General features: G+C 40.3%; 2 protein-coding genes across 2 annotated transcripts; one reads left to right on the forward strand and one right to left on the reverse strand.

Annotated features, from left to right (window-relative positions):
- Nucleotides 1–4,734: 4,734 nt before the first annotated feature.
- fgf22 (fibroblast growth factor 22) lies at nucleotides 4,735–40,292 on the reverse strand. Its single transcript, XM_067597301.1, has 5 exons — nucleotides 40,064–40,292; nucleotides 35,698–35,748; nucleotides 31,316–34,590; nucleotides 8,582–8,685; nucleotides 4,735–6,914 (listed from the first exon to the last, which is right to left on the reverse strand). The coding sequence occupies exons 3-5, from the start codon at nucleotides 31,686–31,688 to the stop codon at nucleotides 6,720–6,722; spliced, it is 672 nt and encodes a 223-aa protein (XP_067453402.1). The 5' UTR covers nucleotides 31,689–34,590; nucleotides 35,698–35,748; nucleotides 40,064–40,292; the 3' UTR covers nucleotides 4,735–6,719.
- Nucleotides 40,293–40,848: 556 nt separating this feature from the next.
- Nucleotides 40,849–91,399, forward strand: polrmt (polymerase (RNA) mitochondrial (DNA directed)). Its single transcript, XM_067597302.1, has 21 exons — nucleotides 40,849–41,038; nucleotides 42,841–42,939; nucleotides 43,303–44,171; nucleotides 44,729–44,862; nucleotides 51,716–51,902; nucleotides 55,051–55,200; nucleotides 57,099–57,266; nucleotides 57,779–57,949; nucleotides 59,790–60,029; nucleotides 62,040–62,825; nucleotides 63,134–63,256; nucleotides 66,113–66,235; nucleotides 66,985–67,164; nucleotides 68,226–68,312; nucleotides 69,870–69,983; nucleotides 79,669–79,721; nucleotides 83,608–83,706; nucleotides 84,056–84,128; nucleotides 85,734–85,825; nucleotides 87,251–87,324; nucleotides 90,472–91,399. The coding sequence occupies exons 1-21, from the start codon at nucleotides 40,897–40,899 to the stop codon at nucleotides 90,519–90,521; spliced, it is 4,014 nt and encodes a 1,337-aa protein (XP_067453403.1). The 5' UTR covers nucleotides 40,849–40,896; the 3' UTR covers nucleotides 90,522–91,399.
- Nucleotides 91,400–100,994: the final 9,595 nt, after the last annotated feature.

Consider the following 100,994-nt stretch of genomic DNA (forward strand, 5'->3'; position numbering starts at 1 on the left):
GTGGCTGGGCTGTCTCAGCCAGCCAAACTATATAGAAAGAGATGGTCTGTGCCCCTTTAGGCTGCCATCACCTTTTCAGTGATCTGCTTCTTATGGTCTTAGATATTTTATAGTCTTTATTCTTTGATTGCTTTTATACATTTTGATTATATTTCTATATTTTGACAGTCCATTCCCAGGAGTGGTGCAACCTTTGTACTCTCATGCAACCTACCAAGTCCGACACAACATTGGTAACAGTGGTGTAGTGTGGCTAGCTAGCCTGATTGATATTTGTTATAGTATGTCTCTACAGGGCATACCCAAGTCTGCTCTCCATCCTGTAATGTCTTACAATCCTTAGGGTTAGGGTTAGGGTTAACCACACTTGCAAGAGTTCGTGCCTTTGGCCCATCCAATATAGCATTTACCTTCACATATATGTATTTTCCACATTAGAACCACAGGAATCAACTTGAAAATCAGTGAAGTCGTTCTTTAAAGACCCTTTACACTGTGCGATTTTGGGCTGTCTGAGATGGAAGTTTAAAATCGGAAGAGAAAAATCTTGGGTCTTTGGATTGATTGTCTTAGACAAAATTTGGGCAGTATCAGAAATTTAAGACCAAATTCTGACAATGTAACTGCTGCTACATCCCATGTCTAAAAACAAACCAATCAGAATATGACAGGAAATGACAGAATACCAGTCGGTGTGACATTTTGTAAGTGCTGTTTTTTAAAATAAATTTTAGGGGGAATACAGACTCATTCTTCTTAATACGCCCATGGCCCACAAAAAAAACAAAACGATGGAGGTGAAACAAAAAATAAGTCCTGTGCCTTTGCTGCATTTCCAAAAACATACAGTATGTGTGGAGCAGATGGATGATTTTCTATTTACATTGTAGCAATTCACCATACATTCAGTGTACAATCTGACATGATGTCATGTAGTCTGACATAAATTGTAACCAAGATTTTATCATAAGCATCTCGTACAGTGTGACATGCTAACTTACATGCAATGCACTTTTACTCTTGGCATGAAAACAAACAAGCATATTTCTATTTCTGTTCCTTTAAATAACCTTCTTTTAGACTGAATTTCATTTTGGAACCAGAATCTGAAAAAAGATTTACTATATGTCAGCACACATCCACACATTATAAATATGACATCATCTGTTCTGTGTCCCTCCCTTTAAAATTTAAACCCAGTGGGTAATTCTTATTTTCTTCCTCAGTGCATCTTGCTGACGTAATAGTATTTCCTGTTTATCCACCCATATTAGATCACAGTTGTTTGCTTCCCTTCTTCTTCTTCTCTCATCCATTCACATTCACACAATCATCTTTCCATCCATCTCTTCACCTTGTCCCCCAGTGTCTGGCACGACTGCAGGCATCCAGAGAATGCCTGACATGGGGTTTGGCTGGTCGGCACCACATACCTGCGGCGTGGCATGGCAGGGCTTTAGGGGAAATGTGGCGCATGTGCCACTCAGCAGCTCTGTCTAATGTCCAGTAAGTGCCTTCAGACATGAACACTAATCCACTCAGTGATGAGAAGGCCTCAGTATGATGGCTCTGCAGCAGGCTGCCAAGACTGTCCAAGCACACTCTCGGGTTCAGACAGAGCACAACGAGGACAAACTCTGTGCTTCAAAGGGAATCATTGCAGCTTTAATGAAATTGTGTTTTTTTCTTTGCAGGTATTTGACTGTGATGAATCAATTTGTTCATGTTTTCCCTCTTCTTTATGAAAGGTTTATTTTCAAAAGGAAACACAAGACAGTTAACCCTGTCTCTTCTTTTTCTTTGTGTGCATGTGCTGTGTGGGTTCACACAGCACACACACACACACATATGAAATAGTGGACATGTGAAAAGACAGCATGCGAAAAAGAGAGCTTTGGAGCTGTTGGAAAGAAGAGCAAGGATAATAGTTTTTCCTTGCATCCTTGCATAAGCTAGACTAAATATGTTAGAGACCTATCTCCTCCTTGCACAGGCACAGATCAAAGTCATACCAGTATTCTCATTTTACAACCTTCTCATTCAGTCAGCAAACAAGAGCATGCTCGAAATCACAATGTTCCCTTAACCTTTTTACCCAAATGTCCCCCTTAAATTCCTCCTAAAATGGCTCTAAATTTATAAAAATAATTTTACACTTTTCAGTTGTTTTAGCAACTGTGCCATTATATCAGATGTAGAGATCTGGATATTTTGTGCATCACTATATGCACGTCTTCCTTTTATTATACAGCATAACATATTTGGTATCTCTGCAAACTTTGTAATCCTCACTCAAATTTAAAATTTAAAAGTTTTAAAAGTTTTCACAAAGCTACATTTTATAATGTACATTTTAATGATGGATCCACCTGTGTATCCGGGTAGAAGAAGATTTGAAACTCAAAATCCAAATTTGAAAGTATACACGCACATAAAGAGAAAATTGAAATACCTATATGGTAACATGATGCACAGTTTCTGTATTCTCATAAATTTGATAATAAACATAGTGTATACCTAATAAGCATACACACACATGCTCACATGCTCACAAACTCACATGCACACTCATCCGTTGTCCACTCTTTAGTCCATCTATTCAGCATTATAACTTGGGCTGTTTTTGTAACAAAACAAGGCCTAATCCTAAATTCAGGGAGTTGTGAATGTGCCTCAACAAATGGCAGACAAATGAGAAGGATTAGCGAGGGCCTGTGAAAGAGTGAAAGGTTTGCCATTGATCTACGGTGGTCCTGTTCTCTTTCAGGGCCACTCGGTTTGAAAACCCCACTGAGTAAGAGCATACAGGGCCACTCCAGAGCCCCCTAGGCCACCGAGAGACACACAACAGCCACAATTAGTCTCAGGAGCTGTAATGGCAATTCAATAAGCGCTTTAAAATTGTGCCTTAGTCCGTCTGCCACCCCACAACCCCTCCCATCCCTCCCATTTTCGTCTACATACATAAGATTGGTATTATGAGTGGTGAGGGGCTCTTTTTTTTCTTTCCCACCCACCACAGTTCTTTTCAATCACTGTGAGAGAAAATGACCACACAGGGTTTCAAAGGTTCCAGAGGCTATGGTTTGTTGTCGCTGAAACAGCATGACTTGTGCCCCTGTAGATTTTGGCTAAGGCCCTCAAAATGGGCTTCTATTATTACTTTTTTTGTCACTCAGCTGCAAATTAATTTTGAAGAATTCAAAGTAACCTTCTCTATAAACACCATTTTTATTGGGTTGTGCATGACGCATTCATTCTAGTTTTCATGGACGTGTGGATGTGGAGAAATGTACTGTACTTGAATTTTTTAAGTTTGCAGATGTTTCCATCAAATTCAGATTGCGCCTTTGCCAAAACATAAAGACATGACCCGCTGTACAACCTACCAGGTGCTACCTATCCGGACACTCATCACACCCAACATCACTGTCCTCCGCTCACAGCGATTTGATCAAACACAGTTCAAACACCTGTGTTTCTGACATCAACACATCATTGCAGAAGAGGAGTTGAGGATGTCTTCTGGATGGCTGTCATTTCCATTCTCCAGTGCTCTCTTTGGGACATTCCACGTTGATTTTGCACAGTGTTTAGGTTTTTCCTTTTGCTTCATGATCAAAGGCCAAAGCTTTTGATCAGGACTTCCAAAGGATCCCTCTTGTTTTGCTGGCGAGCGCACTGACAGGACAGTGGTGGAGCAATGATAATTACAGCTCCCATTTGGTGTCCCTGGAACTGGCACCAACAGCCAGTCGCACCCTCAGGCCAAGAAGAAGGGAGAGATTCTTGGACAGTTAAAAGAGGAGAGGAGAGGTAGAGGAGAAGAGATGGAGGACACTGACAAAGAGGCGAGTCAATCGAGAGAACAGGCAGAAAATGGGATTACTTTGGTGTGCATGTTTTAGTGTGTCTGTGCCAGCTGAGGATTGGATCATACGATCATATGTTCAGAGACACCTGTAAAACTGGAACTTACTTCATCTTGCACTATTATACAGTATTTCCTTTACAACAAGAGAGCAAAAATAGCTGAAATTTATATCATATTAATTCTGTTTGCTCTACAAAAATACTGATAAAACTTTAATGACTATATTTTACAGTTCAAATAAAACCAGAACAAAAGAGTACAAGAAGTCTTTGCTTTTCAAAATGTAACACCCCCTCAAGGGTGCACAGCTGAATACAAATACATTTGCATGGCAACAGTAAGGCCAGACCCCCCATACTGATATTTGTGTGCCGCACCCAGACCTTTGGAGTTGAACTACAGTGTGACTTCACGCCATTCTGACCAGACATGTACCCCGTCACAGTAATCTCACATTATGACAGGCTGAAAGGTTGGCCTTTATTCACCCCAAACAGCCACTATTCATCCTCGACTCTCCTTTCTGTTCCCTGAAAAGACTGAGTGGCCTCCTGTGCCACTGGAGGGCTTGTCTGTGTGTAAATGACCTTGATGCTCCCTTGCATAGTTCATAACCGCAGACCTTTCATCAGACACGGGGAGGTCCTCCACATCAACGCCTCTCCCGCTGTGAGTTTTGTCATGATTATGATGAGGAGGGGGATTGTGTCAGAGAGCTCAGATGGAGATGTTACCAACACTTAACAATCAGTGCCACGCACAAGACAAGAGCTGAATGCCATTATCATGTTTCACAATTTTACAGCAAAATGAAAAAAAAAAAAACATTGACTTGCCAACATGAGGGATTGAGCCATGACTCGATGATTTATCCACATTTTTATTGAAGTTTACCAAACTCAGCATGGACCAAGGCACTCAAATTATTTTACTTTGCTGAATGAATCTAAGGATGTTTTTTTTCTGAGACTTTGGCCTTATATACAGTACAACCTCCTATTACTGGCCTATAGCTGAAAGCCGTTTATGATAAATGGATCACAAATGTACCAATATCCAGTTAAAATACCATACAAAATGAGCTGAATATGGACTTGAATACAATTACTTTTTTCCCTTCTTTTTTTTTTTACAGTAGGACTACAATCCAACACAAAAAGTCAACAATAACAAACATCAACTTCAAACAGTTAAAGAGTACAAAATGTCTTAAATATATTAAATGTTCTATTAGCATCAGCCTTGTGATTGAGAAAATGTTAGCAAGACTTGAACCATTTACTAATGTGTGTACAAAATTAATGAAGTTGCTGCTATGTGACGTTGGGTGTACCTACAGCCTCTATAATGCATTATTTGACTCAAATGGATATTATTATTTCACAACTGAACTAATGACCAAGAATTAGAGAGTAAATGAGACTCCTAATCTAATAGCTGTGGGTTGTTGGATGGGAGAAGCAATCAGAAAGAAACATGCACAAACATACAGGTCATCTCAGGAAATCCAGCATGTTATCCCAGTTACTGTTATGTTCTTGTCATATATAGACATATACAGACAGAACAATAGATTTATCAATGCATTTGAGTCAATAAGAGATTTTCATCTCATCTGTACATCAGGTGCAGGTCAGTGTCTCTTATCCAGTAGTTTCAGTCCAGTATATCCCAAGCAACAAGGAAGATGTAGAGCTGTAGCTATGTCAATGTTGTTTCTGTTTTGTTTTGATAGTGATAAGTCATTTCAGATTGATAAATATCACTTCTGTTGAACCACATACTTCCCTTCTTCTTCTTTAGTTGAACATCTAAAATGAGCTAGATATCATTGTTGTTGCCAAGCTTTGCTGTCACTTATCAGTCTTCTTACAGTCACCCAAACACAGCTTTACAGACGATCCTGTAAAGTTTCCATGTACATACAGACTCACACAGACAGATACTGTAGCCAGACACAAGCCTGAAGATAGCATAACTCTACTGTATTGAACCATTTTACTGAACATCATTAGAAAATGGAGAAAATAACTTAAACATACATATAATTATACTAACTCTACAAATGTTACAAACCTCAACAAATGTACATTTACCATATTTTCTCTAATAGTGGGCAGTATTCAATCAAAAAGCGGGGTCTCCATTAATGGCTGGGGATGTGGTCAACCCCAAATACAGGCCAGGAAAAAAACAAGGGTGGATAAACTCCTGGTGCCTGTTTTATAATGTGCATGCCAGTTAAATAGTAGTTACCTGGATGTAACTCCAGTTCTATGAGCATGTGTGGAGCCCTCTAATGTAGGCTACATTCCCACCGCTTTAATTTAATAAATTCAACAATATACAGAAAGGGGAGGGGCATGGATGACACACGACATTGTTTAAATATGGAGATAATGGCGCATATTTTAATACGAACATACATCCATGAGCATGCTACCCGCATCCTGCAGCTAAGTGGTACACTGCAAAAACGTTCTGGGTGGAACTCAAGTGCTAGTTAATTAATTACCGGTAATGCAGTAACAAAAATTTAACCAAGAAAAATGGAAGCAGATCAGAAAACAAGAGGGCCTTTTACTAAAATACGAGCAAATATACTTATCAAACAGAGGAAATTAGAAATAAAGGCCTCTCTCTTATATAATCCTGTTTCCAATAAAGGCCTGGTACCATCTGCAGTTGAGGTAAATGAAGGCCCTGGCAACTATTAGAGAAAATACGGTATGTGAAAGGGAGGATGGAATAATAAAAATAAAGATCACCGTCATGGCTAGATCAACACTAGTGTGAGGTGGCGGGTGAGCCAGCTAGTTGCCGGTCAGAGTTCAGACATGGGCAGCTAGGAGGGAAGCATGGGCAGGAAATGAGTCGACGGGTGTCTTCGTCGAGCCTTGTGACCTCGCCGAGGTTTCCCCCGCCCGTTAAGAGAAACAAACATCTGCCTGCCGCCGTGCTTCCAGCGGAGGGAAGCATATGTGTTGTAGCCGTTCTCCTCAATGCGCTCTTTGAACTTGCAGCTCGGGTTGTACTTCACCTGTGAAGAGAGGGAGAAAGACACAGAGGTTATTATAGATGACTATAGCTTAATGGCTGACTGCTATTCCTGCTGTGCTACACTCAGCCAACCTCCAAGAAGTGCACAAAGGTTAATGTCTGTTATTGCAGTAAAAGATTTTCCAGGTGTTTGTAGTTGATAGGGCAAGTTTTTCCATTAGCCTACACAGTATTTAACTGGTTTGTCTTTAAAATACCAAACTGGAAGTGTTTAAACAAGAAGTAAAGGATTCGTTCACTCAAATCACAATAAACAAAGCATTTTCTCACTCGCCCTTCATCTGTTTGGGGTTTTGAGATATCCATCTCTAAAACTTAACCCGGTACAGTGGTGGTCAATAAGTTTTCATTTGTACCGCTCAAAACATTGATGAATGACAAGTGAAATCCCCCAACATCAATGCGTCTTTCCAGAAACAATGTTCTGGTTACTCGGGATAATCCACAGACCTCACAGTTAAGTTTTCGTTGGGACAGATCTTTGAAAACTGATAACTCACTGAAACCTATCACAATGAAGTCTGTGAAATATCCTGAGTAACTTGGCGGCTGTTATTGGAAAGACATGTTGCTGTAGAGTTTTTGAATGTCACTTCTTAATGAGTTGAGCAGCATCAACAAATTCCATCTTGAAATCTTTGGAACGTAAAATTAAAACTATCTGCATGACCGGGTGAGAAAATACATTTTTGTGATTTTGGTGAACTGACCCTTTAATGTTAAAACTATAACATAGATATAACTTTTTTTTAATCAACATTCACATTAAAAAAAAAAATCTTCTTTCTGGTCCAGCTTTTGATTCAAGTTACCATCTTTGTCTAAAGATGTACTGATCTGTGAAGGTGATCCAATAGTCAACACTCAGCAAAGCCACTTTTCCATGGGTGGATACCACTTCTTATCAGATAGTCAAAGAGTCTTGAAAGACACTGTAGTGACAAGAGATTCTGCTGCATTCCCTTTTCTAGATTATTATCTCATTGCCATAATGAGGCCCTTTCTGTGATAGCATCAGGACGATACAAGTCTAGCGTGATTCACCTGCCTTTTTGTTATTATGGGAGGATTCAGACTTTAGTAAAGGACTGCGTCTTTAGGTCTATATATGTCCTGTTTACCAGTTGAAGTCACTTGTCTAATCACTGCTCGCTGACTGATTGCCTGTCCCTGATTTCTCCTTTTCCAAGATGTAAATTCATGAGCTAGACACCACACACCTCAGGTCTGATGTATGGCTACTTTTAACAAAGAAGGGTGAATACTTCTGAAAGCTTGCTGTGCAAAACAGCAATTGGCAGATGGCACGCAAAGACTTTTAAAGGAGCCCAGCTGGCTCTTTGTCATTGCTGGTTGGGTTTCTTTTTTCTGCTATCTATTTTGACAGTGGAACAAGCCAACTCAAGCTGCAGGTATCATCAACCATGGCCCAGGTGTACAGCCATGATTGATAGCAACACTCTGACCTTTCTCTGGACTTTCCAACAGAAGATTCCTGAGATTTCTCTTCACTTAAGCAGAATCAAACATGTTTGTGTAGGCACTCAATTGAGACCCCTATACATATATACCTCACCCCCACCCCCCTCCCTTTCCCAGCCCTCCATCTTGACCCCCAGAAACAATGTTGCCAGGTTGTATACGCACCGATCCAAAGAGCGTGCCTTTCTTGGACATAGCTAAGTACAGCCCAGTGCTGACAGATTTGATGGCAACAACTCCCACACTGACAGATCGGATTTCCATCAGGCCTGGAAAATAAAAGAGAGAACAAGAGTCTGGGTTAGAAACATCTAGCTTTGGGAGTTTCCCCATCAAAAGCCACTCTATCATTAGCGATTAGGATACCAGACAGCCATATGCTCTGGGGAGAGAGCCCAAGACAAGAGAAAATACACTCAAACACACACGCACGCATACACAGGACTGGCCTGAGAGAGCTCCCTTTGTGAGAAGACCAGCCAAGCTCAGAGAATTTAGAACAACAGGATAAGTTAGATCATATCAGAAAAGACAGGAAATTATTATTATTTTCTCATAAAAGCTTAATTGAACAACTTTACAAGTTTACAAGTCTCAGACCTCATCCTGAACTACATAATATTTCTAACACACATGTCTATAGCACACACACACACAGTGTCTGAGTCTGCACAGCATCAGTCCACCTCGCTGCTTGAATCTATAAAAGCCTCTTGATTCCAGATGTGACACTCCATCCTGATGATGCCCAGTGTTGTTTACTGTGGGACACAAAACCTGTGTCTGCTGGCCACTTAAGCAGCCTCTCTAACTCTCTTCACCCCATGAATAAGCTGGCAAGCTTGTGGGCTAATTGTTTCCTCTGGGCACTGATTGCAAACAAGTCCCATGTGGCTCACTCTTGATCTGGTTTTTGTCTGCATGCAAAAATAAAGGCACACACCCATTGTCATGGCTACAACAGGGAGATGTTTTGGAGATGACCTAAAGGCTTACCACAGGGTGCTGAATAGGAGCTAATTACTGGATAAGAAGCTCTCATACGGATGACTTTTTGCTTGCACCTTTAAAAGCACCCTGATGTGGCCTGCTATCTGATCAGAGCACGAAATCTTCTTTCTATGCCCCTGAAAACCAGGTTTATTCAGAAGAAAACATGTCATTTAGGCGCTGCTGGATATTTGTGAAAAAAGATTGTTGGCTTTGGACAGACGCTGTAAACACAGCACCAGATCAAGGTGCTGAGGGACAGGGTGACTGAGAGCTGGTAGGAAATGGAGTCATAAAAGCAGCAGTGGGCCACTGGCCACCCAACTGACCAACCCCCAGCTGCTTCAGTACAACCGCAAGTCCTGAACAGGGCAGCGACTGAGCTCCTGAACAGTCGCGCTGGTTAAAACCGTTCTGCAATGAAAAATAAATGTACACACTGGGGGTTTCACAGGTGCTACTCCCCCTGCACTGCCATTTTTTCCATTTATTTATTTGTGCAACTCCAGATTTTGTTTGAAAGGAGGGTGATGCTGAATTTGACGTAAAAGCTCGACTTAATGTGTTTGTGTTTGAAATAATGGGTTGTATTGATATATGAGATATATTATACAGGATTCGAAATGCTGTGACAACTTTCAAATAATGATCTGTGTTAGAGTTGCTTCTTGTCTAATATCGTACAGCTGACGCTAACGATACATAATCTACTGGGTGGCTGCTAATGCGATCAGACTACTGCTGCTGGTCTCTGAGAGTACATCTCAAGGACTCCAAAACTGAAAAACACACATATGCTGCTCCCATCACGCTTAACACTCAACTATCTCAAACTTTTTTTTTCAGCTCAGAACATCACTAGTCGTGCTTACCAAGTGAGATCATCTACTTTAGGACACAAAGAAGTACAAAGACTAAAAAGAAGGGGAAGGTAAACAAACACAAACTCCTGTTGAGTGTCTTTCTTCTCTGACAGGAACGTGTAAATGAAGCCCTCTCTCTGCTCACTTCAGCTGCAGGGAAGGAGGGAATGCCTCAGTCGAGTTCATCCAGGTATCAACCCAGCTGCACCCCCATCATTCCTCTGCTGCCTCTGATCCTCCGAGGAAACATTAACACTTTGATGGCAGCCTCCTCTTTTACGAGCTGTGTTTACAAACACCGGGTGTGCTATGGTGGCACCTGGAGCGTGCAAGGGACTCATAAGCAATTAGCTGAGGCCCGGCTGGTGATTGGAGCACTGCAAGGATTTATGGGGGATTAGTCCAGGCCAATGAAAACCGCTGGTGCCTGAAAGTGGTGCCAGCAGTATTTGCCATTATTTACTGCTTTGAGTTCCAGGCACAGTAGGTGTGTTGGAAGCATGTTTGTCACTTCTAACACATTTCAAGGAGTTGGGTGTGAACAGTCACATTTCCTTTGCTTTAACATGTCAGGTTTAAAACCCAGACTTTAGTGCTAGAAAATAGACTAAAGGAGACCAAAATATGATGTTAGAGTCACAAAGGAACTTTATTTAAAAGCATGAGTACAAATTAAAAGGCTTTCTTCTGGGTCATAGCAGTTGCAACAGATTTTCAATTTTTATTTTCAACTAAACTCTTATTTCCTAGCACATTAAATTTTGTCCTTTATCTCTTAAGGCCTCATAGGTACCCTACATGTGATTTCATTCATACATGCTGGTGTAGCAGTCAGCAGATATAAAAGATCTGAGGACATGAAATGGGGATTTCACATTGTTTAGAGGAATCACTTGGGCTCTGGACGCTTGACCACACATCTATAAAGGCCAGTTAGATCCATATAACTCACAGTGCCCGCTTTGAAAAGTCACGCCATTGTGTTCAAAGCCTGAGAAATCAGAGTGAGGTATTTCAAGCTATTAGAAGGGTTTCCTAACTGCTCCAATCACTTTACTGGAAGGCTTTAGTTTAGCTTTCAGATGTACAAAAATGTACTGTAATATTGACACAGTTTTTTAAAAACATTTGAAACATTTATTATAAAGGTCTTTTAAAAGCTGTCCAGAATTTTTCAAAAAAAATCCTTAAACAATGGAAAATGTCAAAATTGGATACTCATGTCCCTTTAGCCCATGTAAGACCAAATAAAATGTAAGTCCTCTGAGTATGTGTCATCTAATCACAAACCTTGTTTTTTAACATATGCTTTGGTGTAAGTTGAGAAGAAATTTTATCTAAACAGACAGGCAAGAATATGAAGTTTGCTTCTTTCAAAATTCTTATATTAGTCTGTTAGCTAACTAGGTTTATAGAAAGTTAAAGTATTTGAAAATTGTGAATAATTTTCATTCAAGAAATGTTTCAGATCTTTTGAACAATATCAAAATAAGAAAGAAGAAAGAGAAATAATGGAGACAAATTAACTCTTTGTTCTTGAGTTGCATTGGAAACTGAGGGTCACTTCTTCGCCGTGTTCTGCTGAGCAAGTATCAACTGATGGCCCTATTGAGCTCATGAAAAAGGTACTTTTGGCTTCCCACTTGCAATTGGCAAGATCTCTTAACCTTTGACATGTTTTGGCTGGGACTGTCAATAAGCTCAAGCTGCCATTACAAGCAAATCCTGCACTATACATGTCTAGTCAACTGTGGACTTGCCATTTATTTCTCCTCTATGGGATTTTTAAAAGCACAGAAAAAGTCTTTTACCCAGTCTTTTTTTTTTTTTTTACTCTTTCTTTTCTTTCCGTGCCCCATTTTTTGGACGTTAGCCCATCGTCAGATCATTCAAGCCTTTTCTGACCTTGGAGAAAAAAAAGGCAGAAAGGAAAGAGAGAGACACTCTCACGGGGTTCCCTTTTGTCAGACTCATGGTATGGGGGAGGAGGAGGGAGCGGGTACAGGGTGAAGGTGCTGGTTTTAAGATGGGGGTTTCAGTGGTGGGGGCAGGTGCTTCCAATGGCTGCTCCCCCCCAATAAGTCTTTGTTACTCACCTGAGAGGTGAAGAGCTAGACAAGATCTTATTAATGACCGAGCCTTTTGAATAGGGCTCTGCAAAGTGTGGAAAAATGGTTCCTTCCATCACAAATTTAAAGCAGAAAAGAGTGAAAGACTGAGCAAAGAGAGAGTGAGAAAAAGAGATTTTTCTGCCCCTTTCCTCCTGTCTTCTTTTTGTTCCTTTCCCAGGTCTTTAATTTCTTGGGTTGCCCCCTTGAGCAGCCCTCCATGGCTCAGTGCTTGACCAGAGCAGAGCCTGGGAATCTTGGAGTTCCCGCTGTGCTCCTGCTCTTGATTGACATACCTTTTCAATTATTTCACAGTTTGCTTGCTTTTTAAACGAAGAGGGCCCTGTTGTTTTTTTCCTTCTGCCCTCCTTTTCAAAACACAAGCTTTTCATGTCGGGTCTGGGCTGCCGGGCCTAATGGCTGTGACCAGCACCTTTGATCTGCCATGACCCCCTCGAAGGGTCTGGTACTGGGCGAAGCAGCCGCCTGTGTGTATCAGCTCAGACAAAGGCTGCATCACTCACTATTGCTTTAAACACCTTGAGAGATTACCATGAGAACAGGCGCTGTACTGGAGGCCTTCACAGGTGGTGTGGTATGGAAACTTGCGCATTAACCCTTGAATGTACAGTAAAATACCAACCAATGATTAGCAAGGACTTGTTGAGAAGGACGTTTATTACAATTATATTCTAGTATATTTCAAACAACAAAAGACGTTACATTAAGCATTTCATAGGCTTTCAAATGCAACAAGTCAACATATCCCTTTGAATGTTGCTTGTGCTGATGGAGCATTTACAAAATCTTTGAGGTCTAACACCTCTCTGTCTCTCTGCTGAAAACCTCCATCACACGTCCTCCATCTTTCCTTCCAAGTTACACTTCAGTATACCTCATATGAAGTCTTCTAACAGTGTCTGAAAACCCCTTTACTATGGTGGAATCAGTGTCACAATTTTTGTAGTTTTCTGAAGCAGATTATTCGACAAATATGGCCATTTTACAAAGCAATTAACCAGGGGTACAAATGAGTGAAAGTATGCAGGGTTTAAAATTCTCTGTTTCACTACTTTTGTCACTTTTTGTATGTATAACTGAGTGTTACACCATGAATACTTTCGAGGAGAGACCATTCAAAGGTGTGCACTGTAATCACCATTGGTACAATTCATCGTGTTGAGAATACAATCACACGCTCATGAAGAAGAGTTCTTTGAGAAAGATTGTGAAGGCAATGGGATGCAATGAGGAGAAGGCTATGATGGAAGGGTTTTCTCCCAATTTTGAGTGTGGCCCTTCATAAGAGATTCTGTTCTGTTATGACCTAGTGCCTTTTAAAGCATACTGAGGCCTTTAAGTGTACGACAGCCAACACAATTAACATGAATAGGACCACCTATAAAACACAGCAGAAATATCTGTTTGCATGTGATTTTTCTTTATATGCTGCCATTAAAAAAAGATTTGTTTCACATACAAGAGGGAAAGAGTTATTTGGGTCAGTTTTACCTGTAGCTTGAAAGGCAGCCAAAGAAACATGAGCAATGATTGCACACCGCCCTTCTATTTAAGCTATAAAACATAATCATGACATTGATTTGGGGCAGAGGCCATTGTTTATGCCCTGACAACATAATGTTTAGCCACAAAAAAAAAAAAAAAATATATGATCATGACACTCAGCATGTGGTGTTGATCAAATCCAAGGCAAAGTGGTGTGTCAGCACACGAATCACTGCTTCTGTTGCAGTGGCTGAGGTCAGACCGAGCATTTAGATGATAAATGCTCTGTGCTCCTTCTTTTTCAAACATGCTCTGAAAGATATACTGCCACTGTGTGTTCCAGTGGCTTTAGACTGAGAATGAAACTCATGTGTTATATTTGAGCAAACTGCATGCCTATGTTACATTCCTAATTCTTTGTGTGAATGAAAGAAAAACACTCTATATTGATTGGTAGCTGACAGATGAAGGAATGTCTTGACAGGAGACTCATATACTGAGAGTCTGATATGTCTACTGTGTAGCACGTGATAGTGGGTCAGTGATGATCTCATTGCAGTAAGTGGGTGATATGAAAGCTGATCTGCAATTTTCTGTGAAATATGACAGTGCTGCTGAGACGGAAAGGGATCGTTTACAGGGAACGCTGTGCGCTGGTGTGCTTAAACAGTTTGCAGTTTAAATATTATTGTGTATTCTTTTTCCTTTTAAATGAAATTTTAAATCATTTCAAGAAGCCTTTTTGTGTTTGTTGTGAAGGTAAACTCAGGCACTAATAGTGACAGTTGAGTGGCTCTGAATGTTTAAAGTTCACAAGTGTGATTGGGGCTAAGTATGGCATCACTAGAATCCAAAAATAACAGCATTTTCTGTTTGCAGAGGGAATACAGACAGCCTTTTTGCATTATCCCTGTGCCCTCCTATCCATGTGGGTGAGCACATGACAGGGCAGATCAGGAAAGCACAGACAGGAACAGCACAAATCAGTCCTACACAGACTCTGGGTTGGCTGAATCCAGAGGATGGAGTGGTGTCACAACACACACACACACACAGTTACACACAAATTGAGTGAAGCACAAGAGTAAAAACAGTCCTTATAAACCACAGACTGTAGTGGTTGACTGAGAATTTCTTTTGGTGGGGTATACTTTATTGACCAAACTTTTCACCTCTGGGACAAATCCACCAAGTGCACAAAGCCCTTGATTGGCAGATGATGTGGAATTCCACTAAAAGAGTCAGTATAGTTGTTGGTAAAAACAGTGTATATTCTGATATGTGGTCTAATGCAAATCAATACACTATAATTGATCACTAACCGATGGGTATACTGGGAAAAACTAAGACTTTTTTTTTAAAACCCTGAATATTTCTTTAAAGAAGTTACGCATATTATATTTTCTTTTTTGCATACTAGCTGACTCCTGCACCTGTGTGTTACTTCTACCAGCATGCAGCGAGTGCACCAGGTTGTGTTTCGCCTCCTGCAGCCACACAAGTCATTGGTCTTTGAGATTTACTTGAGTTGGGTGCTCGCCAGGTTGTTGTAGTGTAATAGGAAATATTTTTCAACCTTTTCTGCAGCTTGATTGATAATAAAGATTTGAACAATACCGTGCAGTTTTTATAAATCAAATTAAGTAAGACAACATATATTATAGTCTCACTATCAATGAAAACTACAGTGTTTGCAGAGACTCAAGATTATCTTCATCAAGATAAGAGATAAGGTATATCTTTATGCATCCTGGAGGACAATTTGATGATCAACAGAATCAACAGAAACATATCCAAGAAAAAAAGAGGTCATAGCATTATTAACTCTGTTTGATCTTGAAGTACTGTAATTTACGGGCTTGTTGAACTTAAGTGAAAAACCACATACACACAACATAAATGATCAGCAAGAAACACAATAGAATACTAATCATCACTGAGTCAAATATAGCAGAAAATCATATGGCACTGCTCTTCAGGCTGAAACTTCCAAGTATGAAGCCCATTTGGCCACGCCCAAATGAGTGATGTCAGAGCAGGTGTTTTACATCTGCTTTTTAAAGGCAAAATACCTGCTATGAAATCACTGATTGGGGTGCCACAATGATTTTATGCCTGGTATAATTTGTTCTTAACACATACTAACATTATAAAATGAGGTCTTTAGATCATATTACTCTCTGTGCCCAGACTGGATAATACTAACATCACTGTACATCAAATGCAGTTGTACTGTACATTTTATTTCCTCACTATTTGAGGTTTACTGTACAACTCATTTTACAACATATTGCCATCGTTTGACATTTCTTTCACGTTAATGGCCCTATTTTCTAACACTACCAATATTTATATTTTTGTCGACAACATAATTGCCACTACAAATATGCAATGCAATTAACCTTTTGCCCAGTTTTTGTTTGGGGTTAGGGGTTAAGGTCCACCAAACATATTGGTTGTGGTCAGAGGAAACTATATTTATTAAAGTTAAGGTAAAGTGACTTGGTTAAAGTGGGAGGATGGAAGTTGAGGGTGAAAAGTGGAGGGTTTGCTACACTTTCATTAATAAAAACAACATGGTTGAGTCACCGTCCACAATGTTTCATACACATAGTAATGACATGATGACATTTATTTTTGTTTGAATAAGTGTGATCAGGCACAATATGATGCAATGCCCTCATTGATTTAATGGACCAACCAGTGCTGGACAGCAATATAAAATTTACAGTCTCATTAACAAGGGGCTGTGACTGCCACTCTGAGAGTTCTACTGTTCCAGCAGACGATTCGTGCTTTGGTCTATGTGTGCGTGTGTCATGTGTATGTGTTGTGTGCAATGGTATGTGTCTGTGTGTGAGTGGCTCTTTGTTGCAGAGCAGAGCAGCTGTCGGTCTACAGGCAGCACCTCCCTCCTGTCCTTCATACTGTACCTGTCTTTCTCTCTTTCCTCCTGTCTCCCATCTGCCAGCCTGCTTGCTTTTCATTGCCCGTCTGTCCCTCACTCCATTATAGCTCTTTCCTATACTTGGTCTCTCTCTCTCTTTCTCTCTTTCTCTCTTAGTCTGGTTCTTTCCCTGCCTGGGTCACCCCCTCCTTTCCTTCCCTACCGGCCTGTCTGCCCTGGGTCTCCGGACATGCATCATACCTATTAACTCTCACAGGACTAGGATGATTTATTCACTTCTTACCAACAGCTATGAGATATGTCCGCCCTGAAAATACACACACAAGAACAAGGCTGGAAGGCTGACTTAGGCTGACACTGCTTGCACTTAGGTTTTTGTTCTTTTTTTGAGATAGAAGCAAGAAACAAGGTAAGAAGGTTAAGAAAAAATAAAGAAAAATCTCCAAGATACTAAGTAATTGAATGAACTGGCCAACCCTCACTCTGATCAGCCACCACATGTTAGTCAGAGCGACAAGTCCAAGAGCCAACATGTCGAGTAACCTGGCTCTGAGATCTGATTCTGTCCCTCAAATGAGCTCAGACTGTCTGGAAGTCTGAACAGTGTTTCTTTTGCCTAGTTTAGTTCTGAATTCCTGGACAGTCGACTCAACTGTTGTTTGCTTTGATCAAATAAAATTTTAAATGCACATAATTAAAGTAACAGAAAAGGAAATAAGAAACAGGATTATTCCTTCTTACACACTTGAACCTTCACAGATCTAAACATGCTGTCACTCTCTACACCACTCTGTACACACTGTGTGCATGTGTGCGGCCATTTGAATATGACTTTTTTGTGGATGTAGGGCACAGGAAGATTGGTCTGCATGTGTGTGTTGTGTCTGTGTGCATGTTTGTGAGGACTCTGCATGTGACCCACCCTGTTAAAAAACAAGGACGATCGATAGAAAGGACAGAGAGAAAAAGAGAGAAAAGACTGGCATAGGGCTGGTCTTCCCTACATATTGCTCGCCGTTCCCACATTCCATTAAAATCTCTAGAGGGATGAGAGTGCAGATGAGACTGATAAGATTATTTTCACCTGTCTTTTTAATCAGTCAGTGTCCACATCCAGGACCTTTTGTTCAGCAAATGTTTCTTGCTATTATTAATGAAACCAATAATAACATTTCCTTGGAGGTACTGTAGTGTACAAGGCATATGGTACAGTATACAGTAGTCTCAGGGATATCAGTCTCAACGTCAATGATAAAGAACTATAGTACAAATTATGAAAGGAATCTGGAATCAGTTTCTCAAAGTTGTGTGCAGGCTGGTCTTCTGCCTGTCCCCCCTTCCTGCCAGACTGAGCCGCTGAGGGAGGTGTAAACCAGTAAATCTACTTCTCTACAAGCCCTGGTCTGGGTTTTTTGAGCCTGTGAACATGCCACATGGTGGTGATCTGCTGAAAGCTGACTCCCACACTCCGTCGGCCCCAACCCCGGCCGCAAGGGGTGACATTCTCTCACACACAATCCAGAGGCTGGTCCTCTTTCAGGACTCACACTTGGCCCTGTTACCCCCACCCTTTCATACAGTGCTGCTGGGAGAAGTACTCCAGGGATTAGCCCAGCCAGGTCTTTCAAAGGCCATTAGAGCAAATTACAGGTATCTTGTTACCAGAGCGCTGGGACAGGCCAGGTGAGGGGCGCAGAGGCCAGGCAGGAGAGCAGGGGTCAGCTTGGGACAAAAAGACAAGGCCACCCTGGGCCCCACTCTATCGCAGTGTCTCCCTGGCTCCACAAACTAGTAGGCCTGCATCTATGAATGGCTCACTTGATGGGACCTCAGAGACATTGTCTCACCACCGTAACTTTAGCCTTTTTTTCTTAGTACCCACCACCCCCCACCTCCATACCTCACTCTCCCCGCTCTGGTTTTCTTGTCTTTTGATTGTGGGCATGACTTTGCCCAGATAAACGATTGCACAAAAGTACTACAAAACACAAGAAAAATTCAATAAAATGTGATGCAAGGCTCTAACTGCAATGCATCAGTTGATGCCCACCTCTAGACCTTGGTGTTGTGAGTAAAACCTAAATGTTCAATCATGTCACCACACAACATGCACCGCACAAAAAGCCCTGCCTCGGGCAAAAGATTTCATTTGAATTACATTAACCATTCCTTCTTCAAACCTAAATTTAAACTGTAATGGCAACCACACAACCATAATGTGTGTTTTGTCAATGTATATCAGCGTGCTTAAGGCATCATAAGACTGATGCTGTTGATAAAGTTTTGGAGATGGCTACAGGGAGTTCCGCATCCTGCCATTTTCTCGAGACTACACACAAACACACAAACACACTCACTTGCGCACACATGCCTCTTGGCCACTTGTGGCGGCCACACTCATAGAAATACGCACACACATGCCTTACTCTATCCCAACTGGTGGATGACAATCTAGTGGAGGAGTTGCGGAAGTGTTTCATTAGCCAATTACCGCTGGTAGATAAAGCCTGCGTTCCCACAGTCCACAAGGCCGGGGGTCAAATGTGACCAATTACTCTCCATCCCCTCACAGGACAGATTAGTCTGTCTGATTTATCCCCAGACAGACTGGCCCAATACTCAAGAATCACCATCCACATCTGGAGATATCTGTGTGGGGAGGCAGTTGTGTGTGTGATTGAACAAAAACACTCCTTTTACACTCAATGAAATTTGTCGAAAGAAAAGGGTTTCGTGAAAGACAATGACAAAGCTCTTAAAAAGTCTCAGTTTGACTCACACTGCTAGGAGGTCAAAGGTGAGGCAAGCAATGAAATCTCTTCTACCACACACATACAGTCCCCATCAAACAGTAATTAGTGTCCCTGCATGTCCTGTCAGCATGCACTCCGTGGTATACAAGCACTGAGCACTAACTTCCTTGGGCACACTAAGCTGTGATTGTATGTAATGGAACATCAATCAGTTCATTAGGAACCTCCAGGAGGCTGAATCAGAGGGCAAAGACCCTCCGCTGATCAAACCCCAAATTTACGAGCATGGTGGGGGAAAGCCAGCCTGAAAAGGTAACACTAGAGGACAACCTGAGGGGGTGGGTGAGTGGTGGTTTGGAGGGCCGGTGTAGTGAGGCTGAGGGATAGCAGAGGTGAAAAAGGTTAACGAAGCCCACGGTGTGCGCCCTGCATGGTTGTCTGTGCCTGTGTGGTACTCAGGGGCCGCAATCTTACCAACAAGAGGCCTTTTCTTTAATCAAGGAGGGAAAACGGGGAGGGCAAACTGCCTCCAAATCATGCATCACATCTATAACAAGCGAACGGCAAGCTATCAAAGGCTTCACAGATAGTTACGAGCAGATCTGCCCGCCGAGAGCTTTGTGACTCACGGCTTCTGCAGTTTCCTGCACTTTGGTACCCAGGGAGGGTGGGCCGGGATGGTGGGATCCACATTAGACTGAGGTCATTCCCCTTTGCCACTAAATTGCAGTAAGCTGGTGTGTTGCATCTGTGGCTGGTTTGGTTGGCTGTCCTGACCAGACTCAGCCACTCGGAGTGGAAACATAATCAGGAGAAAACAAAGGCCTTGGTTAAATTTTCCTATGTTCATCTTCACTGGGATTTCAGTAGAAAACTCGTCACCCAGTTATGAGGAGCAGCCACATCTGAACCAAACCAGCATTCTCTGTCTGTTTTAACTACAGTGAATCTACACTGGCCAGTACTCCAAAAGACTAGTTAGCTGTAGGGGCTATTAATGCCACTTCATGCCTCCAAAATTAAGTTTAGGTAAGCTGGCGGTACAGTTAGCTAGCTGAATTTGTCTAAATATTTGCTCATGCAGCATTCGTGTCATATTGGAGCTATCAAAATTACAAGTTTCCGGCTTGTAAAGAGCGTTCATGTCAACATTCAAGTTGAAATTACCACTGGTAAATTTGGATTTTTCTGTAAACACCAATATATCCAACTTGGCATTAATACAGAGGAGCCTGAAAACCACGCAAACATGGACGCCTCACGTCAGTCAAATTCCCTTGTTAAAGTAAATTAAAGCCAAATAACATGGACATAGTGCCATATTGTCAATGCACGTTACTTTTTAACACTCACACGACCAACTATGTGATCATGAAACTGGCTTGAGTTGTTGGATGAAGTCAGCCGTCATAAAGGTACGAATCTTTCCCATCTCTATCATCCATCCCATCAGCTTTGCCTCCTCGTGTGATTGGCTGCGGTGTGTTAAGGTGTAATTATATGTTTTCTTGTTGTTCCCAGGACTTTGTCAATCGTGTTGGCTCCTTTATCTTTTGTGGATGTTAAGAGTTGTTTTTTACTTCTTGTTTCATATTCAACAGCAGATCCGATTCAGTTTGGAGAGTACTGCCAACTATAAGTGTCTGCATGTGTGGCTCAGGTGTGCAGCAAGGTTCCAGTGAATGAGCACCAGGACACAGAATATTCTCTGTGGCCTGAACTTGCCCCATATTTACATTATTAAAATGAGATGGGCATACAGGGAGGTGACAGAAGGCACAAGAGTGAAATCAGGGCTCTGTCAGAGCTGTCACTTGCTCCACTGGCCAAAGGGCCCTGACCTCAATCCTATCCACTGCAGGGGAGGAGAGGGGGAAATGGAGACAGCAGGAGAGGGAGAGAGATGGTGATAGGTAGAAAGTGGTGGACAGACAAAAAGAAGGAGACAAGGAGATGATAGTGAACGATGTGAGTATATAAACATATATGTAGAAGGTTAAACAGAGGGTTTACATCAAAGCAGCCTCTGCCTGTAAAGACAGAAAGAGGTGAAATGTTTTGCAGACTTTAAGCAGCAGAGGTGTCAGTCCACTTTTAATATGACAACCTAGATTTTTTCGTCCTGAGTCATCCAAAATTAGATGTGTAGAGACAATGTCATGCATGAACCTTATGATTTATGTCCACTTTCTCATTGTCTGAGAAACAAAATTAGCACAAGAGTAAAAAGTGGTGTATGGTGTGTAATGTACTGCCTCAACTATATCACTGCAATGTTTTGTGCCACCCTCTGTGTTCTAATGAGGAGCATGGCCTTCCAGACGAGGAAAACACCCGTGTGCACAAGTCAGCACGCATGCAAACACACACACACATGCATCTGAATTGAGTGCAAGGTAAGGTCTGGTTCATATTAGCCATTAGGGAAAGGAAACGCACATCTTTTTCAGTTTAGGGTCCACTTCATGCTCCTGCAATGGCACAAGTATAAACACAGGCACATGCATTCTAAATGTACACACACATTCAAAGAGCTCTGACACGATACTCACATCCTGCTCGCATTCGTTTAGTGAAATAGCCGTAGAGATAAAAAGCAGGTATGGGTGGATGTGTGTAATGCAGTTCAGAGAAGAAGCTGAATGGTCTCAACCTGTCGGTATGCACGGACCTGCACTGGAGTTGCTGTTTTTAGCCACCCACATTTGCATTAATTATCCTACTTCTACTTTCAGGAAACGCATTTGCTAAGCGGTTATTCAGTCCAGATAATGACTTCTCTGCTTCACTCTTCAAGGCACAAGAACTGCAGCGTGGGGGTTGTTAACCTAGCAGGACAAAAAGCTTTCAGATTGTTTGCTTTTATTCAAATTTCATCAAACTCCAATACAAATCTAAATATAACTCTTGTTTGAGTTCTGTTAACTATTTCATTTAAATAATCCAGTCTAAGGTTCAATCTGAGATAGATGTACCCTGTTTTCCCTTAATAGTTAGTCCATATGGTCTGCATTTTTAAGTTGCCACCCATGTACTAGATTGTGCACGGTCCATATTCAAATGTGAACTCTGAACTCTGCTAGTATATGGACTACACCTGGAATGCAGATCATGTGAGAACTCCAATCCCAGATTGGGAATTTAAGATTTGAATTTAAGAGCTTGTTATATCTACAAGTTATAAATTGTAACATTGTCAACTACTATATGATTATGATTGACATTTTAAACTGCAGTTTCTCAGCGCTGTATTCTACTTCCAGCTGTATGTGTATATATGTGTGTCACTCATTACTTAAACTCACTACCACTATCATGGGCTCATACTGTCTGGTAAACCTTTTAGCCACGCTAGCGGCACTGCTCAACGGGGCAGCAATGTTGGTCCATCGCACCACCACTGTGGTCAAGGCTGAAATACCTCGACAACTGTTGAATGGATTGCCATGAAATTTTGTGCAGACATTCATGGTCCCCAGAGGATGAATGCTAATGATTTGGGTGATTCCCCCAATAATTCTTCTAGCACCACCATGATGTTGACATTTGTGGTTCCGAGTGAACAACTGTTGTATGCATCAACATGCAATTTAGTGCAGACATTTATGGACTTTATGGTTAACTTTGGCGATTCTCTGACTTTTCATCTAGCGCCATCGTCAGGTTGAAATTTCAATTTGTCCAACATTTATTTAACAGTTTGCTTTTCTTTATAATGAGCATTACAGCCTCACATAGCTGCTAACGTGGCTCTAGAGACTTCTTTGAAATCACTCTGCATAATCTCAACTCACAGAAATAAGAGCACAGAAATACATGATGCAATATCTGCTTGATAAGAAATGCTTGATTATTTCAAGATTTCCGGTGCGTATTTACTGCACAGATCAGTGTGATCAGTTAATTATAGTAAATATCTAATTTCCAGAAATTAGTGGTGCAGCACCATTTCTCTACAGAGATGTCATGATTTAACAGATTTCCAGGCTATTGCACTTAGATTTTTATGACTTGATTGCCTGACAGCAAGTCAATAATTAGCAACACAGACTGACTGACGGGCATATTGTAGTTGTGTGTGTGTGTGTGTGTGTGTGTGTGTGTGTGTGTGTGTGTGTGTGTGTGTATGTGTGTGTGAGCTGTTTGTGGCAGAGAGAGAGAGAGAGATTAAAGTCTATTGAAAGTCTACAGAGCTTCCTGCGACTTACAGTTACACAGGAAAGAGGTCAGGGAGTCCCAGATATACCTGAGCGTCACCAGTGAGAAAGACTGACACGCCTGATTTTACTGCCTCTTATTAGTTCCTTTATGATCTGGAGCAAATCATACAGGGGGGGATATCTGTCTTTAGGGCAACAGGTGCATTACATTCCTGCTATTATTGCTTCCCAGTCCCAGGCTCCTTGTGATTTTAGGTTAAATTTGTAAACCTTTAAACTCCTGTAGCCAGTCAGCCGTAGCTGTATTTAGGGATGCCAAGTTGTTTCTTTTTTCCCCCGTCTACAGCAGGGGTTCTCTTTCAGCTTCTTTATTCCTGGGCCAGTGGTTAAATGCCTTCCAAGACATGATGTCTGGCTCAGTTTGAGCCGGGAGGTGAGAGGCTTTATTGGAAGGGTCAAAACAAAACCATTAATCTGTCTTGGTCTATCTAAGGTTGAGGCAAGACCTGTCACCCCTGACTCAATGGGCTGATTGCGTCAGTGTGTGTATGTGTGTGTATGTGTGTGTGTGTGTGTGTGTGTGTGTATGGTCCGAGATGTGAGCTGCTCCTTGGTGAGTATTTCCTTTGGCAAATGATTTCAAATGTGGTGCTGCATGAGTAAGACTAGCTGGCCGACTGTTCCCAGATGATCTAATTAATACTTATTTTACACCTTTCACAAAAAAAGCACACTTAGTAATAACAGCACTAATGTCCTCTTATTAAGGAAAAGGCCAAACTCTTCATTCCCGTTTTAAAAGTGTACTGCTTGGCTGAGGCCATGTGCAATATTGCATTGCCATACTGTAATTAATTGTAGCTCGTTACAATGGTGTATAAAGCACCTAAATCATTCGGGGAGTAGCTTTTGGACAGCGACAGATAGTCTGCTCATGGGAAAATGATGGAATATAGATGCAAGTATAATGGTTATTTTCTCTGGCTCAAAGAATATTTTAAGTGTCCGACCCCAGTCCTGCTGTATTACACTCTTAAATCGTTTTATGATGTTCACACTATTTCTTCCTGCAAGAATTTAGAAACTGATATATTTAAACATTGTATTCAGTGTCTGTCTCGCTTTTTTGGGTTTTTTTTACAAGCTTTTCAGATCATCTGTGCAAATCAATTGCTTTAAGGTCCAAGTAGCTGGTTCCTGGCACTGTGAAGTCCTCTCTTTTGTGTTCCCTTCACACCCACAGGATGTCCAGAGCTGTGGGATGTTATAAAGGAATTGGCTGCTGGAGCCAAAGTCAGACTCTATAAACCTGCTGATGAACCCAGTAAATCCCAGAGAGGAGCCGGAGCCAGACTGGTAAAGGTTGTTAGCTACTAATTGCTACATTTCTAGAGCCCATTCATGATATCAAACCTTGGTGGCAGAAACCAGGGATGCTCGGCTAATTAGAGTGACACTGACACTCTTGTCCTGCAATGTTCCCAGGACAGTGTCGGTGTGTGTGCGCGCTTCTGTGAAGGGTTTAAGATGCATGTTCAACATGCATACGTGCACCTGTGATGTTTTATTTAGCTTTTGACCTCTCCATACCAAGAACAGCTGGCAAAGGGTCGATTTTCATTTGTCTCCCACAGGCTAAGGCCACTGTCCTCTACTGGGGGGATAATAAATGCACGATTCGTGGGATTTTACCCTCCTGCTGGCATCCAAAATGTCCACGAATGCCCTCTCAGTTGAGACGACCCGGAGGAAACCTTACATAATGCCTAATGAGCAACGGGAAACGCTCCAGCACTCCTCCAGCCTTTAATTTCCACCTCAATACTGAGCAGAGCACGCCCCAGCCCTTCTCCTAGCCTCATTAACATGTGTATTCTCCCAATTCAAAACACCAAAGCACTTCCTTCGGCCAGGTGCTTCCCTCTTTAGCCCCTCCAGCCCTGGTGCTGTTGATCCAGTCACACATCCCTGTCTGAGCTCTACCAGAATTAATGGTGAGTCATGATGAGGATGTAGAAAGGCCAGGACAGAATAAACTTTCTTACACCTTTGAAATGGCAGACAGCGCAGAACAGACATTTTGTAATGTCTGCCGTTTTGGCATGTGAATGCCATTGTCCCCAAATTGGAGCCTATAGATTTAACATGAGCTGATGATGGAGAATAGTTATGTTTTTGCAGGGTCTGACCTTATGTTAATGTTTTTTTTAAAAAGTCCATGTGGAAAGCTCCACAAATATATTTACAAATAGAAATATACACTCATTTGCCAGTTTATTACAGTAGGTACATCTGGATAAAACGAATGCCGTATAATACAACAGCCCTGCAATAAATCCTACCTTCATGAAGGTTATAATGTTCAGTTTTATTTGATCTGTGTTGATTTATTTTATGGTCATTTTGGAGGCAGTAGTTTATGGTGCTGTTGAAGAAAATAATGTCCTCTACACATGTCTTCTTTTTTAGTACAGTATGATGGCCAGTATTTAAAGGAATAGTTTGACATTTTTGGAAATACACATATTCGCTTTATTTATCTGTTTGTTGAATATGAATAGCAGTTGGTTAGCTTAGCTTAGCATTGAGGCTGTCATTCAAAAAAAAAAATCTGCCTGCCTCCATCTCTAAAGCACATTTGTCTCCACTCGCTGTCTGCCAACAAAAGACTTCATGAAGTCACTGCACCCAGCCAAGAAACAGTCCCACGCAACCCTACGTAACACCCCAAATTGTCCATTTTATACTTCCGTTTTTATATGGATTAAACAAACAAGATATAATGTGTTATTTGGTGAACTTTAGAGGTGTTATTAGGTGGATTTTGTTACTTTGAGAGCCAGGCTTTCTGTTTCCAGGCTTTATGCTAAGCTAAGCTAACCCTGACATGAAAGTGAACATCGATCTTCTCATCTAACTATCAGCAAGAAAGTGGATGAGTGTATTCCACAAAATGTCAAACTATTCTTTTAACAAGAGCCTTTGAGAGTATGTTACTTTATGAGACTGACTCTTCATAAGTGGAAAATAATGATACTTTCCTTATTATTAAAAAAAAAAAGCCTAAACTAGAGTGAGTTATACCGGACTGATATATTGATAAATATTACATAGTACAAATAAGTACACCCTAACACATATGTTAGTCACAAAAAACTAATTGAAAGGATCCTCATCAAAAATCTTTTTATTAAAAAAATAACTATCGGCCAAAATGTAAGTAACTGATTTATATTCATATATATTTATATTTATATATATTACTATATTATTATATATTTTACTCTTACACTTAGAGACCAGGTTCTATATTTAGATGCAAGAATGGTGAGTTCTGGTGTTCACATAAAATAGTAAAACAACAACAAAATAACCATTCCCATATCTGTAAAGTTACAAGTCAACCAATTAACCCACAACGAAACAGGAACAGGATATTACACTAAAATTTAACAATTTTTTTTCTTCACAAAAAATTCACACAGTCCTCACTATCAACTTAATTTTTCTACTTATTTTCATCCCCGCCAGTTCTGTCAAACTGGTCAAACCTTTTAGGCGGATAGAGTCATCTGTCTGCAGAATTTGTCGTGTCTTTTCCAATTTTCAAATTCTCCCTGGTGAGTGACAGTTTCCCCTGTCTAAAACAAGTTTGAATAATTTCCACAACATATTTCAGTGGGGTGGAAGATTTTCTTCCCATGGGCCCCATCCAACTCAAATACTCATGAACTCGGAAAACTCTCACATCAAACAGCGAGATGTTGCACACCAAGGGAAATTTGGTAAACACAACACACCCTGGCTGTGAGAGTTTCACGGCTGTAGAGGCAGAATGGAGTCTGGCCGCAGTGACTTCTGCGATTATAGCGGTGTGGTGAGGTGACCTTATTTCCTAAGGGTGAATGGGCTGTCACTACCTGGAGGCTGCACAAGTGTTTGATGCCTTCAGCCACACACACCCAAAATTTAACAGTCCATCCTTTAAAATGAGCTGAAAAAAATAAAATATATGCAGTGCAGCGTGCCAACTAAAAGACCTAAGAATTTGTAAAACGAAATAGAAAGAGGGGAATAAGTAGGCTTGTAATTAAAGCCGTAAAATTGCAATTACCCTACATGTGTTAACTGAATTTGACTTAAGTGACTGTGTATGAAGTATTTTTTTCTGTACTCTTCTCTATTCCACTCTACTGTGCCACTCAGCCTTATGATTTGCCGTTGCAATTGATCATGAAACAGTTGCTGGGTGTGCCCACACAGCTGTTGTGCTGTAGCACTGTCTAATTAGCAGGCTATGACCGATGACCCAGGACAGGATATGATGCGTACCTGCCTCTGGAGCTTTTGTAAACACTTGAGTGTGTTTTTCCCCTCAATCATTTTCTGCTTTACCATAAGTCAAAAGAAAAACATATCGAGGCCCTCCTCTTCAGTCCCTCAAAGTTATGTACTTTGTCTCTTCTTATAGCTATTTCAGTGAGCTATTTTTAGTAACCTCTATAATCAAGTGGTTTGTAATTATCAGTGGATCTATATTTAGAGCCTGTTGTGTCACAGACTGTACTCAAATTATAATCTGGCCATTAATCTTGTCTGATTTTTATCTCTCTGGTTTGATTAACAAATGTTTTAAAGGGTCGATAAGCTTGATTCTGATAAACTTCAGGAACAGATACCTGAAACCTTAGTGTTTGTGTGTTTGAGTATATTTGTACATGTGTGCACAGACAAGGCGGGACAATTTTTCTCTGAACACTTTGGAGATGTTACTGTTACACGTTGAGCCTCTCCTGTCTCTTGCTGATGAAAGTTTAGCATCTCACAATCAAAAAAGAGACTCAATATCTTATCTGTCCTAAAGTAACATTTGGAAAGGACATTTTAATGACTTCTGTGAAATATTGTTGCAGGTCATACTAATAGCTAATTCCTAGTAATCTAACACTCAAGACCAATTAACAAAAATTCACTCACTCACTTACTCACTCACTGTTTTGCACTTTTCTCTACCGTCAAATCTGTCTACCATCCCTCTAAGTCAGTTTTTCTCCTTCTCGCCTCTCCCCTCAGCTGTTCCATGCCACTGTTCCACTGGGATTGATACAATATTTTCCAACGTCAATTAGCAGAGAGAGCCTGTTGACTAATTCCGACTGTTTTTGCACCTGAGAGGGAGTTGGGAGTTGGGGTTGGAAAAACTGAGTGGGGTGGAGGTGAGGGCTGGGGCTGGGTGTAGCAGGCAGAGCTGTCAGGGCAATATAGCTGCGTCGACAAGAGTGTAAGGGCAACACAGAGGACAGAGGAGGGGTCGGCCAGACTGCTGGGCATTCAGGCTTAAGGACAGTCCTGACCTGAGCTGCAGTAGGTTAAACTGTGCTGGGTAGCGCTTCATCTTGCACACGCAAGAAAGAAAAACAGTGCTGTGTCTCTGACATTGTGTCTGTATTTGTGTGAACAAGCATTCAAGCATGTGCACACAATACTTTAATATACTTCCGTTTTAGGTTTTACACAAAGGAGACCTCTTAAAAGTATCAATAGAATCCTTAAAAGAGATTTGTCCTCTTTTCTGTGTGGGAGTAATGTTGATTTTGCGGTCTAGTATCTGTGTCACTGCTCTTGTCATTAAATATGTACAACTTCCTGCTAGTCCACCCACTCTCATTTATTGCGTGGCCACCATATCAGTATCAAGAAATTCTCTGGGTCAGGAGGCTTTAAGTCTGATTGAAAAGTCTTTTTATGTGATGGTAGTAATGGTAGCATCACACAGAAACAGAGTGAGACCTCAAAATGGCCTTAAACTAGATCTGTCCCATTGTGAGGCGCTACCACAGACTGACCACAAGGTCCATTTTGTTCAATTTAAGGCAAAGCCTACATGACCACTGGCTTGGCACTGTGCTCAGCTCAGGGTGCAGGTACACATCCTCACTCTGTGTGAGCACAGAGAGAATCGTTCTTTCCACCAAAGGAAATGAGAGGATGATGGCTGAAGTGTATGAGGACATTACATGTAAGAGGACTGCGCTTTTTCATAGAGAGCCATTGCAAGCACCTAAGCATTAATGACATGACCATGGCAAGAAAAGGCATGAATTTCACAATCCTCAGGCATAACATTTGCTTTTCTCCAAAGACTCTGGACACTTATTTCAATTTAAATCCCCTCATGTTGCCAAATTGGTATTGCTACGACTCTCATAATATGACTTCTGAAGTGTCAAATTCAAGCAGAGCTTGGGAGTAATATTTTATTATGGTAGCTGACATATATTACCTCTAATATGAAAGAATAATGTCCCAACTTGGATAAGCTCACGGGTCCAAATTTAACACCGTAATAATTCATCACAACTTGAATTTCTACCAGTGTGTGTGGTTTTAAATGATTCTGCCAGGTGACTAATCCCGACAGGTTAACAAATGTCACCCAGTCTGCAACTTGGAACTTATTGAAACAGTGGCAAGAGACTGACTGGCCTGTTCGCTGGATGCAGCAGCTGCTCCCGCCCCCAGTAGCTGTGTGGAAAAACTCTGACTCACCCACTTGTATAAAAAGTCATTAACGACCAAATACATAAATATTACCGTCAAAGGCATAAACGTCTCTAAGGGCCATCCAGTCAGTCAGTCAGTCAGTGACTAATGGAGAGGGAGGTCAGCTCATGACCACAGTCGGCTCATCTGACCTGGTCAAACATCTGAAAGACACCCATTGATGGACATGCTGAAGAGGCACGGCTGCTCTATGAGACACCTCTTCTCAGGTGTCCCTAAACCACAGATTGGACTACAGGTTTACCAACAGAATAACCTATCTGGACCTGCACTGCTGCATACTGAACACAGTGATCACGTTGGGAAGTGTCTGAGCAGGTGCTGAAAGGCATGGTGTGGTGCCAGGAAGAGAAATACAGATAGGAGACTCTGTGCACAATTTCCGGAAAAATGTGATGGCAAATTGCTTGGCAGAGAAAGCCCAAATGCCTCTGCAGATTGAAGTTACTACCTATGCACACATGCCTGCACACACAGAGAGAACCAGCTCTTTTCTCTGGAGCTTAAATTTCAAATTTATGTCTCTTTAGTTATTACTGATCAAACTGTGATGAGTACACGTGAATCTGTGTTTGTATTTGTCAGAAGAATGCGTTTCTGTGTACATCTGCTACTTACAACTGATGCACTTTCATCACGGTTTTGACAAGTTAATCCCCAGTGACCCTGAAGAGTTTTTTTTTTTTTTCCAAGCCCAACTTGCATTGCCAACTGATGCTCAATGTCTTTCCACAAGTCAGCTTTCTTGTAAACTCAGTGCCGGCTGTCCCACGAGGAGCTTAAATCCACACTAGGGTATTCCCTTCTTACCTAGCAACGCATCTCTCATGCTCTAAACACAACACAAATAGCTCAGCAGTGACATAGCTGCAGGATATTCAGATGAGCTGCTATAACTATAAAAAAGAACAGATAAGAAAGTCCAACCATAAAAATAAAAGTGAGAACGTCACAGGGCATCTGGTCTGCTCCCTGTCTGCTCTCTGACACTTAACACACTTTTGAGATACAGAACATAGATGCACTCTGGCTGTGCCAGCTACTTACTGTCTGCGTAGTTTTTCCGCCGAGTGCCATCCACCTTGCCTGTTTTGTCAATGCAGAGGAAGAACTTGTTGGCAGAGTAAAGCCGCCGTAGTCGGACGTCACCCTCTAGGTGATTGTAACTGCGAGTGTGCCTTTCCAATGTCCATGAACAGTTGATGCCACTCGCCAGCACCTGAAGGGGTTCATGCCCTAACCCAGGAGGACAGGCCCCTGTGGCAGTGCCAGCGGTGACCAGGAGCAGGGTGAAGCATGCCAGGCAAAGGGAGGCTGCACTGGGCAGGGAGAGAACTCGCCCAGCGGAGGCTGCAGTGGTGGTGGTGCCAAGAGCAGGTTCAGGATAGAGATGAGCTACGGACGGCGTCCATCTGCACATGGTGGGTCAGACTCCCAAGGTGCACCTTCTGCAAGCTGTAGGCATGCTGGTGATCGGGGAGATGTCCCAGTGGAGGGATGACAAGAGGGTGGGAGTCCTGATGAGAGAACGAAGGGAAATGGCACTCACAGCAGACCCTCTGGATGTCACCGATGACCCAGTTGCTCTTTGGGAAACATGGGATGACAGAAGGCCTTCCTACAGCAACCAGTTTGTCAAAGTTTCCCCAGTTGTCATCTTCTGTCTTGTTGTTTGATTCTATTTGTCCGCTCCTTTCATATAGTGTTGTTATTTTATGAATCCACTTTTAAAAGTTCCTCTCTAGTGGCGCTCCTTGTTTCTGTTTGTTCTCCTCCTTGGACTGAAGTCTTCTTTCCCGTTCCACAGATAAAGTCCTGGGATGTATGGTGATGCGCATGTGTCTCTGTGTTTGTTTGTGTGTGTGTGAGTGAGTGTGTATTGATGTGTGTGTTTCTATGATTAAGTATGTGTGTGTGTTTGTGTGTGTGTGTGTGTGTGTGTGTGTGTGAGTGTGCACCTTGCGATGCTGTGCTCTTTCCAGCTGGAGAGGAACAAGGTGCCTGTCTGAGCTGCTGACCCGTGGCTGAGAGGGAGTTGAATGAGGGTTGGTGACTGACTGTGTGTGTGTGAGTGTGTGTATGCGTGAGTGTGTGATACTGAGAGAACGAGAGAGGCAGAGAGAAAGAGAGGGAGTGAGTGAGTGAGTGTGGGAGGGAGAGAGCCGGTGTGTGTTTGCGACAGAGAGAGAGACAGAGTCTGTATGTGTCAGAGAGAGCGGCAGTCAGCGAGTGTGTGTCAGCTAGCATGGGGCAGTGAAGCAGTAAGTGAACGGCCTCACGCTCTGCTGTGTGCAGTCAGTCAGTTCTCTCTTCTGTGGAAGCACCGGCTGAGTTGTCCTGCATTTTATCCTGGGCAGGGCCAGCATCTAGGGGGTTGAAAGGAGAGGGGTGGGGTGGGGGGAGGTGGGGTGGGGCCACCGCACTCATTCATAACCATTTCAAACACAAGAGAAAGCCTGCATCAAGAACCATCCCCTTTTCTATTCTCTCTCTCGGAAAAGTTTATTCTGTGAAAAACAAAAAATTTGCTTTTCACCTGAGGATTTTTATTATCCTCTTTTCATGGTCGCACCTGGAAAGAGTTACATCCCCTTCCTATTCCATGACCTCTGCTATCTCCCCCATGATGTGAACGGTGAAGCATTTTGTAGCACGGTCAAATCAGTTCCATTACTGTCCATGGAGCCAGCTAAGAGACCGTTTTTGACACCTTCGCTCTCTTTTCTTCTCTGTGGCCACATGGGGCAAATTAAGGGAGCCTTTCCTTTTTTTTTAACGGCTGCTGGTTTGAATCATCAAGCAGTCGGAAACACAGCGCTGGTTGCAGGAGTGTCAGCAGAGTTAGTCCAGATGAAGCCTGAGAGACTTTCTGATCACCTGTGTTAATATTTCAATGAAACACCCTCTCTGATCTTTGCAGTTTAATTTGGGAGAGCCGGACGGAAATGAAGAACACCTTTTTTGTGACTTCCCACACTCTTGTCTGTTTTTTACAAGCTATGTAATGAACCTGTTAGAGCAAGGCATTAAAGCTCAGCCAAAGCAGTCCGGTTAACAGTGAAGACTCTTCATTTTGAAATTTATATTATTCTTGACAATAATATGAACAAAAATATAATGTAAAGTTAAAGGAATAGTTTGGCATTTTCTCACTTTCTTGCCACAAGTTAGATGAGAAGATTGATACCATTTACGATAAACATGACAACAGCCAGCAGCACAGTTAGCTTAGCTTAGTAAAGGGAGTACAGTAGAAACACATGGAAACACCTAGCCTGTCTCTGTCCAAATGTAACAAAATCCAGTTGCCAGGAAAAAAGCAGAAACTCCACAAAGTTAATGGTCATAACTAGAATTGTCGTTTGTACAGTTTTTGTAAACAGCGAGATATAGTGTGTTAATTATTGAGCTTTAAAGGTGCGGGTAGGTGAGTTTTGTTACCTTTGGACAGAGCCGGGTTGGATTTTGTCCCCCTGTTGTTTTGAGCCTTTAAGTTAACTGGCTGCTGGCTCCAGCAATATTTACTGTACAGACATGAGAGTGGTTTTCTCATCCAATTCTCGGCAAGAAAACAATTAAGGGCACTTCTCAAAATAAGTTTTTTATTTTCAAAGTGAGATGAAAACTAGCAATTAATTCTGTTTGTTGATGCAGATGCTCATAAAACGATAGAAAGAGATTTTAAAAAGAGAAAGATTAAGTGAGAGAAAGAGGGAGAGAAGATGCAGAAGCTCTCATGTGAGGCTGTCCAGTTAATGGTGGCAATTACATCCTTTTAAAAGAGTCCCTGTTTCAATTATGTGTACCACCCTGAGGCCATGCTTGTCCGGTGTTGGAAGTGTGTTTGAGGACTTTGTGCTCAGAAGAGGGTGACAGTCACTTCACACTCTTTAGCTTGTTAACTTCCCCAACAGACTTGCTGCCCGCCTAGCCCCTATTTAAACCTCACCATCATAAAAAAAAAAAAAAAAACCTATGAGAAAAAGACCAGTCACCTCTTTCTCCAAACTCCCAGCTCCAACGTTCGACTCCCACAAGCCATTCCTGTCAACCTGCTGGTATGTTCTGGTCCTTGGTGCCCGCCAGGCTTCTCATCAAAGCTACTTTCAGCGTAGTTCTATGTGGGCCCTTCGTAAAAATCACAGTCTTTCACCCCCAGTTAAACCACGCTGCCATGTCTGTTAACTTCCTCTGGCTTTATCCACCTTCCGGTTCTTAGCTCGTCTTTTCTCTCCCTCTGTCTGTCTCGTTGAAAGTCAAATCTCTTCTGCATGGAACAGTTTTTAGTCACCACCATGCATGGGCTTTTTATTTTACTGGCACTGAGAGTAAGAAAGAGAAACAAAGAAGAGTATGAAAAAGAGTCAGAGAGAATCGAAAATGTGTTGTTTGTTAGCGTTGTATGAAATTGTTTTCCCCATCTTCAAAAAAAAAAAAAAAAAAGACCTAAATAGTTGTCAGGACATCTGAGTGTTTGCAGGCTTGGCTCCATGTTTGACTTATTGTGCTCTCTCTGTCAGCATTGTAATAGAAAATTATATGTCTTAACAAAGTTATATAAGGACATTGGATAACAGCTGCCTCACAATACAACATTGATGGAGCTGCATCATCGCGGCCAACGTAAGGTCTCTTTCCAAACTAATTAGTTACAGTATATGGGATATATTATGGGATATATTTCATGTCTGTAATAGGAGCCATGATTTTAGTTCTGAAGAAGTAATACATCAAACTTTTGCATTAAAAGGTGCTGCTCTCTTCCCCTCTCTTTGCTGATTGAGGCAAATTGCATATGCTTGGTAGTCAGATGACGCTTCCAGCTCCCAACAGACTCCATATGTCAATTATAAACTCTCCCAACCCCTTAACCATTTTTCTTTTCCAGTATGACATTGATCATGTTCAGAGCAGAACTGCTGACTCTTTTACAGTCTTAAAAGTTCAAATAGAACTTGTGCTATTCTTTGCTTATCTAAGAGTCAGCTGGAGAAACAGACAAGTCATTGTGCTAAAGCTAAATGAAAATGTATGAGATCTATTTTTTAGGATTCTGTTCTCATCTAGAAAGCACAGTAATAGTAAAAAGAATATTATGAAATATTCAAAATCATGTCTACCTAATGCTCAGTGTCGTAAGGTGCTGGAGTGTAAATTCAAAAGATATAGAAAAAAGGACTAGGGCCATATAGATTTGTGCACACTATTATTTTATGAACAGGACAGAAGATCTTTCATGACCTCAATGCCTTCCAATGTAGTTTACTTTTAACTTTAATTATTTTTTACAGACTTTCTAAACTTCCAGTATATCTATTATACATGTTGTATATTATTATATTTAAAATATCGTAGATATAATTAAAATACAACATTCTATGGTTCTGTTTCTCTTTTGTAAAATAAATAAATAAGGATATATTACTTACTCTTGGTTTTACTCGATGAAGAGCAAGTTCTTTTGTCATAATGGTGTCCCTCTGGCGAACATACATACAAACAAAAGAAAAATAGAAAGAAAGAGAAAGTGGGAGAAAAATAGTATGAGAACTCCCAGGAAGTTCCAGTTGTCCTTCCTTTACTAGAATTCCCCATAATTAAAATCATACAATCATTCGATGTACTGTATAACTTCTCAAAAATCAGAGTACCCCCTGAGGTCAACAACAAAGCTCAAGCCTCATGTGAATGTCAGATGTGGCAGCAGATTGCTTTGTGGTGTCTTGGAAATGTTTGGGCTCTGAGCTCAGTGCCAGAGCAGACACAAGCATTATGGATTTCTCTGCTAAATGTCTTAAAGTGGAATGTCCCGGTGTTTTACAGTGTGCATCTTTGATGTTAAAAACTACAGTAACTTGAATAATTTCAAGATTATAACGTTTACCGAGGGAATTAAAAATGTCGAACATTTTAACTCTGTTTTCCCTTGTCTAGATTATTTACAATTTGTTATTAAATCAGTGCATAATCCACAGCACAACCTCTAATGTCAAAGATCAGAAACAGATACAAGGAACCTTTTGGTAAACAAGAAATAAACTATTCTTGATCTGGCTAGTTGCACCTAAGTGTGATCCCTCACTACCCACATGCTCGATGCCTGTCTGCTACAGATGGATTACTTTTGGGCCTGTATTCTCCTCCCTGTATTAAATTAGGTATGGTTCAGCCGAGGTTGTCATATCCTGAGTGAAGCGTTGAGTTGAGCTGTGCTGCGTGGACGTGCCCTGAGCTGAGAACACCACTCTGTGAGCCAGGCACCCAAGTAGGATGTTCTCAAGTGGAGGAACCTAATCTTTCCCAGCAGGGATCCAAGCAGCTCTGTAAGTGTATGAATAGAGATAATATCTCTATAATGAGGCCTGTTTTGTACCATCAAAGTCTTCAAAAGGGTCTGAAACCCGACCTCCCTCCTAGTTCTGACAATCCCTCAGTAATAGCTCCCTATTATTAATTGTGCCTGCTAAGTCCTTGTCTCTGTCTTTCTCGCTCTTTGCTCTTGTAGTTGTGTTTTAGCTACTCACCCTTGACCTAGTGCTTTTAAGTGTACTGACATACTGTTCGTTTGTAACTCGGTGCTGGAACGGTATTTGTTTTCCTTTTTTTTTTTTTTTTTTTTTTACAATAAAACAGTTTCCAGATACACAACAATTTGCCTTTTCTAACTGTAGACGCTAAGGTGCAAAGAGTTACACCACTCACATAAGGAAATTATCTCATACATATTATCCACGGGCAGTAAATTCTTTTAATTTCAGCGATTATGCAATTTATCCTGTCAGCACATCCAACGCTGCATGTGTTGTTGGTACAGACCCAACGCAGGTGTGCTTGATATCTTTTAACAGTCTGCTGTGGTTGGCTGACAACATCCGGACGTGGTTGAGGAACTGACCAGACCACGACAACTCAGCCCCACTGAGGAAATGGCCCTTTGCATATCCTGCTTCGTGACCATTGTCTATTGTCAGTTTATGATAAGTGGGTCGTCTATCTGATGCTGTGAAGAGTTCTGAGAGATCCAGCCTCCCAGTTCTTCACAGGATACTATAACAAGTTGAGATCCAACTGATAATGGTGTTTGATGAAAAAAATGTGACTTGTCAGGGCAATTAAACATCTGTGTGCTGCTAATCTGATGTACCAGAAGCACACACAGGGTGTAGATAGAACAGGATGGTAGTAGTGAAGATAGGAAATATACTTTGTTGACTCAGCATTTCTCCTGATGAGAACGAAGAGTGATGAAGCTGAAGTAGATACAGTGGCTGAGCATTGAGGTTTACCTAACGTCATTAAAGTCTGAAGGATACATGATTCTCTCTAATTATTCTATTAAGATACACTTGTAAATAGTAGCATGACACATCCTAAGACATTTCAAGACTGACTCACTAATTGAATCCATCTTAAAATGTTTGTGGGGAAACCCAGTAAGAGCTGTGTGAGTCATAACAGTCCAGTAAAGCCCTGTGCATAAGCCTGAAGGGTCATTTAGATGTCTGTCTTACTGTAATGGACAGTAATGGACATAAAAAGTGTGATGTGATTTTATAATTAATGTTTGTATCAGTGCTCTGAATGTTTACAGCAGGCCGTAAAAAACCTTAACGTGCTGCTTGTCTCAGCTCAAGCCCTCAAGTATAATTTAAAAAATATGTTCAATAAAGTTTCCAAATTCAGCTCCAAATATGACTCTTGGTTGTCTTGGATGTCACATATGTGGAGGCTCATGAGGAAGTTACTTAAGGAGCGGTTTTTTCCACATGGGACAGGTCACTAATTCCATGTAAGAGGTGCAAACACACACACAAGAGACTCACTTGCACACACAGACGCATGCCAATGGCATTTACCAACACAAGCATCTCAAAGATAAGTATCTCCATCAAGTTTCCCTGGCCAGGTGAAGCAGTTTCAAAAACAGCCCTCTCTCCATCTGTTAAACAAATAGGGAGCCCCTACAAAGGTGTGCAAAAGAATCCACATGATCAAAGTGTATGAGAATGGCAGCCTTGTCCTGGCCTGGCCATTATCAGGCCCCATGAATGCCTGTCTTCTCCTCTTTTGTCGGCCGAGGCATTGACAGTCACTCACCCGGCAATGACTGTCACACCAGCGCAAAGAGCCAGCCGCCGACAGGGGCCAACCACATCAAACGAGGCTGTCAAGGGGCCCTGCTCGTGAACCGTGGCAACAAACACCTCCTGATCCTCACCTACAGCTCAGCAGCAGACACCCACCGCTGTGCTCTCAGCCACTGCCTCCACTGAGAAAAGATGTACTGCCTGGACCTCATTTCCCTCTCTGACCCCCCCCCCCCCCTTTCCCCGTCAAGTAGTGCTTGTGTTAACCTCCAGCCTGCCGAGACACAAAGGGCTGCTAAAGTGTTTAAGAATGCTTTATGGATGCATGACAAGGGGAGGCTGACACTGCTGGGGGTCAGAAAGCATACAGGATGTGAATAAGATAAATTCAGTTCTTACTTTCAATTTGGTGCTGAGTCACACTCGATTTAAACTGTATGATGTTTGAACTTCAAAAGTCGAATGGAAAAAGAAGACAGTAATTTTCAATAGTCTGTAGCGACGACTTTGGTCTTCCAAGTCAGCATGAGTGCACGTTACATGTGATAACATACTACTGACTAAAAGAATATAACTTCTTATGTAGTGATTTTTTTCCCTCATTGAATGAGATGTTTAGACAAGCAAATATATGTACATCTGTCTACATTTTTGTGGCAGTTTTCAGTGGCTGTTTATACATCTACAAAGTTTGAGACATTGTAAATTTATTTTTACATTTACACTGAAAGGCCTATGCAAAATAATTTACAACTTTGCTACTTTGATATCTATGTCTACAACAACACTATTAGATTGAATGACAATGTATCACTTGAACCATCTATAATGAGAGTAAATGCAGGAGAAAACCTACTACAGGTAGTAAATTTAGTACTGGACAAAGTAATTTTGCAGTATATATATACACACACTCAAGAGCTAGTCATATAATGTGCTGACGTCAAAGTTGCATGAGCAAAAAATTGACACCTAAAAGGATGATATATGTATGAGGGGTGGGAAATGATATTAATGCAGATATACTGTACATGCCAATGTGAGACAAAATGTGCTGCATATCATTGTAAGGCTTTGCTCTCTATTCCTATACTGTGGTGAGACTGCCACCTGTAGGCCAAACACTGCACCATCCATTTCAAACTACTTTATACTAAAGATCCCCTCCAGCTATGTTTTATGACATACAAATACTCTGCTTTGAATAATAATTTGTGTCTGATATAGTTTTTCCACAATAAAAGTTAATAAATTTTATCTTGTGAAAATTACATCTACTCATTTTCCCTCATTAAAAATCCAGAATCTATGAATATATGAATATTTTTCATTTCAGAAGTTTTCCTGCTGGACACAAGATGGCTCCTACTTTACTGTAAAATCCATTCTCAGTGTATGTGCACTGGAGGCTTCACGTTTCCACATCACACCAGTGTTGGCCAACCTACATTGGTTACCAATAGAATTGATTTTAAAATTATTTTAATTACCTATGAAGCGCTACACGGGCTGGCCCCACTCTATATCTCTGAATTATCGTGTCCCCTGGCCATGGGGAGGTCATTGAGGTCTAATGACCAATGCCTTCCGAAATCTAGGCTTAAAACCGTACTTTCGCGGTTGTGGCCCCCACCCTCTGGAACCGTTTTCCCCTAGTAATAAAAAACTACAGTCAGTCAATAGTTTTAAGAAGCTCTTAAAAACTCACCTGTTTCGTAAGCACTTTATCTCGTAATGTGTGATTGCTTTCTGTATTGCTTTCACTGGTTTTATTGTTGTATCTGACTTCCGTGTACTTTTTATGGTTTCATTGTTTTTATATTGACCTTACGTGTTGTTAAACTTTTTATTAATTTATCTATTTTTTCCCTTTTTATTCTATTTTATATTTCTCTCAATTGTTTGCATTGTGCAGCACCCTGTAACTCTGGTTTTGAAAGACGCTTTATAAATAAAGTTTACTTTACACACTTGCGTGAGTTGAATATTGCTCAGTTTCCAGATTAGTTGTAATGTCACAAATCATGCTGGTAGGCCCACAACTCTAACTTATATTTTCAATGAGCACAGAGAAACTTTCCACTTTCAGCAGATGAATGTGAAAACAACCTTTTAGTGTCAAACTGCACATACGTCATTCTGCACAGTGAAGCTCAAACATTCAACTGAAGGAACAAGAAGAAAAACATTTTTTTAACCACCGAAAAGCCAGACAGGTAAAGAGAAACATAAAAAGCCAACTCTGAGAAAAAAAAATACTAGAAGAGAGAGGATAAAATATAGATTTAACATAATCTCAGTAACAACTAAATTTGTCTAATATGTATGTATCACTAGTCCTTTAAATCTCTCTACTTTTGGCCTGAATCAAGACTAAATATCATCTTCTAAGCAAGGTAAGGGGAACAAAAGCTGCACTCGATTTATCTGCAATCTTCTCTCCAGGCCTTAATCTACGACGATAGCTCCTCGCGATTAGCTTGGTCTATTTTAAAAATGGCTGCTTAGTGCTTAGAAGTAACGCGGTTATTGCATGTCAACATGTCACTCCTCAGAGTATGTGCCTTTGCCAAATGTCTGAATCGTCGCAGTTTATTTGAAAAGTGTGCTTTTCGTGAGTCTGTTGTGGGCTGCTGTCGGCTGTGTCTGTCGATAAGAAACGGCGCAGTCAGACGGATATCAGGTGAGTTGAAGGATATTCAGTCACGGATAGACACACAGCAATAACTTAGCTGCAGTATGAATGACAAGTTTGACTTTAATGTCCATGTTCTTACATGTTCGTGTAACCCAGGTTTTACCTAATAGTTAATATAAGGTTAAACGAACTAATAGCTAGTTTAGCCTGCTTTAACAGTGACCGTTAAGAGAGGACATTTTGTTGTTGAACATGAACTTGACGGTTAGGTTAAGAGTTCCTCCGGGTGTTTCGGTTTAACGACTGACCGTCTGAACCGGTGACTTTCAGCCGGATGTGTCCGTGGTTGTCGTGGTGACGGCAGCTGTTGAAAACACGAACAGGACAAGTAGGTGTCCTAGTAAAAACCAAAATCAATTTTAGTTGAAGGTCCCCTCTAGACATGTTTTAAGATGTATATAAAATACTCTACTTTGAATAATAATGTGTGTCTGATATGTTTTTTCCACAAAAACAAAACAAAAAACAGTTCAATTATCCTGTTAAAATCCTTCAAAATTACATCTAGTCCTTCTCCCTCATTAATAATTCCAGATTCTATGAGTATGCAAATATATTTCATTCCAGAAGTTTAACTTCTCGACACAAGATGTCTCCTTCTTCACTGTAAAGTCCATTCTTAGTGTTTCTGCACTGGTTTCCACATCACACTTGTATAAGTTGAATATTGAACCAGAATTGGCTTCCAAACTATTCATGATGTCACAAATCATGCTTCTAGGCCCGCCTCTTAAAATTGGATTTTCAATGACCACAGAGAAGCTCTCCAGCAGATGAATGTGGAAACAGTCTTCTAGTGTCAAACTCTGCACATACATCATTCTGCACAGTGAAGCTCAAACATTCATTGTAGGAACAAGAAGAAAAACACATTTTTGAGTGGAGGGGGACTTCAGGGGGAATCAGTGCATACTCATCTGTGTTTATTATCTATACTAACAATCTAGGAAGTTACATTGTGCTAGGCAAGAAGCATTTACCTCTTGTTTCATATAATGAAGGAAGCAAAAAAATAGCATAGTAGTTGGGATTTTATACCATTATCCTTAATGGGAAGGTGGCTCACATTCAACCAATTAACCTGCTGTGTCATTGTGTCATTGACCATCAAGAAAGCTATTTAAAAGGATTGATTTCAGAAAAAGTAAGTTAAGAAATGTGAATGCTTCTCATCAGCAACACCATTTAATTTACATAATGTAAGACCAAAAGGACCAGATGAATATATACTGTGTTGAACATTCAATTTAAGATAATTTAAGGCTTTTACAAGGACACCTACAACAGCTGACATCTCTACGAGCAACCACGACACATTTAGCTGAAAGTTGCCACTGAAGAGGGTCAGTCATTGAACCGAAACACTGGTCAGAACTGGCTTTTAAGTTGCATTTGTTTATGTGATAACCTCAGATGATATATCTGTCACTCCTTTTGAAGGAGACTCTGTGAGAAAACTTCCTGTGCTGCCAGAGATCCTTCATAGCATCCTCATTTTTAGCCCCTTTTTGTAATCATTGAAAAGATTTTACATGTAGTTGCCCATGAACTGCAAGCAGTAAGTAGAGAGCCCTATTAGTAGTATTACTATTACATTTAGTAGCATCATAGTGTAGCAGCATATGCAGTAAAAGACAAAAGCCAAGCCTGAGATGTTGATTATTGTTGAATTGAAATTGGTCAGGAAGTGGAGATGTATTTTTGCAAGATGTTCTTCTGCAGAATTTAAGCACTACTTGTTTACTCACTGTTTTTGTTTGATTGTGTGTGTGTTGTTTTATTTTTAGAGACACCACTGCTGCTTCAAAGAAGAAATATTTCATTTGTAATCCCAAAGGCAGAAGATGCAAAGAAACGTGTGCTGAAACAGTCTCAGCTGTTAGATGGTATGTTGTTCAACCAGACAGGTGTGCTACATTTGTCCTTCTACCACATTTTTAACCTTGAAATACCTGGTACATTGCACTCACTATTTTGGTAATTGCACTGTCATAAAATCTAAATGTCTGAGCTGTCATATTCTCTGACAGTTCTCTGACAAGTTTTCTTCTCTATGTGCTCTCAGTCTCAGATTTCACTTTACTCTTTTGTCCATTACTCTTGTCCTGATAGTACTTGCTAGGTAGTGCTAATCAGTCATTGGTAGTGGCATTGCCAATGAAGCCTATAGTGCTTTCTGTATTTCATTGTATTGCTCTGAAAAGGGAAGTTAACTCACCGTAGATGTCTTTTCTATTTCTCCCTCCAAGTGCTAGATGCCAGGATCCAGCAACTCCAATCTGACATCATTCTAGATGTTCATCAAGCAAAGGTGGAATTTGTTAAAGCCCCTTCCTCTGGGAGGGTTTTATCTGGTAGGGGTGCCAAAAGCACACCTCAGGAGAAAGGTGACATTCCTAAATCAGGACAGATTATTGGTAAAGGAACTTCTAAAACTCAGCCCAGCCGCTGGATGGAAAAATTAACTCAGGAGAAGAAAAAGAAACAACAGCACCTGAAGAATGTCAAAGAGAAACCAGCAGCAAAATCTAAAGGTAGCAAAAGCAACTCAATGCTCCCTGGTACGACACATAAAACTATTTCTACCACAGCTAAAAAGACTGCACCCTTGATTAAGAAGAGCAGAGGTCACATGAAATTGTCTGATGAAATTCGTGCTGCAGTTTCTTCTACTGCTACCGCCTCTGCTGCCGCTGCTGCAGCAGGGACAGCAGCCATGTCACACAAAGTGTCTAAGGGGAAACGGAAGGACTCTAAAAAGAAAGACTCTAAAAATCAGGTTTCTGGTGAAGAGGGCCAAAATCAGGCTGTTACTGATGCCCAGTCCAGGGCTAAGGAGCTAGCCGAGGTGGAGGAGCTGGAGAGGAGGCTCAGTCAACAAGTGAGCCAGTGGACATCTTCTAGTAACCCAGAGCACCTACATGTACAGGAGAGCGGTGAAGGAACTACATGTGGAGACATCCGGTTGAGCATTCGCTCTTACCTGGAGGCGACTGTGTTTGCGGGGGACGTTGAGCGAGCACACTGTTTCCTGCTCAGCCAGCACAGAGTTATGAGTCGACGTAAACATCTCAGCACAGACATCTACAACATCATGATGAGGGTCTGGGCCAAGAAGGTCAGATCAAAAACCATGTTTTTTTTTCACTGTGTTTGAAAACTGGGCTTATGTGGATTTGGCTATGGCCTTTTATACCTCTGAGACAAAATACAGTATAAAGTATGTGTGACAGTAACAATTTCAAGGTTTGACTGAGTTTAAAATAAACTGAACACAGCCTATTTTTAACTACAGCACTTTATAGCATTTAGCAATATTTTTGTGGGGATGATTAACCAATCAAAACACTGAACTAAGTTGAGGTAACTGGTCACACTGGTTCTTGAAGGTTTATGGAAGTTTTTAAATATCTAGTGAAAGATGAAACGCAAACAACTGCATTCATCATTATAATTACACTGGTACTAACTAACTTACTAATGATGGCAGGAAAACAGTAATTTGTCACTTACAAATGACTAAAACTGTGTAAGTGTGGTTCTCAGGCAGTAGAGGGTGTTTTTATGACACCTTATAAGGAAACCGCATCAGTTAAATGAGTCATTGTCCAGCTGGAAGGAGTTGGTGTTTCCTTATTGTCAATAAACTTTTCTCCCATGTCTCTGTCTGTGTAGGGAACATTGAATCAGATTGGTCGCATGTTTATACTGTTAGAAGAGGCCAGTCTGAAGCCAAACCTCGGATCCTACTGTGCTGCTCTGGAGTGTATGGGCCGCAATCCCAACTGCCCTCCACGAGTCATCACTAGGTATGCGCACACACACACACACACACACACATGCAAACACATACTACCCATGAATCTCCAAGAATCATATAGAATTTTGTTTGTGATAAATCGTATTTGACACATTTGTTTGGTATTTTTTGATATTTCATAAGTGCGGTGTTACTGGAGGGCCACAAGACTGAGTTTTGAAAGGAGAACTTGTGGCAATACTTAGACTTACCAGCAGGGGTCATGTTAGCATCATGGTTTTCACTTTTGAAACACCCTTTCTGAGTTCTGGCACAGACTTTATTTATCTTTGTTGCAATAACTGTCATTAAGGATGACTGCTTTTATCTTAAAATGTTGTTGGGGAAAAAGCATATTGTGTCTCTGAGGCAAGCATATAGTTTTTGGTGACGTACCCTCTAGTAGTGGCAAGTTAGTCAACCCGTTTTAACAGCATAGACTGCATTTACGTCTTGTTGAGTTGTACAGATGTCAAGCAGCTATTTCTTGGTTTTGAAAATGTTTGTCTTCGTCAGTGTGTATTGATTCTATCTGTGTATCTTGTGCTCTCCATATATGGATATTTCTGTGACGCAAAATCAACTGTTAAATACCATACACATCCTAATATTTAGACCAGGATAATGTTTTTACACATTTTACATCTTACAAATAAATATAATATGTAGCGCAGCATCTCATACAGTTTGTAACCACAAAAAACAGCAGAACACAGTGAGATTCAAGATGAAAGAGGTAAATCAGCCTCATGTCCAGTGCACTCTACACAAAAAAGTAATATGTGACTTGTCTGTAATGTATGCTCCTTCTCCATAATACCGATTTAAAAGTTTACTTAAAATGTAGAAGTTGTATAAAAATATATTTCATATTACAATATACATATCATATTTTTATTGCCTCGTGTTTTTTATGTTGGTGTTGGTTTGCTTTGATTTTCATTTTATTCTTTACAAGTTTTTCTTGCTAAATTGGTTCTAAATTGGTAAAATGTTCTCCATGAGGATTTGTTAAGTTTACCTTTGTTCCCTTTGCCATCATGGCTACGTCATGACCTGCCCAGTTGTGAAAACTCAAGTTGTCTTGTGTATCGATTGTAAATGAAGGCATGCTTTATTTTGAATGGTATGGAAACAGTATCAGTGTTCAGTACAGATAAAAGTATTGCTGATTCCTTTCCCTAGAGGGCTGATGTTGTTTTTATAGCGACTCAGCATTGAATTATTGTTTCTCAAAAATGTTGTTGATTTTGGAAGCCTCTTTGATAATTATCGCTTTTCACAAGGCCACATAAAATAGTTTTGGTTGTGGCAGCATGCTGACACATTGTTAATGAGGCTGGCTTAGACTAATTGTCAAAAGACTGCAGAACTCCGATGATATGGATTGTGTTGTATTTAATTTCTTTTTACTCAGAAAACCTTGCAATTATTTGCAACTTTTTTCATCAAGGACAACTTTGACAGCCACTAGCCAAGTTGTGTCTAAACAGTAACTAGGTCATCCTGACAAATCACTGTTAAGTATTATTAATTGAGTTGTTATGTCACTGACTGTGTGTCAGCCCCACACTTAGATTTATTGCATGACATTTAGCACACATAGACCCACTGGGCACAGCTCAAAGCTTCAAGAGAAAACTACATGTGTCACAGTGTGTGTTCCTGTTTGATGGCAGCCAATACAATCAGCAGGACTGCTGCCAACGCAGTGGCAGGGCTAATATTGAACTCTCTTTTTTTTCAGATGACACTAACATTAGTCTGGAGTTATTATAGCAAGAAAAAAACTACAGGGCACAGTGGGTGTTTGTTTTATTTACCTTTTATCTAACTTTCACAGGCTGTATTTCAAGACTTCATACATCATAATAACATGGTGTACAGGGCTGTTGTACTCCAAAAGCTCTTCTGATAGCAGGTCATTTTCTAACCTCCCTAGGAGGACACAAGTAGTGTCCTTTGTGGCCGTCAGAATCCCCCAATCCCTTGTGTGCTTGTCAGATGTGGTACATTCAGGCAGTACTTCTCAAATCCACTGAAGAAATGCCAGAGACTTGTCCATCAGAGGGCACTCACAAGTTGATTTTCAGCAGTAAAATCCTCAGTACAGATCTCCTCCTTAGTTGGGTCCTAGTGTTTACTATTACTTAAAAATGGTACATTGTTGCCAGTTGTTGAAAATATCAAAACTCAGGTGCACATGGAACATGAAACCATGCTTGGTTGCTACTTTGTTTACTACTTGAAGACAACTTCCCTTTGGTAAACTTTTGAGAGTTTTTTTAGTTTACGAGTTGACAAGGACTGCTTGAATGCATTGTTAGTTTTTTGGTTGTGTGAAATTAGACCATCACATTTTGGGAGAAGACATACCTTCAGCCTACAGCTCTCAGTCTTCTGAAGGTTTGACCTTCATAGGCTATGTCCTTTTAAAGGTGTCAGCGTGTGAATTGGGAAACAGTTAGTTTCTAATTACACCATGCAAAATAGCCCACTCCTACTACTTGATTTTGTAGTGAAATTATGAGATCTTATCACTTCCCTCATGTCACCGCAGGCTTGATAGTTGTTTGAGAGCTTCGTCAGCCTCAGTCACGCCGAGTGCTGTTGCACAAACCACACAAACACACAGAAGCTCACGCATACTTTCCTCTTGGGGCCTGGGGACATCACCCTATGCAGTGTGGTACAGTAGTGGGACAGATGGCAGGGCACTGGGGTTGTTGGTAGGTATCTGGTTGGTCCATCGATCACTGTAAACTGATGCCTATATGACATTGTTCTGCAGTAGTGCACTCCCGCTCAGTCTCTCAGCCTATCTTTTCTCTTACCCTCTGTTCCCTCTCCTTCTCATTATCATCATTTTCTCTGTCACTCAGTTTGTTTGTTTGTCTGCCAATTTCTTTACTGTGCTCCCCTTTATTAGGGCCCGACCACCGTACTCTCCTAATATCACTCTCGCCTCTGAAGTCTCCCCTGCAGCAGCCTTGCCCTCAGTGTACCAATCTGTTCCCACTCTCTCACACACACACATGCCTCAGACTCACACACACACACTTATCCCTTTAAGTTTTCCCTTTGTAAGTGCTGTGTCCTCCAGAGCTCTTTGCTCCCTAGGGTGCAGCAGAGCAGTCACCAGGCTGATTATGCTCTATCTTTCAACCTCTCTGCCCTCTTTGTTCCTCTGGACCACACTGCCAGCACCCGGACTAATCCTCTCTTTGTTCAAGGCTCTCTCATTTACTCAGACCAAAATTGCACGTTGCATCAAAAGACACTCCAAGGCATGAGTGAAAATACTCAAAAATGTGACCTCTTTGGTTTGCTTTAGAAATATTCCCAAACACACTGCATAACTTTAAACAGTAGACACATGACTTGTATCTTGTACTACAGTTCCTTCCTCATATTATTCAACCATTATGTGCAGAACCCTGCTTACTTCTGATTAGATTAAATCGGGGGAAGTTGCTGAGCCAGGATTTCCTCCAGATGGTAATTAGCGTGCTGCTGTTTATAATTGTCTTGAGGAAAAGGTGTGCAGGGTGAAGCAGAGCTCTCTCATCCTCTCTGGTCGATGACAAATGTTTTTTCCGCACCTATGTCTCTTGGCTCAGTCATGTAGTTCTCTTGTTAACCTCTAGGGTGCAGTGCAACCAAACACGGTCCTCAGGTTCCTCAATCATTGTTGGGCAGGGGCATCACACCTTAAAGTATGCATAACACTAACAAGGTTTTACCCTGGAGACAAGAGATAAGATACCTGTTTTAAAGAAAGATTAATTAAACATGTAAAGATACTGCATAGTGCACATTGTAGATCCTACAAATAGCCTACAGTACCTTTTGTCTGTGCTTCACTGAATGTCAGACATGGTAATAATACTGTATGGCCTATATTATGGAATATCAGAATATCAATGTGCAGCATAAATAATAACAATACATATTAAAATTTATAAATGATTTACACAAACAAAATATTCATTTTAGTTTAGCCACAAATCACAGAGGAGTAAAGATCCACCAGCCTGAAAATATTCGTTCACAGGCCTTGTTAGGTATCACATATATAAAATTGAGTTATGAAATAATCATACTGCTATACCTCTCATTTGTATTCCAGAGACTGGTTGCACATTGGCATTACCTGCATTGTGCAGTCCAGTCATGGAGACTGTGCTCTCTCTAGGAGATCTCTAGGAGATTCTGTTTAAATAAACATTTCACTGATGTCGTCAGTGCCCATCTGTCTCTGGATCAAACTCACACTTTCAGTCTGACAGAGAGGCCTGTCAATGCAAATACTTAAATTGATATTCTGCCACTGTCGATTATGCTGGGGGAGACATATACAATGATCCCACAGACGGGGGTTTTTTCAAAACCTGAATTAATCAGGGAAACAGAAAGTTATCTGATTATCTTGGTCCCATTCCCACATCAAGAGGCAGGTCAGAAGGTTGTGAACTCTGAACTTGTGATCAAATGCCAAAGTCTTTTCCATCATAATAACAATATTCTCCCTCATAAATGAAAATCGACTTCTTGTGTCATCTGATGGGCTTGTTTAGCTTTCTGAATGCTAAAACTGAATAAATATCTAAACTAACCTCATAGAGAGGTATCGTAATAACTTTTTGCCACAGAGTTGGAAATAGATTATTCTAGGAGAAGAGAAAGGATAGAAACTGGTGGACACAAGTTTTAGAAGTGTATGTTTTAATGGTTGTTATGTATTGGTTATTTTTATGTACAATTAATACACATGCTGTTGAGAAAAGCTAACATCTGGGACTTCTAAACTGCTAAAACATTTGTTCGCTATTCTGAGGAAAGAATTAACTTGAAAGACAGTAAACTAAAAAGCCTTTTTGTTTGCATTTTGATATACAGTATGATACACAATAGTCTGTTTTATGGAAACACAGCTGGTCTCTCTTCCCCCCACATCAGCAAGCTGAATTACAGTAAGTTAGCTGAAGAGCTAAGCTAACTCTAATGGCTTACTGTGATTTAAACCGTTTTGATATGTTGCAGCCTTATGCTAAAATTGTTTTATTTTTTCCTTTCATCAGTCAACACTCAATACCCTATAATGACAAAGCAAAAACACAATCTTTCGAAATCTTTGCAAGTTTATTAAAAAGGAAAAACTGAACTATCACATTGACCTAAGTATTCAGACCCTTTGCCATGACATTATGACATTGCTGATTGGACATTGGTTTGGAAAGGCACACACCTGTCTATATAAGGTCTCACAGCTGACAATGCATATCAGAGCAAAAACCAAGCCATGAGGTTGAAAGAACTGCCTGCAGAGCTCATAGACAGGACTGTGTTGAGGCACAGATCTGGGAAGGGCTACAAAAAAATCTGCTGAATTTAAGGTTCCTAAGAGCACAGTGGCCTCATTAATTCTTAAATGGAAGAAGTTTGGAACAATCAGGACTCTTTCTAGAGCTGGCTGCCCAACCAAACCGAGCAATCGGGGAGAAGGGCCTTGATAAGAGAGGTGACCAAGAACCTGATGGTCCCTGTGACTGAGCTCCAGAGATCCTTTGTGGAGATGGGAGAAACTTCCAGAAGGACAACCATCACTGCAACACTCCACCAATCTGGGCTTCACAGCAAAGTAGCCAGACAGAAGCCTCTCCTCAGTGAAAGACACAGGAAAGCCTGCTTGGAGTTTGCAAAAAAGTACCTAAAGGACTCTCAGACTGTGAGAAACAAGATTCTCTCGTCTGATGAAACCGAGATTGATCTGTTTGGTCTGGATTCTAAGTGTCATGTCTGGAGGAAACCAGGCACTGCTCATCACCTGCCCAATAACATCCCAACGGTGAAGCATGGTGGTGGCAGCATCATGCTGTGGGGATGTTTTTCAGCAGCAGGAACTGGGGGACTGGTCAGGGTTGAGGGATGACCCTAAGCACACAGTCAAGACAACGCAGGAGTAGCTTAGGGACAACTCTGTGAATGTCCTTTAGTGGCTCAGCCAGAGCCCTGACTTGAACCCAATCAAACATCTCTGGAAAGACCTGAAAATGGCTGCCCACTGATGGTCTCCATCCAACCTGACAGCTTCAGGGATCTGCAGAGAAGAATGACAGAAAATCCCCAAATCCAGGGGTGAAAGCTTGTCACGTCATTCCCAAGAAGACTCGAGGGTGTAATCGCTGCCAAAGGTGCTTCAACTAAGTACTGAGTAAAGGATCTAAATACTTATGCCAGTGTGATATTTCAGTTATTCCTTTTTAACAAATTTTCCAAAAAAAATTCTAAAATCCTGTTTTCGCTTTGTCATTATGGGGTACTGTGTGCACAAGGCTACAACATAACAAAATGTGAAAAAAATAAAGGGGTCTGAATACTCTGAACGCACTGTACATACATGCATCATGGAAAATACAGAGCGGATTTTACAGTACACACAAAAAAGATTTAATTATTGCTAAAAAAAAAAAAATACAAAAAAAATTGTATTTTTATTCTAATCTTAATTTTTATTCTATTCTATATTCTAATTATGTGCATCAAAGAGATCTATGTTTTTAAAATAAATCATAGCATAGACAAAGCAAGTTCCACAGCTTTGTTGTGTAGAAACCATCATATTATGTAATATGATGTTTGGGTGGCTGTGGCCCATCACAATAATTTATTAATTTTCAGTATTAACCAGATGCTTCTTTGAGATGTGTTTGCTCCAATAAGTGAAATATGAAAGCCAGTAATCTCAGCACCTGGACAAATAAAAGTGGTCTTGGTTTTTTCATAAAAACTCCAGATATACATATAATATAGGCAAAACTGACAGTAAAAACCTGGAACCTTGTATGTCCCTGTATATCCAGGTGCCTGATGCAGATGGAGGAGGATAGCCTGTCTTTGGATAATCTCTTCAGCCAGTGTGTGTTCCGGCAAGATGAGAGAGACATGGTGCTGAAGGCCATACACACCGTCCAGCCAGACTACCAGCCCAGCCTCAACCTGACCACAAACCAGAGCTCTTCTTCATTGGTTCAGGACTACTACACACAGGTATTTGACTGGTACCTCATAGGTTACTTACTTGGAAGTTAGTCAATAAATATTAAAATAGAACAGTACTATATACAGATATTCAGTTATTACAGCTGTGTTGACTAAATTGAGATAAATCTCTCAGAAAATGAGTTTATTGTATTTTATAAGGTAAGATATAAATGATGGATATTAATTTAATATGACTTGATTTTGCAAATGTTCCTCGATATTCATATACAGTATATTGTCTCAATTACTATATGATGTGTATATATTTGAATATCATCAACATATCAGTGCAAATTAGGAAGAGGAATGGATGTATAATTAGCAGAGAAATACTAGTGGACCTGGCAGTTATCCTTGTGGTATGCCAAAGTTAATTATGGAGCATTCAGAGATTAATGGTTCAGGGTTTATAACTATTAAAAACACTTGTAAGGTGCTGGACTAAATACTTGAAACTTGAATTCTTTATTGTGAAGTATTATCCCAGATTCATTATAATCAGGATTCTTTACGGGCCGGTCTCTCTTGCGTCTGTAGAAAATAAAATTATCATCTGTTCCTCCAAAATCGTAGCGATAATGTTGTTAACCAAGGTTTAAGTTTGGGCTGCTGGTCTTCATGCTTAAAATGATCTGAAACTAAATTCACTGTATGTTATAGTGACTGTTACATGCTTTTCTGCACCACTTTGTTACTTGAAAATGATATGATGTATCATAATGCATCTTTGCCATACATGGATTTCATAAAGAATGTGTTTTCAGTCTAAAAGCAATGAAATTCATTAACAAACTTAGTGGGGCCTTATGTTAAAAAGTGATAAAGATAAGAGTTATTTTTAAGGCTGATCCTTATGTGTATTTTGCGAGTCAAAGCACCAGAGAGCTGGAAAAGCTGTCAGAAGGCTCCAGCGTGACTACGAAAGATTTGATTGTCACCCCTTCACAGCCAGACAAGCACTGGCCTATTTATAGTGAGTCAACTCTGCTTTCTAATGGGTCCTCCGCTTTCCTTGCCTCTCCTCCTCTCACCTCTCCTCCCTTTTCCCACCTCCCTTCCCCTCCTGATTCTCACATGATTCATTAACAGCTTTTTGTACAATTGCAGTATTTTTAACCTCAATCCTTGCACCTTATTCACTTTGGTCTTCATCTGAATGACATATTTTTGGTCCTCGTTATTATATTATTGGCCTGGTGTGTGTGTGTGATGGTAGCAATCAGTAGGTCATGTATTTTTATCATAAGAGTGTGGAAGTATGCCACTTAGTGAATGTAAATCAGGTCAAAATTGATTGCTTCATTACTTTTGCCTCCGATTGCATTTGTTAGGTTGACTAACTGGTCAGCTGGTTATGTGACTATGGCTGTGACTTTTTGGCAGGTTGGCTTAATGACTGGAACGCTGTCCAAATAACTGGTCCTCCGGATGACAGAGTAGCAGCCTGGATGGTCTCTGGAGGATTTTAAATCAGTGTTAGCAGCAGAAACACAGTCTAATTAGAATATTGTTTGTTAGTGTGAGATGGAATTTTGATAAGATGTAGATTGTACAAAATGCAGTTTGATCTAGTTTCAACTTGTCATCGGAGATTGTATGGTATTCTCTCATTTGATTATTTTTTCATATTGGAACATGCCTTTTTTATCACAATATTTTGATATTGCTTACGAGCTATACTAAGACTAGTTTGTAAACTCTGCTGTCCAGACCTTGCTAATATACCTAGTGAAAGGACTTTGAGCATGGCAGAGTAGGGAGAAGAAGAAAAACATTGCTATAGGTTTAGCAATTTTAATTCATTCAGTTTTATAAGTATTCAAATAAGATTACACAACTGTCTCTTCTGTAGAGTTGTTGTTTTTTTGTTTTTTTGCTGTCTCTTGTACACCAGAAGCTGCAAGTTGGTACTTTCAAAACTATCACACCAGCACATTTTTCACCAGCTATCTATTGATTTCACCCCTGTCTGCCGATAATGAGGTCTTCGCTTCTTAGCCCATTTATTGTTCTGAAATTTTAATATTGTACAAGAGCTGTTATAGTGAGCAGTTGATGTTCCATGCCGCCTTTAACTGTCCATGCTAGGTCTCTCTGAGGCCTGATTTATCTCTCTGCAGTCTGTTGTCTGCAGTGAGCTAGTTAAAGTTCATACAGCTGTACTACATCTACTCGTGACTACAACTTTTCCACAGTGTGTACTGATTTTATCCTATGGTGTTTTCCCCCCTGACCAGCTCACTCCCCCTTAAGCCAGCAGCTGACTTTACATTTATTTCTGTTACTGTAGCAAGAGGTTTGCTAATGTCTGTCAAGTCAGTTGCATTGTAGGTAACGCAGTCAGTGTAAACCACTTTGTTTTGGTTGGATGTAAGCAGCAGCCTATCAGGGGTCTGCTAGCAAGGTGTTTAGATTGTAAGGGGTTCATTTAATAAACCTTAATAGATACACATGGCAATTTAAGTTCTGGGCATTTCTGCTCAGTTTTAGCTTATGTAGACCAAAATGTTTACTGGATTTATTTTCCATCATGCAAATATTAACTACTTCTAGGTGTTTGACACTCATGTCCAGGCACAATGTAGTATATTTGCTGCTATGAACATCAGTGATGAAACCAACAGCCATCTGACCTCACCATCCAAGCTGCAGGTCTGCTCAGTTGAATCTTGAAAAGAAACCAGTTGGTTAACTACTGTCTGATAAAGCACCCACCATGTTTCTACATCTTTTTAAGAGTTTTTTCAGAGAGTAATGATCTCTGTTTGTTTTCTAGCAATACTAAGCTGATGATTGTGAGATTGAAGCTCAGATTAGCACTCTCTTGGCAGCAGAATGAGATGGGTTTATGATTCACTCCTGGCCTGAGAAGTCTCTTAACTATGTGGCATGAATTGATCTTGTCAGGCAATGCTTATACCCAGTGTTGTGTACAAACAACTTCCAAAAATCAAATGGTCACATTTAGGTTAGAGGTGCTTAAAATAAAGGATAGGTTAGAAGTTAAAGTCTGCCAATTTTGCTTTCTGAGAGGTTAATCTCAGAGTCTTTGTCTGTCTGTTGTCTTGTGTGTGTGTGTGTGTGTGTGTGTGTGTGTGTGTGTGTGTGTGTGTGTGTGTGTGTGTGTGTGTGTGTGTGTGTGTGTGTGTTTTAGAGGGCAGACCACGAGTACCCCAAACTGGACTTTACTCAGGAGGAGCTCCAGGAGCGTTTCAAACAACAGCTCGGCATGGAGCAGGCCTGCACCGTCACCATCGACTCTGTGGAGGCTGCCAAGCCTGTCACTGAAAACATGGCCAAAATGGTAAACAAACCCACCTGTTGCCCTTCTTCATCTTCATCATAATACATACTGTGGATTTGTTGTTCTATGATGCTGAAACTTCTCAAAACATTTTTACAAAATGGAGAAGACTCTGTTGTTGATAATAGTTGGTTTGGGATTCATTTTTGAACGCTAAACCATACCACCGTACTCTAAAATATACTGTACTGTATACTAGTAATATATAAATTAATTAATTTTTCACAAATCTCACTAGAAACTACCAAATGCCCTCCTTCATAGACCTGTTATATCAGGAAGTAAAAAATAATAGACACACTCTCTAATTCAAGAGAATGGGAAAGCTTTTCCAAACTTTTGACTGGTACTGTAATTGGCCCCCAGTCTACATTTGTACTGTTGCCAAAGCTAATATTTTTAAGAAAAAAATACAAAATTTCCCATAAACCATGTTGCTTCCAACTGCTGGCACACAATGTAAGATGCAGATTGTTGAGCGTGCATAACATCTAATCATCTAATCTCAATGATTTATTGACATTTAAAGTATGTTTTATATTTAAGTGTACCCCTTGTCTCTTTTGAGTAAAGTTTCTCTTTTCTCTGGTTAGAGGAGGAGACATTATATTCCTGTGGTGTGCCTTCTTTCCAACTCTGGCATTTACAGTCCAGCCTGGCTCGTCTGCCTCTGCAGATGGGCTACGTGGGAAGCGAGCAGGCTGAAAGTCCCTGGTGGTCAGGAAGCATTTACAGACAGGCAGGGCAGAATAATAATGTATTGTAATGGAGGCCTCTTGAGAAAACGCAGAGTCACCACTCCATCCACAATCCAGGCTGTGTCTCTTCTTCAGTCAGACTCGGTGAAACTTTTTAGCAGAAGAGTGAACATTAACGCATACATACCCAGATGTGCATGGGTGGCACAATACCTCCACAGAGACACGAACAAACCTGCTTACCACCCAGCAGCTAGGGATGCACATTTTCCTAATAAGTGTTTTATGTTAATTATGAAACGCAAAATCTATCATAATGCACCAGAAACAGCAGGTAATGATAAAGCCGATACTTGTCCTGACTGCAGACTTAAAGAACAGTTTTTCTCCCTCATTCAAAACACAAAATATGCACTACATTGTGAGACATTGACATTTTGGGAAATATGGTGATTTGCTTTCTTGCAGAAAGTTAGATAAGAAGATCCTTACCACTCTCATGTCTGAACAGGTAATTAGCTTAGTTTAGCATTGAGACTAGGGGAAACATCTATCTTGGCTTGGAGCTTGTAACTCATTGCAAAAAATACAACTTGTCGAGCCTGGTTAGCTGTTTCCTTCACTTCCAGTCTTTATGCTAAGCTAAGATAGCCACCTGCTGGCTCTATCTTCATAATTAGAGTTAGCATTAGAAAGCAAATAAGTGTATTTCCCAACTACATAACTATTCCTCTAACCTCAAATCAGCTGGAATGTGATTGACAAATGATGATTGTTCATTGGTAAATTGTTTATATCCCGACTGCAGTCCCTTCTACTGGGCCAAGACTCTGTGTGAGAACAATAAAATAGATTTTTCCTTCTTTTTTAAGTCTTAGATGAATAAGTCTGTAGCCCAGTTGTGTTCCTCTTAAGAAGGACAGTCTGTTTTCTCGCTCTTTCTCATCTGGAGGCATCAGACAAACAAGCCTAACCATCAAATAGAATGCACAGTCATGTTGTACAATGACTTGTGTCCAATGAGAGATGGCCCCATCTACTGCTTCACAATTTATAATGACTTTCCATTTGGTTCATGCACTATGTGACAAACAAGGACTGCTGCAGAATTGGTAATTTTATTTATCCCGTCCTCTATGGGTTTCCTGCAGTCAGTTACCGACATGAGATGGATGACTTACAGTTGTGTTGTCCGTTTAGAGGGAGCTGCTGGCAGAGCAGCGGGCACACTGGCAGAAGATCCTCCTCCAAGCTTTGAGGGAGAGCAAGATGATCCTGGCTAAGACCAACAGCAAGGACTACAGGCTTAACCTTTATCCCTACCTCTGTCTGCTGGAGGATAGAGAGTATGTGGACATCATGATACAGGTAATACAACCCACCAAGCCCAGCCTACCGCTCAATGAAATGCCAGACAGCTAAGATTAAACACAGTCTTATCAATCTTTTGAGTCAAGAGCATTTGATTGACGATAGCTTTATTTTACTACAACATTAAAATAAAGATGTGTAGTGATATCACGGTTATCTCTCCTCTGTTTTCTCGACATTGCTGGTTACATAATACGACCCAACCAATCTGGGAAACCACAAAACACAAATCAAGCAACTGACAGTGACAACAGCTGGAAAAGCATCAGGCTTTATCTTTGGCAGCAAAGGGGAGCATGCTTTGATCAGATTTGTTTGCTTCCAGCACAGACAAATACACAGGTTTTACGGCTTCAATTCTGAAAAGACCACTTTCACTTTGATTTCCCCTGTGACTGAAGGATTGCTTTTTCATTAAACTTAACCAGATCTGACAAAAGCCTGATGTGTGAGTGTCACAAATCTTTGCATCTGCTTGACCTTTTGAACTGTGTCCGACTCTTGTCCAGAGTGTTGCCAATTTGCCTCCCAGTGGAGAATCACTGAAGATTTTAGCCAGGGATCTTGGCAACAGGGTGTACACCAAGTACTCTGTGCGCCAGAAGCACAAAAATCAGACGGTGGACAAGTTGGGCAACATTTACAACGCTTACACAGACCTGCTGGCCAAAGATACCAAGGTAAAGAAATCATCACACCACAGCCGTCTTCCTCTATGTGTACTTCTGCTTTTGCAAAAGAGAATCGCGTGTCAATTTATCTGAACAAGATGTGCTTTCATTTATTTTGCATGCGCTATGGTGCAACACGGTTGAAATTTGCAAGTGAAATTTGAAACAAAAAATGAGAGGCAGATTCGTTTTTTGATTCAGGTGTATGCTATACACAATCAAATGTAGAAGTTTAAATGTGTAAAAACTAAATACGCCACTAACTTATTTGTATTCAATTCTAAACTCTAATACGTTTTTTAAGTAAATTGCTGGATTCCATAATGATTCAGAAAAAAACATAATAACATAACACCATTGTAAGTATAAAAGCTAAGACATACATGCATGTTGTACTGTGCAATGCAGCAAACACTGCACGGCCTGTAAAGATGCAAACTTAAGGACATCGCAGTTCATTGTTGTTGCTCAAGTTATATGTGAATTGTGAAAACACCATACATGGTTCTCGATTCTGACGTGCACAATCAAACAATTCACAGCTCATTGTGTTTAAACTCTGTTGAGCAGTAGTGCATTTGTTGAGCTGAAATGATATCCTTTGTCACCATATGGTTTGCTTTATTTGCAAAACACTGCGTTTGTTTTGTGTCATACCGTATGCTGCCTAATAACCCCACTGAATGAGTCAATTGTTTAACTCTAAAGTCTCAAATATTATTCTCTTTTGAAGCTAAATGTTGTTGTCACAACATTAATGTACTGTATCTAACTGAACAGTGAATTTTGTGAATCATTCTGCCAGGCCCTCAACATCAGCAGTGAAATATGTAAGCAATCTAAACACTGATTAACATTTGATGGGTGTTTAATATTTGTAGCAGATAAAAAACTTAGTGACCTTGTGTACTCTGCTCATTGACATGCTGTACATTTTTTTTGTGAAGTAAAGGACTGTGTTTCCTCGATGGGATTTTACAGCCAATTTCACTGACTCAGTGTTCCACTAGTGTTGTGATGGCTCTGGTACACTGAGGCGAAAACGCTAACATCATCAAGATTATAATGAGTGAGAGCTCATTATACTCCAGTAGCTAGTTAAACTAGAAGTTATGGTGTTTGTTTTATATGAGATGTTTTTTTTTACACGGCCTTTGTACTCATAATGATGTCTATTATGACATTTTTCCATTGTTTTTATGGCACCAAACTTTCTCACTTAGTTGTTCTCTAGTTGAGTTCTCAGTATACACATTTACATTTTCATGGATCTGTTGTGAAAGCTAAACCAATAAATGTTAGACTAAACTGCCTCTCACGTCAGGTCAAGCTGGTTTGTATATTTTTCTAATGACATAATCTCAAGTTCCTGACACCCCCAAGCTTTCTAAAGAAAGAAACTAACCGAAGTCTAAAGAGATAAAAGAATGTCTTTTTTAAGTAAATTATGTCGTGTTGTTGACTACCATAGTTTTTAATTTTTACTTTGAAGATCCATGCTGATGAGATTGCATACGATTGCTTTCTTCTGAAACAAATAATGCTTTTACTCATTGATCTTTTCTTCTTTTGCATTGGGGTCTTGTCTTTGGCTGAATTTTAATACATCTGGGCTTTTACAGTACTTATCACGTCTTTTGAAACAGGAAAGTTATTTTTGATTGGATCACAAATAAGTGCGTGTTTTGACAAATTGTCTTTAGATGTTGCTGTGCCTTTCAACCTATGTACAGACTTTATAGCTTACTGTAAGGGGACTTTTTTTTTTGGATTTTATTGTAATCATATGTCATGCTCTTGCGATATGAGGGAAAATGTCTAAATCCCACCTCTGTTCCTCTCCCTCCAGGTGTATGACGTCCTTCCCAGGGAGCAGTGGTGTAAGCTAGAAACAGAGCAGTGTTCAGGACCCACACTGCAGGGAGGCGAGAGCCACTGGCCATACATAGTAACTCTGGAGCTGGGCACTTGGCTGGTGGATATAATGGTCAAGAGCCTTAAAATTAATAGCGACATCCTGAACCCGGCCTATGACAGGAAGCTCATCCCCATCCTCTACCACATGTATACCTTTCGCAGCACCAGACAGGTACAGTGGATGTGCAAATCCTTCAAAGCCCAGCTTATTCCACAGGGATATCAAGGAGTACATGGTTAACTGGGTGGTAGTGATTCTGCTAAAGCAGTCTTTCCAAAAAGGCAGGGTACAGGGTGAGCAGTAGCACAGGTCCTCTGGGTTCTTTTTCCCCCTTAATAAACCCATTCAGGTCCAGATATCAAATACCTTTGATAACCTGCCTGGTAACAGGATTCCCAAGCATTAACCCAGACCAATAAAGATCCTTTCAACTGAGATTTATGCAGAAAAAAATGGTCAAGGATTAGAGTTAAAAGGATCTTCTGGAAACTGCAGTAACATTGTGGGTAGTATTCAAAAGGATTAAAAATAAAACACAGTGAGCTGTTCATTATGAATACTCTCTATCAGTTAAATCAAGTCATCTTATTCATTTTGGCTTTTTTGAAAAATACAAACAGTACGATTAAGAGATTGACCCAGTGAAGTTGAAGTGGTTATAAAGCTGACATTTTCATTAATAATGGAAGAACCATAGTGGAGCAGAAACAAAGAAAATGTCTGAAAGCACCTGACCTTCAATTTCGACAAGACTGTCTGTCACTCTAAAGCCTGTTACCTTGTACATTTGAGCACCCTCCTATCCAGCATGAAGCCCCAAAAGAGTGTGAATTATAAAACCATTTCGCCCCTGTGAGTTGGCAGGGGGAACAGTTGAGAAAGATGAATAGGTTCCAGGCTAATCCCTTTTTTTAGTGTCCCCTTAATTGGCTCGCTGATTTACTACCATGGGACCCAACAGGAAGGTGAGGCGACCGTGTCAAGCAAAAAAAGGCGTAAAGAGAGAAAGAACTTTGGATTTTTTGGGACTTTTTGGACTTGATGCACTTTGACCAAGGGATGGGCTATTGCAGAAGTTTAGTCTTGTGAATATTTTATATCTCTTTCCCCCCCTCTTTTCTTTTCTCTTCATCCTCCCCCTCCCCTTTCTTTTTCTGTTTGGAGGTTAGCCCATCAGGGGAGCATCCTAATGATTTTACAGCACAACGTGGCAGTCTGACTCATGCAAGCAATGCTGAGGTGTTTTATGTTTCTGTCAGGTTACTGTATTTCTCCCTTAAGATGGTCTTTATGCTCTGCCCCATGTCCTCTATGTGTGTCGAGTTAGAACTTGCAACACAATAATTCTTGCACATCAAAGCCACAGCTTGGGAGAAACTTGTGTATACCAATGTAGGTGAGTTCACATGATGTAATTCATCCCTCTGCTATGCTGCTCCTGGCCAGGGTTTTACATAATTCAATAAAGAAAGCTGATAATCTTTGATGTTGAAGCTTTAGTGTGTAAGCAATATTTCAGTTACCACTCTTTAAAGTTAGGTTTTGAGTATTTTTGCCTTTAATTGATAATATAAAGTCAAGAGGCAGCAGGAGTTGTGGGGAGAGAGAGAAGGAGAGGGGCATGACATGCAACAAAGTTCCCCAGCCAAATTTGAACTTGGCCACCAGGCCATTATGACTCCTCACTGAGCACTTTTAATTAAATGAAGATATAACATCCTGTTTGGTTTGGAGGTTTATGGAGCTACAGTTGGCTACCTGAGTCTTTTGTGAATGTTAGTGATCTGATATTCAATGTTGACCAGTTTTTGGAGGAATGATATCAATGGAAACATGAACTTAGCCCAGTTGTTTTGGACTGAGACGTGTAAGTGTAGGGCTCGTTCATTGTTCTCTGTATCGGTTATGATTTAAACTGCTAGGAAACATTTCCGACTCAGCTACTGGTATTTATTTGAAAATTACGCTGAAATCAGTCAGGAATGAAATTAGCCACACTCTTCACCCCACACGTCATGGTTAAACTTAACCTGATTTTGAAATAAGTGGATAAAGCGTCATTCATTTGGGTGTAATTGAAACATCGGCATCTGTTTTTCAGGGCAATCTTCTCTGTGTCTGCTCATTTGAAGTTTTCTGCCTCTAATTGGATTTCACATGATGCTGTGTTTCACCCTCCAGGTCGGCTTCATCAAGCCCCACCCTATCCTGATTCAGATGCAGCAGGAGGCCATGGAGACCAAGTTGACCTTTGACTCCTATGTGATGCCGATGCTGTGCCCTCCTGTGCCCTGGACTTCTGTGAAGTTTGGAGCTTACCTGCTGACACCTGCCAAGCTAATGCGCACAGTGGATGGGGCCACCCAACATGAGGTGTTATTGGACAAATGCCAGAACCTCCATGCAGTCTTAGACTCTCTTAACCAGCTGGGTAACTGCGCCTGGAGGATCAACAAACCCTTACTGGATATTATTATCTCTATCTTCAATGACCGCGGTAGTGAGAAACTAGACATCCCTCCTCCCCTGTCAGAAGCACCCAAAATACCTCACTTTAACCCCCAAGATCCCACTTATACGGCTAGTGAGAAGGCCCACATGAAAAGGGAAGTGATCAATGCCAAAAAGAAATGCAGTGAGATGCACAGCTTGCGTATGGATGCTCTCTATAAACTCTCCATCGCCAACCATATGAGGGATGAGATCTTCTGGTTCCCTCACAACATGGACTTCCGGGGACGTACCTACCCCTGTCCTCCATACTTTAATCACCTGGGAAGTGACGTGACTCGAGCTATCCTCGTGTTTGCGGAGGGGAAGCCCCTCGGTCCGAAGGGCCTAGACTGGCTAAAGATCCACTTAGTCAATCTGACAGGGTTAAAGAAGAGGAGCTCACTACAGGGAAGGCTGGAGTATGCCAACACTATCATGGAGGACATACTGGACTCTGCTGACAACCCTCTCAATGTCAGTCTATCTTTGTTGGTCATTTCAACCATAGCTTCATAGTTCTACATAGCATTTCTTTTTAGAACTTCTGAGTTTTGAAGTATATGAGATTACATATAGAATGATGCAAAAACAACTATTACTCTCAATTTCTGAAATAAACAGATTGTAGCATAACGCCTTTCTCTCTCACTTAGGTGAATGGTTACTTTAATCAGTGACAAATATCTGTCAAATATCTGACAAAACACAGAGTAAAAATAGATGTTTTTTCATGTTTATATATGCCAAATAACATGCCATGTGCTTGTGTTTGTCTCTCTTAGGGTAAGAAGTGGTGGATGAATGCAGATGAGCCTTGGCAGGCTCTGGCTTGCTGCATGGAGATAGCCGATGCTGTGAGATCTCCCGATCCGACACAGTTCATCTCTCATTTTCCTGTTCACCAGGTACCATAAGACAATTAAAAGAATAATGTGTTCACAGGTTTGCATAGTGAACCAAGAGGCTGTTGTGTCATGCATGTTTGATCTCTGTCAGCATTATTTCCTGTCAGTCCTTTTCAGTTAGATAATATTGATTTGACAAAATGCTTTTTAAATATTGTATGAAAACTCCGCCTGTAGCGTGAGTGTCTGCATATGTAGGAATTAACTAATCTGAAAACACCTTCAGCCAATCATAATTCCCGTTTATAGCCTGCTAAAAATAAGATATGCCATTCATTCATGTTTTATAGTTCTGGTTTAGAGGGCACATCAAAGTTAACAAACCAAGACCTCCCCAACCATCTGGGGCCATTTTAATACCATAAACCTGTAGAACTAATCTTAGAAACAAGGCCATAGCTTTAGCTGTCCTTTACTGAGTATTTAAACCCCTGCCCTCTCTTACACAAACCAAAGCAACAGACAAATTGTCTGCAATAGTGTTGCAGCTGGAGACATATTTACTTTAGAATCTAACCCACTCACTGTGCCGCTTTATGTCTGGTATCCAGTTATTTGCAGGTTAAAGTATAATCTGTGTTTGGTATAGTTGTTCAGAGTAAAGCAACAGGGTAATAACCGTATTATATTGTAGTTTTTATTAGCACTTGAGTACATGGCTCTCATTTATTTTACTTTTTTAAGGATGTACATTTTATATCAATCCTTTGAATGATTGTTAGTTGTACCTGCACCAATAAAAGTGCAAGTAATGCAAGTGGAAATAATTTGCCTGATTCCAGTCTTCAAATATGGATTTTCTCTCATATTTTTAAAAGAAAAAGACAAAAATATATAGTACAATGTGAGAGCATATAGCAGTGAATGTAGCACCTCTTCCCCCTGCTGTTTTTAAGGACAATAGCTCCAAGGTTTTCACTAAGTGCATCTTTGAAATTCAACCTACTTAGTGACTAGAAATGAAAATTTCCCTTCAGGATAACACTGGCACATTTAAATCATATTGATGTTAATTAATGTGTACTGTCCCTGATGAATAAAGTAAAGTAAGGAATCTAAACAGCCAGAGGGAGTCAAAGGAGTCCGAGTCCACATTTGAAATGAAATTGTTGTGGAACTGAAAGTTGGACAGGAATGTGGCCAACGCACTGCAATGTTTATGCTAGGCTTTTTAATCTTGCCTGACGGGGTGAATACAGGACATTTCCAGTTCCCGGATACACTTAATCTCATCTAAACTGCTCAGTCTAGTGGATAGCATAAATCATTACACTCTGTATAAGATTAGGGCAATGTTAAACCTATAGCCAAGAGAAGAGAGAATTCCACACACTGTCCTTTTACTTGCAATAAACTTAATTAAAGATACAACATTTCAGTCCTTAGACCTTCATCAGGTAAAACTGAGGAATAAAGAACATCCCAGGCAGATGTAGTCAACACCTCCTCGGGTGAGTCCAGTCAGGGATCATAAGCTGTCAGGCAATCAGTCCCACAGTCTGAATGTATTTAACCTATTAAAACACACCTCCCACCATCAAAGATGGACATTCCATATATGAATTTATATACAAGCATTGAATAATATAATTAAAATTAAAATCAATTTACCCAAAATAATCTCTTCCAATAGTGACAATAATGATGATGATGATAATAATAATAATCATAATAACGACAACAACAACAACTATAATTATAATAATTTTCGCTGTTTAGGCTATCCCATAATTATAACTCTAAATAGGCAGTAGGTTACCACAATACAAAATTTAAATAACCACATTCAGTCATATAATAGTAGAAATAGAAAACAGGAAAAAAATATGAATATAGAAAAATCCATTTAATCTCACAATTGAAATACATAAACATAGGGATGATGAAGATAATGTGCAAAGATCATCCAAACAGGGCTTCACTATCTGGGAAATAGAAGAAAATTCATCATTAGTGGACAAATCTATAAATATAGTAACAATAAAATAAGAATTCACAGCATCTTATTAAGTAGAAACTCATCATTAAGACCTTTGGGGGACAATGTGGTCTGTAATGTGAAGATCCAAAAAGCTTCACATCTCTTTAGTAACAGGTTATGTTGACCACTAATGCTGAGGTGGGAGGTGCCTTCTAATAGACTAAATATGTACAGACTGCAGGCCTGACAGCTTATGGTCCCTGATTGGCCTCACCTGAAGAGGTGTTGGCTATATCTGTCTGGAATGTTCTTTGTTCCTCAGTTTTACCTGATGAAGGTCTAAGGACTGAAACGTTGCATCTTTAATAAAGTTTACTACAAGTAAAATGACAGTGTGCAGGAATTCTCTCTTCTCTTCCCTGTGGGCAATTCCTCCCACGCACCTGTCTTCAAGAAACTGAAAGCATGCATGAGCCTTTAGAGTTAAGATCTAGAGATGTTAAACTTAAATCAATTGTGTAAAACTCTCCATCTGATGCCAAATCCAGTCCAGATGTTGCTTAGAATGAAGCCATTAATTCAAGATGCTTTGAAATGGTTTGATAGTCTTATGTTAAGTGTAGCATTCACTCTGTGGCTGTGGGCTGTGGGACATGGCGATATGTTGTTATGAACTGATATTCAACCAAATAATTTCCCACATCTACTGAGTTCCTGTGATTCATCTTGCCCTTTTATCCTTTTTTCTATTTTATCTTTCTCTCTTCACTTTGTTGTGTTTCACCTCTGCTTTCTTTAAATCGTTAAATCGTTCTTTGTCCTGTGCCCTCTCCTATTTGGTGCTGATCTCTGTAATTCTTTCTCTGTGTCTGTTCTCTCCTCCTCCACATCATTGCTTTAATCTGCCCTTCCCTTCTACTCCCCCTCTCCTCCAGGACGGCTCCTGTAATGGTCTCCAGCACTACGCCGCTCTAGGCAGAGACGTTATTGGTGCCACATCAGTCAACCTCATGCCCTGTGATGAGCCCCAGGATGTGTACAGCGGAGTAGCGCAGCAGGTCAGTACCAGCGAACTGTTCTTGGTTTGCACTGATTTGTTCCCCTTCTTTGAACTGAAGGACTTGAAGTTGCACAACATAACTAAATCGCGACTGACTTCACTTGCAAAGGCACACTGAAGGTGCTCAGCTGTTAATATTCAGATGACTCACTAGATCCCATAATGAGTGACACACTGAGCACTGCCAATATATTTTAGGTTTGTCAGTTTAGGTCTTGTATTAAATAGTGCTTAGTCTCTCATACCTTGCATCAAAGTGCAGTGAAAATAGACTATCCATATCCAAAGGCTCAAAGGGCAAGTGTGCATAAAATGCAATCAAGGGGCCCAGTTTGCTGTGAATCTACTTATTTTTAGGGAGAAACAATTTGACGTTAATTGTGTTGCACAGGCAGCAGGAATCACAGTGTGCTGAGGAAGAAAAGTATGTCCCAAGCCAAAGCCTTCCAAGGGCAGCGACTGTAACTGCAAAGTATATTGTGGTGTTGTCAGTGAGCCGACAGAAAGCAGAGTACATTTCGCTGCAGGACACTATCTCACTGTCATATTTTTACCTCTGGACATTGCAGTTATTGTTTGATGATACTGTAGATTATATCAGGGTTGTGAAATAGCAAGCTTCCTAGATAAATAAATCTCGTTTACTTGCAAGGATAAATTGTACAATAAGTAAAAGTGGCAATAATCATGTTATCAGAAACTGTGTTAAGCATTTCTGCCCACATGCAACGTGCCCATGTGTTTCAGGTGGAGGAGTTCCGAGCGCGGGATGCAGAGAATGGCCTGAAGATCGCTCAGGTCCTGGAGGGCTTCATCAGCCGGAAGGTGGTCAAACAGACCGTGATGACTGTGGTGTACGGGGTCACACGCTACGGGGGACGGCTCCAGATAGAGAAAAGACTGAAGGAGATTGATGAGTTCCCCAAGGTACAGTAGCAGTGGAGGGTGATTGTTGTGGTGGGGGGTGGGGGGGGTGGGGATTCCTCGCACTGCATACAAATTTTATTTTTAGCATGGTATCAGCGTGGTAAGACAGAGTGGCCTTTTAGTACAGGATCTCCCCTATATGGGGCATTTCTTACATACAAATGAGTCCAGATGGACTCATAGTGAAGGATAAGGTCTTCTCTACTGAGGTCTGTCCTGCTAAAGGCAATAAAGGCGTTTATTGCACAGTGACTGCATGTAATTTCATAACATTTGATCATGCACCCAATAGGATTCCAGTAACTTTGACCTTGACATTAAGAGTCCCACCACACTGTTTCCAAGTGAGCTGCATGGAGCAAGAACAGAAGTTTATTTTAGCCAAGTTTATTTACAATCATATTGCAGTGAAATAAAGTATTGCATGGTTGTATCAGTGAGGCCAGGAGTGAAATCAAACAGTAGATATATTCGATATCCTGCGCACAGCCGCTATGAATCTATTTTTAGTTCAAAACAATTGCACTTGATTTGGTTCACTGATGGACACACCATTCCTTTGGAATGACACCATGGCAGGAGAATGGAGACATTTAATCTTCTTACAGCTCTGTAGTGCTTATTATCTGTCAAATAGCTATATATTTCCTTACAGTAGTTGGAGTTAATCTCATTGTCTGTATAGATGGAATCAGCATGATCCTGCTGTCAGTGTATCTACCATCTCACAGCCGGAATATTGCGCTAAATGACTTCTGCATAATGTCCCTAATTGTTTACATGGGAAATTAGGGGGGAGTGTAATTGTGACTGATTACGGTGGGATGTAGGGGGATGAGGCAGCTCCTAGCGAGGAAGAGATCATGTCTCTATAATGATATGAGAAATATACCACTCTCATTCACCTCTGCTACTTCTATCATTTATATTTGAATTATACTTGTAATTAACAATAATTACAAGTGAAAAGAACTTTGTACTCTGTTTATTGTTCAAGATGAAAAATGCGTGTGTGACCGTGTGAATAAATACACAAGCATAATCATGTCTTGTATTTCCAGGAGCATGTATGGGATGCATCTCATTACCTGGTGCGTCTGGTGTTCAGTGGCTTAAAGGAGATGTTTACAGGGACCAGAGAGATCCAGGTGGGTTCATTACACCTGCTTCTAGTCAAATACACACACAAAAGTATCTCATCTAACATATTACCACCAATATAAACTCACACTAGTCTGTTACTAATTGCATAACACAGTTGACGCTAAGTAAAAATATTGCGTAATAAGAGTTCCTGCTCTTTTTTTCCCCCAAGAATCTATACCCACATGCAGTAAACACTATTTCCTTTCAAGTTGTAAATAAGCGGACATTCACATAACTTTACACACACTCATGCAGGTATTAAAACTTTTTTTCCATAGGAAGGTGGATGGAACAATATAGAATAAATCCCATTTCTACTACTACTGACCTACTATTGCATATAGTATGTGATTGTTTTTCTATTAATGACTAGTTTACTTCACTATCACCCTGGCAACGGCACCCATTCATCACATAGGCTCCATTTATAGATTTAGGACGTGCACCTGGTGGGGGATTGTATATTATCTCCGCAGGCAGAGAGGAGTCTGGGAAGTAAACAGAACCACCACCCGCTGCTGGTGTTCATCCTTTGGGGAATGTGTAGGGACAACCCAGTCTGTGATGAAAAATCCCCCTTCCCTAATACCACGGTGCTGACCCGGTGCTCTTGTATGTGTGTGTGTGTGTGTGCGCGCACCTGCTGCTTTTAAATAGGTCACATCCTCTCGCATGTTGCATCAATGATTTGAAGGATGAACAAGAGAGAGGTAGCTGATCAATCCTCAGTGCTGTCATCCCTGACCTGTCTTACGTTCCCTGTACATTTCCCATTTATTCCGTCAACACTGCCTCTCATTCTCTTCAAACCGGGCTCCCACTCTCTGTCCACTCCTCACTCTCCCCTCTCTGTCTGCTTCTTATCAGTCTATGGATTAACCAGTCAATCTCTCCAGCCATCTATTAATCTCTGACTCCCGTTTCTTTGCTTTCATGCTATCTTTATTTCATTGTGACGGGGAATAGATGTAGAGCTAACACTGATGATGAATGGAGCAGCTTTGGGCCACACTGCTACCTCGAGTTGTTAGGACATATTTATCTTTCCTACAGCTCTCTGTGTGCCTGTATTTGTGTGCGTATGTGCGAGGAGGCACTTGTGGGACATAAATAGGGCTTCCGTTCTTGGAGACAAACTGTGCCAGATGCTTATGCAAACAGCACTGTTGCACTTGCAATTTTTAGAGTAAGCAACAACTCCTTACCTGTTCCTCAGCGAGTACGCAACAATTGTTTGCAGCTCTGTGAAGTAGAGCAACAGACTTATATGCATAGATCAGCAGAGAAGTTTTATTTGTTGGTCCAATCGCAACATAGTGTCTTTGTATTTATAGCCTGATTTATTAAATCCTCCACCGAGCAGAACATCAGCCAACTGTCCGAACTCGCTGATTTGAACTTGATTGCTCTGTTGTCTAAATTCACACACAAACACATCAAATAGGCAGGTGTTCACTCTCTTGATTGATTAAGTGCTTCTTTTTTTTTTTTCCTGAGTATGCTCTTCAATCCAGTGTGCGCCCTCACTTCACCTCAGCTGGCATCCCCTTCTGTTGCAGGATTGGCTGACAGAGAGCGCCAGGCTCATCTCCAAGTCTGGTCACACTGTGGAGTGGGTGACACCGCTGGGTTTACCCATCATCCAGCCCTACCACCGCACACGTAACCAAGTGGTAAGTCTTGTCAGAAAGCACATTACGTTGTAGAGCTTGCACATGATTTCACACATTAACAAACAGTATTCTTTTCAAGAAGTGTTTGTGATATTTCTGTAGCTTAACTAGTACATCTGGTAGTAGTATCAACGTCAGTAGTGGGAGGGTTTACCTGTTATCTTGATGCTGAGCACCAACTTGTTCAGCATTGTGTCATCATTTGCTGTATGACAGACAGCTTGGCCAATTAGGGGCCTGTCTTCATTTTCTTCATTTCTTCAAATCAATTTCTGACCTTTCTGAGGTTCTCCACTTGTATCTTCACTTGTTGGTCTTGCTCCTCGCTCTTTATCACAACTTTGACAACATTCTCAAATAATCCACAACCGACCTTTTCATAGCACACACTATACACTTTTCAACACAGTACTCATTTATCTCCTCCTTGACATACTGACCATTATTAAACCCCTCTAAATAATATTTCCATGAGGCAGTAAGGTGCTTTGGATCATCACTTTTACAATAATCCTCATTTCGCTGTGTAATTTCCACTCATTACATTTCATTGGACTTTGATGGAATTTCTGATGAAGCTAATAATAAATCAGGCTGGCCAGCCGGCTGTGAGGCAGTTGGTTGGTTTTAAACTGCGGACATCCAGTCACCTAGCACACACATTCGGTATGAGCTGCAGAGGGCAAAGTATAAGCACTGACAGTAAGAAGAACAGCAGCTTCACTAATAGATCAGCTTACAACAAGCTACGAATCTTGTTTAAATTCTGTGTTTTCATCTACCAAGAGCAAGCTGTTGTTCTCACACAGCCAGTCCACAAAATTGTGCTTTACTTACTGTGGTCTGGAAAGAATCAGGAAGCATTTGCTTGAATTAGGGGGACTGCCAATGTGCACAGTCCAAAATTAATCTGCATGTGATTTGATCAGCCTTTTTTTCAACTGATAGATAATTGACAAGTGCTCTCATTGGCTCACATATGAATATGAACCCTTCCAGCACCTCACTGTGGTGTAGAGGTTTTCCAAGGGGCTTCGGGATTTCTTGACTGTAAAACAACAAAAAGTTGGTTGTTGTGGTTGTATCTATGCGATAGGCTCACAAACTGGGATTACTTCAAACATCCTGTGAGCCTGAATAGGACATGTGGACATAGATAATGGATGGATGGTTCTGGTTGTCACTGAGTCGTTGGTGCTTAGTAGAAAATCATAAAACAGTGGTGGTCATCATCACTATCTGAACCACTCCAAAACAGTTTGCTGCTGGATTTTTGTTGATAATGATATCTCAAAGCATATCATGAGATTGTGGGATATACTGTAGGCTGACTTTGGATTTAGCGTGTCCACAACCCAGTACTTTGTTTTTGCCACAGATTGTTTTTATGTTCTTTCAATTAACTCTCTCCCTCTCACGTTCCCTCCGCCTGTCTTCCCTCTAAAGTAATAATTGTCTTAGTCTTTTTATATGCAAGGCACCCAACCTATCATGGAGCTTTAAGCACTGGATGCTTTGTGGGTGGAATGTCCCAGCTGGGCTTTCCAAGTCTCGATAGGTTTGGTGCATCAGTGCACAGCTGATGGTGTATTGTGATTGCTGTGAGTGGCCCAACTGTAATGGAGCTCAACAACATCGGTAGAGTTTTTCGTCACTATGGAGATCCTGACTGAAGTGCGTCTTGGAGATAAAATGTCTGAGTGCCAGCACGTCTGCAGATAACGTGCCTCTCTGAGTATGTGTGTGTGTGTGTACATGAAAAGAAAAAGCCTACATATGTGTATGTGTGCGATTATATAAAACCCATTTGACCTCTAATATCCTCAAGCTCATTAACTAAGTGAAAGGAGGAGACAGACATATAGCACATGCCAAGCACAGACAGACAGGAAGCCCATAGGCAGGCCTAGCGTGCAGCCTGCTCTTTTAGTATGACATCAAGCAGAAGGTTGGCTTAGAGGGGGAGTGACACCTCATAAGCAGGTGCAAGAGAGCGAGGGTGACAGATGGTGGTTCCCCTGTGGGTGCATCTCTGTAGATGTAGTAGGGCGCGTTCCCTTGATTTGATCTGCTTCTTTTAATGTCCAGCCGGGACAAGGAAGCTGATTAGCCTCTGCTCTTTTTCAAGACCCTTAGATGAATAAATGAATGAACGAAGAGACGGGTTTACAGATGAATGAGGTTTTTAGCTTACGTTTCACAGATGACTTTCTTCATCCCCCTGCAATAATTCTCTAATCCAGTTGCATCATTGGGCAACAAAAATGAAACTAACTTGCAGAAAGGTCACCTTTTCCCTACGTAGCTGGATTAAATTCAATCTCCCAGTCTCCTCTCTGCCTCTTAAATCCAAGGCCACTGTGTTTCTGGGGTCGTTAGTAATTAGACTCGAGATAGGATGGCAAGATGAGCTGTGATGCAAAGTAGGAAAACCAGTAAATGTAAATTTAAAGTAGCTACAGTAGCACCGCATAATCAGACAAATTTGTGTCTGCGTGTGAACATGTTTGTTGTCGGTTCTGTTCAGTGTGTGTACAGGGATGAGTACAAATGTCGATCTGTGTAATCAAGTATTTTCCATGGCTGATGGGAGGTGAGGAAATTAGAGTGGGAAGGAGTAGCTGAATGGAGCATGAACATACATCAGGGTGGCTGCCTAACAGGATTGGGAGATACTAATCGGATCAGAGGTCACTCTGGCTCAGATTCCTTGTTTATTTTTTTCATTCCCCCTCCCAGGCAAGGTTACAGTGAAATCTCGCTCTGAGCTAATGGTGACACGGGGGAGTCGTCAGCTGGATTGGCTGGATTTGACTGGATTTGTGAGTTTACAGTGTGATAAAAAGCTTGTGATCTATTGTCCTCTATGTGGAAAGAATCGGTTAGGTTATTTTGGGGTTTTTGGTGGTAATTGGTGATTTCCCTGGACGGTTAATGTTCTATTAGTATAGTAAAATGACAATACAGTGCTTATAAATAATTTCCACCCCTCTTGGAAGTTTTCATGTTATGTTAATGTGTTTTTTGAACAACAGAAAAAGACTCTTCAATGTCAACATGAAAACAGGTCTCTACAAAGTGATCTAAATTAATTACAAATCTAAACTAATTGTTTGCATGATGATCAGCCTCCTACAATTAAGTATTTAGTAGTTGCATCTTTTTAGTTACAGCTTCTGTGTGAATGGGTTTCTTTCACCTTTGCACATCTGGACAGTTTTTCCTCTTCTTTGCAAAATTGATCAAGCTTTGTAAGGTTGCTCGGGGATTGTGAGTGAACCAGCCTTTTTTCCACAAGTCCAGCCACAAATTCTGGATTGGGTTGAATTCCTTGGTGTGTGCACTAAGTGCCGAAATAGAGCACTGTCAACAATCTGTCTACAAAATGAATGCCTTTTAAATAAATGTTTTTAAAAGATCTTTGTTACTAATAACAAACCCAGTTAGTTTGTTTAAAGATTTTTGATTCTATTCCAGTCTTGTGTTGCTACCTTGCTAAACAGATGATTCCTTCTGTCCGTCTGGCTTACGTTTCCTTTGTATAGAAGCAGGATTACAGCAGAGTTGGTGAAAGTCTCTACAATCAGAATGAGTCTGCTTTTCATTCAAATTCAGGGGAACTATTTATCTCTAAATGTCGACATGATGCCCTCCGTGCCTCTTTTTGCCTTGGAACAGGAGCGAGCCGTTCCCGGGGGTTGCATGGTGTTTCGTTGATCTTGCAGAATCTTGTGGCATTTTGAGGTGAAATAATAAATGCAGTTTGAGTTTCAAGGACATCCCCGAGAGGCAGAAAAAGAAAGTTTGGAAGAAAGAGTGTCTGGAAAAGGTCAGTGGAAGTGTGGCAAGACTCAGGGGTGTGTGTGTGTGTGTGTGTGTGACTATGAGTCTGCAGCTGTCTTCATCTGTCTTCAAAGGAAGAGGCGAGGTAGAGGACCAGGTACCCCGGAACAGCAGAGAGAGAGAGGGGAGGTGTGGGGTGTAAAGGAGAACTGCTTCCACTTGAATAGATGAGACGTGTGTTATTAGCCACTAGGTGATGAATTGGGATTCCCCTCTTAGCAACTTGGCTTTTATGAGGTTACTGATGGCTGTTGTATCCATGACCATCTGTAGTGCAGCTCTCAGATGATTTAGACTACACCAGCTTATTCCCCACAGACACACAGCAGGCTTAGCTAAGTTGTCATTCATCACAGCCTCAGGGTTTGTGTCAGGTCTTGTACACAGATCATGCACGCATGTATTATAATGAACAGTAGTACAGTAGTGACCTCATTTACAGCGTGGCAGTCCATTACTCACACCAAAGGTAACCTCCATTTCATTCACCCTCACCCTCTTTTTTACGTCACAGCTTCACCTTTTCCTCTCTCAAACCTGTTAGGACACCAAGAGGGGATGTAAAGAGGAAAATTGATGGACAGATCTCCCCCCAAGTCCTCCTAGAGAAATGATGGATGAGATAGAAGCCATGGCAGAAACTAATGGGGTTTTACCACACCGCACTTCTATTTTAAAACCATTTCTTGATAATTGTGCGATTCTGTCATTCATCACGCAGCGACCTTCAAGCAATCAACTAGAACCACTAAACCTAGCAGCTTGCTGGCTCCCTGAACATAGCGTTAATACACTTCCATCCATGTGAACACCTGTCACTTTAATCCCTTTATACTGTGCCTTTTTTTTTATTCATGCAGCTAATAATTTCATAAGGATGTGGCTGTCATAGAAATATTAAGTACAGAGAAGTGCAGTCTACATAAATGCTGCCTTATTATCAATAAAGCACCTCTGAGTTTTTCTTATATCATCGTGATGTAGAGTTGAATCAGTTAATTCATTGATTGATCAGTCGACTGACAGAAAATTTAATGGAAACAATTCCGATCATCGAATAATGATATTCTCTGGTTTGAGCCTCTCAAATGTGAAGTTAAATGTCACATTGGATAAAGAAAAGAGAAAAGTTATCGACAGTTGAATCAATAATGAAAAATTGTTAGTGATAGAGCTTCAATGATTAGTTGATCAACAGGAAAAAAGATGGAGATGGAAACAATTTTTTTGGAAACTGACCAACATCATCGACCATTTTTGACATTCTATAGACCAAACAACTAATCAATTAATCAAGAAAATGATCACAGATGAATGGATATTGAGAATAATTGTGAGTTGCACCTCTAATTAGTGATTAAAAACTGTGGTATAAATAATGTGAATCAGTGTAGTTACATGAAATCTCAATGCTGAGCAAGATCAAATACGTGTCTTTCCTTTAAAACAGACAGGCTGAGGTTTTAAGGTCATCTAAGTTGAAAACTGAATGATGGAACAACTATTAGAACACTTGACAGCGCCTATGGTGATTTTACTGCAATATGGAGACATTCATTCACAGCTGTAAGCCTTATATTCAATTAAAACTCATCTGGAGCACACACACTCTGTCAATATGTCAGTGGACCGGTTTGAAAAAGTGTCACCTGATGTCGTTATAAATGGAGGTCTTGATGCCCCGATTTCCAGCTCAGCAGTTTTTTTAATGCTTTCTCTGCTAAAAATCAATAACCAGAATTATTGAAATAGCACGCTGTAATTCAGCTCTGAGGTGCTTTTTTCCATTTCAAACGTGTGAAAGTACCTCCCCATCATGGCCCGCAAGATGTTTCTCTCCTCCTAAAACCTTCACGGCACCCAAGAGAGCATCCCACACGAAATGTTTGGTTTCCAGCTTTCCAGGAGGTCATTATAGAATCAGAGGCTGAATGGAGAAGAGTTAGAATTGCAGAGGAGTGTGCACTTCAAAGACTCTCTGTGTCCTCAGTGTTCATACCACAGAGAGGCAAGCGAGATCAAATAAAAAAGCTGTACATTAGCACCAAACACATGCAGGGCTCAACAATAAGGCTTGTCTGCTTGTCTGGGACAAGCCGATTTTTTGTAGGGCAGGTGGAAGAGAAATTTACTTGCCCCACCGGACAAGTTCAGTCATAAACAAACAAAAAAACAAAAAAAACAGTGTGTCTTCATGTTATGTGTCATTCATTACTTGGCTATTTAGTTAAATGAATAATTTCAGAATACCAATTTGAAACTAATGTTTTCCCCACGATACGTCCAACTCAGAGTGGGATAGCTCAGTGCGTAGGTTGTGTGCATAGTGAGTGTGTGGTTGAGAGAGAGAGAGTTAAGCTAGCGACCGGAGCAGAGTATGAAGTTAGCAGTGTAACTGTGAATGTAGCAGTGCAGTATAAGTACAGTTTAGGCTATTTGTCAGTGAATAAATGGTACAACTCCTCAAGACCCAAGCCATATCCCCATGTCTTGCTTGCCACCTGCTGATTAAAGTGAAGGGGGTTAGCCCCGAAGTTAGCAACAATGGGTTAGCCTAACCTGATCAGGCTCACTTACAGTAAGGTGGTCTGACCTTTAAGGTGGATCAGCTATTCTCATTTTAGTTACAATCGCAGTCGCACCTAAACACCTAAACAGAGAACAGAGAAATTTTATCGCTGCTGAGTCAGTTTTGCTCAGCACCCCCACACTACATTTATTCCTCCAGTCACTGTAACTGTAAGTGAGTCTAGCACACATTTATCAAAAGAACCCATCATGCAACCAGACAACCCGTTCCCTTTCAAAACCTGACAGTCAGTAAGTACTGTAGATGTACATTTTACAGAATATGCTTTGACCAATAAATAATAATAACATTTACGTTTTTTTCGGGCCTAGGGAATAAGAAACCTCATTGTAATATTATCATATTTATATTTCATGTTCAACCTTTACCAATGTCAATGTGAATGACCAACAATAATATATCATAATGAAATAGCAAAGTTGGTTAAACTACTTTTGAACCAGACAATATTACAACTTTCTCTAACACCCAGTGTGCTTGACTCTAGGTAGGAGAAACGCTGCTTGGTGCACTTAGATTTTATAACTAAACTAATAGCAGGATGCACACTTGTTATTTCTCTAACATTTAAGTCCAGTTAAACGGAAGCTAGAGTGTCTTTAGCTTCTCTACTGTGTCATTTTTACCCAGACAAGTGACTCTTGTGCCTGGACAAGTGAAACGTAAATTTACTTGTCAAAAAGTTAATGTCGAGCCCTGACATGTTATTAAAGGCTCCAATTGGTGTCAGAATAATAGTGGTCATGCAGTCCTCTCCTGAAGACAACAAATTTGGAAAATGTGTGAAATTGGCGGTATAGAGCACACTAAAAATTGATTTATATTTATCCATCTATTAACTCTTAGCTTATCTTTCTCTGACTTGCTGTAGGGTTAAAGCCTATCCCAGCATGCATTGCTGTAGATGAGAGGCAGGGTGCAATCTATAGTATGGGCAATTTAGACTGAAAAAAACCCACACAAATGCATGTATACCCTACACTGAAAGGCTCAGTTCTAACCACCAATTGATTTGTTTCTCTTTATTTTGCCTGTTTGTGATGTAATTCCTTGTATTTGACCTAAAAAGAACAAACTGAATGCAAATCTTCCCCCTTGTGAACCCGTTAATAAATGGGAACAAACACATTTTCTATTCATTCATATCAACGTGGGTAAATCCTGTTCTGAACAGTAACTACCAGTAATGATGTCTAATGACTTTTTAAAAGCACACTGATTATTCAGAGTAAAACATTTCCCCATCAAAGCTGCTTCCCGTCATTGTAAAAAGGACTGTATTTCTTCTTTGGACAGATGTGTTTTCCTGAACTAAGATACATTAGTGTAAGCTGAACGCAAGGTAAACAGACTAATGGAATGTGCTCGCATTGACGAGAAGTTGGCCGCCTGTTGCCAGTCATATCTCTTCCCTGATAGTAGCCTGTCTTTCCCACCCAGGCATGGTTCCAAGGGTCAGAGAAAGACTGCCCCACCACAGATGCCTTGGCACGGCTGAGTGGACGGACCCTTAAGGCTCTGGAGATTAGAGCACTAAGTCTTTTCTCCACCAGGAACAACTGTCAGTAAAGGCTGTGGTTTTGGTCTTAGGGAACATGATAAAAATGACTGAATAAAGAAGATAGCAGGCTCACAAGGAGGCATTTGCCTGATGCCTTCACAGTGTACATACTGGCAAATAACTCGCTGTGCTTAATTTATCCTTCCTTTTGCACCGATGGTTAGTTATTACAGTTAAGTGGATAATGGTCCTGTACAAGGGGTTTTCTCATCTAAAGAAATAGCAGAGATTGTTTAATTGAAGAGTTAATATGTTCCATTCATGTGTGCTCTGTGCCACCTCCCCTCTTTGAGTTTTTCCTCAATTAATCAAATCTAATCAAATCATGAGTCATGATGGCTGATGGCCACCTACTTTTAATGAGCTGTAGTTCTGTGGCATACACTTGGTGCCTCACCGGAAACTACATTTTTTTGATGCAGCTTTCCCTCCTTCATAGTCTTCTTTTTTCACTCTCATCCTCACGTTCGTATCTCTTACCTATTCATGGTGAAAGTGCGTCACTATGAACTAGCTCTATTTCCTGCCCTGTCTATGTGTGGATGTGTATGTAGATGCATCTGAGTGTGTGTGTGATGTGAGAACAGATGATAGTCTAAATAGCCACTTCATGTCTCCATTAAATAGTATATTTACTTCCTTAATGTGATGTTTGCTAATTCCTATCGAAACAAGATGTCAGGGTGGGACATAACAGCTAGAGATTATTCTAACTATAAACAGAAGACATCATTAAAGCAGAAAGAGAAAAGGGGATTTCTTAAAAAAAACAACTGTGACGGCTTATTGGTTGGGGTTTTATTTACACTTACTTTTGCAGAATGAGGTCACCATTAAAGACTCACTGGTTTCTAGGTGACAGTGACAAGAGACAGGTTTCCAGGAAATAAAGTCCTCATTTCATTTCCGCACAATGTAGCTGCCTTGCATCAGTGTTTGAGCCAATGTCCACCAAAACATGCAAACATACTGTAGGATGCTGTAAAATAACTCTTCATATACATGGTTAAATAAAAAATGATAGAATAACCATTAATCCCAGTTTGATTTTTTTTTAATCTGTCTAATAATATAGTAAAAGTAAAGCAGAAAAAAAATAGTAAAGCAGATTCACAGCTGTTAGGGGTCAAATAGCTATGTGTTGAGTTTCTGTGCTACCTGAGCCCTTGTTACCACACCGTCCTTGACCTAGATAAGCAGCGGGAAAATGTAACGTGGATAGATGTATCTGTGTGTTATCAAGCGTGTTTTCTCTTGTGCATTCGGGTTTTATTAGAGTTAGAAAACATGTTTTTTCATGCTATATGACAGTGTTACATTTTTTGTCCTCTTGTTCTATCACTTTGTTGAAATCAAAGTATATCATCCTGAGGCAAAGAGAAATATTAAAACGTCATAGTTACATCGATACATTAGCTTGAAAATCTCAACAGTAAATATGTTATCATTTCATACCAATTTCCTTTCAGCCTGGTGTATTTAAAACCTTTAGAAACTTTGCAATCTTGACTAGAATCTGAAAGTTCAGCAGGTTTGTGGTATGCAATGAAATCATGGAACTCTTTTTTTTTAATTTATTTTGAATAACACATTTGAGTCAAGAGTTGTGTCTGGACTTCAGGTCATCATCAATGTGATGGAAGTGAGGTTATTAACTCTTTCATTTCTTTGTCTTTGTTGTGCCTCTCCAGCTGAAGAGTACCATGCAACATATCAACCTCCAGATCAGCCATGACACCAAAGAGTAAGTTTCTGTATCCAACATCGGTTTCTACTTCTGGTTCTCCACTCTCATACTAACACCCACCCACAGCACATGTAATGTTACATCATGGTTGGCTCTCATGGTGCTCATTGACATTTTGTGCTGAAATGTCACCAGTTAGTCTGATATTAGTGACCTGGAACAAGGACAGGGGACAGTTGGTAAGAGAAAATGTATTTACAACAAGTCTTTTTTTCTGAAATTGCCTTTTGCAATCACAAGTTTTCAAAATGTAGCTTCAGACCATTTGACAACTCTCTATTTAACTTTAAGAGGTAATTGGAAGTAGAAAGTAGAGCTCTCCTGAGGCAATTAGCTTACATTTTCACTAATATCAGCTGCACAAAGCACTGTCTCCAGTGGATATTTTCACTAATTGCCCACTCAAACTCGGATGTAACTGTCATAAAATATCAGTAGTGTGAAGTGAAACTTCTTTGAAAGCATAGCAATCCCACTTTCAATTGTAAGAAGTTGAACTGGGACTTTGGAAAAGTAGTTTAAACTGCTTTGTGAGGAAGTGTCATTTATAGATCTGCATTATAATGAAAAGTCATTTTACTGCCAAAATACCTCATTAACTAAAAAAAGGGGGGGATTATGTATTTATTTTGTAATGGGAAGAAAGTGTTAATAAAATTGGTGGTAGTTCAACAACAATCTAATTAATAGAGAAAATGCTTCCCAAAATTATTAAAGATGCATGTTAAGTACAGTAGGGTTTCATCCCCTGGGTGGCTTAAAGAGATAAGTTTGTATTTATTTTACTGCAGTGCACATATGCATGACAAATGACAGAAACGTTATACTATTTAATGCAGATAGATGAGGTTGAGATCGCTGTTTTGTCTGTGCCTTAATGGGCCATGACTTACTGAGTGGTAGTCCACTTCAGTAGATGATATCTGACCTTTTGGGAGAAAGAAAACCATGATCTGTAGTCTTCTCCGAAAATGCTGGGATGTGTTGGGGATGTGTGAATGACTGCCATGGTGGTGAGGCGAGAGAGAAAAACGTGTAGATGGAGTTTTTACAGAGACGACAGAGGAAGGATGATAGAGGTGAGCAAAGGACAGAAAGAGACAGAATGAGAGAAGGTGATGAAGACTAGGTGTGGAAAGATGGAATGAAAGCACTGGAGACAGAGATGACGAAGACTGACAGCCGTCTACCTCAGTCTGACATCTACAGTACACCACAGATCCAGCCGCGTGAATACTGAAACAGCAGCCAAAGCAGGGAGGGAGGAAGTTAGAGGAGAGAGGAGCCAGGATGCTGCTTAGAAAGGCCGTCTCGCCCCAAAACCTGAGATTTGCTGTCAGAGAATGCATCAGTGTTTCACAGGCTGACATTAAGAGCCAGATTTGACACAATTGCCATGGCTGATTTTCTTCAGCCTCTCCCTACAACATGCATGCATATCCACAGACACACACAATTGCACTTAAGGCAATTAAACATTCTGAAAAATAGCTTGTCCAGAATTAAATATGTAAATAAAAGTGCAAACGGAGTAGTGACAACCTACAAACCCTGTTTTTTCCCGCTTTTTCTTCTTTCCCACTCATCTTGAGAGGAGTGCCTCTAAACTGCAGTGGAAAAAATATGAAATGCAAAGTCCTATGCCAACATTCAATATCTCTTGTGACATGGAGTGAACCCTCTGCCTAGTCATGTGCTCCATAGGGAGAGTGGTTACACTTCAGAGAGCTATGCTTACCCTTAGAGTACTGACTTTGCACCTTCCCAGTCAGCCAGGCCTATGGGACTTAAAGGTGACGTTTGTTTTGTGTGCGTGTGTGTGTGACAGAGACATGGCAGAGAAAGGAAAAAGAGAAAGACAGTTTTTATGCTGCAAATAATTTGCAGGAATCTAGTTTCTGTGTAGCTCAAGCCCAAACAGCAGGGCTAAAAGGACTCTTATAAAAACATTTCTAAGCCAAAAATAAAATGGACAGAAGGGAAAACGAGACTGACAGACAGGCATAGTGTGTGCCTGGTGTGAATGTGTGTGTGTTTTAGCTTTGGGTTTGGCCCAGACTCTCTCCGCTCTGTCTCCATTCCCATTAGAGGAGCGTTCTGGTCTGTGACAGCCCAGAGGATTTGAATGGCACAGGCTCAGGGTAATGGGAATATGGGGATACAGATTGGGAGAATGCTTTTTTTTCACAACCAGTTGTATAGTCAGCAGCAGTAACATTGCATTACTATTACCTTGTACTATTTCTTTATATCACTTCTGTGTTTGTATGCTCTTATGATATTGTTTAAAAAAGCATGGAGCCACGGAGTCCCCCGGGGGTCACATACAGTAGTAGAGAATAAATATTTATGTTGAAATCCATGCACACAGATAGGCCTTCACAGCAGTCATTTTGACATGTCATAACAGGGGAAGTGTGTCTAATAATATAAATAATGCAGCCATTAATATTGTTATTAATTACTTTCCTTGCTAATGTAATTACATTCTATTTGTGGTTAGATTATTACTACTAATAAGACTTTCCCGTATCAGCATCTGACCATCAGAAAATACGAGAAAATCAAAGACACAGTGAAATAAAAAAAAATACATGTCCCTGTGTTAAAGGCAGATGTTTTCATTGACTCTGACTGATTATATCTCCACTTAAGTCATAGCTAGGCGGAGCCATGCTGGGAATTACATGAGGTCACTAGACTCTGTATACCAATAAGAACAGAAGAGTGAGGGAAATGTGCAGTCGGTACACACCCACGCACAGTCCTGAGAAGAGCTCTATTCAGCGGAAATAAGTTAAATCACCTGTGCGCTTGTCAGTGAGTTAGATGAGAACATTGATACCGCTCTCATATCTGTACAGTAAATATAAGGCTTCAGCCAGCAGCTGATTAGCTTAGCTAAGCACAAAGACTGGAAACAGCTAGCCTGGTAACAAAGTCCAGCTACTAGCACCTCTAAAGCTCACTAATTAATGCGACATATCTCGTTTGTTTAATCCATGATAAAACCCAAGTGTCAAAAAGTCTTTTTTGAGTCCTTTTTTTAATCAAAATCTCATTTATCCTCTTGTAAAATGTATAATATATGCAATAATAATATTTTTTAATGACTCGTCTTGAACTTGTACGTGTATATACATTTATCCAATCGAAGTGCTTCGAGGCGACTAGCTAATCACACCCATAATGTAAAGTTGCACTTGACCATTAGCTGCTGGGTGATGCTATAGTAGCCAGCAGAGGGATATCATGGGTCAGAGGTGCATTTGGATCTCAAATAACAAAAGTTTGTTTACATTTCTAAAGAATCAGGCTTTGCTTTACGTTGTTCTCCCTCGTACTCCACCTCCTGATCTCAGGGTGAGGGAGGTGTTGGTGGAGGCCAACAGTCCTCTACATCTCCATATCACACTGTATCACTAGGTAACTGACACTTTTGATGGATCCAATCACATGTAAAGGGTTTCATTTAAACCCCACTCATAATAATTCCCCATACATATCCTGTTTCACTCAGAAATGTGTCAATATTGTTTGATAAAGACGCTCTACAATGTATTTTACTAACTTAGACTTAAAAGCACCCTCAAGGGAAGACTGGTTTTTATTTGATGGTTAATAACACATGCGCTGTCTAAAATACTTTCTTCCAAGAAGTGCACAAATGTAAAAAGAAATTAAAAATGTAGAATTTCTAACCATCTGCCAGCACAGTTCATAATGAGGCCACTTCAGACTTGGCTTGGCTGAAACATCCCATGATATTAGAAAGCATCAAAGTACAGGAACCATTACAGAAAGTACAGAACTGTTTATATATATATATATATATATATATATATATATTTATATATCTTCTTGGCTTTCTGTCTCTTCTCAGGAGGCCAGACACAGTTAAACAGAAGAATGCCTTCCCACCAAACTTCATCCACTCTCTGGACTCCACACACATGATGCTGACCTCACTCCACTGCTACAGGTATCAGTGATATAGCTTGTCTTTGCAGAATAATAATATGTAATACTGTATGCTCCTGACATTGACTCTCCATGTATGCATGACCTCAGCTAACTTTGAGAATGGAATTATCACCTCAGATGGGTGTTGTATGATATGCCTTGTAATATAAGCTCATTTCACAGAACTGGCCTCTTGACAGGTGTTGATGGAACTCACACTCGCTTTGAATGAATGTCCGCTATGGTTTTAGCAATTATTACACCTTTTTTTTTTATCAAAGTCTACTTATTTTTAATGTCATTGTCTACTCTCCTTTCTTCTGCTTTCAATCTCTGCACATGAACTCTCTCCTCTTGTGTCCTCCTAGTGCTGGTTTGACATTCGTCTCGGTCCACGACTGTTTCTGGACACACGCCCTCACTGTGGACACCATGAACAAGGTATTCAATTACAGTACAACCCTTTTTTTCCCTCCCACTTGTCTAGATTCTTTCACCATTCCTCGTCCAAATCATCCTTTCACAGCTGTTTCCATCCTGTCTGATCATATATCACCGCGGTTTAATATTCTCCTCTTTTTGCTGATGAACTGAGGCTAAAAGTGGCACATGTGAGTCGATTGTTCTGTCTCTCTCTCGCCTTTACATTCAGGCTCCTTTTCAATTCATTTTTGTGAAATGGAACAGAAAAATCACTGAGAACTGAACTTGTTTTAGCACTTTTCCAGTGGATGCTAGTGATAAAAAATAATGTTTAGCATCTATGACTAGTGTTTCCATTAAGGTAGAAGCATCTGCTCAGCGATGCCAGTAAAATAAACTACATATCATGGCTGCTTCATATATTTATCAGCTGCTAGCTGCAGGTAGCACCATCAGACAAAGCCTCTTGTGCTGAATAAATGACTGTCTGCCCCTGCCTGGTGAGACTAGCTTGTCAACAGACCCAGACTGAGACACGGTGTAGAATAAAATGGATCAAATTACCATAAAGCCCCAATTTTCTGTAGATGTAGCTTTAGAGCACAGCCACAGTTTTATGTCTTCACCCAATCTCAGAGGAGTTGCAACCAATGAAGCAGTTCCCTCTCAGTACATTTATTCTCATATTCTCTGTCTCTTGATGCGTGAGTCTACATCTTCCTCATCACACAGGTAATTGAACACAGCGGGGGAGGAAGGGTATTACGTAGATATATTAGTCAACACCTAAGCACATGAAGGAGGACTTTATTTGAATGGCAACTGATCCTTCCTCCGTTTATCCATTTTCTGACCTGCCTACCCTGCTCTGGGTCACAAGGGGCGGGAGACTTTCCCATTATGCCTTGAGTTAGACATCTACTCCTTCTCCCTCATTAAAAATTGCAGAATCTATGAATATTCAAAAAAATGTTTCGTTTTAAAAGTGTAACTGCTGGACACAAGATGTCTCCTACTTCGCTGTAAAGCTTCAGGTTTCCACATCACACTTGTATAAGTTGAATATTGGACCAGGATTGGCTTCCAAACTAGTTGTGATGTCACAAATCCTGCTCATAAGCCCACCCCTTAAAAATGGGATTTACAATGAGCACAAAGAAACTTTCCATTTTCAGCAAATTAATATGAAAACAGCCCTCTAGTGTCAAACTCTGTATATACTGATACTGTACAGCTGTTTTTTCTCAGTTCATGTGTTATGCGCACATCCTCAGATGTTTGCAAATGGGAAACCCATCAATATCATTCCTGATAACATGCAACAAGTACAGAAAATAAGAGCAGTTTCCTTTCCACAGGTGTTATACTGTCACTCCATGCCCTCCATTCTTCTCTCATAGTAAAATTCAAGCAGGAATGGAGAAGACATACAGCCAAGGGACTGATGTTTAAGATCTGAGAGATTAGCCATTTGCCTGATATGGTGAAAGTCCCGATGCTCGTCATTTGTCTTCTCTTACTCTCCTTTTCATCCCTTTCCCCTACACCTCCATCCATCGGTCAAGTATTTGGACCCGAGTAAGTCAAAGTACACTTCTCTCCGCCTCTTCCTCCTCCTGTCAGGTCTGTCGGGAACAGTTTGTCGCACTGCACAGCCAGCCGATCCTTCAAGAGCTGTCCAACTTCCTGCTACACAAATACTGCACCGGACTCCCGTGAGTGTTCACACACCTGCAAGCAGGAACACGTTTGAATTTGCACCCTCACACACACACACACACACACACACACACACACACACAACATGTCAGGAACAATGATGTGGTTGTTCATCTTATGATAATAGACATAAAAAACTATTATTTAATCTTCTAATCAGATGCAAATTATTATTCTCATGTCTAGATTTTAGCAAAATATTATGTAAGTCACAAGTTTTCCATATTTTCCATTTAGTCCGTCCATCTGCAACCTCTCCTTCTTTTTCTGTCCATCATTGCCGTTAATCTCTGCCTGTTTGCTTTTTACTACACAAATTGATCTTTATGGACTTTTATAGAGTAGACAAAAGCCATAATACAATGAACACGCGACACCGACATATACACACATCATAACACAGTAAGAGGTTATAAGACTGTAAAAGTTATATTAGCATGCCAGAGTTTTTCCCTCAACTTGTCTGTGACGTTAGATATCAAATGATTTTCTCACCCTGCGTGTGTCTTTCTGGCCCCAGGCTGGGTTATGCCCATCATCTGACAGTGTTTTTCTATTTGGGATAATTGGACACTTTCTCTACAGGCTTTACTCCACAGCAGCACTCGCCTTCTTTGTCTTTCTCTCTCCCTCTCTCTCTCTCATACACACACACACACACACAGACTCATTACTTTACCCTAAGATTTGCAAACACATTATTTATTCCAGTAGGCACCAGAGAGTTGGACATGTTGGGCATTTTGGGTTCTTTCACTTGTCACAATATGTAACTGGGTCAATAAATATAATAATTATTTAACCTTCAAATCCTTCTTGGTCTACCTAAATTAATACAAATAGATTATTTTGTATTATTGGAGCCTTGCAATGACTTTAGACTTACATTTTTCACAAATTAATTACATTGTTGGACAGCCAGAGTGCTTTGAAGGTTTGTGTACTCAACCTGGATTTTTTCTACAACAGAGGGATCCTTTTGAAAATGGCCACAAAGACAAGTGTCTAATCCATCAATACATACACTAATAATGTTCACATTTATTCAACTTTTCACAGTATTAGCAGTCCGTCATTTTTGGGTGTACCGCTCACGTCCTCATACAAACAAGTGTGTTGCACCACCTTAAAAACATCACATTTAGAAGTACTAATTATTTATTTAGGAGTGCTAATTCAAAGGCAACTGACTTGCAAGACAGCTCACATGTAATAACTCTACTGTGACATTGTGGTGTGAAAAAAAAAAACTTGCAGAGGTTTAACTGATGGGACTGTCAGTCGAATGAACAGACGAAGCCATTTTGCTGAATTTTGGCACATCTCCAAACAGAAAGTCCAGTTCCCTTTATAACTTCTAGACACATAAAAATGTTCTACTTGGAGTTACTGAAGTGTTAACTTTTTATGCTTCTTTGCAGGGCTGAAGCCAAGAACAAGAAGTACCAAGAGTACAGGAGGCTGATGCTGCTGCTGGCTAAAGTGCCCCAGACAGGTTAGTTTGTACAGTATGCAGCTGTCTGGCCTCACTAAAGGTGGGATATTGTTTGGGGGGAGGGGGGGGAGCAAACAGTGTTATTTTCTTCTTAATTGGTTAGAAGAGGATCCGTATGTCCTGAAGTTCTGTTTGGGGTTAGCAAAAGTCCTCAGTGATATTTAATTGGGTTCATGCACATTCTTGCAGTTTCTTGCAATTACTGTTTTATATTTGTTCAGAGTTTTGTGATTTTGGCACATGTACCAGTACAACAACAGCTAATTGTTGGTGCTTATTGTCTGTACACTTATCCCATTGTCTCTAGTTCCTGATTCAAACAGGAAAAGCTAATGAGTTTGGCTAAAAGTTAATTCTGAGTTTAAGTCATGACTGGTGTATTTATGTCTGCCTGTGTGGCCACCAGCAGATCCAGATTTCCCTGTTTTCCTTTGACGCCACTGGTAGTGTCTGTCTTTTGTTGTCCAGAGTGAAGGTACAGAGGCAGCGTCTCTGTCAGTCAGGTGGATGAAGGCTTTGCTGTTATGAAACCGCCTCACACAATCTCCATCTGTACACTTACTGTCTGCTTGGCACTGACAGCTGGGTTGTATAAATTGATTACTGTTAATTGTGTCCCTCTTCTGCATAATCAGCTTATGTGGCTGAGACCAGTCAGGTGTGGTCCTGAGGGTGTGTGTGTGTGTGTGTGTCTGTCTCAGTGTGAGTGTGTGTGTGTGTGTGTGTGTGTGTGTGTGTGTGTGTCTGTCTCAGTGTGAGTGTGTGTGTGTGTGTGTGTGTGTGTGTGTGTGTGTGTGTGTGTGTGTGTGTGTGTGTGTCCCCGAATGCCCGCTGTATTCAATGTTCAATACTAGTCTCATTGAATCTGGACTGAAATCCATTATAATCTTCACCATGAAGGATCCTGAACTTATTATTAAATGGTGAATCAGGTTTCACTATGTGTAATCCAGCAGGGGATCAGCTGAATCAGGTGCATCTATGATCACAGAGTTGGGGGGGTGGTGGGGGAGGCTGGAGAGCACACAGAATAACTTCCATTATTGTGCAGAGACTTAATATTTCAACAGTTAGAGTCTGACTTTGATGGCAACACAGCAGCTGTCAGTGCGGACAGTAAATGCTGTAAGTTATTCAGTGTGCTCCTGTCTTTCCTCTGTTTCTGTGTGTAAACTTGTTTAACCTGACCATGAATAAATTAAGTTTTATTTTCATGTCTGGTCATTTAAATGAAACATCTCTCATGAAAATATTCAGACACATAATTCAACAACAATCCGAAGATTCAAATATGTATACACGTCAGCATCTAACAGCACAATATGTTGACCTCATACAAATACATATAATGTTCCATGAGATATCTTATAATAGAAATTAAATAAATATATATACACAGCCTGACATAGATGTATAAACATAAACATAACCAAAACAAAACCAAATCTGTATTTATGCACTAGTTTGTGTCAGTTTAGAGTTGGCTTGATTAGTCAATAAATCAATTAGTAAATCAAATGAGAATTAAATAGCAACTATTTTGATAATTGATTAATCATTTCAATGTTTCTTTTCAAATAAAAATGCTAAATATTTACTGGTTCTAGCTTCTCAAATGTGAAGATTTGCTAGTAAATGAAGGATTCTGGGAAGTCTGTCCACTTGTTTTTGATATTTCCTTAACTAAACAATTAAATTATTAATCGAGAAAATTATTGGCAGATTAATCAATAATGAAAATAGTTTCAGCCCTTATAGCCTGTTATAGTTATGTCTGATTTAGTTAATGGATAAATGGTCATTAATCCATAAGTTAAGTATGAGGATTTAATCTATCACAAGTTATTTTTTCCCTCCGTTCCACACTTCAGAAATATATTCAGAAAATGCAAAGATGTTGTCTAAATTTTTTTATAAATCATGATATAAAAGAAAGTAAAGTTTACACAAAACACAGTAACTTAACTGTGAAAAGTACAAGATAGTCAACTACAAAAAATTTACCATATACCATATTCACACTTGCTGCATGAATGAGCATATTCATGAAAAACTGATTTTCTGGTAACTAAGTGCTTTTAAAGAGAGTTAATATCAATACCACCCATGTGTTATGTTGTGACAAGAGCTGTATTGATTAATTATTAGTTTGATGATTGAGGTCAACATTATATTCTTGCTCCAGTAAGCTTTTCATTCTTAACTTTTTATGGGCTTTCCTCAATAATTCAGCTGCAGCTCCTGCTGGTGTGCACAGCTGTCAAAGAGGCAAAGCACAGAGACAAGACAGGCCCTCATCCAGAGCTAAAATTAGTATTTAAGTGGTGTATTAAAGTTCATAGAAAATGTACAGGTGCCCAGTAAAACTAAAAAGTTGTATCTCATTTAAAATGAAAGGTATTGAGTTTGACCTACTTAGAAAAGAAAAACTTCTCCTCTTCCTCCTCCTTATGATTGTAATTCAGACCTTAGACTGGGCCGAAGATACAACAGATCAAACTTCACCCTAGTTTGACATCACTCTACCTGACTGTTAACTACATTTATGATTATTAATAGATTAATCATTGTTAAAATATGTTTAAATATATCATCTTCTTCCTAAATGATAGCTGTATTTGAATAATTAGCAATGGGCTACTCTCACAGCAGAACCCAAATAAAGTATGTATTTGAATCACAAATGAAATAAAAAACAATAATTCATTATAATGATAAATTTAGATGCAACAATATAATGCAGTGGAAAACCACTTGTGCCATGAGATGAAGCCACTGCGTCATACCACACAAGTATGACGAGATGTTTGATGACTGCAGCTGCTGAAAACACCTGTACAGTTGTGTCCCAGGAATGCACAAATGCTGTTACAACTTTTCACGTAGTTCTTCATTCTGGATCAGCCAAAGTTTTAATAGTGACTCCATTTAATCATTCAGTTGGTTAATTATTGAACATGTGACATCACACCATACCTTTTAAAAATACTCCCAAGTGGAGAACTTGGGGAAATGAAAGCTACAGTAGATTTACAAAAATGATAAGGCCATGTTTATGTTAAAGGTTGCTGCACATGTAATTCACTTTGTGTAACTAATCTCCACATACCTAAACCTGCTCTGACACTTTGCCTCTTGCCTCTCTAGGTGATTTTGATCTCCAGCAGGTGAAAGAATCCACTTATTTCTTCAGCTGAGAGGCTTGTGAGGACGAGCCAGCGGAGGGAGATGAGTAGAATTGACTGAGTGCAGCAGGGAGGCTGCAGGCTCCGGGGTCTGGGCTGACTTCGTCTCCCTCAGACATTAGCGCATTGATCCAGCCGTGCCCTGCCTTCCTCCTGGTCCACAGGCTGGCTGGAGCTGCTGGAACTACTGGAGTCGTTCACACACACAGTGAACCCGCCTGATTAACTGACTGATTGGGCTGATGTGAGGGAGGGTGGGACACTCATCCAAGCGAAAGATGAGGGAATCAGCAACGGATGGGAATGTTAAAGACTTCAATCAGTGAAAAGTACCTCTTATAATGGACACTTAGACCATATTCATGTGTATGTGTGTGTGTATGTTCTTAAGCTATACTGTAGACTGAATCACGTGTCAATCTTGTCATCATTCAGTAACACTTCTGCTGCTCGATAAGGCTGAGCCAAGGCGCTCTACCTGTATAGTGTAATTGCCAGTGATTGGATGTGTGTGTGTGTGTGTGTGCGTGCGTGCGTGCGTATGTGTGCGTGCGTGGGTGGGTGTTCATTTTCATGCTGTGAAGACCTCTACAGAGCGCAGAGCCGCCTCTGCTACTATCCCACCTAATCATCGATCCTATCACTCACTGGATGGCAGGATGCTCTCTGACACAATCTTCAAACATTTCAACTCTGACAAGATTCACTGAAGAAGTTTAAAGAAGAGACATTTTAGAGGGAATGAAAGATGAACTTTAGTGTGATGGGGGATACAGGACTATTAGAGAAAGAGAAATGTGGAGGGATGAGTCAAGAGGCTTGATTCTCACCTTCCACGAGTGACTAAGCACTTGACAACTGCCCTAAAATAAATGTGTCTCCTAAATTGAGGAGTGTTATTCATTTGATGGTTCAAAGAAATCGCTGGTATTCTTGGTGTGCTTAAATAGGATGAATGAGACAGCCAGTTATTTAGTTATATCTGCATATTTCAATCCTATTGTGTATCATGAGATGAAGGCCTTTTAGATGCACCACAAAGGGTTTGCAGGCTTCACTAATCAACTCGGATCTTATTTTTCTGGGCCAGTGCCGTATCTAGAAGTAAAAATAGCAGAAGCGCTATCTGATCATCGCTGGAAACGTTACAGCAGTTTCAGACAAAAGGTGCTGTCGATGTTCAAAGGCAAATGTAGGCTCAGCCAAACAAAGCTGGCTGAATGACAATGTAATGAAATGGAAATAATCTTCGAGGGGCATAAATAGTGCGCTGATTAGACTGTAGGTTTTCAGATGATTTGCATGGCAACGTGCACGTGGAGATGCTCTTAGTATTTCATGACATGCAGGTGACGTGACTTTGATCAGACATTTCATTATTACATCTATTACCCATTAACTTTAAAGTGAAATCCTCTTTAAACTGTGTTTTTCATGCTCAGTGTGCTTATTGTGAGAACCGCCCATTAATATTGCCAAATTACTTACTTAAAAGTTACCTGATTATTGATAATGATCAGATTTCCTCTCAGACATTCCAAATGAATGCAGACCTTTAATGGCATGTTAATAACTGAGGTTTAGTCGGTGTCAGTGAATGTACTAAAGGAATAGTTTCACATGTAGGAAATATGCTTATTCACTCTCTTGCTAAGAGTTAGATGAGAGGATTGATACCACTCTCTCTCACGCTAAATATGAAGCTACTGCCAGCCATTGGTTAGCTTATCAACGCGATATATCTCGCTTGTTCAAAAACCAAAGTCTAAAAACAATATGGTTTTATGAGGGGTTGGTGGATTTTGCTAGCTGTTTCCCCCTTGTCTTTCTAAGCTGTCAGGCTGCTGGCTGTAGCTTCATCATTAAGAGACAGACATGAGAGTGGTATTGATCTTCTCATCTAACAAGAAAGCAAATAAGTGTATTTCCAAAATTTTAAAATATTCCTTTAAGACTTTCAATCAGTTTCAAATTGCAGTCACAGGCATCATGGTCCCTAAAATATTAGTAAATAGTATCAGTAAGAACAGTAGCCACATGTTTGTGAGCTTTCTTTACTTAAGCAGTGCTGGCAAACTAACCAGCATAATAAGTGTCATTCAATTATACTTCTTGATAGTTACTGGTAGGGGGGCAGTTTGATCATAAACACAGAAGCCAAAGCAGATCATTACTGGTAACAACTTGGTTTGGTGTGAACATTGACAGTCACCCTTTTGGATTTTGTGGTAGTGTGCCTTTAAAGGTGCAGTGTGTAGAATTTAGTGGCATCTAGTGGAACAGACTTTGCAGAAATGGAACATAATATTCCAAAGTATGTTTTAATGAGTGTATAATCCTGTTACCTTAGAACTTTATATCTACATAGGGACTGGGTCCAAACCTCCAGGAACAGCGCCAGGCTTTGAAGCCAGTTCGACATAGTGGTCAAACCGTGTAATTACAACATCATGTGATGCTATTGGGCCCAAAAAGACAGTTTCCCATAGGCTTACATTGTGAAAGAGACATCTGTAAATCAGCAGATATTTTTTCTTGACCGTCACACTGGCTCTAGAGAGGGCCTTTTGCATTTTTCACAAATTTCACAGCCATCGTAGGCTCTCCTGCACGGGAGGGGTATTCAGTTAGTTGCGATCTGCAACCTCACCGCTAGATGCCATTAAATCCTACACACTGATAATATAATATTTATTATATTTAATGCAGCTCTACAATATGTTCACATCACACTTTTAAACACTAAATTTCCATTTTCTTTTTGCCTTACTTGTTTTAAACTCAACTAAAAAAATGAACTCACTCTATATAAAGTGTCCTTTACACTGTGCGTGCTACCGTCTAAATGGGAAAGCAAACAAAGCCAAGGTGTCCTTACAGCAGGCATCGCCCCAGCATGTCTCTCCTCACCCCTTGTCTCCTCAAGTTGTCAGTTGTCAGTTGTCAAGGACAGAGCTCTCTCCTGTGAAGTGCTCTCAGGATCTCACATACTTCTCACATATCACATTTCACAACTTACAGCTTCTAACACACACAGCTGCCTGGAAAAACAATGTACAGCACTACATGACCTGAGCTCAACACCAATGAGCGTTAATGGGTGGATGGATGCTGAGGGTATAAGTGGCTCAATCAATAGCTGTGACTCACGCCAGAGGGAGGGTGGGATGGTTAGAAGTTAGGGTTAAAATGCTGCCATTACAACACTTAAAATGGCAGAACATGTAGCACTGTGTGTGTGCAGAGCAGCAGGTCAGGGAACATGCTCACTTAATGTCTATTTTTGTTGGGATGGTGTGTGTGTGGTTGGGGCTAAACTACAGTTGACTTTGACTGAGGCAGTAAACAGGATATTGAAGATGTCCTTACAGCAAATTGCAGTTGCCGTGTAGCTTGATGGGCCTGTCTCAGTTTCTCTGGGGTGATTCCAAGGATGTCTGCTGTTAGATCAGAGAGCTGCACCGGACCAACCTGCAGTAACAGCAGGAAATAGTCAGATAGCTTCCATTAAGGGACCTCTCCGGAGATTTACACGTCTTTTTCATGATGATTTTATATTAGGAAAATGTAGTGAAATTGTGATGGAGCTGGGTGATGGCAGTAAAACAGACAACTTTTACGACTGACAAAGCCATCGCTCCAGTGCATCGCCTGAGAGAAGAAAATGTGGTTATTTACCATCTTTTGAAGGGCTTTTCCTCCTTAAAGCCCATTTTCTTTTTTCACCTGACAGATGGATCAGATTGTGCTGATGTCGCTAAAGCACAGTCTTTTTTAAGTGAGCATGTTTGAATAACCCATTATCATAAATGTGCTTATTGATTTACTGATGGCCTGAAGTCCTCAGCAGTGTTGCTAAAGCTCTCTGGATGTGCATCTAATGTAAGTTCAGTCTATCATAATGTTTACAGCAGCTAGATTTAGGCAGGGTGTTTATTTTTGGAAGTGGCTGCTGATGAGTATCTGTTTCTTTATTGTCTCTGTCAGACCTTTAAACAGTTGTTCAGATGCTCACTGTTGGCAAGCATGTGACACAATGTGCACTTTTATCACATAGTAGTTTATTCTGCTCTTCTAATAGACAACTGACCATTCATGAACATTGACTTATGAAATAAATTATCCTTTTCCATAATTTTGGAGTCCATTTTTAACTTTTTCCATGATCCAAATATATTTGGAAAAAAATTACAACAACAAATCATTGGACTTAAGCTCAAAACAGCCATGGCAGATCTGCTCAGATCACTAAACTTCAGTAAACATCTGACAAGGTTGTCACTTCCTTAATTAACCCTCCTGTTGTCTTCTCGTCAACCCATGCAACTTTTGTCCTCCCGGGTCAACTTTGACTCAGGAAGACAAAAATCCACAGATGCTATAAATTTTAATAAAACACCCAAAATTCAGTGAAAGTAGTGATCATTACTTTTACTTGCAAAGTGTGTGGCATGGAACCATCCATGTGATTTTCAGGCAATTAGATGAAAGAAATCCATATTTCTGATATAAAAACATTTCAAAACAGGTCAAATTTGACCCGAGGACAACAGGAGGGTTAAGGCATCTGCAAGACTTACAGTAACTTGGTCTTGTACATAGAGTATTTTCCTTTAGTCCTCGTCTGGTCTAGAAGAGTTGGAAGCATCACTTCCAAGCCAAATATTAGTAGTTTGCTGCAGTTTCTGCTGCACAATCAAGAATTTCTTTGATTTGAAAAGTGAATTTCACCATCTTTAAAGTTGAAATGAAGCAGTATTGCTGCCAGGCTGCTGTGTTTCTGTGCGGAGTTTCTGTTTGTTCATCCAGCTGGTCGGCTTTCCTCCACTTGACTCACACTGTAGATGTGAGTCAAGTGGAGGCTCAAAATTGCTTTTATTGCTTTTAAGTGTGTTAGCCTTGTGATATAGTGGGGACCTGTTTCCCTGTCTCACACCCAAAGCATGCTGGGATAGGTTCCAGCCCATCATGACCAAAAATAGAAATAATCTGCTGAAAAAAATAAAATAATGAATGAATTAGTCAATGAAAATAGTTCCTTATAAAGTAGTGGAAAAAAAATAGATATTTAGCATCGTCTGTTTTGAATTTAAACACTTCAGTATGTAAGACCTTGAATTACATGTTTGCTGAAATGATGATATGTGAATATACTGTATGTCACTGAATGACACAACACTTGCAGAAGAACGTGTATCACATTTAGTGCAGACAGTAACGTGGGGCTTTTAGCAAACTCTTTATTCCAGTCACAGGATCATCAGAGAGTGGACACTGCAGAAGTGTTGGTTGCTATCTGCCAGACATGCAAGAGCTGGAAGCCACTCTGCGATAGCTGGGCCACTCACTCTCACTGAGAGTACTTTGATTTTCTTGCCAGGCTCCTGGGCTCTCCCAGCCTATCTCCTGCCCCATGGCGTCATGAGTGCCCGGCACTCTGGAGCACTAGCAGGGGAGCTGAGTGTACAGACAGTCCTGGAGGGAGCAAATGGGGCCAGAGTTCTCTGTCAGCAGGGGAGAGGAAGCAGGAGTCAGCACAGTGGAGAGGGAGCACTGGCGTTTAAGGAGAAAGAGACAGGTGGTACAGTGTTGGCAGGTGTGTGTGTGTGTGTGTATATATGTCAGATACTGTATGTCAGTGTGAGTTTCCTTGGCCTGACCTTTATTCTGACTGGCAGGCAGTGGTGGGTTGATTAACAACCATCAAACACACATACTCACACATCTGGTGCCTGATGCAGTGACGCTCCAGTGAAATGGCAAAGTGGATTTGCTGAAAGAAAGGTGTCAGTGACAAGAAGGTTTCCATCTTTTAGATCTTTAAATCTCATTTGAAAAACACACATTTCTTTGGGAGATTTAAAACTTTGCAGGTATGAAACTCTTCTATGGCAAAATAGCCTGTAAATTACAGGCAGAATAAACCTACAGAGGCTTCTTGAGTCCTCTGCATTTACACATTTGGATGGCAAACACACACAGTTGTGTCTGAAGTCTTTTTTAATTTCCTCTTTGGAGACCATCTGTCCCAACTCTGCAGGGAAAACTGGCTGCCTGACCAGCAACACAAACACAGTGACAATCCCAAGATGCCCTAGAGTAATTAAAAGAAGAAACTCAGGAGAAAGTTTGGATAAAAGATGAATTCCCATTCATTTTTCAATGTAGCAGTGAAAAAAGAGTGAATGGATGGATAAACAATCAAATGACTGTATGAAACAGATTAGTATTTTATATCTGTTAGCTTAGCTTCCAAAGAAACATTACATATCACATAACCAGCTGCATTTCTAAAATATTGACAATTGCACATAAGTAGGCTTTAAAAATGTCATATTTTATAATGAAAGCATTCACATGCTTGACAGATCAATCCACACAAGAAACACTGTAATTCTTTACTGTTTCTGAATGTGTTTTTTTTCTCTTTTTGATAACCAGGCAGACAATAAACCAGTAAGAATGTAAACATTAACAAAGATTCAGAGGCCATTGTAAGTGACACATGTAAAACATCATCATGACTAACAGAAGGCCGAGGAATTCACCATTACATGCCTTTATTGCATTAAGAAGTTCTGCTTCTATTAAAAATATGCAAAATGACTTGTTCATTGTGCTTCTCCAGCATGCTGTCCCAAAATGAATTTCCTAAACATGAAGCAGTGGAATCACAATGTATTCAAATACAATTTATTTGTTTTCCTTTTTACATGTATTGCAGTGGGATATAACTGACAATGATGTTTCCATAGTGGGGAGCTTGCTTTTTTTTACAGCCACACACACACACACAAAGAATATAGTACATGTATGTGGAGACTACAGTATATGCTAGGCACTAGGTATGCACAGTACATGTTATGGGATGTGACAACTGTAGAGTGGCTCAATAAAAGAAAATCAGGTCCCTGACACAGCATCATTTGTACTACAACTTTAGCGTTTGGTTTCACAGACTGAGATCGCATGTTTGTCCCAAAAGAATTCATAGTTATTGGTGAAGATTTCAGTGTGCATTACAGTAGCTAGCTGACATTGTGTCTGTTTAGGTATTGATTGGTTTTGGTATTAGTATTGGTTTTGTACTTAGTCACTGTTTAGTTGCATGCCATTACTCACACTAACAGGTCTGGGATCTGAAAACAAAAACAAAAGCAGGCAAGGATCAAGTTGAAAAAAAAAAAACAACCAAAAACAGGAATGTAAAGACAATTAAAAAAAAAAAAAAAAAATCTGAATGATTGCTGTTTGATATTGTATTATATTCTGTACAATACAGAAACATGTGTAAATGAAAAACAGAATTATTAAGGAAAAGGTGTTATATATGTTATTGTTGTGTTGGTGCAGCTGTTGTTAACAATAACAGAAATAATCTGAATTAATAAGCATGAATGTACTTGTGTGGCAAGAAACAAAAGCACATCCTCAAATGAACAGCCCTTGTGGGTAAACATTTTAAACACTCTGAATCTCCTTGCTTTACTTCCATTTATGAACCCAAAGACACATTTGAATAAAAACTGGAATGGAAAACAGACGGCAGGAAAGACAACAACAGGATATATGAAGAGAGTCTTTTTTTTAAAAAAAGCATTTTGAAAGCACACCAGTTGGCAAATCCAGATGCTTCTGTTAAGGTTGTTGCTGCCGTGTATGTGGCACAGATGCCACCCTTACCGAAGCCTGCAGGATGTACTGAAAAAGTTGAACAGCTGAGTTGTTGTAACATTTACATAACACTAAACATGTTTGTAAAGTTGCAGAAAGAATGAAAAGTGCATTCACAGAGTTCTGGGCAACATGCTTATATGGCAGCAGTATCAGCATAGAAGGAAAAATAAATCTTAAAGCAGAATTGGTCAAACAGCCAGGATTTGCAAGTGGACTGAGGTGTCAGAATTAAAAAAAAAAAAAAAAAAAAAACACATATACAATATAAAAAAACATGCACACCTCACAGCAACTGGCACAGGATTATACACACACTGTGGGTGGTACTGTGAGGGACTGTAGAAAAAGTGATACATCTTCTGCAATGCAAATGGTTTTGTTTTGTTTTAATTACTATGTTCAAGTAATATCAGTTAATTCCAGATGATAATATGCATTTTGTCAAAGATTAAAAAGATATTCCATTTTCAAACATTTTCTTTTTTTTTATTTTTTAAATTGTCTACAATTACAGCAAACTAGGCTAAATAAATAAATAGTCTGGTTTACATGATGCACATTATGTTTACACATGGAAATAACAACCATGTCAATCGAGTTATTTTCACTGAAGGGTGTGATTTGAATCTGAACACCTGCTCAAGTTCTTCCGAAAACAGACTTTAAACAAATTCTTAAGTAGAGTTGGGAAATCAATCTACGATGTGAAATATTGCATCTCCATTAACACCTCAAGGACACATCAAAACAATTTCTGCATAAAGTGACTTTCAAATTGTTATTGCTTTGTTTGCTAAACTTCCCTTTCAGACAATATGAAATCATGACTAAAATGTGTGTTGTGAATTATTGTCCAATTTGTATGTTTATTTGTGAATGAGTCAGTCTGTGTCCTGACATTCATCTCCAAACATTTTGTAACATTTGCATACAAAAAACTGGAACTTTGGTTTGATTCCTCGTTAAAATTGTGAGGTTGATTTTGAAATATTGAGCTTGAGTTACTAATATTTAATTGCAATTTCAGTTCAGCTAGTGACTCTCTTTTTGCAGTATACACTCTATCACACTTATTTCTCCTTTCGTCTGTCTTTCTCCACTGTGTGCTTTCCAATTAAGTAAAAATGTCTAAAAACTAGTTTTGTCACTACATGTATTCCTGTCCTAAGACAATGCCTCCCAGACAGGAAACACAATGTGAAGTTCAGCAAAACACTATTCTCATATTAATTATTTTTGAGCATCCAAATAGGTTCCACAGGGCATAATTTGGGCATAAAACACAACAGACCTCAAAAACACTGTATAAAAATACTTATAAACCTTCAACTTTGTCCCAGTCAGAAATCTCAAGGTGGATAACAATGCAGGAACTGAAACTAAACAAAATGAAAATGCAAAATGATCAAGGAAAGGAACTCATTATTGGCACTGTATAATGAAATCCAGTCGAAGAAGAATAACAGTCCCAAACAGACCCCAGGGATTCCAATTTCCACCCTCATTACTCAGTAATGGTTCAGGCATTAGTGAGATGAGGTGAGTAGAATGCCAGGTCAAAAAGGGAGAAGAGGTTCCCTTCCTAATGCTTTTGGACACAAATCAGTGGCATCAGATGAACTCTTATTGAGGCATTAACAACAGAGGCACACTGCAATATACAGCTTGCAAAGAATCTGCACTGTCCTTGGCTGTTGATCAAAACTGTAGTGTTTACAGTTGGCTGGAGCTTTGCAGGAGTTTCATTATCTGTATGACCTGACTTTGGCATAGTGACACATTGCCCAAACTGCCACTGAGAAATTCAGGGTTACAAAACAATGGATTTACATTTTGATGATGTGGGTTTCAATGGTTTAACATTTTGACTCGTATAAAAATTCATTGTAATTAACTGGCAGTGCATTATCATTTCTAAGATACAATAGAATACTTTCACAAAGTGTTCAATATTACTACTCACATGACTACAGTCCATAAACCAATTACTAAATTCATCTTTAGAAATCAAGTCTGCTGTCAAGAGAGAGTTATTTTATCAGGTGTATTTTTTTACTGGATCTTGTTTACTCAAGAATATTAAAGCTGCATTAATCAATTTTTGGCCACTTGGGGGCAGAAGAACTCTAAAACAAGGGGACAGACACACAGCCCTGTCATATTATCGCCATATTAAGTTAGGTTAACTGTCTTAGCATTTACAGCAGACACAAGCAACATTATCATCCCATTGGAGTATCTTTTTTTTCACCTGACGGATGTAACTCCAATATTCACTGGCCTTTTAACTCTGGTTTGGTCTGCACCAACTCTTAAGAAACATATCTGGCTTGTCAGCTTGTCTGCTGTTGTTACTGGGCATGTTACGCATAGTAGGTTTACAGGAGCTTTAAACTTTTTTGTTGAAAACAGCTTCCTCTTGAGGAAACAGGTTTAATGTCAAAAATAGGACTAATGTGTACAATAAATTTGTGGGCTTTAAAGCCAAAACAATGAGCCAAAAAAAGGCTAAAAAGCTCCATAGAGATGCAGAGTTGAGTGTCCGTTCTCTGCAAGTTCATCACTACGAGCAACTGTCTTCACATTATACTTGGTCATTTGATTCACTGTTAATATAAAAAATATTGATTAATGCAGCTTTAAATTGAACAAACATGCAGACATTTCCTGCAGAAATCGATGTCGTGGCTGCAACAAGACAATTTGTCCCACAGCTGTAATTTCAGTATTATAGATATTCATTGTCAGTGATCTGAAAATCCTAGGGACTCACATATTTATCTATGAAGACTATCAGAGGCAGGGAAG

This window comes from Thunnus thynnus, chromosome 8 (assembly GCF_963924715.1).
Source record: "Thunnus thynnus chromosome 8, fThuThy2.1, whole genome shotgun sequence".
Lineage (NCBI taxonomy): Eukaryota > Metazoa > Chordata > Actinopteri > Scombriformes > Scombridae > Thunnus > Thunnus thynnus.

Bases quoted from the DNA above. Each gene is read 5' to 3' on its own strand.
- fgf22 (XM_067597301.1), bottom strand. From the start codon at position 31,688: ATGTGCAGATGGACGCCGTCCGTAGCTCATCTCTATCCTGAACCTGCT. The intron at 8,686-31,315 runs GTAAGTAGCTGG...TTTATTTTCCAG, and splicing joins GCGGAAAAACTACGCAGACA to GCCTGATGGAAATCCGATCT. The intron at 6,915-8,581 runs GTGCGTATACAA...CTCTCTTCACAG, and splicing joins AAGGCACGCTCTTTGGATCG to GTGAAGTACAACCCGAGCTG.
- polrmt (XM_067597302.1), top strand. From the start codon at position 40,897: ATGTCACTCCTCAGAGTATGTGCCTTTGCCAAATGTCTGAATCGTCGC. The intron at 44,172-44,728 runs GTCAGATCAAAA...CTGTCTGTGTAG, and splicing joins TGAGGGTCTGGGCCAAGAAG to GGAACATTGAATCAGATTGG. The intron at 69,984-79,668 runs GTAAGTCTTGTC...GTGCCTCTCCAG, and splicing joins ACCGCACACGTAACCAAGTG to CTGAAGAGTACCATGCAACA.